Source organism: Lagenorhynchus albirostris, chromosome 5 (genome assembly GCF_949774975.1).
Source record: "Lagenorhynchus albirostris chromosome 5, mLagAlb1.1, whole genome shotgun sequence".
In the NCBI taxonomy this organism is placed as follows: domain Eukaryota; kingdom Metazoa; phylum Chordata; class Mammalia; order Artiodactyla; family Delphinidae; genus Lagenorhynchus; species Lagenorhynchus albirostris.
Window position 1 is genome coordinate 116484038 of NC_083099.1, and position 144179 is coordinate 116628216.

Below are 144179 nucleotides of genomic sequence, written 5' to 3' on the forward strand. Positions count from 1 at the left end.
AACCCTGGAAATTGAGAAGTGAGAATTACCGAGTCAAGTGCAAATTCCCCCAAAGGCAAAGATCTTTGGCCTCTGCAGAAGGTCCCACTTCTTCCCGCTCCGCCCCGCCCTTTACTCCCTCGGTTCCCCGCCGCCGCCCAGGGCGCTCGCTGGAAGGGCGGGTGGAGGGTAGGGCGACAGCTGACTCCCGGGCCGAGTGCTCGCGTCCTCCCACCTTCCAGGCGCCGAATTGACCATCCCCAGCCAAGAGAGGTGACAGCCGCGGACCTCTATCCGCTTCCCGTCGCCGGGAGCCCGCGCGGACCATGTTTTCCAGCTTGGGGAGGTGGAGCGCCAGCGGCTCCTACCAGCGGCTCCCCCGAGGCCCCGAGGCGCAGGTAAAGATTCCCGGTGGAGGTGCGGGAGGCGGGACGGTTTTCTGGCCAATCTGGCGGCGAGGGGAAGCGGGGAGAGCTGATTGTCCAGACCCTGAAACGCGAACTGGTGTCTTAGATCCCTGTTTTTGTCGTAATCACACAGGGACAGCACAGATTCAGACGCGCACGCACACACACACACAGACACACACACAGTCGGGAGAGCTGAGATCAGACCCCAGGATGGTGTGAAACTTCAGCCAGCGCGATCTCAGTCAAGGTGGCTGCTGGAGGAGAGAAAGCAGCATCTTTGAAGGTCTAAGTGACTCCACTGTTTGCAAACAGAAGCAAATATGTGAGAAAGGAATGAATGGACCTGACTTCGGCTGAAGGAGTAGAGGTTGGGATGGGACTCTAAAACCAGTGATAGAGCCTGTTAAAACCACAGGAGAGATCTGGGATAAATAAACTCTGTGTGTCAACTGACATGGTGTTGGGACACTGAGGCCTGGGGCAAATCCAAAAACTGCAGACATTTGACTGTGCCTTGCTACCCTCCCCCCTGGCCCCCATAACACGTGCTCCTTTCACAATAGAAGTCATGTGCTAAGGCAGTGGTACAGGGAAATGAAACCTGCAGTTGTGTATCAGGAGCAATTTCCCTAATAAAAATTCTCTTTGTTTTACTTCTCATCACCTCACAAGACCGGGTCTTAGAACTAGCCCGTAACACATGTAGTTCTGTAGTACTAAAAAGGAAAAAAAAAAAGATTTCAGATTCAGATTTCAGAGGACCTTGTTCTAATCCTGGCTTTTGTTATTAACTCCAAGTGTCAAATGAATATGACAGCTATTCTTCTGATTACATATGAAACTATAAATTTCTTTAAAAGTAAAGCAAATTATATTTAAATCTATAAAATATAGGTGTTGAATAAGTCCCTTAAAAATGTGCAAGCGCTCCACCAGGACAATATACCTATTTTATTTTAGACGTAGAAGGCTTAATCAGGCACACTGGTTTGCCATCATTAGTCTAACCACAGAGGTGGCCAAGGGCAGTGAATTACAAATAGGTGGGGTGGGAAATTATAAAACTCAAACAATTCCCTCACCCCAAATTCTAGTGGATTCTTCCTCTAAGATTCCAACAATGTTTATTTCCTTGACTATTACTCAACCTCAATAGCTTTATGGACCAAGAATCCATTTGGGCAAGATTGAAAATACTCATTTTCTATTTGTTACTTCTATGATGCCAAGTTAAAAAAAAAATTGATGGTTTCAAAGCATGTTGAAAACCTTGTATGATTACATTTCATTGCTGAGACTTTATATTTTTGACACAATAGATCTCAGATAAAAATCCCAACCTAACCTGTAAGCTGAGAACTTGACCTTCTGATTGAATTTCTAGGGCTGGCATAGTGACCCATGAATAGAAAACCTCTAAAAATTTTTATTGGCAGTGATTAACATTCATTCATTCATATATTCATTCATCTAGAACATGTTATGAGCTGGGCCCTGGAAATATACATGTAGATCAAACATAGCTTCTGTCCTCTGGAGAAACTAAGTCTAGCAGGAGAGAAGTACCTGTAGGCAAATGATTGGATAGTCAGGTAAGAGTGAGGGTAAATTCAGAGAGGGCAGATCTGAAGAGCCTTTAAACTATGTTAACACAGAACAAGAATCTGAGCATTGGAGGTTGGGATGGAGGAGAGGAATCACCAAAGGCAATAAATCCTACAGAGGATTGGACCACAAGTAAGGTGTAGCCAGGAGACGTGAAGTACAAGGAAGTGGACAAGAAGAAAGGTGTTTCTAAGCAGCAGCAAACAGCAACAGTGTGTAACAGGTAGAGCTGAGGGTGTAGAATTATGACTGGAAAATAGAATGAATTTACTGGATCCAATCCAGTGTCTTATACTTCTCAGTTGGAGGACTTTGGGCGAGTATTTTTAAACTCTAGGCCTTAGTTTCCTCTTCTATAAAATGGGGATGACAAAAATAGTCCCACCACAAAGACATGTTATTTTTAATAATATACTTAGTACAGAATCTGGCGCAGAATAAGTGATTAAGAAACATAAGTTCCTTTTGCTTTCTAGATGTTTTCCCTTCTCCGTGAGCCTGTACAGACACTTTCCCATAACTTCCTTCACGATTCCCAGGACCCTCCTTTAATACCCAGGAAAGCACCTGAAGTTAGGGATTATGAGGTATTGTTAACTGTAGCAATCACACCACATCCTCAGCAGGCTGCATCTCAAGGTTGAACCCAAAGAAGATTGAGAGCAACACATTTCACTAAATCCTGGACCCAAGCTATGCTGTGGGCTAAACTTTCTGCTCCTCCATCATAATTCAGAAATAACAGGACCACCATTCAAATGAAAATTGCCCATAAGTCATTAATATTAAGGTGTGTTTATGGGATGCCTACTATATGCCCAGTGGTAGATAAGTACAAAGATAATAAAATAGCTTAGAAAACAAAGGCCTGTAGTGGGCCTGGGGAGATGAAAAAAATGAGAACTCATTTGGTGTCAGTTACATCTGCAGAGGAAGTGCTGTCAGAGTGAGAATAGGTGAGTTAGAAGGATTGCAAAATGGCCAATGGAGAAGATGGGAGTAAATTAGAACATTGGAAGATACTGTCAGAATTGTCATATCCTGGTTTTTAACATAGATGTTGCTTTGCAGCAATATATCAGTAAGAAACTCAGTGACACCCACGTTATGAATTCAGTAATTATTTATTGAGAAGTCATTTATACATTCCTGGTGCTTGGTAAGGCTTAATTACATTTACCAGATATTTTACCTGCCTGCCATTTCTTCTGGGACGTAAATATGCTTGGAATTCACTGTAATAAATGCAGCATAAGATGCCTGACCCACATTTAAGGAGGCTATTTACCAGAGGACTCAAAGAGCCTCGTATAAGATGCTTTCACATGGAAAATGGGCCTAGAGCAAATATTAAGTCAAATACCCAGTTCTTGACCTGCTAAAGTAACCTTATCTAGTAGCTTTGCAAGACTTTGGCCCTGAAAACGACAACCTTTTCTATTTAGCTAATGATTCTCTGGACCAGCTAGATCATGTCCTTGTTTGGGTTAGCTTGGCCGATCTCTGCTGAGCTCTCTCAGCATGTGCTATCGTCTGGAGAGTTGGCTGGTGGCTGGATAATGTAGGACCTAGTTCCTCATATGTCTGGCAGTTTTCAAGCTGTTGGCCAGGACGACCAGATGAGAACCTTGGTTCTCCTCCATGTGGTCTGTCATCCTCCAGGAGGTTAGCTGGGTCTCAGTCATGTGGTTCACTCAGGGTTCCAAGCATAGCAAGCTTAGAGTTGGAGTTCTCTTAATGTCACTCCTGTTGCATTCTCATAATCAAAACAAGAAGCAATGCCAGCCCAGATTCAAGGAGTGGGAAGTAGAGTCTGTCTCTTGATGGGAAAAGCTGCAAAGAATTTGTAGCCGTTTGTAGTCAGACACAGAAATATATGTATTTTGGATGAGAATACAATCTTCACATTGGTGGCCAGTTATCAAATTGGCAACTCCCTGTAAAATAAAATGTGGCTTCCAGGTTAATCAGAGAGTTTTCAGAACATTTTCCCCACTGATATATGCATTGATACTTATTTTCCAAATAATGTGTTTGGTAACAAGAGTTATGACAGTTTTATAGTTCACGTTTGAGTGGTTATTTGGGGCCACCATGTGACAAATGTTTTACGTTTGTCACAGCATTTACTTCTTGAAACAATCATATAAGGATAGATACCAATTTGCTAAATTAGAGTTTACCCTTGAACAACACAGAGGTTAAGGGTGCCAAGCCTCATCAAAGTTGAAAATTCACATGTAACTTAGAGTCGGCTTTCCATATATGCTGTTCCTCCACATCCAAAGTTCCTCATCCACAGATTCAAACAACCCCTGATTGTGTAGTACTTACTATTGAAAGCAATCCAAATGTTCAAATCCATGCAGTTCAAACTCATGTTGTTCAAGGGTCAACTCTATGTGTGTGTGTGTATACACACACACATATATATTTCTTCAAAGGTTTAGAGTATACCGTTTGCTATAACTAAGAGAACAGATTTGGAGTGAGTATTATGTTTTCTCCTCTATAGTCGGGACATTTTACTGTACAGGATGAAACACTGTTTCACTTATTACTTCTAGAATCAGAATTTTTAAAAATGTGGTAAACACTTTTTCAATATGAAATCAGAACTGGATTAGAGAGGATCAATGCAAAAATTGTTAAATATGGGACAATTTCTAAGAATGAAATTTAATATTGTGATTAGTTTAACTTTTTAAAAGACACAGATTGATGCTGACCTTAAAAATGTAAAATTATGACTTTTGAGAACTTCCCTTTTAAACCCCTCCTCTTTCGGTTGAACTCACCAGGTCAATGGGAAGAATTTTATGGAAATATTATAACCTCCCCAAATAATATGCAATAGTGATAAATATATAATTGTGTGTATGTTTATACATTTATACAAATTATGTAATTAAACACATACAGAAGTTAGTAAACCAAATGCCTGTTATAGTCTATTATTTTTCTATTTTTCAGAAGAAAGACAAAACTGTTTTTAATTTAGCAATTAAAATGTTTTAAATTTAGCTTATACATATATGTAAGCTAAATTATGTGTGTATATATGTATTCATATACATAAGCATATGCATACATATGTACACAGTCATATAAATTCAAGGAGCTATGTATATATATGTGTGTGTGTGTGTATATATTTATAGAGAGAGAGAGGAAGTAATGGGAATTTTAGAAATAATTTTCCTTTTCTACATGGTTTCTTGCTATGTAAGCAGTTGTAATATTGGGAGAAATCTTAAAATTTTTTTAGTGCAACCACTGTCCAAGAATATCTTAATTGTATTCCTTAAAGATTATGATATCAACGTAGCTGAAACATAAATGATTTCATGTCTACTCTTCCACTTGCTGACAAAGATATTTCAAATGTAAAATAAAGACATTTTCTTCATACAATAGCTGTTTTATATATATATATTTTTTTTGTTTTGTTTTGTTTTGTTTTGTTTTTTAGAAATGCAGTCCAGAGAAAAGTGCTTCATTCTTCAGTAAGATGACCTATTCCTGGTTTAGCAGGTAGGAATTTTACTAATTTATCTGTAGTGTACCACACTGAGGAAGATTCCAAGCGAAATGACACCTACATGTTATTCCTTTAACCTAAGCATGAATATTTTTACAAAATAACTTTGTAAAGCTTTTCTTCTCATATTATTTATTACAAAAAAAAATCACATATAGTAACATACTAAATAGTTCCACAGATAAGACTACTAATACTCCTGTAATAAGGCTGCCCCTTTATAGGATTTGTATCCCTGTTAGCACTAGGGAAGGGCAGCAAAAAAAAAAAAAAAAAAATATATATATATATATATATATCTCTCCATCAAATATGTTACCCACTTTATACATTTTATTTCATTTAATTCTCCCCTATGTCCTATGAGATAGGCTTTAACAGATGAGAAAATCTGAGGCTCAGGAAGAGGAAGTAACTTGTCCATTGATACCCATGTAGGAGCACACTGACCTGATGTTAGAAGTCAGTTTTTTTGAGTTCTTGTTTTACACTTTTGTTTGCTTGTTTGTTTGTTTCATTATTCTACTCTTTACTGGAAATGCTCTCTTATATACTTATGTATACTACTATTAAAACACACAATCATTTTTGTAAGACATATAATGTGATTCTTCTCATAGAGTAATTCATCTATAATGTGTGATGAAGGCTTTAACACAAGAATTACATCATATTAAATGAGAAGAGTTGATTTTTTTCTAATTTTATAAATTCAGAAGCTTTCTTTAGAAATGTATTTATTTTCCCCACAGAAATTTTATGATAATATGAAACTAAGTTTATCATCTTAATGCGTCCTCTTTTTTTTTTTTTTTTTTTTGCTGTACGCAGACCTCTCACTGTTGCGGCCTCTCGTGCCGCAGAGCACAGGCTCCGGAAGCGCAGGCCCAGCGGCCATGGCCCACGGGCCCAGCCGCTCTGCGGCATGCGGGATCCTCCCAGACCGAGGCACGAACCCGCGTCCCCTGCATCGGCACGCGGACTCCCAACCACTGTGCCACCAGGGAAGCCCCATCTTAATGCTTCTTGATCTTTAGTTGGTAGAAACAAAATTGCCCTATTTGATCTACAAATATGTTCTCAAGAGTAGCCGAATAGTGTAAAAGAAAAGTTTGGTTGTATACTAGATGCCCTACATTATGCTGACTTTTAAAAATGCAGACATAAATGACCTAGATCCTGTCTTCCAGGAATTCATAGTAGAATTAGAAAGATTAAGAAGTACAGTATCAATTACCCAAAAAGGCAAAAGGTAGTATAAACATGATGGAGAAATAATTTTCAGGAGTGTCATCTAACCAAGTTTGCACAGTTTGGGAATGTTTCACAAGTGATTAATGGTTTAACCCAACATTTAAAAGGTGTAGGCGTGAGCCACGTGGCATTCCAAGTTGAGCAGATACCATATGCAAACCACAGAGGCAGAGGAGAACTGACCCTTCCACACTGCAGAGTGTTGGTGTGGCAAGCCATTAAGCTGGAAGGACAGATCAGAAAGAGTTCTCTAGGACATCCTGAAGATAGTGGGAAGCCAGGGAAGGATTTTAAATAGAGAGTGACATGCTATTTGCACTTTAGAAAAATCACCTTTGCAATTCTGTGGATATGATATGTAGGAGATGAAAATGGAGACGGAGAGCAAGGTTAAAAGGCTCTTTGGGTATCCTGGTAGATTTATGGTTACCATCTGAACTGCGGTAATGGTAATGATGACGAGGAAGGAACAGATTCAAGAGCTATTTAAGAGAGAGAGTTGGTTGGTTGAGGAAATTGAGGAACTGGGAAAAGTCTTGAATAAATCTCAATTTCTGGCTCAGCTAACTGAGAGGATTAGGTGTTGTAAAAAATTTTGTGAATTCGGTTTGGGGAAGTTTCAATTTCCGGTGCCTGACTCATTCCCATAAAAAATATCTACGGAAAAGTAACTCTCAGACCTATGGATGTGAATTTGAGGGTCACTGACCGTAGATCAGTAGTGGAAGCCATGAGCATGATTGAGATCATCGAGAAGGAGAGCCTATTGAATAGGATGAACAAACAGTACATTGGGAATTCTCAGTATTTAAACAGTGAGAGGAGGGGGAATCTACAAAGGAAGCTAAGTACTCAGAATATGAGAGACAAAGCAAAGAAAGCATGTGATTGCAAGCTAGGGAAACTGTCAAAAAAGGAGAAATACAAAGTGACCAATAGGGCTAAATACTGAAAAGGAGTAGATTGAAATAAGAGCTGAGTATATTCTCCATTGTAAAGATGATTGGTGATTTTTATGAAAGCTGTTGAAGTAGAGAACTGGTATACTTGATGAGCAAATAATTGGGCAGAAGAGGTTGAATTATGATAAGAATTCCAAGTTATACAAATCTAGGAATCACTTAGAGGATGGCAAAAATTTTACACCAATATGCTACATTAAGTTATGCACTAGAAAAAAATAAAGATTAAATATAAATATAAATGTAAATGTGGGCTATTTACAGTTAACGATTTTGATTTTTCAAATTTGTGTATGTGTAGATATGTTTTCCAAACCTGAGTTCTGTCTCATCCATGAATTGAGAGAAAGAGTGATGTCTACACTGGCCTTAAAAATTTCAGACTGTCATTTTTTTGGTGGGGGGAGCGCGGATTTTTCTTTCCATTTTATTTTCATGCTTTGCCTTTTAAAAAAAATCACTGAGGGGCTTCCCTGGTGGCACAGTGGTTGACAGTCCGCCTGCCGATGCAGGGGACACGGGTTCGTGCCCCGGTCCAGGAAGATCCCACATGCCGCGGAATGGCTGGGCCCGTGAGCCATGGCCGCTGAGCCTGCACATCCAGAGCCTGTGCTCTGCAAACGGGAGAGGCCACAACAGTGAGAGGCCCGCGTAACACACACACACACACACACACACACACACAAATCACTGACATTGCCCTTGTCAGATTCCATACACAATTTTGTATCCTGCTTTTCAAATATACCATTATAATAAGTTTTTTCTTTCTTTTTTAAATTAATTTTTATTAGAGTATAGTTGCTTTGCAATGTTGTGTTAGTTTCTAATGTATAGCAAAGTGAATCAGCTATACGTTTACATATATCCCCTCTTTTTTGGATTTCCTTCCCATTTAGGTCACCACAGAGCACTGAGTAGAGTTCCCTGTGCTATACAGTTGGTTCTCATTAGTTACCTGTTTTATACATAGTTATCAGAGTGTCATTTTTAAGTCACAGACTATCACAGAATGTGAAAGACGCAAATAATTTTAAGTAAATGTACTTTAAAACTTTTATATCAAGTTATAAAAACTATACGCATTTATATTAAACATTACAAACACCATTTTAGGAGGCCTAAAGGAAAAAGCTGAAATTAAATGTAATAAGCAAGATAAAACATAGCAAATTTTAAAATATGGCAACCCAATAGCTTGAAGTCCATATCTTAGATCAAATAGGCAATAAGCTATAATTTTTGAATATCGCATTTATTTTCTGTTTAAATTTAACATCTCAGCACTAGATAGGAGATATTTTCATGGCATGCCATTATCTGAAACTATCATTGGCATTAATCTAATGTGGTTTCTTATCTGGTGATCAAACAATTGCAGCTGAAACATAGCTATTGTTCAAGAGAATGTCTCTTTGAAGACAGTGGTTAATTGTGTTCTCAGATCTGTTCTTTGAGTTACAGAATGAAGTCAGAAATTATTTCCTAGGCCAAATTCAAGCTCCCATAATTATATGAATAGTTCAATTAAAATGTACTCAGATGATACAAACAATTAGCAAATTATATGCTTATGAGCCTTAATCCCTAAGGCAGTAGCTGTCTAGATCATGTTGATGATCAAGTAATTATGAAGGCTTTATTAGCAAATATAATCTGTCATCAGTGTATAATAATCATGGTCAAAGAATAATCCCCCTGACATACATGGAAAAATCTAGTTAAAGTTCTTATAGGTCACAGTTGAATAATAATTTTAACCAAGGATACACTATTCAATCTGTCCTACCTTTTGCTCACATATTAATACAACTTGTACATTTCCTAACTTTGTCCTATCCTACGATTTTTGTACAGACTGTCTTGCCTTTTCCCATTACACAATCACCCCTTTCCAGAAATGTTTAAAAATGTAATTAGCGGGCTTCCCTGATGGCACAGTGGTTGAGAGTCCGCCTGCCGATGCAGGGGACACTGGTTCGTGCCGCGGTCCGGGAAGATCCCACATGCCGCGGAGTGCCTGGGCCTGTGAGCCATGGCCACTAAGCCTGCGCGTCCGGAGCCTGTGCTCCGCAAAGGGAGAGGACACAACAGTGAGAGGCTTGCGAACCCAAAAAAAAAAAAAAAAAAATGTAATTAGCAATAATGAAAATGATGATGCTACTGTATTATCTATACTTTCCAAGTATTCAATTATTACTCATCTACAAAATTTACTTTTCATCTCATCCTCCTACCCAACTGCCACTGGTTTACTACCTTTAACATCAGTTGGATGAGATACTTATGCACACTTGTTAATGTTAAATATGCTCAAAATTCTCTCTAATGTAACAAAATTGAATGCAGAGTAGAAATATTACACTTAATGACACTGTCTGCCTTTGGTTAAGTTAGCACTGGTGTATATCACATTTACAAACCTGTAGCCAGTCCCTAGAGTTCCTGCTATTTAACCACCTGTAAAAATGGAAAATTAATATTGCTCTGCATGCTGTAGAGAGTTGTGAGTATCAAAGTAGTTTAAGTGAATGTCCTTTGAAAAGAAATATCAATCTAAAAAACACAAGGTGAATGTAAGTACTTTTATTATTGCTTTAGGACTAAAGTCCACAAGTTTGTGGGACCTGGTGCATGCTCCGTTTCACTCATTGGGAGGGTCAACTATTGGTCCTAGTTGCTTCCCCAAAGCTACTTCATCAATTGATTTAAAGAAACACCACTTCCTCTTTTCCTAGATGCTTATGTGTAAAAGTTAGACCAGAAGAGAGCAAAAGAGGTGGAAGAAGCACACACATGGCAAAAGGGAAGTCACAGCCGAACCCAAATACACCACAATCAATTCGGCTTAAGTGTCACTTTTAGATGCTGCATTATTTGGAGACAGCATGAAAGCCAGGGGTCACTTATCCCCGTGAACCAAAACCGCTGAGTTTTGCACGGTTCTAACTCAAAATGCTGAAGCAGTAAATGTTATTAAAAATGCTTTTGTGAAAATCAATGCAGTCTTATTTTGAAAATGAATATTTATTTTGTGGAACAGAATAGAAGGACTTAATATGACATAAAAGTAGTTTATTGCTTAATATGTTTTTAAAAGTGCACTGAAGGAAATTGTCCAGCATATTGAACCAACAGAGGCATGATTATGGAAGGTCCTTTCTTAGTACATTTAAGCCTTTTTGTTAATTATGAATTGTAATATGATATTAGACAGTGTAATAAAAGTAAAATTGAATCCAGTGGAGACTGGTTACCACAGGGTTTAAATCCATCCGAGGGTCAATCAATTCAGATTGTTCAGTAACAATGACAATGAAAGCAGTTCCAGTTTGGAGTAGTGTAATACTTTGTTATGGTCTCTTGGACTAATATACTTTGTAATGGAAAAAACTGAAGCTATAGAGTCAGAAGGCCTGGGTTTAAATGGTAGTTTAATTTCTTATTGAATCAGTCATGTCATCAAGCTCAAAACTGAGTATATCTGAACTATATTACTTAGCAGTGTGTTTGGCTTCAGGTAACAGAATAGTCAAATAATAATAGCTTAAATAGATATGTATTTATTTTCTTATGTTATTGGGTAGTTCACCAGCAGGGAATAGGCTGGTGAACTACCTCAGAAATCTTATCAAGGACCCAGGCTTTTTCTATCTTTCCACCCTCCATTTCTAGTATTTGGCTTTTCACCCATGGTGGCAAAGATGGCTTCTCCATCTCAGACCATTATGTCTTCAGTACAGGGAGGAAGGAGGAAGGTGCAGGAAAAGGAAGGCAAGCATTTTCTCCTTTTGAAGTTTTGTGTCTTTTTTTTTTGGGGGCCATGCGGCCCGGCTTGCGGGATCTCAGTTCCCCCACCAGGGATTGAACCCGGGTCACAGCAGTGAGAGTGTGGATTCCTAACCACTAGGCCACCAGGGAACTCCCTGTTTTGTGTTTTCTTTTGAAAAAGAAAGTTCTCCTCAGTAGACTTTTGTTTAGATTTCCTTAGCCGTAACTGAGTTATATTATTTAATGCTAAGCAAAAATGTAATGAGATTACCAGGACTGATTTAGGCCAATCATAGATCATAACTCTGTGGCTGGAATAAGGACTTACTCTGAGTTCAAGAGATTTTCAAATGAATAAATATCAAATTCCAGTTTGTAGGAAGAGTTGAGATAGAAGGGATGGGTGTAAGGTAAATACAAATCATTGTCTGCCACAATAACGTTCGTGGTATAACTAGACCATGCACCTTTGTTTGCCTGGGAAAATCTCAGCTTAGACCCATTGTTTTTGCATAATGACTCACCATGTACTCTGGGGCAAGCTTTTTGAATGGAGGAACGTGGAAGTACTGAGAGGCTGGCAGTATCTTGCCGTACTTCTTAAGGCATCAGCTCCAAAATGGCTCTGTGACATTGACTCATATGCTATGGATCAAAGTAAGTCATATGGCCAAGGCCTAAGTTTGTGGGGCAGATACAGCTACTCCACTTGGACATTCTGTAAAGTCAAGTGTCAAAGGGTATATATAGTCCCAGCAGAGGATGGATCCATTTCTCTTCTGATACAAGCCTAAAAAGCAAATATGGGTTTTGGCATGAATACCTTACTGTGAAAGTTAGCTATTTAAATTTCAGTAAGGGAGGTAGGGTAGGTGGGTGTCTCCAGTATGAGATGAGTAAATGAAGTTAGTGTTTCACTGAATAATTGGATATCTAAACAGCCCTGTTAAAAGCTACAAAGGATTATTATACATTATTGAACTCCAGGATAGAGTTGTATGATTTTTCAAACACACTCTCTAGTCATTCCAACCTGATCAATAAAATAATTTATAAATCAAGAAGTCAAGCTAATGTGTGCAAAATTAGCTTTAACTTCATTATTGATTTTGCTGAATTGTTTACCTTGCTCTTTCATTTTTAGAATAATTATTTTAGGCTATAAAAAACCTTTGGAAAGAGAGGATCTTTTCGAACTAAATGAAAGTGATTCCTCCTATATTGTGTGTCCCATCTTTGAAAAACAATGGAGGAAGGAAGTTCTAAAGAATCAAGAGAGGCAAAAAGTAAAGGTAATTAATTATTAAATTGTTAGTACTTAATGAAAAAACTAATAAAGCTTGTTCGAAATATGAGGTATCGATATAGAAAATACCTTAAATATGTGAAATAACAAGCCATTTCTATAAGTATAATTGGTTGTTACTGCAGCTAATTTCTGTCATCAAATTATTAAACATCTCTTCCCTTCAAAGCTCAGGAGCAAATATGTTGATATGTGTATAATTTTTGGCATCTCACCAATATCTTTCCTCATCCACCATGGCAAAGATGGTCTGCATATCTCAGAGAATCATGTCTGTTGGTCAAACTAAGTCATATAGTGGCCAAGGTCAAAGCTTGTGGGGCAGGGATAGGTTCTCCACATGTAGCATGATGCACACACACACACACACACACACACACACACACACACACACATATGAATATATATATAGTCTTTAGACTTCTCAAAAAGAAAATATAATTTGAAGATAAAAACTGTATTATTTAAACAGTTTCAAAACTCACAAAAGGGATAAAATAAAATATTTTTCCACTTATGCCACGTGGTATAAATAATGCCATGTGGTTTGGAGACATACCATACCAATGATATGGGCCATATTTTCAAGTTCAGCTGAATTTATTTTTTTGTTGTTGCTTTACTATCTTTGGAGTACAATACTAATTTTATGGTTAGTTTATATATATTTTATATATTAGTTCTGTTCCCTTTTCACATTGTTTTTATTTTCTTTAATTATGTAGTCATCTTTTCATAAAGAGGCACATACCAGGAAACCATCTCTGCTCCGTGCATTGTGGAACACCTTTAAGTTTGTCCTGATTCAAGTTGCTTTATTCAAAGTGTTTGCTGATGTTCTGTCCTTCACTAGCCCACTCATAATGAAGTAAGTTGAAGTCTTGTTTTTTCTTCTTCCCACAGGAAAATGATAAGCAAATCATTCACTAAAAAAGAGTGAGATAGGTCCCAATTACAAATTTTATTTAGAATACAGGCAGTCTATTACGTTTGCCTGTGATATGAATGTGAATTATGATATTATAGTGAGTAATTACTGAAACCTACCATGTACTAAGCACTGTTCTAAAAATCTTTATATTAATTATCTTATTTAATCTTTACAACAATCCTATGATGTAGGAAGTAGTATTGTACCCACTATCACAATGCAGAAACAAAGAATTTCTAGTACTTTGCCTAAGACCATACAGCTAGAAAATGCCAGAGTTACAATTCAAATCTAGAAAATCTGGCTTGAGTATATGTTTGGAAAATGTAAGGACACATACCTCTATTTTTCTTAGCTGTGGACTTTTGGGAATTGAAATTTATCAGCCAAGGTAATAATATATAAATATATATAAATATATATGTATGTGTATATATTTATGTATACACATAGAGAGAAAAAAATGAAAGAATTTCTATAATATTTCTATAGTATCTATATGCAAGGATTCACAGGCAGACATTAAAATTGAGTCCTTGACTATAGGCTACCTTTTTCAAGGGGACATTTCCTTACCTCTGCCTGTCGTATGAAGGAAACACAAGGAAACTTTTTTTTATGAACTAATAATTATATTTTTTGTTTTGAATAAGTTTTCAAGTTGGATTTAAGAACAATTTAATTCATGAAAATAGAGTTAATCCCGAGTTGCCTGGATCCCAAATAATATTCAGGCACATATTTATCCAATATTTATTAAGCACCTACTACATGCCAAACTGTTCTAAGTAGACCATGGGGATAGAGCAAAAACCAAAAAGTCCCTGCTCCGATGACACTTAGAAGGGAGAGATAAATACTAAACAAATGAATAAATATAAATTGTATTAAGAAATAAACAGTGCTAAGGAAAGCAAAGTGCAGCAAGGCAATAGGGTAGAGAATACCAGTCTGGGGAACTGGAAGTTGTTTTCTTCTGTGAGGTGATTAGGGAGGACATTTGTTATAAGGTGAAATTTGAACAAAGTTCTGAAGGAAGTTAGGGAGGAAGCCGAGACCATATCTATTGCATGGCTAAAGCCATGAGGCAGCAGCGTGCTTGGTGTCTTTGAGGACCCTTAGAAGGCAAGTGAGGCTGGAGCAGGGAAGCTGAGAGGTCAGAAAAGGAAAGTGATAAGACTGAGGTCAGAAAGATTTGGGGGCTGGAAAAGATTTTGAAGGGCCTTATGGAACGTGATATATTAGAAGGGAAACCTTTGAGAGATTTTGAGCGTAGAATGATATGATTAGACTTCAGTTTTACAGGAATCACTCTAGCTGCTGCACAGAGAATAAAGTAGAGCAAGAGTGGAAGAAGGAACAGCTAAGATAATCCAGGCAAAAGTCAATGATGGCTTCAACTAGGTTGTAGCAATGAAGGTGATACGTGGTCAGCTTCTCGCTTTATTTTAAAGGTAGAGTCAACATAATGCACTGATAGATTGAACGTACATTGAGAGAGGAAGAAAGGAGTCAAGGATGGCTTCCGAGTTTCTGTTAAATCACAAGGTAAATGAGTTACCGTTTACGGAAGGTATGGAAGGCTCAGGAAAGAGTCAAGTAGGGAGTGGAATTTGCTAAATGTGAAATATGTATTAGCCATTCTGCAGAAAAGAATTAAAATAGCAGACCTGACTGCTGTCCTTTGGAAGGCCTGTTTATAGGGCTGGCCTTTGGCTGGCAGTTGGAACTTGAACTTCAGGAGGGTTCCCACCACCTTAACTGATAGGAGTGGTTCAGTATCTCCAGACTGTTTATACAGTCAACATGGTCCGTGCTGAATACCTGCTTTCCTTCCGAGAGTCTGGAATTTGGGCGTGTGTTAGGAAAAGGGTGCCCTGGACGCTGAGTCTTTAAAGGGCTTCCCTGGTGGACAACATTTCACATATTTGCCACAACTAGCTGCTGGGAGAATTAAGAGAGTTCTCTGTGACTCTACTGAGAGAGGACTTTTTGAAGCTTGTACCTGTTTTCCCCTAGACTTCACCCCATTCACCTTTTCTCTTTGTTAATTTTGTTTTGCATCCTTTCACCATAATAATTAATAGTCGTGGATATGACTATATGTTGAGTCCTAAAAGTTGTTCTAATGAATCATTTAACGAGGGAGTGGTCTTGGGGATCCCTGACAGACATTTAGGTAAAAAGTTTGAATGAGCAATCGTCTACATAAGTTTGGAGTTAGGAAAGATATAGGCTAGAGTGATAAATGTGGGAACTGTTCCAAATTAGACTAGGTATATCAAGCTACTGTTCTGGATGAGCTCACCTTAGTTACAGTGAAGGGAAGTAAAGATGTCCACACAAAAAATCACAAGCTTTTTCAGTGTGTAGAGGTGGTGAAGACAGGGAAATCCATCAAAAGATAGTGAGAAGGAGTGGCTGGAACAGAGAGAGGAGAACCGAAAGAGAATGGTGTTAAGGAATCCAAGGGCAGAAGCTGTTGTTTTATTGCTGTCAGAAAACTGTTTCTGTTGTTTTTACCCCAGAGTCTCTATTTGGTTCCCTTGTCTATAGACATATAAGCCAAATGTCTCCTGGATTAACTGTCCCCTCCTCCCACAGACAAGATAACAGATGTCTCATTCCCCCTGCCTCTGCCCCTCACCTCTGAATATTCCAGTTATTTTTAAGTAGTTACCACTGAGTAATTACCATTCACCTATGACCAGAAGTCCATCTATCAGAGATGCATTGGCCAGCATCTTCTCTCCTGCCCTGTTCTGGTGATCTATTGCTGCAAAATTAGCCACTTCAAAACTAAGTGGTATAAAACAACCATGATTTTATTATGTGCATGATTTTGTGGACCAGGGCTTCAGAGAGAGATTGTTTTTCTCTGCTCCACAATGACTGGGGAATTCACTGAGTAGCTTGAAGAGTTGAGATAGTTGTAGCAGCTCCAATAGAGACATACATCTGGGAACTTGGACCTAGCTGTTGGCTGAGTGATACCTTGATTCTTTTCTGCATCTGCTGGTACCAGAATGTGAAGATGGCTTCTAAACTTATATGCCTGTTGCCTGGGCTAGGATGGCTGGAAATGGTCATCTCTCTTTCCCTCTTTTTCTCTCTCTCCACAGCTTCTCTGAATGGTTAGCTTAAGCGTTGAGGTCTCTGGTTAGTTGATCTTCTTACATAGCAGCTGGATGTTCCCAGAGTAAACATTCCAAGAAGTTTAGGCAAGTCGTTTTACGACCTAGACTTGGAAATCCCAGGATGTCACTTGGGCCATATTATTTTAGTCAAGCAATTCCTTAATTCAGCTCAGATCCAAAGGGAGGGGAATTAGGTTCAAATTCAAAATGAGAGGAGTAGCAAGTGATCCCCAGCCATTCTTAGTCATGTTCTGATTTCCATTTGCCAATGAGTGACTACTGCTCAAGAAACTCATTAGAGAATCTCACTGTGGTCACTCTTTCTGAAAATAGTTATAGACGATAGCAATTCAGTGACTCTGTATTCTTCCCAAATCTGCAGTCTGTGGGGTACTAAAGAATTGTTAAGTCCTTGGCTGTGGGGTAGAGATTGTCTCCCTAATTTTGTCACACACTTTTTATAACATACTAGCTTGATCACACCTGCAAAACAGAAATTTCAACATTGCATTGAAATGAGTCAGTTGACATGTCTTTCTCCCTGAGTAGACTATACGTTCCTCCAGGAACTTATTCAATTTTTGTGTCCTTAGCTCCTAGCACAGAGCCTGGCACATAGAACGAAATGCAATTCCTGAATGGATTACTGAGTAAATGTACTTATCCAAAGCTATGCTTGTCCAAGAAGCACTCATTCTAGAGTAGCTGAATAAGCTTACAATTCCCACACTGGGGAAGAATTGAGTCATCAGAATTTTATGAATTTATATGATCATGTCTCATGTATAATAAATATATCAAAATAATACTTTCATTAATTTACTAGTAGAAGAAATTTGTTTCTTGTTGATCATGGTGCTTACTCTTTTTTCCCATTTATTGGGATTTTATTCTAATGTCAGTCAAACCAAAAAATGAGTATTTATATCTGATATCATGAATATAGATTTACGGTCTTTACCATGCCTTGATCACAGATTATTTACAGTATTTCCTGGAAATATTTTTAGTAGTTCCATATTAATATAGTACCTGGTGATAGTCATTTAGTTGTTTGATTTTATGAAACAGGAAACAGTCTATTGATAGATGTATCTACAGTAAGAAGAATAGTGCTTCTTGTTCAGAAAATTTAATTCTGAGACCAAGAAGTTATTTAGTAAGTTGCTTTTGTAAAAATAATTTGGACTCCCAATAGATGGCATCTGATAGACATCAACTAAAAATACAGAACCTGCTGTTGTATAATGTTTATGTGGGTTGTGGTCACTTCAAATAGTGATTTTCAGTGACTAGAGGTTTATAGTAGGATTTTTAGAGGCACTGGTATTATACTTGATTCTAAGGTACAATTTTAATAAAGATAATTTCTGAAGTACTTGGTTTATAAAGCAATTCGGGCAACATGAATTGCATTTAAGTATACATCTATTAACTGTCCAAGCTGTTAATAAAGTAGATCGAAGCTTAGATAATTAGAACCATCCCCATTGTCTAGGTGTACCCAGTATTGACCTTAATCACGATGACCATGTTGTCACCAAACTTAAGAGGAAATAAGTAAAGGTAGAGGAGAGGGAAATTGGATATGCATAAAAGTAATAAAAGGTGAGCTATAATTCAGGCCTTTAAAGAAAGTGTCTTTTTGCCATGCTAAGAGATTGTCTACTTAAGTTCTAATTGTCATGTTTCCCTATATTTAACAAAATGCATGATTTCAGCAAAAAAAAAAAAGAACTTTTAAATGTCTCTGTGTCTCAATTTTCATGATGAAGTTAGGCCAGAACATTTAATTATTTGATGAGATTGCCATATGAAAACTAGAAAATATCCTTCTACCCACAAGCCTGCGATAATAATTGTTGATTCTATTTATTATATATGCTTGAGTAAAAATAAAGGGGGAAAGGATGCCAAATTGGGCAAGTAAAAGAAGAACAGGCAAGAGTATGTACGTGTGTGTGTGTGTGTGTGTGTGTGTGTGTGTGTGTGTGTGTGTGTGTGTGTAACATTTTGACAGCCCTTAATTCACATAAGCATTTTATTACTTCAGATGTTTAACATTCCTTCTCTTTTCTCAATTTGCATATGACATTCAGGCAAATGATCATTTTCTGTGAACACCGCCCAGATTTTGGCTGGAGTGGCTATGGTTATGCTTTGGCACTTTTTGTCGTAGTCTTCTTGCAAACCCTGATCCTTCAGCAGTACCAACGTTTTAACATGCTCACTTCAGCAAAAATTAAGACAGCTGTAATTGGACTGATCTACAAGAAGGTAAAAGATTGAAGAAATTCCCAATTTCTAAATGAACCGTATCCTTATGTGCTTTCAAATAAGGAATCTGGAAAAATAGAAGTGTATATTAAAAAGTTCTAGTGTGTCCTTTGAATATACATTTATTTTGCTATGAAAGAACTTTGACTCATCAATATTGGTTGCATTAATTTCTTTATAGGGTCCTCTGTCTATAGTCCCTGAAACTTCTAGTCAACTCTAATCCATGAAATTAAATGATACTCTGTGTCCACTGTTACATCACTTAACTCCTCCTCAGAAGATGAATGGAATTGAATGTTTTATGGTTGTCTATATTTATGTATCAATAAAATTCCTTTCCATGATCATGTTCCATCTACGTAGTACCTTTTACTTGCTCTGCTCACTCTGTCTTTTCATGCAACAAAGCCATCCTTCTCTATACAGTCGTTACCTATTTCTCTTTGAGTCCAAGCCCTCTCCCACCCACCCCAAAACCTAGCTGATCCTTATACCTAGCATGACCTTAAAGTTTAATTTGTCCTTTCTTGAAAATACAATTTTAAATACCACCTCTTTACCATTCAGAGCCTTTTATTTACATGATAGTTATAAACAATTAAAGAGTTTCCTCCCTCCCGTAGTTATCACGGAGTTATTAAATCAACAGATGTATTTTGCCTTCTTAGTCTGTACTCCTCTATAAATTGTGGGTTCTTCAGATTTGGAATAGGAACTTTTTAACCTGTTGTACCTTTATCATCTAAGAGAGTGGCTTTTACACATTTTTATAAAAGTTGGAAGACTGAGTAAGTGAATAAATGAGCCATTGCCTTCAAGAAATTGGAGAGAACTATTAACATACATAATAAATGTGTGGAACTAAATGCAGATATTATAAGAGATCAGATAAGCAGGAAATCTACAATGTGTGTAGGCAGTTAAGGAAGGTTTCACATAGAAAGGAGACTTGAAATAGTCTTTCGGAAAGCTGTAGGATTTGTGTAAGTGGAAGGAAATATAATTTGGGTTGACCTGGGCATGAAGTGTTACAGACGATTTGGCCATATTAGGCCAAAATGGAGGCATAGAGTGATTTTAGAGACTCTGGAATGACCCAAGCTCAACTGAGCCAGGAAATACTGAACTTGAAGTAGAGCTAGCTCTGTATAACATAGCCCAGATACAGGGTCAGAGAGGCTGCCCCAGTTGTAGTTTTAACGGCTGTAAATTCTGAGAATTTACAGAATACAAATATGGAGAAAAGATTGATCAAAGAGTCTAGGAATCAGTTTAAATGCTAACATTTGTTTTTGATATATGGTCTATATGGAACAGGACTTCATTCATTGATTAAAGCATTGGAGTTTAGGTATAGGATTGAGGTGCATTTACAAGCATAAAAGAGTAGATTGCGGTAGAAATTGGAGCAAACTGTCCGAAATAAAAAGGAAAATCAAGTGCTATGGGTGAGTCCATTATAAGGGCAAAAAGACCCTGGAGATAATGTAAGAGGGAACAGAGTCTATAGGAGTGAGACTATATGGGTCCTTAGAGAATGTTTAATAACAAAGGGCACTCAAGGATCAAAGGAATACAGCAATCAAGCTGGTTCAGTGGATCCTGCAGTAGGGATTAAGATTTAATTCTAACTCCATCAGACAAACAGCGGAAGATATTAGTAGTGACCTGTAGTCCTAGGATGCTCTGGGACAGCCCATGCAAGTGGCACAAATATAAGGTAGTCTTTCTTCTGCGTCTCTTATCCTATATCTGCTTTCCAGAGGGACCAACTGGGGTTGCTAAATTTCCCTTCTCCTGTACAGATTTTAGGATTCTGATTTTTGTCATATTTAGATAACTTCAAGATCCTAAATGGCTCTCACAGTGGCACCAGATGACCCATGTTCATCTGACATTGGCCCTCCTTCATCAGGGATTTGTCGTTACACTGGTTAAAGTTGGTCTCACACCTTTTTCTTGGGGAGGAAGGGAGGTGTTTGAAAGCTCTTGTTCTGTATCCATCCACATGACTGCTGCTACTTCGGAGTAAAGTTCAGGGAACATCATTTTCTAAGGTTTGTGGGGAAGAACACAGGCCTCCTTCCACTTGATCACTGCATGAGTCTTTGGGTCTTAAAACTCAGGTTTTGTTACCCCTTAGCTCTCCATTGCAGGCTCCATGGGAATTTTTTTTTTTTTTTTTTTGCGTTATGCAGGCCTTTCACTGTTGTGGCCTCTTCCGTTGCGGAGCACAGGCTCCGGACGCGCAGGCTCAGCAGCCATGGCTAATGGGCCCAGCCGCCCCGTGGCATGTGGGATCCTCCCGGACCGGGGCGCGAACCCGTGTCCCCTGCATCAGCAGGCGGACTCTCCACCACTGCGCCACCAGGGAAGCCCTCCATGGGAATTCTTGAGGGCTAAGAAACAAGATATGGTTCAAAAGCAGCATCAGTTAGTCCTGGGCTTAATGTGGGCAGTCTGAGGGCATTCTTCCATCAAATACCATCCAATAGGAGTTTCTGTGATTTTTTAAAATATTCTATATCCACATTGCCCAGTATCGTAGCCACTAGTCATATATGGCTGTTGAACCCTTGAAACTGAAACGTGGCTAGTAAGAGTAAGGAAGTAGATTTTTAATTTCAATTAAATTTAAGTTGAATAACCGTGTCTAGACTGTCTACATTTGTGGCTTAAAGCTTTATTCTTTCCTTAATTGTGGGAAGTATATGATATAAAGAAAACTGATAAAATTCTGTTTCCATTCTTTAAAATAGATATACTTAAGTGCGGTCAGAAGGAGGAGAGAGAAAGAAAATCCTGGCCTACTTTTTTTGCATCCAAAGGAACTGAAGATAAATGAATTCTCATAGATTTATGAGGATCCACCTTTACGAACACCATGACTCATTAGAAGTATGGCAACCACTGTTTGAGAATCACTGGGATAGAAGTGTTTAGGGCCCAGCAAGTTCTAAATTATATGGTGTCTATGACTTACAGCTAGGATGGTCAGGAAAAGTAGTTCAGGAAATAAAGATATGAACCAGGGCCGTGGCAATGAGTCCAGAAAGGAACAAATACACGAGGGAGAATGTGAAATTGTAAAACAAATTTCATCATCATAAGATGAAATGAGCCATTAGTGAATTGAGCTCAGTGATAAAAAGATATTTCCAGTCCATAAAAAGGGTTTTTGAGGTTGGAAGCCATATCTGGTTTATCTGGGTCTTCTTAGAGCATAATTCAATCAATGAAATGAATGAAGTTTCAAAAAGTGATGAGTCACATAGTTGTGTTACAGATCCTCCTGAGTGGGTCCCCAACAAGGGTCCTTCTGTCCAGTGTCCTTCGAGCCAACCAAGTATGGGTTAGGAGCAAAGGAAAGCTTTATTCTCTGATCAGATAACGGAGAGATGGGAGCTCGCTCTAGAGCAGGGGTCCACAATCCCCCTCCACCCCGGACCCCCAGTCCGTGGAAGAATTTTCTTCCAGGAAACCAGTCCTTGGGGACCGCTGCTCTACAGCACAGGGCTCTCCCGACAGGCTGGCGGGGAGGGGAGGGGGCGGGGTTCTTGCTGGGCGGTTGCAGCTGTGCTGCTCAGGCTCCTGATCAAGGTGCCAGGCCCAACATCTCTGCTCGCGGCCCGCTGCTTCCATCTTGGATTGTGTCATGCGTGGCTACTGCACCCCGACACCGAGCATCGGTGTAGGCTCAGCCGTTTCCTTCCTCAGGAGGAACTCTGGTCTGAAGGGCTGGGTGCGAGGCCTCTGCACACTGTCCCCTGGGAGCAAGTGAGACTAGACTAAACACCCAGGGAAAGGGAAAAAAAAGCTTAGACTTTATTGTATTACCCAGTCCCCTTAGAATTGTTTTTTTTTTTAACATCTTTATTGGGGTATAATTGCTTTACAACGGTGTGTTAGTTTCTGCTTTATAACAAAGTGAATCAGTTATACATATACATATGTATATGTATATACATATACATATGTATATCTCTTCCCTCTTGCGTCTCGCTCCCTCCCACTAGAATTGTTAATGGGTTTTGCCGGTGACAGTTGTGCTTTGTGCGTTTTCCAAAAGGAGGGTATTTATTTGGTTCCTTGGATAATTTGATGATTTTGAATTACTCAGTCTTTTAGTATTTTCATAAATACTAAGTGTGGTTTATCTTTTCCTTCTAGAAAAGTGGGAGAAAAGAGTTTATATTTGTTTATAATAGTAAGTTGGGGGTGGGTGCTATTAGAGATCAATGGATCTCTCTTAAAAAATGCTATAGTCTTAATGAAATGAGAATAACTGTTCTTGGATTTCCATTGTTTTACTTGGCCACTTTAAATGGTCAATAACTTATTAAGGGAGTTTACAAAGCTACATTTGGAGGAGGCGTGGATAGAAGCCTAACTATTGTTGTGATTAGTATTTTTTCCTTTTTTCCTCTTATGGGAGCAGTATTTATTCTGTTTTATCATCAGCACCGCTGTGCCCCTTAGAAGTCAGTAGCAGAAACGTAAAGGATTCAACACTGCAGTAGCCATAGGGCTTAGAGGGATCCTGACACTTTGTGAAACTCCCAGGTCTGTGCATCTCCTCCAGCAGCCCCATGACCTCCCACACACACTGAGCCCCTCGGCTTTAAGCTAGGGAATGTTAGAAGTGTTCCACTGAAGGCCCTGCCTACTTTTTTTCCAGATGGGCTTTTCCTCTGGCTTTGTATTAGTCATTTATTGAATAAATAGATCTTGAGTGCCTCCTGTATACCATTTACTTTTGTTAGATCCAGCTCTCAATCCTGTCTCTCTTTAAATCAATGTGATGGAAATTCTTTAGAACTTTTGTCATATGAATGGACTTTTGCCTCTTTTCCAGTTTAAATATAAATTTCCACTATTTTTACAGTTATTTATGCTTTTCACTGGGAATTTTAAATGAGTGGGAAATTAAATAAATGAATTTCTAATATCAACCTTAGTAAGAAGATACCAGTAATTAACCTTAAGGATATTGAATTCAATATAATATTAAATAACATACACAGAGGGAAAGTGAGAATTAGGCTTTGGAAGAAAAGAAAACATGTATTTCCAACTTGTCCATGAAGCCTTTTTAATACTCTTATCTCTCTAAATCCCCATGGCCCTTCTTACCTATTGTTATAATCAGCCTGTGTGTAGGACGTTTGAGTAGGAGGGGAGTGGACTGCACAATTAGATTATAATCTCTTTAAGATTTAGGACTGTATCATTGAAAAATTAGCATTCATTAGATATTCATTGATTCACTTGTGTACTTTGTATTGGTAAAAGTTAGATGGTTAAGCATTATACGCCAGTAAATAGAGAGGAAGCTCAGTGCTAGAAATGTAGAATTGATTTCTTTTGCAGTTTTTCAATTCCACAAATTGTAAAGCGTCCTTGGTGAATGTATTTGCTTGGGAATCCAACTGTTACTCTCTACCAATACATAGTAAATTTTAAAACTATGTAATTTGATCAATAATTGTTTTTTCTTCATCTAAAAACATAGCTCTTGATATTATATGATCTGATGCATAAGTAATCATGCATATTTGTCTAAATATATTACAAATTTTTATTTTTAGTTAAAAGTTACCATTGTTTGACTGTAAAGATCCCTCATGATCTACAGAACTCTAAGTATTTTGCTTCTCTTTTTCCAGGCCCTGCTTTTATCTAATGTTTCTAGAAAAAAGTTTTCCACTGGGGAAATTATTAACTTGATGTCAGCAGATGCCCAGCAGCTCATGGACTTGACTGCAAACATCAATCTCCTTTGGTCAGGTCCTTTTCAAATCCTGATGGCCATATCATTCCTTTGGCAAGAGCTGGGTCCAGCAGTGTTAGCAGGGGTAGCAGTCCTTGTGTTTGTTATCCCAATGAATACTTTAGTTGCAAATAGAATGAAAAAGCTGAAGGTAAGAATATGATTGCCTCAAGTTACATGTGTCCAATAGTACTTATTACTTTAATACATTTAGGTGCTGAAAACTTATGCCTTCTTTTATATTTTTCTGAAGTTTTCAAATAATTACCAAAAAGATTAGGCTTTAAAGATGAGAAATAGAAAATAACATATGATTATAAAATAATTACGAATTACTAAACACACTAGTATTTAGAATAACAGGTTTTTCAGTGAATTCTTTTAAACTAACTTTTAAAAAATATTCTGGATTTTAAATGATTGTAAGTCAAATTTTTAGGAATGGACTTACTTTTTTTATTTTTTTTTTGAGGTACACGGGCCTCTCACTGTTGTGGCCCCTCCCGTTGCGGAGCACAGGCTCTGGATGCTCAGGCTCAGCGGCCATGGCTCACGGGCCCAGACGCTCCGCGGCATGTGAGATCTTCCCGAACCGGGGCACGAACCCATGTCCCCTGCATTGGCAGGCGGACTCCCAACCACTGCGCCACCAGGGAAGCCCTGGACTTACATTTTTAGGACCTTAATCTAGAGCCCTAAGACATCCAAAGAGACTCCAATATTATATACAAATATTCCAAACAGAAAATATGCTTTAATCATACAAACAATATTAAGGATATTAACTTGTAAATGTGTACTTTGTTAGATATACAAATACTTATTATTATATATAAAATAATTGTGACAGTATTATTGGAGGAAACCCTTAAGAAGCAATACCTAAACAATAATAAGTATAAAATAATATAAATATTAAGCATTTGAATAAATGTATAATACTTATATAATGTTTGCCAAAAAAACAGTATTTGAAAATATACATTTTAATCACTCTAATTTCCAAAGTACTAATAACACTCAAGATAGTACACTTAAAATATAGAAACCTTTATTTATATATATATATAATTGATAGAGTTTGGGGAATTTTATCCCATTTTAATAGAATATGGATATTATTTTATCATTCCATTCTAAATAACTATTATATTTTCTACTCTTTTGGAAAATGTACACCTTGTTTTTATCCTACTGCTGGCTACTTTCAAGTTTATAATGTCTATTTATAACTATTTTCTAACATTATCAACAGAATAATATTGCATGAACATTATAAGATGGTTTAATATAAAATATTATACAAAATAGAGGAAATACATTGTATTTTTAAAAATAGCTATGGTCATGTCAATTAAAGTATTAGCAACTCTCGTCAAATATACTGTCGTTTTCTTTTCCTTACCTAGAAAAGCCAAACGAAGAACAAAGACAAACAGATAAAACTGCTCAATGAAATCTTACATGGAATTAAGGTAATATAAAAAGAGCATACCTTTAATTTAACTATTTAGAATATAGCAATGAGTTAAACAATAAATGAATTTTTTAGCATTCTCAATATCAAAGTAATGATATAAGTATAATTTTTGAGGGAGTATTTTAGATTTCAGATGTATAGGAATTCTTATTGTTGAAATAACATTTAAATAAAGCCAAATAAAATGCAGGCTTTTTTTTTTTTTGATTCTCAACCAACAACTAAACACAAATATCCCAAAAGATACAAAATATTACTTGTTTCAAGGGTAGAAGTGATGGGATGAAGCAGGGCAGAGTGACAATACCATTGTCATCAGTGTGAAGGCAGATTTATACAGACAGGGTAAGTGATGAGAAGGCAGATTTATACGGGGTTCTCTTACTCAGAATAGAAATGATCATACAAATGCTATTCTATAAAAGGTGTGTTACAGATTATTTGTTTCCTAGAAAAGCTACCCCCACTCCACACCACTAACAAAATGAGTGAAACCTTTTGAACTTTTGAATAGAGATCTTCCTGAATTTACAATGGAGCTATATCCTGATAAACCCATCATAAGCTGAAAATATCCTTAAGTCGAAAATGCATTTAATACACCTGACATACTGAATATCATAGCTTAGCCTAGCCTAAATATGCTCAGATCACTTACATTAGACTACAGTTGGGCAAAATCATCTAACACAGAGCCTATTTTATAATAAGGTGTTGAAAAGTTCATTAATTTATTGAATACTGTACTGAAAGTGAAAAACAGAATGGTAGTATGGTTACAGAATGGTTGCAAGTGTATTGGTTGTTTACTCTCTGGACTGTGTGGCCGCCCAGCGTCACGACAGAGTAGTATACCACATATTACTAACCCGGGAAAAGATCAAAATCCAAAATTGGAGGTGCAGTTTCCATTGAATGAGCATTGCTTTTGCACCATCCTAGAGTTGAAAAATCCTAAATTGAATCATTGTAAATTGGAGACCTGTATATAATTTCAAATCCTATTGCACTTGGATTATAGCTTACCAGATTTTTCTAAATCACAAAATTTGCAGAGTTCACATGGAATTTCCTTCTAACATTTATTTTATTTATTTATTTATTTATTTTGCGGTACACGGGCCTCTCACCGTTGTGGCCTCTCACCGTTATGGCCTCTCCCGTTGCGGGGTACAGGCTCCACAGGCTCCTGACACACAGGCTCAGCAGCCATGGCTCATAGGCCCAGCCGCTCCGCGGCATGTGGGATCTTCCCGGACCGGGGCATGAACCCGTGTCCTCTGCATCGGCAGGCGGACTCTCAACCAGTGTGTCACCAGGGAAGCCCTCCTCCTAACATTTAAAAATGCATAGGACATTCCCTCTGTCTGGTGCATCTATCATTATATACACAGAATAAACCCATTATATGTACCCATTGATTCACCTTACAATCAATAAATGATATACTGTATTGTGCTGTGTAGAATTTTTACAAAAATATAGATTACTGAAGTGAAAGACATTGTTAGATTGAAGATACCTTGAAAGGAGGCTGTTATCCATTTAATCATCTGAACTTTAGAATGGCAGTAACTAAGTCTGAAATTTAACTCAGATTATTCAATAAGGTCACACATCCCCAAAGTATATGATCCAGATGCATCTTGCACCTCTTGGTGGGTTAATTGAGAGCTCCTGCATCCATTAGAAAGTAGAGTGATGTATGTTCATAGGTTTTAAGTATTGATATTCATAAAAGGAAATTTGTATTATCAGTAGGACTAGGACAGTGTAGATAAAATAAAAGAAAATTTCCTCAAGATCTAAGCAAAGTTCAAGATTTAAAATAGCAGTCCCAGTAGTAAATACACTAGAATATTGGTAGAGGTCCAAGTGGCAATCAATTAGTATAGTTTAAAGGTGTGAGCAGTTTGCATCCTTGGAGTCTGAAAACAGGTGTCATAGAGCCTCTATTTGATAATGATAATATATTAGCATTTATTGAACATTTTATATGTGTCATGCACTGTGCCTATCACTTTATATCTGTTTCCTCTTATAAACCTCAAGAAAAAGATTTCTCATCTTCATTTTACAAATAAGGAAACAAAGTATCTGAGCAGGTAAGGGTCATGTCTAAGTTCACAGAGCTGATGAGAGATTATTAGGGATCTCCAGAGAACCAGGACTAATAGGACAGATAGACAGATAGATAGATAGATAGATAGATAGATAGATAGATAGATAGATAGATGATAGATAGATAGATAAAGATTTATTTTAAGGAATTGGCTTATGATTATGGGGGCTGGCAAGTGTGAAATTTGTTGAGCAGCCTGGAAATTCCAGCAGGAGTTGATGTTGCCATCTTGAGTCTGGAGGCAGAATTCCTTCCTTCTCAGGGAGTCTCAGTTTTTTCTCTTAATGTCTTCAACTGATTGGATGAGGCCAACCCATTTAATGGCGGGTAATCTGCTTTATTTAAAGTCTGATGATTTAAATGGTAATCAGATCTAAAAATTACCTTCACAGCAACATCTAGACTGGTGTTTAATCAAAGAACTGGGCAACATAACGTAGCCAAATTAACACATAAAATTAATCATCACAAAGAGATAGAGCTGGAATTTGAATGTAGGTCTATCTCACTCTAAAACATATGTGGTGAGCCATTGTATGATTCTGCTTCTGCATGTTTTCCATCTCAGAAAATAGTTTACAATCTCAGAACACCAGTAACCTTTCAGAAAATGGCTTGAAGTCCCAAGACATCAGTTATCAAGAAATTGGGAGACCAAGGAGAGAAGCTTAGATATTTAGAAATGGGAAGAGAACAGAACTGAGAGTTGGACCAGCAGGAAAATTGACAGGATTAAGCTAGATAGAAACTGCTATGGAGCTCATGCCAGGAACTGGGATGTTGCCAAAATCTGGCTCAAGAATAAGCTACTGGTGGGTAAGAGAGACATAAGCCTGGGGAAATGGTGATTTCCTCCCCCGACCCACCCCAAAAAAACACAATTCAAGGAAGTGTTTTGACTCAGTTGAAAACAGGAGAAATTTTCTTTACTTTATAGGTAACATCTGTTTTTTTTACCTACACAATTATGTGAGTGTGTGTATGTGTTATAGTGTGTGTATTTGTATGTGTGCATGCTTTTATTCCTTCTATGATATTGATTGTCAAATAGTCATTGTCTGACTTCTTCACAGATCCTTAAACTTTATGCCTGGGAACCCTCCTATAAAAAGAAGATTATTGAAATTCGAGAACAGGAATTGGAAGTTCAAGCATCAGCTGGGTATCTTGCTGTATTTTCTATGCTGACTTTAACTTGCATTCCATTCTTTGTGAGTGTGTGTATTATTTCTTGTTTTGATTTTCAAATTTGATTTGTGGATTCACCTTCAAATTACCTGGAATTAAGGTGTCCAAAGTGAAATCTTCTTTATCTGAATTTAAATTAAAAAGTTTGCAGTCATTAACCTATGGAGATAAGAGAATGAAAGTTTTAAAGAAGGGGAAAAATTTTTTGGTGCATTCTCATTGGTCTGTATTTTTTATATATAATAAGATTTTACATCTTTGTAAATTTCTTATGGATTGAACATATGCCATCCTCATTCTTAAAAAATATAACCTGTATTTCAGAGTTCCATTTCAGCTCTAAAGTTTTTTGATTTTCATGATTAATCCCTTTTAAGCAAGACCCAAAGTCACACTACATAGAGTTGGGAAGGGAAGTTATCTAAACATTTATTGAGTGTTTCTACTGTTTACCAGACAGGTTATATGCATTGCTTTATTTCATTCTTGAAATAAAAAGGCATTACTTTTCTCATTTCACAAAAGGAAATGGAAATATTGATAGTTTGGAAACATCCTAAAGTTATAGAATTAGTATTTGTAGGTGAATTGATATGAACTGAGGTCATTCTTCTTCTGTCACTTCATACAAATATTGGGAATCTCATGCTATTTAAAGAGTATAAATTGCCTTAAAATATGAAGCAGCAGCTGAAAGCCAAAGGATAAGAAAACTACATATACCTGAAGTATCAATTTTAACCAAAGTTACCACTCTCAGTGGTGATGGGGTCAGGGAACATTCTATATGTCTCCCCTGTTGTTAATTTAAAATATTATTATTTTTTATTCAAACAGACATATGGGTATAATGAAAGTAAAAGCAATATTTACATTTGGAATACTTTAGTAGAAATGTCCAAGAAACATTTGTTTAAGACAGTTCTGTGTACATGATAAATAGTCAATACATTCTCATGCATAAATGAACTTTTCTGCCTTTTCTAAATGAAACTTAACGCGAGTAAATATAAATCTTATCAGTCGTGATTTATTTATGCCTTCCTCAGTTAATACTAAGACACAGAGAAAGTATAATTATTGAATATGAGACAGAAGGTATGCACACGTTACTGGAAAAAATTTACATAAAACTTCTCCACTTTGAAAAAAGATGAACTACTATACGTTTTAAACGGGAATAATTACTCTAGTGAAAATACGATATGTCAAAGAAGGAAGCTAGACCACATGTTCATAGGATGTCGTTATCTAAGATACACAATTGTATGATCTGTACTAAACATTGATTTCATAACTTTCTGCAGTAGTACTGAATTGTACTAAATTTTGGTAAACAGCAACAATAAAGGTTATTAAAATTTTCTTTCCTAATTTTGAGTCTCTAACTCATAATTGAATAATTGAAGATAATAACATATCTCTATTTTTAAGGTGTCCCTGGCAACATTTGGGGTCTATTTCTTACTGGACGAAGGCAACATTTTAACAGCCACTAAAGTGTTCACGTCTATGTCTTTGTTTAATATTTTGAGGCTTCCTCTGTTTGATTTACCAATGGTGATCTCAGCTGTGGTCCAGGTACATCCAAAGTATCCTTAAACTGAGAATCATTTCTCTACTGAAATCTATGGTTTTGCATATTTCATTTCTTTGTCTTTTTTTTAAATTTCACTTTTTGTAGTTGCTTTACACTGCTTTCAAAGTTAACCTCCCTGATTTAATGAGCAATAGAGAACATTATAGAATGGAAGGAATCGTGTCTTCTTTGCCTGTGCTTCTCTTCTATAAAAATGACTTTTACGCGTCTTTTCAATAGAAAGTCAATTGACTTTCTTTTCAAGTCAATTGAAAATGACTTTTCAATATGTGATACTGTTTTCTTTGCTAAGTGTTAGTTTCTTTTATTTAGCTTTTTAAAATTTGGTGTTTGACACTATGCCATTAAAGGGTTCATTTTCTGTTTTCAGCTGAAAAATTTTTAACTAGGTGCTTTGCACAGAGCTGGATCTGAATTTTCCCAGGGTTCAGCAGCATTTCGTCTATACTAAATGAATAAACCAGGGAGAAAAGTGCATTGATAATATCAGTCTGCCAACAAACCTTGTATGAGGTATCTGGTTCAGCCTGCTTTTATTGTAATCTCCAATTGCTAGAGGCTCTTTAGATGCTATAATGAGTAGAAGGTGGCTAAAACCACAAGGAATCCAAAGAACTGAGTTCCTTCATCCCTTTGCCCTGAGATTTTCTCAGTTAAATTTTTTTGATATCAGGTTTGGGCATTCCACCATCAAATCCTTTTCAAGTCTGGGTTCATAAACAAAGTGAATCTTTGCTTATTGGAACCGACTCTTTGATCTAAGAACTTTGCCTTTTAATTTTTAAATTATTTAAACGAAGAGTAACATACTTCTATAGTAAATACCAATTAAGCTATTTTTGTTACATAATACCATTTTTATGTTATTTTACTAATAATGACCAACAGAGGGCATAGAAGTACTATTGTTGTGATGCTTTTAACACTTGTTTCACAGCACACTTCTCTTAAAGAAAATGTCATTCTTAGAGTAACAGTTTAGTTTTGCTTTTGAAATTAGAATCTAGCTAAAGGTCTGGTATGGCAAAGTGTCTTCCAACTCCTAGTGGTATGCTACTACTGTCACTAAACAAATAAGGAGAGCATTGTTAAAAAAAAAAAAAAAAGAAAAGAGAAGAAAAAGAACCAGCTCTGCATACTGATATGACACACTTGGTAAACAAAACCACAGCCCAATTACATCTTATCCATTAACAATAGACATTTCCTAGCATAAAGTGAATAAAAATATACTAGAGGTTTCATGCAAGTCAGTTTCAGGGGGAAAAATGATTCTATTTATCATAATTGTAGCTAAACATTTTACAGGTATTTTACTATAACTAAAAGTTACTATTGCCAAAACAATCATTTTATTTATGCTCAGAAGCAGAATTCATTCAATCGTCCTGAAGTTGCTTTTAAAAACTAATTTTTGTATAATTATTAATGAATCAGTTATTATGTCTTTATTAGAATGTTAAGGAGGAATTTTGCTTTCCTCTTCTCATGCTTTCCTGCATATTGATATTTGTTTTGATCTTTGATCCTTGAAACCGTTCTTTTCTTTATGGATGGACTCATTTATAAACATTAAAACAATGCAAACTATGCTTGCTGAATATTCTTATCAATATCTTCAATTTACATCAAAAATTTTAATCATACTGTAATTCACAATAAATGCTTTTCAGTTTAACTTGTGTTTGAAACCCAAAAAATTTCATTTGCATTTATTTTGATAGACAAGAATATCATTGGTTCGTTTGGAAGACTTTCTCAATACTGAGGAATTTCATCCTCGAAGTATAGAAACAAAGTACATAGGAGGTCAGCAGTTCCTCTTTGTATTCAATATTTATTTGACTTCTAGGCTGAAGGCAATTGATTCGAAGATACATTTGTATTTATTTTTTCTTCCTAGATCATGCCATTGGTTTTACAAATGCTTCCTTTTCCTGGGATAAAACAGGGATTCCAATATTAAAAGAGTAAGTCATGGTTTGGGGAAAATTAAAAACAAAAAAATTTTAGCATTGAATTCTATAATGTTCCATGTTTTTATTTTTTAGAGTTTTTAAGCAGAAGATGAATCTATTGGAATTTACAAGATTTTTTTTAAACCTTTCACTGCACATTTCATTTTTATGGTTGTTTTACTCTCTTTTTTCCCTTTTCATTTCCTCTATTTCCTCTGCAGCATTTGCTGTTGCATTTTGGAAGTTTGGAATGTAGGACAGTGTGAATAGCAGCAATTTCAGGGATGATACCCAGTGCAGTGATACAGTGACTTGTCTAGGAATATACATTAAAAACAATTATAACATGAACTTCTTATGTCATCTCTCTCCTTTTCTTGTCATGCAGCTTAAACATAAAGATTCCAGAAGGAGCTTTAGTGGCTGTTATAGGGCAAGTTGGGTCTGGAAAATCATCTCTGCTTTCTGCCGTTCTAGGGGAAATGGAGAAACTTAAAGGAGTAGTCCAAAGAAAGGTAAAGTCAACAATGCATTCTTTTCACATCTCCTAGTGTAATAGGCTACAGCCAGCATATCATTAGTGTCAATAAGAATTTATCAAATTGAATTGAAGATGCAAGTATTTAATGAGCATTTCTAGTTTGTAACAATCATTTAAATTTCCACAGAAATTGATTAACTATGGATGGCTTAGTAAGAGCATTGTGTCCTCCAAATACTTCAGCAAATCATTTAGGAATGCTTATGGTAATTGTTTGATGATATTAACTAAATTGCAACCAATTATAGAGAAACGAATGTGATTTATAATGTAGTTTGAGTAGGTTTCTAATTATCATTCACTGCAATGTTTCCTAAGTAATTATGGCCGTTCCATTTCTAAGAAATCTTGTAGTTGCTCATGAGAAGGACCTTTGACCTAGAAAAACCTCAGGAAAATAATATTAACAGCTTACATTTAAATTTAAGCCTTTGGACTAAGGAGAGGTCTACTCCACTCCCAGCCGTTTGTTTTATTCTTAAAGGTCAGTAGGAATAAGAATTCAAGAAGTTCTTCATCAGCTTTTTCTTCTCTGAAATACTAGACTATCTAATGAGTTTTTCCTTAGACCTAACTAACTGTTAGGTAAAATACTACCTATTCGCTCCTCTCACATCTGACAAGATGGAGAAGCTCTATAGATCTGAAACCAGTGTCTTCACAGTTTTGCTCTCGAGGAAAAAGCAACTCCAAATCTTTTTATTTTTTGTTCATAATATATCTTTCCTCATGTCTTTATATCTTTCCTGACTCCAGTTCTTTAGTGATTATTTATTTCTCTCTCAGCACTGCTATTTCTTAGTTTGGAATCAAGTATGATTTTTAGGACTTTTTCTGATAAGGTTACACTTAATGAATACCACTATTTAACTTTAAGTACACGATCTTTGTCTCCTTATGTGCTTCCTAATGATTACAATCAGCCATTTGTCTATCGATCAAGATGACTATACCTTTTCCTAGGCCAGTAAGTATCCTTTAAAAATATAATGCTTGTCATGTTGATTTTATTATCGTTCAGTTTCTTTGGTTAATTTCACAAAGCAATTACTGAGCACATACTATGTGCCTAGCACTTAGTACCAGGGAAATAAACATGAATAGGATATGCTACGCTTCTTACAGAGTTCATAGTCTAGTGAGGGAGATACTAAGATCAATTACAACAAGTATTTAAATTATATTTTTTAAATGAAACGGTATAAAAACAACAAATTCTGCTTTAAAGAGAAAAACAATCAGAAAGTAGGTAGCCTTTTATTTAATCTTGAAAAATAATTAGGAGTGTATCAATATAAAAACAATATCAATTCTAGGTTTCACCTGATGCATAAATGATAATAATAAGCTTGAAAGGTTAAGCAGTAGATTGAATAAGATAATGTGCAAAGACCTAGACTAGTTCTTGGCATAGAGTCAGCTGGCTCCCTATGAATTTTTATGGTTTTGTTATCTTCATTATGATTGTTGAGGTACTCATGGTAAGATTTAAAGATTATTTCTGATACCTTTGAGAATTCGTAATTAAGAAAGTGTTCATGGTGATAATAGAAACCATAACATTGCTATTACTAATCGTAAAGCAGAGAGGACACACTTTGTTTATGTTAAGCTAGGGTTGTCAAAGAGAAACAATATATATATATATTTTTTTTCAGAGGTATATAACGTGTTTTAATTCTCTTGGAAGAATTTCTCTTTAATGGCTTGTTTTTCTTTCTTTTTTTTTTTAAAAATTTGATGAAAGTTCATAATAATGCAACTGACAATGAAATTTATTTATTTCTGAGATATACATTTTAAAGTAATAACTAGAATTATGACTTATAACATTTTACCAGAACATATAAGATTTTTAGAAATTTCATGTAATGTCTGCAACATTTATATTAACGTATTTCCATACAAATAACCCAAAGAAAGTTTAGTATTAGTTGTTTGTTTGTTTGTTTGTTTGGTTTTTTATACTGCAGGTTCTTATTAGTCATCAATTTTATACACATCAGTGTATACATGTCAATCCCAATCACCCAATTCAGCACACCACCATCCCCACCCACCCCACCACGGTTTTCCCCCCTTGGTGTCCATACGTTTGTTCTCTACATCTGTGTCTCAACTTCTGTCCTGCAAACTGGTTCATCTGTACCATTTTTCTAGGTTCCACATACATGCGTTAATATACGATATTTGTTTTAAAGGGAAACAATATTATCTGTCTGTATAATTGGCCACATTGTTCTTTAGGAAGCTTGTTGGTCTGGATCAGTGGAGGATTTGAGGTACCACACTCTGAATTATTTCTGAAAACATTTTTAATCCTAAATATATGTGTCATCCTTATTATATCTAATTTAGTAGTAATATCATGATGATGGCATGGCCAACTTAACATTTAATATTTATAAGGTGATCTTGTTTACATCTTTCTGTTTCTCAAGGTTTCACATGAGCACTTTTTTGAGGCATATCATTCCAACGTTCAAATTCTAAGATCCCCTATTCTCAGTTTCTAAGGCTTACATCAGACATCATTCATGCAGAGTATCCAATATTCAATGTTCTTTGATAAAACATCAGAGATTTAGAGTCCATTTTTGAATTAGCAAAACTTCTATCATAGTTTTATTATTAAGAATGAAATGAAACAAAAACATTTTCATTTGTATGTGAGACGCAAATGATAATTATAATGATGATAAAAGGAAAAATTTACATCTCTGTGAAAATTGATTAACTTTTTTTCAGCTGCTGTCATACCAGAACATCAAGTCCACACCTCTCAATGTAGTATTTGTTCTGGTTTTATATTATATACCACTTTTCCCTGTTCTACAATCTTTTCTCCTGTGTTCTTCACCCTCTGTTCCCCTTATCTTGACTAATGTATATCAAGTATTCAGAACTTCTATCACCCGAGGACAGATTTAATATGCTATTCTAATCAAAAGTTATTCACTAAATGAGGCAATTCAAGAGCAATTACTTTTGTTTTCAAGATCAAGTCAGATCAGAACTATATTGTTTTGGCTCAAAAGCCATTCTATGTCTTACATGCTCAACAAGGAGGAATTAAAAATTAATCTTTGACCTTCAAAGTAGTTGGTAGAAATCAAAAGACTGGTAGTTACACACAGGTCTACGTCAGAAAGTACTTTAAATGTGTGGTATTGTTACAGAGTGCATAATATTCAAAATACTCAAATCAATGTTTGTATAGAGTCCATGGGGCAGATTGAAATGTGAGTCTCTAGTTCAAATACTGGGAATCCTTTGGAAGACAAGGGCTAGTTAAAAGGATATTTTATGGAGCAGAGTCATATTCAAGAATAATGTCAAGATATAAAATTATCAAAAAATGAATTTAAGAGCAGAGAGTATGTGGAAGAGAGAGATGTGCTGCCCAGACCCCCCCTTCTAGGAAGGACTTGCCACCCAGCCTTGGGAGTACATATAGCACATCAGCACCTTCATGCTGACCTCCTGGGGTCCCACTCTGAAAGACCAGGCCAGTTCAGCCTAACAGAGAACAACTGATGGGTGATGCACCTCCATAGCTCTCTGGAGGGTTGACCAAATCTTTGTTGGATCTGAATTGCTGTGCGACTTCCTGCTCTACCCAATCCTCCTTCTTCCTTTTCTTTCCTAAGAATTCATCCCAAATAAACAACTTGCACCCCAAATTCAACATTATGGGCTTAATTGTATTCCCCCCAAATTCATATGTTGAAGTCCTAACCCACAGTACCTGAGAATGTGACTGTATTTGGAGATAAGGTCTTTAAGGAGATAATAAGTTAAAATAAGGTCAGTAGGGTGGGCCCTAATCCAGTATGGCTGATATCTCTATGAGAAGAAGAAATTAGGACACACACACAAAGGGAAGGCCATGTGAAGACTCAGGAGAAGAAAGCCATCTACAAGCTAAGGAGACAGGCCTCAGGAGAAGCCAACCCTGCCAACACCTGATCTCACACTTGTGAGAAAAGAAATTTCTGTTGTTTATGCAACCCAGTTCATGGTACCTTGTTAGGGTAGATAGAGCTGACTAATAAACTCAGTGTCTACTTCCAGAAAATCCCACCAGACAGGTAACTTTGATAGAAGCTAGAGTGAATGTAAATAAAAGGCACCAAGTAACTCATTTGAAGGGGCCTCTAATAAAAATACATAAGGTTAAAACAGGATATAAGATGAAAATGTAAATAGAATATATTTACATTGAAGAAATCATCTAAATATTTTTAAATTCAATTTAAAGAAAGCAAAACCACGGACTAGATACGTTCCTTTAATGTGGTGCATGCAAGTTCTCCTTTTCCCTTGTTAAGAGTATTTATTTTATTTCTTTCTTTTGTAGGGCTCTGTGGCTTATGTTTCCCAGCAGGCTTGGATTCAGAATTGCATTTTGCAAGAAAACATTCTTTTTGGCTCTGTCATGCAGAAGCAGCTTTATGAGCGAGTTTTGGAAGCCTGTGCGCTCCTTCCCGATCTGGAGCAGTTACCAAATGGAGATCAAACTGAGATTGGAGAAAGAGTAAGGAAAATATATTTTATCTTATGCAGGAATAACATTCCATTCAGCTGCGCTAATAGAATATTTATAGCCTTTTTACTGAGGTCTTGAAGAGCTATACAACTATAATTTTAAAAAGTCATTGTAGAATTCCTATGAAAGAGATGGCCATATTAAGGAAGAATAATTATTTATTATTGACTATTTTGAAAATAGATTAAAAATCAGCAGGAAATTCTGTTGTTAGTGTCCAAATGGGGGAATGAAAGCCCACCAAGTGGATCATCAATGCTTTGCCTTAGTTGCTGGCATAAGGCCGTTCACTATCTAATGAGGGAATAATAGTTTTGTTTCTTCCTGAAGCTCTTGTGCACAAAGTCAAGCCTAGGACAGTAACAACAGAGCCCCAGTCTCCAGTGGTGGCACCAAGGCCAGGTTCCAACGAGGCTCTGAGACGATTCTGTCATGAATGTACCTGTTCCATATTTACACATTCCTGCTTAAGAGGAACTTGTTTCCCAGGCGTCGTATTCTTTGCTCTATTTTATTTTCATCTCATTAATGAATAGTCATTATGCTGCCCAGTGTTTTGGAGTTAAAAATAAAACAAAACAAAACAAGATATCATGAGCCAAAGTATGAAGCCCAAGAGATGATCCCCAACCCATGACTAAAATCTCCACTAATTAAACATGAATGCAAAAGCAGCCTCTGCCTACGATTCATGTGTACTATGAAGATAAGTAAATAATCCTTAGTGCTTTGAATTTCTGAGAAGAGAGTTAGAATAACATTGTTAGGCATTTTTACCCTGGCTTCAAGTTATTTAATTGTCTTGTTATATAAATTGAAAGTTATAGAACAAAACTATAGAAAGGGGAAATATTTAAAATCGAGGGTGTACATTTTGCTGTACATCTGAAATTAACACAACATTGTAAATCAACTATATTTCAATAAAAATTTAAAAAATAAAATCTAGGATGAGGCAAATTTTACCTTTAACTAGACTTACTTTGGTTTCATTCATAGCCTGTTACTTTGCAGATGTATTTTCTCGAAGTGTTAAATTGATTTAATTTTTTTGCAACCTCTGTGTTTTTTCTGGCATCTTCACTATCCCTTGGTGAAATGGCACCATAGCTAGAATTATGCAGAAATGTGACTTCCTTTTCAAACTTGTTAATACATATCGAACATTATGCTGATAAAGCCAATCTCTAATAAAATGAAATAGCTTAGTATGTAACTAAAAAATTGAAGTGGGAAAAATTCAAAATGTGAAGTATAGATTTAATATAGTCATTAAATGTTATTGCCACTTATAATTTCTGCTTTTTATATTTTTAAATTAAATTTCTCCCAATCTGATGATGTACTTTAAAATAAACATATAATTGAATATTTCAAAAAGAAATCTGTTTACAGCTGTTTATGAGATGACCAAGATAATGAATGTAGAATTTTCCTCACTTTTATTCATCTTTTTCTTTGGCATTCTTCCACTGAACACAAATAGTTATTAATCTATTATATGCCCTTATTCTGCAATGGGGTATATAAGGGTGAGCAAAAGAGCTATCAATCACCCAGTCTTCAAGGGACTGCAATCAACTGGATCTCTGCCAATGATATTATCAATTGTCTTTACCAATATTTATTTGGACACTATGTGCTGGGAATGCAAGGATAAACTAGGCACGAGCTCATAGGAGAGTGAGACACTGACATGGGTATTGTCATTTCTAGCAATGGGTGAGTAAACAGGACACTGCAAGACAAGAAGGGAGGGAATGAATCACTTTACTTGGAACTCTGGGTAGAAGATTGATTTCAAAGAGGACTTAGAGTATCTTTTGAGTTGAAAAGGGAGGGTATGGGCACCCAAGCAGAGTGTATAGGCTCTGCCCAGATATGAAAAGGCAGGCTAGTCTGCTTGTAGGTCACAGTCACTTGAGAAGGCAGCATTGGGTGAGTGGTTGAAAGATGAGTTAATACCAGAGTAAAAGTATCTTAGGTTTCTACTAAGGAATTTGCTGATGCTCATGGATGATGGGAAGAGAGAGACACAGGCGTACAAGATTTTTAAGCAAGATGATAACATAATTACAAGATTCGTGATGACAAGTCAGAGGATGGATTGGAGAGAGGAGTGATTGGGTGATAATAGCTAATGTTGATTGTGTCTGTATTTGGTATTGGCTTTGTCCTAAATATATATATATATATATATATTTTTTGGCGGTACGTGGGCCTCTCACTGTTGCGGCCTCTCTGGTTGCAGAGCACAGGCTCCGGACGCACAGGCCCAGCGGCCATGGCTCACAGGCCCAGCCGCTCTGCGGTATGTGGGATCTTCCCAGACCGGGGCACGAACCCGCGTCCCCTGCATCGGCAGGCGGACTCTCAACCACTGCGCCACCAGGGAAGCCCTGTCCTAAATATTTTACACTCAGTAAATGCTCATGACAAGCCCATGAGTTGGGGGCTGTTATAATCACACCACACACACACACACACACACACACACACACACACAAACACACACACACACACACATATATACGTATCATAGTACTTTGTATTTTTTTTTTCACTCCTGGCTCCCCTGCTAAAATGTGACCTCCTCATGACAGAGGCTCGGTTTCATTTATCTTTAAATCCCAAATGCTAGCACAGCACCCAGAGTATAGGAGATATTTGTTGAATAGTAGGAGGACGAGAAAGGCAAAGAAGCAATGACATTTTACAATTATAGGGCACTGGCTGATTTCTGTGCTGCATGGAGAGCTTTTAAACCAGATCTGTAAACACTAAACATAAAATAAATCAAGTAAATTGGGCCTGGCCCCATAATTCTCCATACATGGCTGTACACGTCGACTTTAATTCTCACAGAGTGATGTATATTCCTTATTCTTGCTTCTTAGAGTTGTACTTTTGCCAACAAGACTTGTACTAATCTTTCTACAGAAGAAAATAGGACATGTTGATTGCTGCTTTGGTAATTTAGCTATTATTCTCAGTCTCCTATGTGTCAATTTAAAAATGATCACCAGTGTCAGTACACGGCTGGCAGCCAAAAGTTTTCTTTAATGTTCCACAGGCACAACTTTTCAGAGTTAGGGAACCGGAAATTCTTTTCTCCATAACTGTTAGTGTCTACTTTTGAAAGCACGCAATTAAGAGAAAGCAGATATATCTGTTAATGTGCACAAATTAGTGGTACTAGGAAATAGAGGCTTTTGGAATTTTAGGATAAAGAAAGATTGGAGTGTTAACCCTGAATTATTACCTATCCCTGCTACAGAAGAGAATTTGGACGTAACTCTATGTGCTTTGAGATTTACACATTTTTCCTCTGGTTTTGTTTTTTCTCCTGCTTCATTTTCAGGGTGTGAATATAAGTGGAGGTCAGAGGCATCGAGTCAGTCTGGCCAGAGCTGTCTATAGTGGGGCCGACATCTACCTCCTGGATGATCCCTTGTCTGCAGTTGATGTTCATGTTGGAAAGCAACTTTTTGAAAAAGTGATTGGGTCCTCCGGCATGTTGAAAAACAAGGTAGCCATAGCATCACTTATGCTTTAGTGAGGGAAGGAGAGGATAATCTATGTAGCATTGTGCCCCAAATTCTAATATTTTGTTTATTTGTTGAAGCAGAGTAGTTAAATTTCACATAAAGAATGAGATGTTATATTGCTCTTTTACAGACTCACTTTAATGAATGTTTTAAAATTTTTTACAAGTTTACTCTGACCACAACTTATGTGATTATTACCTCATTGACTAATACCATATTCGAAGGTGGTTTACATGCCAAAATGAGTTGTTTTTAGCTTAGGTGACTTTTTTTGAAAAGTGGTATTTTGGTGCATAGCACTTTTATAAAAAATAGTATTACTTTATTATTTATTACTTAAAATGTGGTATTATTAATCTAGCATTCATAACAATTCAATTGTCTTGTGAAGGAACCAAGAAGAAAGGAATTAATATTTACCAAGTGCATACTATGTTTGACACTAAATTAGTTCATTTAGTTCTTATAGCAAGTCTCTGAGATAGGCATTATCGTTGTTCTTGTTTTATACATGAAGAAACTCAGGGCTTATAATGACTTGTTGTAGCTTGCTTAATTTAAGAGCCACAGAGATTTTTAAAAGCCTGTCTGACCACAAAACCATACTCATCGATTCACAATATGTGTTTACAGATTTATTAACATAGAGAATTCTGGAAAATTTAAATAAATGTATAAATATTTAAAGAATAGACAAATGTCTTTACTTATTGAAATGAAACCAAGATAAATCTTCTCATTCAATTTTATGTATATGTATACAATAATATGGAAAGATTTAAAAATAAAGACTTGAATCAAACATGTTTTTGTAATGCTACAGGACCTTAGAAAAAGGAAGCAAGAGTGACAGTTATAAGATTGTTTTTAATTTGCTGTAAATTTGATTCATTTTTACTGAATGAAGAATACCTGAACTAATGGGTTAAAAACATTTGCTGACTTTTTTCTTTTTTCTTTTTTGTCTAGCAGTGTATCATCATTCATTGTGAAATACATTCATATAAGCTGCCTTAAACTGTCACCTACCAAGAATTATACTCTAAAATAGTAAAGACAAAAAATAATGATTGCAGCTCTCTTTAAAATGGCTTATTTTTGCCATCTTTTGTAACCCAGGGAATAAAATACTCTTTTGTAGACTCGAATTTTAGTGACACACAACCTCACACTTCTACCCCTGATGGATCTTATTGTTGTAATGGAAAGTGGCAGAGTAGCACAAATGGGAACATACCAGGAACTTCTGTCTAAAAGCAAAAATCTCACAAATTTGCTTCAGGCCTTCAGTGAACAAGAAAAAGGTGAGGACACAGTGAAAAATAAACCTAAGATACAGTGTGCTTACCCATTTTGAAAGCCCATGAATTGCCTGATTTCTTACTATGCATTTTTCTTCATTCATGCTACTTAAGTCAGGAACTGGGTGTCTTCCTTTCTCTAGAAAAGAAACAAATACGTTGGGACACATCAGCTAAAAATCAACCTTGTTTATGATTTTTAAGCAAAATGTTATGCCCCAGGGTCAGTTTGTTCATTTATGAAATAAGAGATTAGATGATTTATAAGCTCTGTTGCAGGTTTAGAATATAATGGGTCTAAACATTCTACTTTCTTTGAAATTAAATCCATGTCAAATAAATAATAAATATTTGAAACATACTATGGCATGTTGTGGGAGAGAAACAAAAGAAAAGAAAATCTGAAGAATGACAAAGGAGAATGATATTTGTCTAACTTTTTTACAAAATAGCAACTGAGTTTATTTACTACTAATTTTTGTTACTATAGTCCTAGTATTTTAAATTAAGATTCATAGATATTTGTGTAAATGAAGTGGTTTGGTCTTTATCTAATTAGGACATAAGGATGTTTGAAATCTAGTATTAGTTTAATATTCCAGAGATCAGTCATTTTCCAGCTCTGAAAGTTGGATGTACCATTATCTTTTTCCAGCTGTAGACGTTTTCTCATGTGTACCACCATCATGATCCTTGTTCTATACCTTTCCAGAACACCACTGAGAAATGGCTGTAAAACCAGTGAACTATTTCATAATTGCAGGCTAAAAGAAGACATATAGAGTTATTCTTAGTATTTCCTACATGAACTGGTATCTATTCATTCACTTTACACTTTACCTGGATATAAAAGTCAGAAAGATATGAAAGCAGTTTATAACAAGATCAGTGCAATTTAGTATTTTAATGCCATGAGATCAAAAAGCAGAGCCATTTTGCTGATGTGTTTCTCTAAGCTAATACACATTAGGTATGCACTACTATTTTCTTTATTCCTTGTGTATGCCCCTTTCTCAAATTTAAATATTCTATATGTAGATACATTCAGAAAACCCTGACCCATTGTCAGGTGGCTGTGATCATTCTTAATAAAAGAAGACCTTGTCTTTTCTTAATGGCTAGCAGTTTTGGAAATGAGCCGTTGCCTATTTGGCCAGGCTAAGTAATCATTTATATTTAGTGTGTAGGAAAGATATATCTATGAGTGTCTCTGAGGGCTGCAATGAGGATGTGGTCTGTCATTTTCTCTATCCCCAGCACTTAGGTAGCCTCATGTTAGGCAAATAACAGGTACTCAATAGCTGTTTGTTAAACAGATGAATCTGCCTCCATTTTTTCTACCAAAAGTATGTCTCCTCAGAATGAATGGGATGATTTGTAATGCTACGAGCCAGGATATATTTTTTGCTACTTATTTTAAAGGCAACATGAAATATAAGTTGTATTACTTTGGAAAATATAGCTCTGAAAGCAGGCAGTGTGTAAGTTTTAAGTTCAATATTTAATCTACCATAAAATATGGAACACAATTTTGAAAGTTGTGGAATTTGCTCTTGTTTAAGTCTCCAGTTTTGGAAACAAATATCATACCTCCCTCCATTGATATATCTTATGTACACCAGTCCTCTGTGGTAACAAGTGGAAAACGTTCTTGAAGTTGAGCTGACATTAATAGATGTTACTATCTCAGCAACAGAAATATGACAGATTTAGGAAAATGTAAATTGAGCTTTCTTCTAGTTACTTCAGTATTGTGTCTTTTCTGTTAAAATTCAGAAAGGTGGTGAGTAGAGATCATTTTTGTACTAGAAATAGAATATGTTTTTTACAATGAATATTTCTGGGATTTTGATTTATTTGGATGGTGAGTAAAAAATATATAAAGTCTTTTAAAAAGCAGGCATAAAATTACTCATGTTAATACTAGATAGATAGATATTTGTAAAAGGTCAGCCATATATATTGTAATTTTATTAGTGACCACACAGAGCAGAACAAAAATAGATCAGCTGATATACAATTGATATAAAACATCCCCCAGACAACAACTTCAAACCTGGTTACATTTAGTCACATTCCTACAGTATTGCCCTTAGACCTGGGCCAATTTGACCCAGTCCTGTACTACGTCTCTGCTCTGCCTTCCCTGGCTGGCTCTCTGGCCAAGGCCTAGGGATTGTGCCCATCGGGGGTCCTCTTCCCATCCCGCCACTCCTTGACCACTCCAGGTACTTGGAGTCCCAGAGTTCTCTGCCCATATGACATAAATTTGCTCCAAGGACCTGGGCTCTCATTCTTTAGTTCTACCCTCTTAAGGGTCGACTGCTCTACTGGCATTCACTACTCCTTGGATGAAGGATGTTTTTTTTTCTTGGAGGAGGGTTGGCAGAGTCTGGACATGTAGCTGAGGCAGCCACAGACATGGTGAGGGGTGGAGCTGGGGTGGGAGAAAACCCAGCAAGCACCTTGACTACATCACCCGGGACTACCGCATTCCCCAGAGGAACTCGCAGGGCTCCAAACACTCTCACCTGGATTTTGCCTTCCAGGTCGTCGGGAAGGTGTATGTGTTAGGGTAAGCGATAGAACTTATTTACCAGTCTGTTAGTTCCATCTATAACTATCAAATACTTAGAAGTATGGTATGCGGGCCTTCATTTATACTCTTGCCCCAGTTACCACAAATGTTAGGCGCAGGCCTGTCCCTGTGGGGAATTTCTTTCTCTTCTTTGCATAAGTAGTGAATAAAAATCACCTTATATCTGAGAACATTTGTACTGGAATTTAGAAGAAAGAGGGCTACATGGACAGAGTGTGATTTGAGAAGTGTGATCCCCACTTCTAAATTCAATCTGTGATCTATCATTTATTTTTGACAATTTATCCTTTTTGGCCTTGAGTCTGTTCAGGAATTACTTTAAAAAGCACACAATATTTCCATTTAAAACTTTTTATTAACTTAATGTGACATGAAAGTGGGAGTAAAAGTCAGCACAACATAGTGGAAAAAACATGGGACCAATTTCAGAGCCCTGGGTTCTGGTTCTAGCACTGAATAATTATATGAATCTTTGTAAAAATGACCTCTTTTCATTCTTCCCATTTATGAAAAATGGGACTTGAACTAGATCTGTTTGTCCTGGTGTCTGATATGGAAATGAACAGTGTACATTTTTATCACTCCCTTGCCCCCAAAACTGCTTATGACCCAGACACTTTTTCTTTTCCTATAATTCTCACCCTCACTACCAGAGTTGATGACAGATAAGTAGAGTTTACAGTATAATTTGGTTTGGATACATCAGATCTCTAAAACTCCATCTAGCTCTGAAAAATCTATAAGTCTCACCTTATGGGAATATTATATAAGAGGTGAGAATCAGAGGAGAGAAAAGAGTTTATGGAAAAAGATATGACTAAAGATAAATTTACATATTTATAGGTTTAGTCTAGGATAATTCTTACCCATACTAATAATACTGATGGTAGCTAAGATGTCTTAGGTATTAATTCTGTCAATATGGTCACAAGTGTTTTACTTAATTCTCCCCAAAACCCCCTGAGGCTACATGGTCTTAATTTTACAAAGAGGATATACATCTTGCCCAAGTTAAGACAGTGTAAGTTTCAGAATTTGAATCCATCACTTCCTCTGTTTCATGCCAGAGGCCAATCAAACTCTTAAACATTATATCAAACCTGTAGGAACAAGTACATTGACTTAGTGTGAAAGACAGGAAGGAGTGTAGGGCTTAGCTCACGCTTGCTCTCTCCATCTCTCTGTCTTTCTCTTTTTCTCTCTCTCTCCCTCTCTGTCTCTTTGACAAATTTGGGTTTCAGGCAAATCACTTATCCTATCTGAGTTTTATTTTTCCCTTCAAAATAGGGGTAAATTTGCCTGTTGTTCTCTTTATCTTATCAGCTCATTTTGGCACTCAAATTGTATAATGTATGTGAACACGTTCTATAAATTATAAATATATAAATTCAAACATTATTATTATCAGCTATAAAGATGAAAATGTGCCTTAGGCAGGAGAGGATGAAACATCCCCAAATTGAATTTTAATTCTGTGAGACATGGAATCCCACGTTTCTTAGAGATAGTTGATGTAAATCAGAGGCTTCCTTTAAGGACCAGATGTTTACTTCTAGAAATAAGAAAACATAGAGTTCATATAAGAGACCTTAGAAATCTCCAAGTCCACTTCCTTCTTTTTAAAGATAAAAAGTCTGAAATTCAAGGAGGTTAAGTATTACACTGTGGGAAAAGACAAAAATCTGCCTAGCTCTGAGATGTTTCCCATCGAATTCACTAACAGTAACTTGAACCTCAGTCTTGTAGTTCTAGATGTGTGACTTTGATTAATGCTACCTGCTTTGCTTCTCTGTGCTTTTTATCTGTAAAATAAGGATAATCGTAGCATCTTCCTCACAGGGGTAGTTTTGAAACATAAGAGTTAAAATATGTAAAGTATCTAGAACATTGCCTGTCATGTAGGAAGCTATTATTAGTGACAATAGTAAGAACATGACAGAGATTCGGGGATTACCATTGCATGCTCTTAATACTTTTCACAATAATATTTGTCTATAAGACTTGATGATATTGCTTTTTTTTTTTAAAGACTGGAGTCATGTTCCTCTTGGGCAAATACTTAAACCTTCTGTGGAAGATCCAAAACAAGCTAGCACTCCTCTCTAATGTCTAAGAAAGAACTTCTCCGTAGGCTTTTTCATTATGGAATCTTAGTTTTATCAAGACATTACAAAACATTTTAGGTGAATAAGAAATAATGGGGAAAATGAAAGGCTCCCAGTATACCTGTGGATCCAGAACACAAAAAAAATTCTCTAACTTGTATAATCTTTCATCATATTTCTCTCTACATTGTGCATTGTTTGCTTTTATGGATATAAAAGCACTCACCGTCTTCTTCCGCAGCTCATGCTTTAAAGCGAGTCAGTGTAATCGACTCCAGAACTGTCCTGAAAGAACAAATCCTGGAGCAAAATGATAGGTGAGTATTAGGGTAATACCAGGCTCATAGGGATTATGGACTAATTAATTACATTTTTTAACATTTAAAATGCATGCTATAAAAGTGATCTGTACATTATGATGGATACAAAATGTACTTAGTGGTTTCCAAATTTTATACTATGAGTTACAAGGTTGTATCTAAGTTTTTAAGTGAGATGTATGTGACTTAATTTGGGACACATAGTAACTCTCAGTAATTTCTAGCCAAAGTCTACTAGAAGAAATCTACTCGGATTTCTGTGTGAGCTAAAGATATACCCCAAATGAATCTGTTTAGAAAAATAAGAGGAAGGGAAGGAGGGAGGAAAAGAATGATAAGGGAGAGGAAGAGAGAAATAAAAATAATAAAACTTTGACCCTGATTAGATTGTTATATTATACTTCTTTTTCATTTTTGTAAGTAATTGAAATGAACAGTGATTGAAGCCAATTAACCTAATCAGTTATTTGCCCTAATACTCCAACAGTTGCAAAGAGGACATACACACAAAAAAAGGAATAATAGCAAAAAGTGGTTTCAAAAGTAAGTGGCTAGAATTATAGGGAGGTGCTAAAATGCAGGATTGGAATGGATTAGAGAGAAGCAAATACTTCAGGATCCAATAGCTCAGAATTTTGTAGTTTTGACCTCGAGTGAATGAATGGGCCTTGAATTTATTATTTTTTTGAAAGGCTTGGATATTCCTGTGGTTGTGTGATGATGTGGATGTTGCAGCTTGGAGCTCTGTGTACATACCAGGTTTAGCTGACTGAATAGGTAAATTAAATTATTCCCCTGGATCATAAAGACCTTGGACTGCTTTTCTTCTTTATTGTCTTGGTGTTGTCATCCAGTCTCATGACTTTAATTACCTTTACTCCAAGTTTATATCCCCAGCCCAACCTGTCCTCTGAACCCCAGAGTTGGACCCTCCTCTTTGATGTCTAATCTTCTTAGCTAATGGCAACACTGTTCTTCCCATTGCTTAGATAAAATATCTTGCAATCACCCTTGACCTCTCTCTTACTCCATATCCAATCCATCATCAGATCCCATTGGCTCTATCTTCAAAATATATCCAAGAATCCAGAATTCAAACACTACTCATCGCTTTCACAGCTTCCCTTTGTCCAAATCACTGTCATTTCTCCCCTGAATTATTATAATTGTCTTCTTACAGGTCTTCCTGCCACCAGCCTTGCCCTGTACAGTCTGTTTGCAGCGTAACATCCAGAGTGGTTTGTTTTACAAATATGAGTCAGATCATGTCATTCTTCTGCCCCAAATCTCCAAAGGCTTCACATCTCAGAGTAAAATCCCGAGTCCTCACAATGACCTATAAAGCCTTGGAGGACCTGGACCTGTTTACCTTTCTCAGAACCTCCTAAAGCTCATCTCACTATTCTACTGCAGCAAGACTGACTCTGCTATTCCTGGAAGACTAGGCATGCGCCTCCCCTGGTGCCTTGGCACTTTCCGATCCCACTGCTTAGGGCATATTTCTCCCAGATATCCATATGGCTTGCTCGCCCATCTTCTGCAGGTCTTCTGCTCAAATGTCACCTCATCAGTGAAGACTTAGTTAGCCACCCTATTTTATACCACAATACTTCTTACCCCTTCCATGCTTTTTCCCCCATAATTTTTACTAATTATCAGCGTACTGGAAAATATACTTATTTACTTTTATTTTGTCTTTCTCTTACCTCTAGGTTATAAGCTTTATAAGAGCAGGAATTTTTGTCTTTTTGTTCACTCTTCTCTTGCCATCTACGTAACACATTTCAACTAAACGCTGAATAGCATGTGTTCAGTAAGTACTTTGAATGGATGAATAAATAACTAGAGACTGAAAGCACACTCAAGGAACTTTTAATCCATCATTTATTTTATTTTATTTTTCATACCATTATAACAATAAGTTTCATTTAAATGAGTGTCAGTTTTTAAGGATATCCAAGAAAAGCAAAAAAAACACTGAAACAGACTTCGAAATTTCTGGGCTGTTGGATCTTCAAATCTCTAAATTATAAAGAGAGTTTTCATCTGTGTATAGTCTCACCATACACTCAATAAGTAGCTTGCTTTAAGGCTTAAATCTTAAAAATCAATAAGTATTGTTATAAACATAATCATACCCTTTCCTCTGTAATAAATCATTTTTTCTATTTATAAGTCACGGTTAGTCATATCCAAATTGAACCTCTTAAAATTTTTGTGAACCACTTTTATAAAATTTCTCCTTGAAAAAAGAACCCCAATCCCTATAAACGTTTGTTTACAGAACTGGTTTCTAAACATTTCTCAAGTTCTGGCGGCTCAAACAGAAGCCAGCATGCTGAAACTTACTTCTTCAGTAGAGTACATCAAAAGGATCACCTCAATCCTACCATGGCACATTCATGTCAACAGAACCCAGCGTCAAACTTACTTTTTAATGACTGTGATAAAAATGTTATTGGAGGTCCATGAATCCCCGCATACCAATCTTTTCTTGTTTTTAGGCATGGCAATTATATCACTTTTATTTTTTGTTTGAGAGGTCAGAGACCTATTTTCATTTCTCCAAAACATGTGCATCTTTGCCTACTTCCATGTATTTCCTAGTTTATTACTTTCTATACTATTCCTAGTCTAGCTTTCATCATTTTTTATCTGCTTTACTATTTGGTAAGGTAACATTACATGGGGAAAATTTTCCTGACTTTCAACCTAATTTTTTTTAACCATACCCAATTATTTCCAATTTATGCAGAATTAAGATAGACTAGAGATTGGAAGATACAAACAGACAAGAACTTCACAATGGAGACTCTCTACAGTGGGATGTACTGAGATAGAACAATGAATCTTCCTCATGGAAGGGTTCACAGGGAAACTAACTACCCATCAAGCGGGAGGTGGAAAGGAAGTTGGACCGAATGATGACTGAGAGTCCCTCCCTTTGAAATTTAAGGGTTAGAATTACATTATGATGTTAGTTTTGTTTTCAAATGGGGACTAAAATAAGTTGAACTGTTTCAATATTTTGTTTTTCATTTTTTGGTTTAAATTTATATGGTATATATTATTTTATTTCCTTAAATATTTATTACTATCTTCCCTGACCAAAATAAACTGGAAATGCTATTTTAGTATCTAGACTGCCCCCTTTTGGCTTTCATGTCAGACTCTATTAATCACTTTAATCCTCCCATACATACTCTATACTTTGCAACTGTATGCTCAGTTCAGGGATAACGGTTTCAGTATGTTAATTTTATATATTTTATACAAAAATATGCAGACCGGTATTATGCCGACTTTCCCAAGGGTTTCTGAAGGACAGAGCAAAACTCATTTTTAAAACTTCTCTACCAGCATAAAAAAATTTGCTCTTTTAAAATTCAAATAAAACCTGCTATTCACAACAAAGTGCCCAGGACCAAATACAGAACTTTTGTGGAAAAAGGATCATTAACATTGTAGTTTGGAAAAACAGTACCCTCCTGTGTAGTGGCCAGTAAATTATTGGTCTTTCTTAGTTATGTCTAATTAGGATGCTTTAATTCCCTTTTAACAGTTGGGTTCATAGCATTTTATATCCAGCTACATTAAGAATTAATTTTTTGGCTTGACACCAATGCTAAATTTGCTTATCCAAACAGAAGCCATGCCAAGGGCTTGAAGGATGATGACAGTAATTAACTCAAATCATATACCAGGAGCTATTCCAATGAAAGTGTCTGTTAAATAGTGTATCTTTTCCTGAGGTAAAGCTGATCCTACAAAGGGCATGCATGTACTGCAACCTCCCACAGAATGTTTCTTGACACTAATGCCAGAGACGGAAAGGGAAGAACTACTGGGCTGATCAAATAGCCATTTCTTATTCTGATAAACAAAATGGGAAATGTGGAGAAATGGGGGCATGTACCTCAGTTTAGAATTTCTAGAGGTCAGTTTGATATTAGATATATCAAATGACTTAGAATGTAGCATATCTCATGATCCTATGTCCCTACAAGGGACCATGAGAGATGTGTAAAGAGAATTATCATTACAGCAATAATTAAAGCAGGAAAAATCTGCAACCAGTATACATTTTGATTTTGTTAAATAAATCTTAATGTAGTAAAATGATAAAATATTATGTTGCCATTTGACAAAATATAATGCTGTAATAGAATAATATTTGAGGTGCATTATATACTGAGTTACAAAGACCACGGGTAAAATTTTTTAAAAATTAAGACTTGTTATAGAGCAACATTTGAATTATGATACCACACATATAGAGAAAAGACTATAGCAATCCTCACCAGCATGTTAGCACCAAATATCTCTGGAATATAGCATTATGAGTATTTTGCTTCTGCTTGTCTTCGTCTGTTCTCTCTCTTCTCTCTCCTCTGTTGTCTTTGCTCCTCTTCGTGCCATTCTGTATTTTCCAAACATTTCTTCAGTAACACAATTCCAGAGGAATTGACAGCTACTTGGTGATTGGTTGGAAATGTGTCAATGTTGAGACCGAGGAAGCGTCGTGGCCAGAGAAAGCTTTTGAGGAGGTAGGAAGTAACTGGTTTCGTGTAGGGCGTGTTTGAGATAATCAAGCAGAGACGAAGTAGGTGGCAAGTAGGTTTTTTACCGTATGGATCTGGAGCTCAAGGAAGAGGTATGGACTTGAGAAATCCATGTGAGAGTCACCCACAAAGACGAAGGTTGTTGAAACTGGGAATGGATGAGAGTGCTCAGGAAAGAGTGTGGAGCATAGAAAGGAAATAATGACTAGAACTGAGCCTCAGGAAATACAAACGTTAAAGGAAGACAGAAACTAATGGAGGCCCAGAGAGGTGGGAGAAAACACAAATGTGTGATGGTAGGGAAGTAAGAGGAAATGTCTCTTCAACAAGGGAACGGTCAATGATGTTAAATGCCATGGAGAGTTTAAGTGAAATAATTTTTAAAGTATCCCATGAATACAGCAATAAGTATTGTACCTACTTTATCAAGGCCCCGTTGATGGAAACCGTTTCAACCAGGTGCCAGAAAGTTCGAGGAGAAAAAGGTGGTTTGGCAGAAAAATGTTTGGCTACAGAAAGAAGGCAAGAAGTAGGATAGTAACTGAACATAGAGTTGAGGGTGGAATCATTTCTGTGGTGATGGTATTAATTATAGATGAGAAAAATGTGGAGTTCTCTGTGGGCTGAAGGGAAGGAGTCGCTAGAAAGGAAGAATATGAAGATTAGAAAAGAGAGGACACAATTCGGGGTCTCCTAGATTTGCCTTAAGCTAAGAATCCCTTGCATCATTTGTTTAAAAGACAGATTTCTAGAGGGGAAATCTTATAATCTGCATTTTAAAAAAACACTGTCAAGTGTGTCATTGACAGGAAAGTGTGGAAACGCTATATTTAATAAATGTATTTTGAGAAAATGGGGCAGAATGGGATTCAGCTCATAAGGTTATCCTTAGATCTGAGGAGAAAACTACCTTTGTTTTTTACAGGAGAGAATTAGAAAAGGCTGGGTGGAGATGCAGATAAAAGTAGACGTGTGGTGACTGACTTCCCTATCTGCTTTGACTTTCTCCATCAAGTAGGACACGGGGGCCCCTTCTGAGAGAGATGCAAGAATTTCTAGGCACTATAAAAACCCGGGTGGAAGGAAGATATTAATTTATGGTGGAGCCAGTTTGCTGGGCTCTATGATCTTTTGAAGCAGCACTCCGCAGATGGGCAGCAAGTGTGACAAAGGCTAACTTGTCAGTTTTAACGTTGAAATTTAATTGAAAGAAAGCTATTAAAGTTCAGAATGTCACCACAGTTTGGATGACATGGTAATCATGGAGTACAGGTTGGATAATAAAAGGAATCGAGACAGGGCCTAGGTTTGCCTGGGGCTGAGAGTTTCCCGGATGTGGGACAGTCAGTGCTAAAACCAGGAATATCCCAGGTAAACCAGGATCATTAAACATTTTAGGGGGCAAGGATGATAGAAAGTTACATTTGGGAACTGGGGGTCTAGGTAGAATAAAAACCAAATACAGTGAGAGTAACTGAATGTACAATTTAGAAATAGAAAAGGTTATGTTATGGCCAGGGACTGAAACAATTGGAGTCAAGTTTTCAAAGGTGGATTAGTTCCAGGTAATAAGATTCATGGTTTGCGGTCATGAAAGTTGATGGCCAATGTAGAATGCAGATGCAGGGCTCTGGAAGTATGAAGGTCATGAAGGTGAAAAGAGATTGAGTTTAATACATTTGTCCTTGTCAGCTGTGACGTCACCCAGAATAGTGGCAGAACGAAGTGGGACGAATTAGCCCGATGCTAGTCTTCTGATAGGACAGGAGGCGAGTAGATGTGGAGGCATAGATTATGGTACAGCCAGATGGCATTGTCTTACACAATCTAGGGATTTGGCTCAAGTTTGAAGGATAATTATCTAGAAGAAGCAGTGAAAAAAATCATATAATATGCCCTGGCCCTAAAATATGTGGGGTAAAAAAGAATAAACGATCTCCCTTCCAGAAGATTGAAGGAACATTGTTATTATCACGGCAAGTCAGGTCTCTGTTAATGAAGCAGAAGAGTGTGCAATAAAGTGGTTGAGAATGTTTAACTTTTTAAAAAATGTTTAGTTGATCTAAAAACCTAAAGAAAAATGTACATCGTCTTGCTTTATCAGGCCCTTATTGGATCAAGGAAAACAGTTCTCAGTGAGAAAGGAAAAGGTCCCTGTTGGTGGGGTAAGCACCAGAATAACTAGTGTTATTTGTTACTAACCACTCAAATATAAATGTTATTAATAAATACCATACGTTTTTCATTGAATTTGAGGAAGGTTGCTATATGATAGTTTGAAGAAATTGAATTAAATGGAACAGTTGGACATTATAGTGGTGTTTAATTAGGATTACATGTTATTTAGCTACGTATATTCTGGTTTACTAATAATAGTAACTAACATGATTTCAACTTTTATTTTTAAGTGCTCAGGACTGTGCAGGCACTTTGCTTGTATTTATAAGGTGGCTACTAGCATTACTCCACTTTATAGATGAGTAATCTGAGGATTAGAGTAGTTAGTAACTTAGACCAAGAGCATAAAGCTTAGGATATGTCAGGATTTAAATCTAGCTTGTGTGACTTTTAAGTACAGTAACTTTATTTTTAAAAACAATTTTGCTTTTAGGTGAAGTTCTCAATCATTCTGAAGTACCTCCAAGCCTTCGGCTGGCTCTGGGTATGGCTGAATGTGGCCACTTACCTGGGGCAGAATTTGGTGGGAATTGGACAGAATCTATGGCTTAGTGCCTGGGCAAAAGAAGCAAAGGACATGAACGATTTCACGGAATGGAAGCGAATAAGAAGCAATAAACTTAACATCTATGGATTATTGGGATTAATGCAAGGTTAAACAAAAAGTCTAGCTGCTTTTCTTTTCTCTTTCTAACCTAATTGATTCAGATGCAAACGTAGGGCATTGTTTTACTTTTTAAAAATCTATGTCATAATATTCAAATACTTTGGGATAATTCAAATGCCTGTGTTTTTAATTCACCATATTTGCAAGAGTTAACAAAAACTTGTATGTGTCAACTACATGGCCCACACTGAATATTATCAATCTGTCTCATTTAATCTTGACAATAAGTATTTAGAAAGGTGTCATTATCCCCATTTTACAGCTGAGGAAACTGAGTCTCATATGTTAAGTCAGTCAGGACTCAGAAGTCTTGAATACGTGGCTGTCCACTGTATGTGTGAGGCTTGTGACTGATGTGAAGATCAGTAAGTGAGTCTTAAAAACTGCATTGTAAGTAAAGCTTAAAACTACATCGCAAGCAATATGCGTGTAAAAGTAGTAAAAGAAAACACTGTAAGGATTTAGAGCAGGGGAAAGCCATATTTGGTTGAGAGATTAAGGTAATTTCCAAGGCATAGTTGGCATTTGAGGTGACACTAAAAAGATGGAGGGAATTTTGTCAGGGATCACAGAGGACAAAAGCTGATAGATGCAGAGAAAGATGTGAATAAAGATGGATGGGGAAGGTGAGGGGGATATAGGCATAGGTGAGGATGCCAGTCTGAGTAGTCTTTAGGGTTTTTTTGTTGTTGTTGTTGTTTTTTTTTTTTGCCATACGCAGGCCTCTCACCATTGTGGCCTCTCCGGTTTCGGAGCACAGGCTCCGGACGCGCAGGCTCAGCGGCCGTGGCTCACGGGCCCAGCCGCTCCGTGGCATGTGGGATCTTCCCAGACCGGGGCACGAACCTGTGTCCCCTGCATTGGCAGGCGGACTCTCAACCACTACGCCACCAGGGAAGCCCCCAGTCTTTAGGTTCTTGATAGGGCAGTAGGGGAACTAGAGGTGGAAAGGTAGTTTGGAGATGATAGTTAGAAAGGCAAGTAGAAAACTTTGAGAATTGGGGGAAAAAGAAGTGACAGAATTTGGAGTCATTTTTCAGAATAAGAATAAATTTTCAGTGATGAAAAAGGATGGATTTTTATTGGTGGGACTAAAGTCAGAGACCAGGGAGAAGTTGAGGTTGGTAGGGAAAAAATAATCAATGATCTTCAGGAGTCTAGATGGGAGATAACCTAGTACAAAAAGATCTCTTATCTGATGCATCTCCTTGTCACCCAAAGCATCTAGACTAGTGCGAACCAATGGGTAAGGAATGAAATAAGATTTGAATAAAGTATGAATGGAGGAAGGGTCAGAGAGCTGCAGTGGGACTGGAGAAAAGGGATGGATAGGAAAGACACTGCAGTGAAAACATATGTAAGAATTGCTGATTTGTGGGTAGGAAGAGAACATCACTCACGATTTTGAAGTTTGGGTAATTGAGAGAACAATGAAGACAAAAATAAAGAAACCAAGGACGAGGGAAGTCAGTTGGTAGAGCAGAGAAATGATTAATTCAATTTGGAGCACGTTTAATGGGAAGTGTGGATACATATTTTTCTGCTGTTTTTTTTCTCCCCAGTAGCAGAATAGATACACATTGTCCTTCAAAGAAGTTAGGTGATTTGAAAGAGTAAGAAGAAAGACACTCAAAAGTATAGTACTCAAAAGTGTAGAACAATTAAAGGGAAGATATTTTTAATTAATTAATTAACTTTTGGCTGCGTTGGGTCTTCATTGCTGCGCACAGGCTTTCTCTAGTTGCGGCGAGCAGGGGCTACTCTTTGTTGCGGTGCGCGGGCTTCTCATTGCGGTGGCTTCTCTTATCGTGGGGCACGGCCTTTAGGCATGAGGGCTTCAGTAGCTGTGGCTCGTGGGCTCAGCAGTCGTAGCTCTAGAGCTCAGGCTCAATAGTTGCGGCACACGGGCTCAGCCGCTCCGCGGCATGTGGGATCCTCCCGGACCAGGGCTCGAATCCGTGTCCCCTGCGTTGGCAGGCAGATTTTTAACCACTGCACCACCAGGGAAACCCAAGGGAAGATTTTTTAAATAGACAATTTTTGATGTGTTTATAAGAAGAAAAGAAGACAAAGTGAAGGAGAGTGATAAATTCAAATAAGAAATAACAAAACCATCTACGTGGAAGTCTTGCTGTCTAGGGATATGCATAAAGGAAAACAGAGATGCATGCTTTTGGTAACAGAAAATGAAGATAACATTTAAAAATTTGTGATTTAGGGCCTTGCTTCTGTTTTCTGCTCTCCTATCTTATTTTTATTGTGTGACCATAGTATTTCTCATAAGTATCTCCATCAGAAAGTAAGCAGATATTGTGAGACAAATTTATGTTTTTGTCATTCTGTTAACAACATTCATTGAGGAAAGAGTTGTTATGTTAACAACTAAAATGAGATACCAGGACTTAGAATGTGTTTGGTTTTGAGTCAGTGAATCAAGTTTTTTGGCTTGTGGTTTGCAACTTGAGGAAAAAGTAGGTATAGACATCTAGAATGCTGAGCAGCAAAAGAAATGTCCCATATACATCTCTATATCTATGTCTGTCACACATATATAGGAGGGTTAAACTCTTACCAATCCAGTGAGCTCATGTTACAGTTTTAAGGGAGACTCAATATCCTTCGGAGAATATTTTAAGTGAGCAAATACTGTTTTTCCTATACTAGACAAGGTATGCAAGTTTAGTGTTCAAAATTTTACTTGTGTAAAGTCTTACTTTTAATTAACTATCAGTAGGTATAGAAAGTATTTTGTAGTAAAGGTAATAGATTATGCAGAGTTTAATCAAAAAGATTTTTTCCTGATTGGATTTTTGTTTTTTACATTTAAAAACATTAAAATTTTTGACTTATTAAATACAATTATAAATTATTTCTTAAGAAATGAAAATATATAATTTCTGATTTTTTTAGTAGTCTGCAGCTGTGTCCTATGGAACCTGGTTCAATCAAGAGCAGGCTGTATTCACTGATATCATCAAAGCTCACATTATTTTTTGAGCTTTAAAACATAAATAGCACTTTCACATGTTAATGCCAGAGGCTATGAATAATATAGAAGGCTAACATTCAAAGAAAACTGGAGTACTGAAGCAGAAAACATTGCATCTATATTTTATAACAATAATAAAGATCTTACCTTATCTTCTGAAAAAGAAATAGCCCTGAACATTTTATTCCTGGTTCCCAGCTATTTCCTTTAGAATCTCTAGGGCACTCTGAACATCCTTAATCTATTGTGTTTTATGCCCCCTTGTTAGGAAGTTCCTTTTCCAACCCAATGTGTAAAATATAGGCACCTTATTTTCAAAGTGCAATGTTTAAGGAGTACACACCAGTCTAAGATGAGTGAGTGGATCATTTACTTTACTTACCTCACAAAATTCCACTGAAATGACAGTGGATGAATATAAAAGTAAAGGGTTCAGGGGATTTCAGAGTGATAAATGTCTACATAAGCGATTATACTGATAATCAAGGGTAGAAGAACCTGTAACCAGGAACAGATACTAGATGAAACTGTCAAAGAATAGGGAGCGGTTCAGTCTAGCTGTGGAGGAACTCAGGTACAGAGAGTAGGATTGAGTAGCGTCGAAATAATCAAAGTGATTCACTAGAACATTGTTCTCCTGTTACCAACTGCACAGCAGTAGTACAGCGAAAACTAGGAAGCTGATGTTTAAAAAGGAAATTAGGGTTACTAGTGTGTGTGGCCTACATAGAAGAAAGCCTCCTTATGTGGCTTTTGGAGAAGTTCCAGCCTATGTCTAGATCACCATATGAGACTTCCAGTGTCACACCCACTTAAGTGGAATTTCCATTCAGAGGAGACTGGGGAAAATTAATGTGCACACAGGCAGAAGAAAGCCACACCAGGTACCTCTTAATTCACCATGGTTTTTTTTTTTTTTATCACCATGTCTTTATCTTGCATGTTTTAACTGGTAATGATGGATGGTCATGCATTTTAATCAAGTGAGCAATATAGATAAGAGCCAACAAATAGAGCAATGGAGCCCAGAAGTAAAATAGTCATATTTGATATGTAAGAGGAGCTTAAAATTAGTATCTTCAGATATTCAAAAGCAGAGGCAAAGCAAGAGCAGAATGTGCTTAAATAAGTTCAATCTAAGAACAAGAAAGTTCTTAAAAAATTTAAAGAATTTAAAAAGATTGTACAAGTGTGCGAAGATAAATCGGTAGAAATTGTCCCAGATGTACAACATCAAAAACATAGATGGCAAATGATAAATAAGGAAAAATCAGAGGAATAATCCAAGATGTTCAACATCCATACAATAAGACACAGTAAATGCAGATGGAAATTATCAAATGCATAATATTTAACAACATTTTCTGTAACTGAAGAATACTAAAGCCTGTTCCCACAAAAATTTCCAGTTTAGAGTAGAAATACAGAGGGTTCCAAGAGAGTAGTTTATGTTGCAGGATGAGGGGGTGAAATAGGATGAAAGACATAATAGACTCTCTGCTGAGTTTAAACATATTCCAAAGAGATTTGCTGACTATTGAATTGTTTGGGAATAGATTAGTGCTTGTTGCATAGAAAAATAGTGGTACAAGCATTATACATTTAGTGAACTTCATGAATATTATGTTTAGTAGTAATGTAAACACTGAATATTTGAGAACAAAAGGGCAACAACCTATTTTTGGAAGGACTAGAAGCAAGTATGGGGAGTGAGGTAGGAAAATAATAGAAAGTATTTAAGAGTAAGAAATTATTAAAGAGCAGTGTGTGATGTTATTTAAAATATAAAGGAACTAGCTAAAAGAATTTGAGGTTGGAAGAAGAATCCTGTTGGCAACACACTTTTACTAACAATTTTGTATAGTAGAGATCAGCGGTGCAATTATGTATCCCAGAAGACTCAAGAGCAAATGGCTTAAATAACATGGAAATTTATTGATGCCTCAAATGGAAAAGTCCAGGCACAAGTTTTTAAACACACTTGATCCAGGGGCTCAAACGAAGTGTCCACCATGCTTTCTCAGTTCTGCTCGTTTTCCTCTTTTCCTGAGCCATTCTCAGGCTTCACATGGTGATGAAAATATTCTCTTTCAAAGAACATCTTTCCATAGAAATCCATGAAATTACTCTCCTTGAAACAATTTGAGTCACATATCCACCCTTGAACCAATCATTGTAACCAAGCATTTCTTCCTCCACCCCTACAAGTTCCCCAGTTTGGGGATTCTTTGTCCTTTCATTTCTTCTTACACACCTGGATAGTTCTTTTCTGAGCTTGTCTCTTTCTTGTTATATTTTTGTCAAACACAGTTACCAATAGTCAATAGATGCTATTAACTGTGTTTTAACCTGTTCCACTGAAGCTACATGTTTATTATTTATATTTTCTAACTTTTTAGTTTTTTCAAGAACCTTCTCACCAACCAAACTGTAATAGCTTGACAGACCAAAAATAGTTTATTCATGACTCATACCACTTGTCCACTGTAGGTCAGGAAAGGGACTCTTCTGATTCTAGGGCCCAAGATGAAGAAGCAATCCAACCACTATTTTAAATGTTGGCAGGCACTGTGCAAAGGGAATAGGAGCTTTAGCAAGTCTGACACCTGGAAGTGTCATGTGAAATATCTCAACTTACTGTTCAGAACTATTCATTTGATCCCATCAATCACAAGGAGGTCAGAAAGTGCAATTCTACCATGGACCTAGAAGCTAGGAGAACTGAAATTATTTGTCTAGCAACATCGGTCACTACCACATTGTCTTTCAGGACATCATAAAGTTAATAGGTTGCCAAAATTCTGTCAACCTGGTTGATCTCTTATCTTTAGAGCATTTCTCTAGAACCTATGCTCATGAATAAGGAGAGCCCTGCTCTTATAGCTCACCAGAGTGTCCGTATTTATTTTCCAGGTACCATATGCATTTATACTTAGTTTGGTCCACAGTGATACACTTTTAAGTTTGATATTTGAGTTTTCCATTAAAAATAAATGCTATTACAAGCAATCTTTTGAGAGTTAAAATTCAGAGTTTAAGCTGTTAACATGTCATTGATAACAATTTGTGTTTAGGTCTCTTTGTTTGCTCGGGAGCTTATGTACTCACCAGAGGGTCCTTGGCTGCCTCTCGAACTTTGCATGCTCAACTGTTGGATAATGTGCTGCATCTCCCACTCCAGTTCTTTGAAACCAATCCCATAGGCCAGATCGTCAATCGGTTCACCAAGGTAAGTAAGCCATACCTTATTAAATAGCATACGTATAAATGATCCACATTTAGTACCTTATTATCTCATTTGTAAAAAATATCATTCTAAAAAGATGGGATTACGTTTAGGGTAGATTTCATTGTTATTTTATTTCTAATTATTGGGACATTTATAATTGATGTATAGCAGAGTCACATCTTACACACATACTTAAAATAACCCTTAAAAATAGCTGAAAGAATCCAAGAAGTGCATGTGCTCTGGTGTCTACAACTCCAATTCTTATACACATTTAGTTTGAGAATCAGTGGTTCAGGCTGAGGAGGGGGAGAAATGTAAGTCTGTATCGACATATCCAGATTTTAAGCATTCTGCCTTTAAAAGAACTATCAACTCATTAATGGCAAATGGGGGATGGGTAGAGGTTCCCAGAGTGTCTCTGCTAACCTATAGGGTTTTGCCCATTGTGTTTACTATTAAGTACTTGTAATTGTACTGTCCAATAAAATGTAATGCAAGCCACAGAGGTAATTTAAAATTTTCTAGTAGCCACAATATAAAAGTAAAAAGAAACAGTTGAAGTAATTATTTATAATAATATATTTTAACAGAAAATATCTGAAACATTACTTTAAAGTATAATCAATGTAAAATTATTGATTGAATATTTTATTTTTCTCCTACAAAGTCTTCAAAATCTGGTTTGTATAATAGACTTCTGTTAGATCTCAGTTTGCAGCAGCCATGTGGCTTCTGTATTAGTGCATAGCCATGATCTTAAAATATGGCAATATATTTTTGTGTATATGAAAAACATTTGGTGTGGTATGGGGAAAAATGAGGATAAAACATCAAAATATAAATGAGAATACCTAGCATAATCAATGTTTGATGGAGTATTAAATCTTGCTTAATCATACCAGTGTCACACTGTTCTTTGAAAGTTTATAGAAGAACTTGATCACCAGTGTTCTTTGTCTCCCAGTGGACATATCTCTATGACCCTCCTAAACAACTCGCATTATTATACAGTAACATGACAAATGATTGGGTCTTGAACAGATGAGAATATGAGAAGGTGTATTTTAAAGACAGGCAGGAAGTTACTTATGAATATGATGCTCTTACACTATTTGGTATGTGAGATAATCAGGGAAGTCCCAAAGCAAGGCTGAGAAGAAATAAAATTCTATCTCCATTCTTTATCAGTGTTGTCCTAAACTGAATACTCCATCCCTTCAAGGTTGAGTGCCTTCCTATTCCCTGGGATCTCTAAGGTCGTACCTTATACCACAAACATAGCTTTAAGTTACATGTGAACTGATGCATGACCTTCCCATGTCCATTTCTCAGTCCCATTGTCCACCTCTATCTTTCGGTTTTTAATTTTGTAAATGAAGATTATTTTGTTTTCCTGTTTCTTCTGATATTGGCAGGATCCAGCTATCCAAGAAGGTCACTGGACATGTTCTCAGTGGATAAGAATGGCCTAGGAGTGTTTTACAGTTTTTAGGGAGTGAATAATGGTAGACCAATGCCCCTGAATCCCCAACTACCGGGGTTTGGACTCTTTTTTTTTTTTTTTAACAGAGTCTGATTTCAGTCATATAAATTAAGTGCCATGTAGTTGTCATTGGGAAGTACAAATTGGTTGATCATAGACATATTGGTACTAGAACACCCTCTTAATTGTTACAGCTGAAAAATACATGGGGGTGGGCTGGGGAGGGCAGAGATCATATATTGAATATTTAGATATTTAATAATCAGATTGTCACATCTGGGTAAATGTTTTTATTTTTACAATGAATGATATATGTCTTCTTCCCCTCATTTTAAACCAATGAAAAGTGAAAAATAAAGTGACTCGATATCAAATTTTTCAGGACATGTTTATAATTGATATGCGTTTCCATTACTACTTACGGACCTGGCTGAATTGTACACTGGATGTTATTGGAACAGTTTTGGTCATTGTGGGAGCTTTACCACTCTTCATTCTGGGGATTATTCCTTTGGTTTTCCTCTATTTCACTATACAAGTAAGTACACGGATTTTTATGTGTATTAATAACTTATAAGTTCACAGTCAAATATAGTTTCAGACCCACTTAGACTGCCTGTTAGTTAAGGTTCTCTAAGGAGCAGACATCAAGAAAGGATTAGATGTACTAGAGAATTGCTGGGGGAAATGCCTGTAAAAGATAAAGGAGAGGGAGCAAGAGAAGGCTGGGTGAGCCCTTCGACAGTGAGGCAGGTCTGCTCCCTTCGAGGGAGAAGGAAGAGGATTGGGTAGGAAGAGTCTTGGACTGCAGGACGGTTCCATAAGAGGTTTGGTTGAATGAATGGGAAGCCCACAACCAACACTGCCCAGTGGATGCTCCCATGTGACCCCTGAATGGGCTTGTTTTAGCACCCCTGCCATGCTCAGTCTTTGCCTGGGAGTCATCTGTGGGAAAAATGGCCTTCATTCTACTATAGTAGTGGATTTGGAGGGGCAGCGGCTGGGCTGTCAGTCAGCTATGGGCCCTGCAACAGGAGAACTGAGTTGTGCATTTTCATGGCCACCATAAAACCTAGGTGTTGTTTACATTTTAGCAGAAAGTTAATTTGCCTGAAGATCCAAGAGAGAAGCACATATTGCCTTTTGCCCTGTTATCCCTGCTATCAACAAACTATTGCTGGAAGAACTACAACAGATCTCTCATGATATGTATATATCCTTATATTCCAATTAAAATGTGGTCAACCGGGGGCTTCCCTGGTGGTGCAGTGGTTGAGAGTCGGCCTGCCGATGCAGGGGACACGGGTTCGTGCCCCGGTCAGGGAGGATCCCACATGCCGCGGAGCGGCTGGGCCCGTGAGCCATGGCCGCTGAGCCTGCGCGTCCGGAGCCTGTGCTCCGCAACGGGAGAGGCCACAACAGTGAGAGGCCCGCGTACCATAAAAAAAAAAATTTAAAAAATGTGGTCAACCAGTTTGAATTCCAAAATTATGTCACTGTGAGGCTGTAGTGTAAAAACAAAATTTCTTAATCCATATTTAAATTAAATATAAAAGTTTTTTGAGGCTCTTTATAGAAAAGGATGCAGTTCTTGTAGTTTAATGTTTTCTCAACCTAAGTTTTCAAATTCATATTGGAGTTTAATTTGTCCAACCAGGATGTTAATCATTTGCTCATTTCTGCACCTGTACTATCATTATTCCTCCTACTTCCTGTGTTGTCCCTCTTCTCTCTGCCTATCTGGATCTTACTTACCCTTCATGCCTAGGTTATATTCTACTTTCTGTGAGAAGCATTCTCTACCAAAGTAGAGAGATATGACTCATGTAGGTATTGTGGATTTATTATGCTGCTAGTATTATAGGCTGTTTTTTTGTTTTGTTCTTGTTGTCGTTTTATTTATTTATTTATTCATTTATTTATTTACTAGACCAAAAATTGTCTCCTCAATGTGATTGTAAGTCCTCTGGGGCAGACACTATGTCTTATAGTTAGAGAAAAAAAAAAGTCAAGAAATTGAGGAATGGTGTTGAGGATCAATTGTGTCTGCTTAAAAAAACAAAAACAACAAAACATATCACAAGTGATAGTCTTGTGGTTGGTGCACTATAACAGGGTGTCTGGGAGTGGAAAAGAGTCTAGAAACCATGTCTTGTTAGGCGGAACTTTATAGGGTGAGCCTTGAATGAAGATTCAGGAACCTCAGATTACTTTCCTGACTCCTGTGTTTGGTATATCACTTTCTTTTCCAGGCTTCATTTCTTTTCCCTATAAAATAAGAGGTTTGCTTTAGGTCAGTACTACTCAAAGTGTGGTCCCTGGACCCATGGGCCTATAGAATCAGAATCTCTTTTTTAAAAAATCACATTTTACAACCAAAATATACACAATTTTTATTTACTAATCATACCCTAATAGATCAGAGGGAAATAAAGAAGTTCTCACAGAAGTCTGTGTTTTTAAAATCCTTCTGGTAATTTTTACTAAAGTATGAGAAGCACTGATCTAAATCAAATGTTCTTAAGCTCAGTGCTCTGGTCAGTTTTATGGAAGGACCCCAGGGCTTCTATAATTCATTGAACTTTTATGAAACTACCTTTGAGACAATCTCTTAAATCCTCTTGCAGGCTCAGAATGCCGTAATCATTTGTATTCTCTAGAGCACTTAGCATAGAGCAGAGCTTGTAAACTGTAAGCTGACAGCCCACATGTAGCGTCAGGTATGTTTTAGCGTAGCTTGCTTAATGTTTTTACCAAAATGAAGACACTTTTAAAATTAGGAATTTTACGTAAAATTCCAGATCTGAAGATTTTCATGAAAAAAAATTGCAAGATGTAGCAAACTCTTTATTTTCATTTCCAGTTTGTAGCAATTACGTGGGGCTGATGAAGGATCCACCCATCCCAGCTGTCCTCAGTCCAAGTCAGAGGGGAAGTAGTCAATTATAATTGTGGCCACGTTGGTTTTATTGGCAGAAAAAAATAAAGAAAATTTTTTCCATAACTGTATTTAGGTACAAAAATATTATTGTTTGTACATTTGGTTGGCTTCCTTCACTTAATGGGTTAACCACCTGGCCACACTTCCAACATGTAACATAGAGCTTTTTCCACAGTAGGTACTCAATAATGGGTGTTTGAGAGCATTATCAAAGTGAAATTTTGCCCAATTATGTTCTAGTTGTGCTATCCAGAATTTGGGCTTTTTACTGTTACAAAGGTGCATTCGTTTCCTGGGGCTCCTGTAACAAACTTCGTGGCTTAAAACAACAGAAATTTTATTCTCTCACAGTTCTGGAGGCCAAAAGTCCAAAATCCAGGAGTAGGCAGGGTTGGCTTCTTCTGGAGGCTCTGAGGGAGCTTCTGTTGCATGCTTCTCTCCTAGCTTCTGGCGGCTATCAGAGACCCCTGGCATTTTCCTTGACTCCTAGGTCCATCACTCCAGTCTCGTCTTCACATGGCTTTCTCCCTGTGTCTGTGTCTTCTCCTTTTCTACTTTTTATAATGACACTCAGATTGTATTTAGGGCCCACCCGAAATCCAGGATGATCTCATCTCAAGAACCTTAATGACATCTGCAAAGATCCTATTTCCAAATAAGGTCACATTCACAGGTACTGGAGGTTAGAACTTGAACTTAACTTTTGGGGGCTGCTCTTTAGTTACACAAGTACCCACTACACAAGTATCTTGCCATTTTCAAACTATTGAAGCAATTTTGCCTACATCTTCCCAACCGCCTCTTTCTGTTTTCCTGTTAGAGATACTACGTGGCAAGCTCTCGGCAGATTCGGCGGCTGGCAGGAGCATCTCGCTCTCCTGTCCTTTCCCACTTTAGCGAGACTCTCCTTGGGGTGTCCACTATCAGGGCATTTGGACATGAACAGAGGTTCATCCAGCAAAACAAAGACGTGGTGAATGAGAATTTGGTCTGTTTCTACAACAATGTGATTTCGAACAGGTAAGTCATATTCACATACCCAGTTCAGGACTAGTCTCTTCTTGGATATTTGTTCACTAACTTCTAAACAAAAAGTGTTTTTTGTTTTTTGTGGGTTTTTTGCGGTACGCGGGCCTCTCACTGTTGTGGCCTCTCCCGTTGCGGAGCACAGGCTCCGGACGCGCAGGCTCAGCGGCCATGGCTCACGGGCCCAGCTGCTCCGCGGCATGTGGGATCTTCTCGGACCGGGGCACAAACCCGTGTCCCCTGCATCGGCAGGCAGACTCTCAACCACTGCGCCACCGGGGAAGCCCTAGAAAGTGTTTTTAATGATATTTCATCAAAAATATTAAAGCCTTAAATATTTCTAGTATTTAATATACACTTAAGTTAAAGTGTGTCTATTTATGTCCGTCTGAATAGTACATGATACTTTACGTGAAAATAAGGTCCCACGTTTTTTGAAGGTTATACAGGATGCTATTAGAATTAGTAAAGATGTGACTCTTTGTTGTATTTTATATTTGTAGAATGGATTTTCTTTGCAAACAATAATCTATAATATTTTGAATTTGAAGCTATACATTTCACATAGAGAAGAAAAAAAACATTAAATAGTTGGGCACATGTTAACTTTTAGTGACTAATTTTATCATATAAAAAACGTGTATGTAATCAGAAAGGTAAGTGATTTTCCAATGGGATTTTAAGATAAATGCATCATTTTAGCTGATGTTCTTTTGTTTTGATTTTTAATTCTGATTAAGTTTTAAAGCAAAGTTCTGCAAAAGTAAAGTGTATTTTTATGCAGAGAAATCCTTTACTCTATCATCACTGCAAAAATCCTGTTTGATTGAGTTCTAAGTAAGTGTGAAAAAAGAGAATGCAGCTATTGATGTTTACTTCTTCAGGTTTCAGAGGAGAGTTCATACTAAGTGCACCAAAACTTTTGCATCTCAGTTCAGGAATATTTTCCATTATTACAGGTGGCTGTCTGTTAGACTTGAATTTCTTGGCAATTTAATGGTGTTCTTCGCTTCACTGCTTGCTCTGCAGGCTGGCAATTCTATGGATTCAGCAGTAGTTGGTTTGTCCATATCCTATGCCTTAAATGTAAGTAATAGTGATTTTGTGGTATATGATATGTTTATAATCCAATTAATTAAGCTCTCTTCTCCTTTTCCTGTCTGAATTATAGACTCTATTAACTAAGTAATGAGAGACAAATCTGGATTACCCTGGAGGCTCATTTCTTTCTTTTGCTACTAGCAAAAGAGCTAGCTCAGTATTTCTAAGTTAGCTCACAGAGAAAACAGGCTGATACCCAAGGCTCTGTGCTAGAGGATCCAGGAAACTCCTGCTGTTGCATCATTACCCAGAAGTTTCCTGTTCTCCTATCCTTATAGAGTTATAAAGTATAACAGGGATAGGACCCCTCTCTACCGTGGCCTGTCCATCTGGTTTGCCCAAACTAAGCAGAGAGATAATGCAAGGTCTGGGGAGAATATATGCTCTGCTTGTAATTTTTTTTCCTAATAAGCCCTATTTTATATGATACTGCAAAGTGCTAGTGGTATGACTGTGTGCAAGTCCCCTTAGTAAAATAGAAAATGTATCAAACTGCTTAATATAATTCCATATTATTTAAAAGATGGGTCTACATGATTTGGGTACATGCCCTTAGTCCCTTATCTAAAAGCCTCAAGTCAGTTGCATTTCAGAATTCAGAACTTAGGCTTCTAGAAAGGAATTATAGTACATTTAACATATATATATATATATATACACACACACACACACACACACACACACACACGCACACACACACAAATAAATATATCCATATGTATGTATGTATGTATGTATATATGCAGGGCCTGGGGCAGAACTCTATAATCAAACTCTTTGTTCTGCAGTGAAATATGTGAATGTACATCCTAAGTGGGTTAAATCAACACTTTAAGGAAACCCACATCAGTTCAATCAGGTTGGCCAGCAAATGGTTTAGCACCAAACTCAAGAAAAATCTGAATTGTGAGAGTTTTGTGACTTTCAGAACTAGATTTGAAGTTACAACCTTGGGGAACTTATATTTAGGGGTAAGTTGCGTGAGAAGAAAGTAGAGTTTGGGGAAAAAAAGGAGACAGGAGTAGTCAGAAAATTCCTTCAAATGGAAGCTGGTAAAGAATGCCAAAGGTAACATTGTGTACAAATTTTTTCCTCACTTAGGATGTACATTTCTTAAGGCATATCCCATCAATCTTGGTATTCATCATTTCTTACACCAAGTATGGTCTCCTTTAATATATGTTGAACTATATTCATTCCTTCTTCTGACAAATAACCATTGTTTATGATATTCATGAATTTAACAAACTTAAGCACATGTGTGTCTAAGAATAAATATGCTTACTTCTAAAGTTGTTAAATAATTCTAAGAAATAAAATATATGAAAATTCTGAAAAATGAAGCTTTATAAAGTATTATTAATAGTATATAAAAGACTGATACTCATTCATTAAGCTCTTGGTTTTTCACCTCCAGATTACTCAATCTCTCAATTTTTGGGTAAGGAAAGCATGTGAAATTGAAACCAATGCAGTTTCCATTGAAAGAGTTTGTGAATATGAAAATATGGATAAAGAGGTGAGCACTCCTAAATAACTAATAAATGGATGCAGAATTAAGATATTGTAATACACCTTGAACTGACATCTTAAAAATCAATTTTGAACAAAACCTGCATTTCCAAATTTATGCTGTAATATTTTGCATTTCGACGAAATTAAAATTCAATCTATTGTAAAATACACCATTATTTTATATAATCACTAAAGTAGACAAAAAGCACTGCTAATTAAATTAGGACTGTTCTTAAATTATAAGATATCCCATTTCAGTATTGTTATAAAAATGAAATATGAGCACCTGTTTTTAAGGGGCACAGTGATCTGTCCCCTACCAATGTAAAGCCAAATATGCAACCTATGATTATAACTTTGTAAAGATTTTACATTGAGAAAAGTGTCTTAATGCAGTCACCTCACAATTATTTACAGTCTGATTGTCCAATTTCAAAATTAACTATGCCTTTACTGCTTATACCTTCTGTCCCATTTACTCACCATTAGCATCTCTGTGGACGGGAAGGAGAAGGAGAAAAAATCAGTCTGCTTTGTTCCCTTTAATTAACTATAATTTGGGAGAGAGAAGAATTAGACTATAGACAGAGTATAATGTTAGCATTATCTTCATATTTTACTAATCTAGGGTACTTCTGTCTCCCAGTTCCATGAATTAACAGGGCAGATGATAAAGGGTATATGTTGAATTTCTGCATCTTCTTCAATCCATTTATAAAGGTATCTAAATCTTCGTGAAACTTTCCTCTTTTGCTCACTCATAACTCTGAGGAAGAAGTGTTCCTCCTCCAAATAAAAACCTACAAATTTCCAGTTGTATTTTGGAAACATCTCTTCATATCTTTTCTCAGACCTTATTCCATTAACCACCTTCTCTAATTCCTAATTTCAGCCCCCCAACCCCTTTAACTCCTTTCAGCCTATAAATATACTAAAATATTTTCTGCATACTCCAACTCCTACCTGAACTTTGAATCTTCCTCTAGATTCTTCCCTGGGTCTTACCTTCCTTTTTCATACACATTTCATGAAAGATTAGTCTACCTTCACGATCACAATCACAGTTACCAATATCTAGTTTGTTCAGCTTATTGCCATGTAATGACCAATATAAAAATTGTATCATTTTCTATATTTTCTAAATCTCTTGCTATTAATATGTTTTCTTTTCATTTTGAAAAAAGTTCAGTAAAATGTGTGTGTGCACACACAAGCACACACACATTTAAAAAAAATCATCTTTATGTAATTTGATGCAAGTTGTAACAGACACCATTGCAAAAACCCTTGATGTGGAAAGAAGTAAATGTGTCCAAATGACCCCTATTTACTCCTCTATAGCCCCGTTTCTCTGCTCCTCTTTACAGCAGAATTCTTGGGAATAGTTCCTGTACTTGCTCTCTCTAATTCCTCTTTTCTCATTCTTTTCTGGACCCTCTTTCACACAGGCTTTAAATCCTACCACTTCACTGAGCCTGCCCTAGTCAAGATCACCAATGGTAGCCTTTCAGTCTTCACTTTACCTGGCCTATCATTTGACACTTGTGATCGCTCCCTCTCATGAAAACACTTCACCTCCCTGGCAGGGCACCACAGTCTTCTGCGTGTTCTTCTACCTCCTGCTTTTCCTCCAGTGTTCCAGAGCCAGGCCTCAGTCTCAGGTCCTCAGCATATGTAGTTAGTCTCCTTTACCTGGAAAGGGTTTCCTCTGATATCCACATGATTTGTTTCCTGACCATGTCCAGTTAAGCCTTTTCTAACCTCCCTGTTTAAAATTACACCAACCCTGCCTATTTCCTGATTTCCAAAGTTTTATCATCAACTAACATTCTGCATAGGCTATATGGTGCTTTTTGTCTTTCCTCACCAGCATGCATGCTCCGTAAGGGCAAGAATTATTTGTTTTTCTCACTGCTAAATCACCAACAACCAAAGCACTAACTGGCATAGTAAACACTCAGTATTTGGGAAATGAATAAATGACAAACTGTCCTCCTCTCAGCTAAAAATTTCAGGTTACCTTCAGCTCCTTTATAAGGTTTTAGATTTTTCTTAATAACTTAATAGAAGATGGGAAGCCTCTTTATGTGTAAAAATTTATTTCTAAGATTTTGGTATTTTTTAAAAGTGTTTTCAGAAAACTCATAATGTTTACAAACGTCATTCATCATTTTTGTTTTATCACTTTTGTTTATATGCATGAGAATTATTTTTATTGGGGGGAGATATTTTTATTGTAATTATAGTTTAAAAAATATTTCTTTGTTTTAAGGCACCCTGGATAATGTCTAAAAGGCCTCCGTCACAATGGCCCAATAAAGGGATAGTGGAATTTGTTAATTATCAGGCTCGATACCGAGATGATCTTGGTTTAGCATTACAAGATATCACTTTCCAGACTCATGGGGAAGAGAAGGTACCATATATATTTCATAAGTCTCACTTTACCTTTCATCTGAATATATTTATTGTTAAGGCCAAAGTATACTGTGATATTGAATATAAGATGGTCATTTGTTCAAATTTCATATAAAAGTAATAAAGACGTGGTTGGTTTGTACAAAATAAGCTTTTCCTCTATCAACAAAAATATATATTTTAAGCTGTTCATAATCTATTGTGAAACATGACTTTACTATTTTTTAGCTTTATTGAGGTAAAATTAACAAATAAAAATTGTATTTTTTAGGGTGTACAGTGTGATAGTTTGATATACATATATTGTGAAATGATTATCATAACCTTAAGAACACTTAAGATCTACTCTCTTAGCAAATTTCAGTATTATTAATTATAGTCACCATGCTGTGCCTTAGATACCTAGAATTTATTTGCCTTATAACTGAAAGTTTGTACCCTTTGACCAACATCTTCCCATTTTCCCCACCCTTCAATCCCTGGTAACCTTTTGTTTGACGTTTTGATGTTTTTAGATTCCACATTTAAGTGAGATCATACAATATTTTTCTCTGTCTGGCTTCTTTTACTCAGCATAATGTCCTCGAGGTTCACCATGTTACCACAAATCACAGGATTTTCTTCATTTTTATGCAGGATTATATATATGTTTATATACATATTTTTTTTCTTTATCCATTCATGCATGGCATACACTCTTCAACACACATATTAGCCCAAGCCTTTCCAGTGAGTAAGGAGTGTCTGGATAAAGACTCATCCTTGCATGTCACGTTAAGTCTTCCATGACAGTCAATGTTGTTCTGGTTGGCAAAATTAGATTCTACTGACCTGACACGTAATGTATTTGTTGTCAGTACCAAGGTCCCCTTACCTTACAAAAAGTACAATGTAAACTGTTTATGATGATTTCATTATAGATTGGAATTGTGGGACGAACTGGAGCAGGCAAATCAACACTATCAAATTGCCTATTTAGAATTGTAGAAGGATCAGGAGGCAAAATTATTATTGATGGAATTGACATATCTACAATTGGGCTTCATGACCTTCGTGGCAAACTTAATATTATTCCACAGGTAAAGACTGTTTTGTCCTTAGTCTTTCTTAACTCCCTCTAGGGAAACTTCATCTTTTGTTCTATTTTATTTTGTTTTTGTTTTAATTTTTTTTAACTATATTCCTTTCAAGCATACACATTCATTTTGGGGAGCCAAATTATTTTAAATGTATTATGAAAAATAACTATGTAATTAAATCCTATTAAACTCTCTAAATCTGAAGTGTTCTCCCTACGTGCATTTGTCTATTTGAAAAACTATGTTGCTTTGCAAGTTTCCTTCATAATAGTAAATACAAATAAAATTCAAATGTAGAGATCAGGCTGAAACACATTGGTAGCTTTTGGAAGAAAAAAACAATTACTGAGGCTTTTGCTTAGTTGGTAATTTGAATGTAGGATTTTGATTCTTTTGACTTGAGGTTTAGAAATATTGAAAAAATGAAAAGAACAATAATGCAGTTAGATCTTTTTTCAAGTCCTTTGATTTTTCCATCTGTGGCATCAGGGGAACTTGATCATTAACAAATATGCAAATTGGCTCAATAATATGCCTCTGCAGTCCAAGATGACTTTATTCAGTTGTGTTTGAGAGATTTAAGCTGAGCATTTATGAAATATCTTTATATTATTCTTTAAAAGTATCTTAAAATACTATCATCTCTTTGTCATACTGTTTAAACACATACTTACATTCATGAATTTACTTCAAAACAAATTTGAGTAAAATCTGAAATTCTGACAGGGATAAAATTGACTGGAGAAAAGAAACAGTCATTCCTCTCTTATAAATCAAAACAGGCGTAGTAAAATACAGTTTCACTAGACATGTCAGTGTATTGGAAAGAGCGTGGGCTTGTCGTCTTTGAATTCTACCTGAGCACTTACCTTCTGTGTGTCCTTGGATGAGAGCTTTTTAAAACCTCCAGTTCACTGTCTGTCAAATGAGGATATTTACTTCTATCTTTCTGGATTGGTGGACTGATAGATAATATTATATACATAGTATAGATTACATTTATTCAGTTCTTTTCTGTATTATATTATATCCCTGACTAAAGGGCAGCTACCATCATTATTATCGTGGTTGTGATCGAGACATTATTAATAAGAGGACGAGAAAGAATCAGGAAGCTTATAATGATTTAATCTAACTTGCAACTTATTCTGATTTTCTTCTGCTTTGGGGTTCAATATAAAATGAATTTGATAACTATTTAGTTTTGATCATTTTGTTTTTTCCTTATTTAATGTATGCATGCCTCATGTGACAGTAAGATTACTGGTGACTATTTTATTCTCTAGGACCCTGTTTTATTTTCTGGAACCCTTCAAATGAACCTGGACCCCCTAGACAAGTATTCTGATGGTGAGCTATGGGAGGTGCTGGAACTATGTCACTTAAAAGAGTTTGTGCTGTCCCTTCCCAAGAAGCTGCTGCATGAAATTTCAGAGGGTGGTGAAAACCTCAGGTAAGCTGCTAAGAACAGAGCTTGGCCAGGTTATTCATTCAGGGCTTTTTAGAAATGAGTTGGCCTCAAAAGGAAGTCACTCCTGAGCTACCACGGATTTTGTCTGGCCTGTTCAAAGCACACCATTGCTGATTTCTCCTAGGGAAGACAGACAAGGAATAAACAAAATGATAGCCACTGGCTGGGAAACTGCTGGTGAAGGGAAACAAAGGGGAAAAAGAGGAACAATGCAGTATGAAAAGTCACTATTTAATTGAATCTTCTTCTGCAAAGACTCCTACTCTAATAGCTTTCTTCCTAAAAAAAATTGTTGTGAGGGCTACTTTGATGTTTGATGTCTTAGGATGGTCCCTTTATGTGATCAGAGACCTAAGGGAAATCAGTTAGACCCTCTCTGCACTGGAGAGACACAGCTTGTATGACTCAGCCTCTTCTTTGTTTACTCTCTCCTCCCTCTCTCTGTTTCTGCCATCTTGGCCTCCTTGGTTCCTTGCTGTTTCGTGAAGATGCCAGGCCGGTTCCTGCCTGCCTCAGGAATTTTACATCTGCCAATCACTTTGCCAGGAACAGGTTCCCATTGGAAATCTTCAGGACTCACTTTCCACTTCCTTCAGGCCTTGAATTTAAAGGCATCTTCTCAGAGAGGATTATTTTGGCATGCCCATCTAAAATGCCCACCCCGTACCCACATTTTACACCCTTCCTTTCTGTACGTTCGAATTCTTCTCATTACTATGCATTTTGCTCATTTATTTTTTGTCTCCCCATGTAAACACACAGACAGAGCCTTTTGTCTGTTTAATTCATTGTTCTATTTGCAGAACTTGGACCAGAGTCTGGCATATAGTAATCACTCGGTGAATATTTCTTAAAGAAAAGAATGAATGAATGTGTGGGTTAGGAAGAGAATAACAGTATAATTAGAATTTTAGAACAGGAAGTGTGTGACCATAAAATCCATTGTGGAAATCATTTTACTATTTTTTATAACAGTGTTGGACAGAGACAGCTTGTCTGTCTTGCTCGTGCTTTGCTGAGAAAAACAAAAATTCTCATCTTGGATGAGGCAACAGCTTCCATCGATTTTGAGACTGATAACTTGGTGCAGACCACAGTCAGGAAGGAGTTTTCTGATTGTACCATCCTGATGATTGCTCACAGACTGCATTCTATCATTGATTCAGACAGGTATGCTTTATTTGTTTTCAGAAATAAACCAGTTTCTACAGAGATACCTACTGAACATATGAAACACATTAATTACTTGCCACTAATAAAGGATTTTATCTGTGCTGAGAGATACAAAATGTCCCCTAATAGTATGGAAGATATTTTCCAAAATAATTAGAGGAATTTGTTAATGCTCAAAGAATATTAGAAAACTTGATATATTTCCTGAGTTACATAGTACCTTTATTTTGTACTGACATAACTCATACAGTAATTTAAACTTTATGGTAGCAAGAACAAGAAGGGTGAACTGAAACACTGATTATAGGTTACCTGACTGGATTCTTTTCACATTGCAGGGTGCTTGTTCTAGACTCTGGAAGGATTACACAATTTGAAACACCACAGAATTTGATACACCAGAAAGGACTTTTCTTTGACATGCTAACAGAAGCAGGAATAACACAAGACTCAGGGACAAAAAGTAAATACTTTTAGTTGTATATTGATTATACCAAATAAAAAAAAAATAGTATTTGAAAAAATAAAGACAGGGGAGAAATGCAAAACAGCGGGCCCCTAGCTACATGTTAACACAAACAAGAGATAAGCACCATAGCTCTAACCATAACGGGCTGTACCCAACCTTCTTTCTTCCATTCATTCCCTCCAGAATATCTGCCTTTTCCTCATTGCCCAAAGTGCTAAATGCCATTTATCCCTTAAGTCTCTGACTTTGTTCAGGAGTCATCTTCTGCACAAAGCATCTCTTGATTTTTCCCTTTGCTCCCCTGTCTGATCTACATGCCCTTTTTCTGTCCTCTGAGTAGCCCTACGTGCATACCTTTATCACGGCAGGGACCATACTCTATTTAAATCCTTTTAGTCTGCCTCTCCTTAAAGCTACTTGAAGGCAAGTGCCCAGTTTATTGTTTTTGTGTGTTAGTTTCCTAACATAGTACCTTTCAGATTGTTGATACTCCACAAACATTTGTAGAATGAATGATTAGGCATTTTAGAGTAATATTATACAGGCACCTATAATAACTTTTGAGATTTTACAGTATATAAAATTATGGAGGGGCTTCCCTGGTGGCGCAGTGGTTGAGAGTCTGCCTGCCGATGCGGGGGACACGGGTTCATGCCCCGGTCTGGGAGGATCCCACATGCCGCGGAGCCCCTGGGCCCGTGAGCCATGGCCACTGGGCCTGCGCGTCCGGAGCCTGTGTTCCGCAATGGGAGAGGCCGCGGCGGTGAGAGGCCCGCGTACCGCAAAAAAAAAAAAATTATGGAGGAATCACAGAAAAACATATTGAGTTATTCAGCTGCTTTTTGGAAAGAGTAATTATATGTTAACTGAATTTTATAAAATAAAATTTTGCTTTATTTAAAAATAATATTTTATAATATTTTTACTATTTACTTTGAGTAAAAAACATATTTTCTATGGAACGTCATTTTCTGGCTTGATTAACCTCAGTGAGTTATATATCAGATGGTATACATTCACAAGTAATTGTTGATTTGTAGTACTAATTATATTTTGAAGGGCTTTTTCATTTGGTAGTTTTATGTAATAGAAGCCACATTATTTCTCTGAATTGCCATTCAAATTTGAAGTTTTCAAACTTCAATGGTATTTTCCTTTCAAGATGATTTTAATAAAATATTTTAACATGTTAAGACTCAGCAGCCATTTCTTTTATCCTCTTTTTCTCCTTCCTCTGCAACAACTTTGTACAACCTTGCTTCATCCCCTAAGTGTATTTATGAAAAGTTACTGTAAATTATAAAACCCTATATTATCTAAAGCTTCATTCCTTAAAATGTAAGCTACTGAAAGTGTTGTCCTGTCTTTACAATTCCTGTAGTACCTACCACTATGTTTTGTACTCAGTAGGCATTGAATAAATATCTATTGAAATCCATTAAGAAAGGGAACTGGATATTTCATTAATATCAGTTAAAATTTATGTTTTGGCCTCTTTACACATGTAGTAAAATCAATAAGAGACACTGCATAATTTAGAAATCTAATGGGAAATCAACAGTCACCTGGATAAATTGTGGTATCTTCATACAGTGGAATTCTATACAGCTATGAGAATGAATGAACAAATGCTACAGGCAACACCACCAATGAATCTCACAAACATAATGTGGAGTGAAAGAAAACACAGGGGACTTCCCTGGTGGCACAGTGGATAAGACTCCATGCTCCCAATGCCAGAGGCCCGGGTTTGGTTCCTGGTCAGGGAACTGGATCCCACATGCATGCCGCAACTAAGAGTTCATGTGCAACAACTAAGGAGCTGTGTGCTGCAACTAAGGAGACCACGAGCTACAACAAAGAGGCTGCCTGACACAACTAAGACCCCATGCAACCAAATAAATAAAATTTTAAAAAAAACTATAAAAAAGAGAAGTCAACCACAAAAGCATATTCTTATATGATTCCATGATTCTATTGATACAAAAGGTTTTTTTTTTTAAAAAAAAATAAAGAAGAGAAACTATACTCCTAGAAGTCGGGATATTGGCTACTCTTGGTGGTGATGGGTAATGATTGAAAGGGTGAACAAGGTGGGCTTCTGGGAAATGATTATGTTCTGTTTCTTGATCTGGGTCTGAGTATTGGTTCAATTTGTAAAAATCATCAATCTGTATACTTAGGATTTGTGAAAATATAGATAGATAGTTATAGCTATATATATACATGATATCTCATGTATAATATAGTTAAATAAAGAGGAAAAAGAAAAAGTAAAATAAATTAGTCATTTAAAATGACTAAGCCAAAATTACTCAATATAATATTATTGTGTTTTAAAAAATCAATATTTCATTCTCATTTTTATTATGTACATCAAGTTTGTTCAATCACTGAAGTACTCTTTGAAACAAAGTGCAGGATACTTAAAATGACTGGATTATAGAGAAGTAGTAAATTTGAATTAAAAAAACCTTTTAATTCAATGATTTATTTCAAAATTTTAACTTCAAAATATATTAAGAAAATAATTATTATCATTTGGATATGCAGAAATATTTACCTTAGCTGATAGAATGAAAATCCTAAGAAGCATTAGGTTGAATTATTTTAGGATGAGAATATTTATTACTGAAAGCCCACTATATGCCAGTAATGTGCAAGGCACTGGAATAATTTATTACTTTCAATTCTCAATAAAGAATATAAGAAAGTTATTACCGCTCATCCTATTTTACCAAATATGATAAGATACCAAGAGGATCTTGGCCAATAAAATGTAGAATCCACGCCCAGATGACTACAAAACTGATGATGATGTTTTCAGTTCTCTAATAAGATGTCTCATTCCTAGAAGAGCCACTTAAAGAGTCCATAGTTCAAGAATGGGGCGGAGAAGAATTTAAACCAATAGCTGTGTAGACAAATGGAATTAAACCTTGGGGGTAGGGTGCTTCTTCAAATATAGTATTAGTTTGAGCCATATGAAATAGTCATTTTTGTAGGTAAAAAAATAGTTGAATAAGGGCAATTTCATATACTTTTAAATATAGCTTTGATATCAAAGTTAGTGTTAAGAAGATGTAATGCAGTATTTTAATACACGTGAAAATAATAAATAGTTCTAACTGGTCTAGAGGGCTTTTATTCTAGGAAAAAAATCAAGAAAATTAAAATAAAATATTATAGTAGTTAAAAGAGTTCAGGATCTAGTGACAAAGTGCTTATGCTAAATCTCACCTCCACCACTTTCTAATTGTGTAAACTTGGGCAAGTTAACTTATTTCTCTGGACTTATTTGGGTGTAAGAATTTTATCTACCTCCTAAGGGTTTTGATTTTTTTTTTAAATTAAATGAGATAACACAACATTTAGGACAGATAAAACTCTTTCTGGAATATAGAAAACATTCAGTAACATGTTAGCAATCACTTCAGTACCAACAGTCCTATCTCCTCTCCTTATAGTTGCAGTTTTGTGTTTACAAACAAAATCACATCATAGGACATAGTATTAAGTAAACAAAAAGGGCAAAACGAGCCAATGTTTATGAAAGGCTATTCTATACACAGCAAAAACTTGGGGATAATTGGAGATTAAAATAAGACACGGTCCTCAGTGGTGTGCAGTGTGATTGATCTCAGTGAGATTAAGCAAAGCTGAGAAGGCAGAAACAGGGCAGATCTCTTTCTAGTTCCTTCCAGTTCTCCTAGTTCCCACTTTTCTAGCTGTCATTTTCCAAGCAAGTAGACCATCTGTGGAATACAGAAATCAGGACTTCTGGCTACATTATGAGCCACATTTCTCTAATTTTTTTTATGAAAATTAATACTATTTTGGTAGTTTGTATGGTGGCTGCTATTGGGTTAATGGGGCCAAGGTAACTGGTGTGAACCCAGTAAAGGCTGACTGGCTTCTCTTGATGACCGCTGACTAGGTAACCAGGTTATTTACAGATCAACCAGATTTTGCACATGCTCAAGTTATCATAGTTGATCAAAGATAGCAACATTTTCTCTCTTGAGGGCAGCACAAAGAGAAAAATAAAACTGAATAGGGGGCTTCCCTGGTGGCGCAGTGGTTGAGAGTCCGCCTGCCGATGCAGAGGACACGGATTCGTGCCACGGTCCGGGAAGATCCCACATGCCGCGGAGCGGCTGGGCCCGTGAGCCATGGCCGCTGAGCCTGCGCGTCCGGAGCCTGTGCTCCGCAACGGGAGAGGCCACAACAGTGAGAGGCCCGCGTACCTTATAAAAAAAAAAAATGAATAGGCATATGAGTAAAGTGTTAAAATATATCATAAACTGAAAAATGTTTGTGATAGTTGTGAAAAATATTTGTGAAAAATTTGAAAAATATTTTTCCAAAACACTTACAAGGAAAATGATACATGTGCATTTTTGTGTGTTAAGGGAAGAGATACAAGATTGATTTTTGAGTTCATGTTTATAAGACTCAGCTTATCATTAATACACTTGCGAATGATTATTGGTTTACTGCTATTTTTCAACTCTTGGTAGAAAATGTAATGTGGTTATCAGAGAATAAGACTAAATGAATGATTTAGAATACATGACAGTGGAGTACCACAGGAGCTAGGCATAAATGTTAACCCAGCTTTAGTCAACACTAACTCTGTCTGAACATCTGCTTCTGGCTTTCTGTTCTGAGCATTTGTGCAACAATTTCCAGGTATTACAGAACAGCCTCTGCTTTCCCTGTATTGCTATAGCTATGACTTTACAGAGGTAATAGACAAGAATTAATGTTGGCCATGATGCGTAAGGTCTTGAAAACAGTTGTTTCATGTATTTTCTTCCACTTTTTAGTTGAATCAGTTCCTTTTTATTCCGTCTTGGCCAGAAGCAGAAGTCCAACAAATGGCAATTTGACCAAATGTTTAACCACAAAGTAAGGGTCAAAAGTTTAAAAACACAAGGAAGGAAAGAAGGAAAACAAAGAAAGAAGTGTAAACAACTAAGGGGCTTGTTTTTCTTAGGTAGAAAGAAGTCCCAAGGTAGAAAGGACAAAGCTGGCCAGAGCAGTTCCATAACACCACTGGCCACTTCTACCTTTAGCTCAACCATCTATTACATGTCCATTGATTGGTAGTTGCAAACCCATTGCTTTATCTCCAGCATCATGTCTGCATTTCAAGAAGGTAGAGCAGAATTATGTCACATACCCATCCCTAGCTGCAAAATAATTTTTAAAGTAGGGGATGTCGCCACTCCAAAAAAACTGGGTTCTGAAAGTAAGAATGAATAGAAAAGATAATTGCAGTAGCATTTAGCAAGGTCTGCCACCACTACTTTTTGTCACAAAGTATTTTTCGACTATGACAAAATATTCTTAATTTAGTTACTTGGGAGACAAAAGAAGGGTAGTGGTTACAACTAATAAGATCCAATTTCCAGTTTCCAATACTATATAGGCTATGTTAAGCAATTTAAGGTGATTGGATGAACTCTTAACAGAATTGTGTGTTTGTGTCTGTGTATTTATGTATTTACGTTGTGTACGTAGATATATACACACACACACACACACACACACATATATATAGCTATAGTTATAAAGTTGTGTTATGCCATTTAAGACATTTCAGGAGGTCTTTTAGGTAAGCCAAAAAATAGTTAATTCAATGAGGTGTAAGACAGACTGTATTTGTTAGTTTTTTAACATCCAAAAAACTTAATGTGAGGCAAGCTATTAATTCTTCCCAAAACTAAATAAATGCTTTACCACAGCAAATTTATTTTCTCTCATATTTCTGCAGAATTCTGCAGAAGTTTTTGACTCATAGTTTCAGGGTCTTGAGGATACTAGGGAAAATAACCTATTTTCTTGTGGCATTTTCTTATAATCCCTCATAAAATTAGCAAGTCACTGAACTTTGTTCATTCTCCTTCTATCATCTCCATTCATAATACTTAGCACTTTCTTGCCAGGCACTCACAAAACCCCAATGAATTAGGTACTATTATCTTCATTTCGCATCTTAAAAAATCTGTAAATTCAAATTTGCTTCTCAGAAATGTAAAGAATTAAATAGCACTGTCTAAACCTGTAACATTATCTGGTAAACAAGAGGTCTTTCATGGATACTATCCAGTTTAGTACTGAACAAAAATGGTGCTATAGGATTGCATTATGGGATGGATAAGGCAGCACAGCATTGGGGCTGAACATGGACTGGATTTGAATAACTCTGCTACGTATTAGTTGTATAATCCTGGGAAAATTACCTAACACATCTGTGCCTTAATTTCCCTATCTGAAAATGGGGTAAGAGGAACTACCCCTAAGTTTGTTAGAACAAAATTAATTAGTATTGTTAAAACATTTAGAACACTCCTGTACATTGTAAGCACTATTATCTATTGCTGAATAAGAAATAAATAAAAATTTAGTAAGCTTAAAACAACAAAAAATGTATTATCTCAGTTTCTGTGAATCGTGACTCTGGAACTGCTTAGCTCAGTGATTCGGGCTTAGGGTCTCTCATAAGATTACATTCAAATTTGAAGTATGGCTACATCATTTGAAGCCTTGAATACCAGCTGGAAGCATTTGAAGTCACATAAGAAGCTGCCTACCTCAATAGGGCACTGTGTATTTGTTAGTCAAGTGAAATAAATGTGGATGTATCACTATTATTTCCTCATATATTTTGAATCTCCGAGCAGCAGTAGTTAAAATAACTATGAAGGAATCACAGGAACTAGTGATTGGAGAGTCGAATCTACTGTTTTTATTTAAGGGCTCATTTGAAAAGACATTTATCAAATGAACTTAAAAAAAATTGTATTGAGTTTCTTGCCCAAAGAATAAACTTTATTAGAGAATTATAAAGTATTAATCACCAACCAAAGGATTACAGTAGTCTATTATGCAGGATTATTAACTATCTAGGTTAGTTTTGGCTCTGTTATAGTTGGAAGCCATGAACTGGTATTCAGAATTTTGAGTATACTGTTCATGATACAAGAAATGTCTCTTCTCAATTAGTCAGAGACATTTCCTGTATCATGAACAGTATACTCAAAATTCTGAATACCAATTCATGGCTTCCGACTATAACAGAGCCAAAACTAATCTAGAAAAACAAATATCATATATCGCTTATATGTGGAATCCAGAAAAATGATACAGATGAACGTATTTGCAGAGCAGAAATAGAGACACAGACGTAGAGAACAAACATATGGACACCAAGGCAGGAAGGAGCGGTGGATGAACTGGGAAATTGGGATTGACACATATACACTACTATGTATAAAACAGATAACTAATGAGAACCTACTGTACAGCACAGGGAACTCTACTTAATCCTCTGTGGTGACCTAAGTGGGAAGGAAATCCAAGTAAGAGGGGATATATGTATATGTATAGCTGATTCACTTCGCTGTACAGCAGAAACTAACAAAACATTGTAAAGCAACTGTACTCCAATAAAAATTAATTAAAAAAAAGAAAAGTAAGTAGAAAAGTAAGCAATTCCAGGGACATTCAGGATGTAGGGAATTAGGTAATAGCTGCTGAGGTCACGTGCCGTGAGCATCAGATCGGCTCTATTCCCGTTTCCTTTCTTATTTACATACCTCAAATATGTACTCTGGGCATAGTCCAGAATAGAAAATGAAGGACACAATTTAAAAAACAAACTGCAAAGTGGTATTTATTTACATTAAAATGTGAAATACCTGTATACACACAAATCTAAGAGGCACAATCTGTTATGCACAATAACTATGATCTTCAGAACATGTTATACACAACAGTATCTGCTGATACATAAGTGGTTCCAGTGAAAACAGTAAATACCAAAACATTCCTGACAAAATAAATTATTCATTCACATATTCTAATCATACAAGACAGTTAATATTTTAAGTTATGTACTTCAAAAAACACTAGCAAGATGTACAACCAAAATGTATTTTATGAAAAATGTCTTCAGATTATTATGCATAAATGATCCCTTTCAGAATGCATTTTTACCTTTTAAATAAACTACATTGATTTCAAGACTATTTATATATAGCCCCCTAATATGATTGAAGACATTTTTTTTAAAGGTATAACTATACTAGAGAATAGTTATGCTTTTCTAATATGCTAAACTAATGTCCCCCAATTCCAACACTGCCTATTTTTCAGAAACAATCAAATTATTTAAATTCCAATTTTAGAGTATGAGATTAGCTGCCCTGTTTTGCAAATTGTTTCCTCTAAGGACTGTTAACAGATTGTCCTGAACTATCTCATATACTGGAAAAATTCAAGCTTTTTAAAAAAAAGTCTTAAAATGCTTTAGGTTAAAGCTGGTTACTATCTATGGAGATTTTGATAAATTGAACACTTTTCTCTTAAAGACCTTTGCAAAAAGATATTTTTCAATTTTAAAATCTAGTAAAGATTTTTATAAAGTCCAAAAGAACACTTGAATATTTTCAGAACGCAGTGAAGGATTCCTCTTTGGCATTTCTCCATTTAGTTCTAAAATAAAACATGTCAACATTTTATATTTTTCTATTTACCTACTACAGACATTTTCTGTACACAAAAGTATTTGATTGAAATTGTTTTAACAGCAATTTCATTGCTAAGAAATTTTTTTTTTTTAGGATCTGCAAAAAACACTCAGATTTTTACTATGAGAAGCAGAAATGTTTTGATGCTGCTGAAATGAGCTTGCTTATTTCTCTTTTTCAGTGGTTGGAACTTCAACATCCTTTCAAATTCAACAATGGATAAAGCAGACATATTTTATATTAGCAAAACTGCTGACCAGAGTTTAATTTTTGAATATCGATAGGAAGTAGCCTCTATTAAGGAAAAAGAAAATCTTCAAATAATATGGGCATCACATAAATAAAACTACTATATTTTCTTTCTTGGTTCCTGCATCTTTTCTAAAAGGAAACAAACCAAAACTACTACAAATACGGATTTGTGGACATTTTTTTCACATTGTCTTCCACATTATTTCCAGTATTCGCAAACTTTTTGCTCTCATCACACACTAACCTTCAGGCTAAAAACAGTCCAAGTCTGATTAGTTTTAAATGATGGTAGGAAACAATAACAAGGTTTTTACAAATGAGTACAATTTTCCTCATTCAAAACTAAATACGGGTAAAAATCTCAGTAAAACTGAATCAAATGCAAGCTAAATTCTCCAGGGCTTACTGAAAATAAACAATGAAACAAAAACAAAAACATAAAATACTGTACCTAATTACTGCTGTTTATCAATGTCTACAAAGGTCTTAAATAACAAAACAAATTTATAGTAATGACGGCTTTATTGTGACATTAACACATTTTTAAAATGTAATTAATAATTCTCTATTGTTTTCAAACCATGCAGAATCATGGAAATCCAAGCAGAGAATGACACATAGCAGATGAAGGAACTAAAATATAAATTGGTAATGAGACATTTGAATAAATCTGTAGCTATTTTAGAAAGAGAATAAATTGATCCAATAAATATATTTTGAAAGTCTGGAGAATGCAGGTTATAGGAATAGGACACAAAATGGGATACTGAGTTTGTGAAAGTAATTTTGTTACATATGGCAGTTACTGAATATTATATATGCAGCTTATATTAATAACACTATCTCCCAGCCACTCTAAGTACCTGACATCAACACTGTCCTTCAAGTATAGTTCAAATTTAAGAGTTACATGTGATAACCAAGTAAATAAATTACCAGCTCCTGCTAATACAATTTAGTAAGAACTGGGAATCCTATAATTGGCACTAGGCAATGTTTATAGAAGACAGTTTTAAGTGCACATGGATATCTACTTCCAGAACGCAGAAAATACAGTCACCTATGCTCCTATAAGAGTTTTACCTCAATTCTTTCACTTTAGAAGTATTTGTTGAAATGGGATCTCTCCAAAATCAAGGATCAATCTGGCCACATTCAATTCTAAAGCAAAATGTTCTGTAAAATTTCATATATATAAATGTTACCTTTTAGGTAAATGTGTGAGATATTTTAGAGACTTGATTTAGTGGACAGAGGTGGTCTGATAAATAGGAAGAGATCAGCAGACAAGATCTCAAATGACCATCCCTCCATAATTCAGTTGAAGTTGGTCTTTTGTAAATGCTTACTGGGAATTTCTAACGCACTGACTTGGAGAGGCCAAGAGCCTCCATCAATCCCTGCTTGGATTGCCACTCCTGTCACCACTGCCAAGTCAGGGTCTACAGACGTGTTGGGATCCTTTCCAAAGAACTCTTGAATGACTTGGCGGATTCGAGGAATTCGAGTTGAGCCTCCAACCAAAACCACCTCATCAATCTCAGTTTTTTCCAGGTGGCCTTCTTCTAACACTTGCTGAATGGGTACTAGTATTTTCTGGAAAAGATCTTCATTAAGGGTGTCAAAGAGCTTCCGTGATATTTCTGTTTCAAATAAAACCTGACTTTCTCCATTTTTCTTTTCAGGAAGGCTAGCTCCAAACATGCTGTTCACATGGGGGCTGTCTGCTGGGGAAAGTTCGTCCTTTGGCAGTTCAGTGTCACTACTCTGAGGTTCCTTCCCGTCCTTTTTCTCCACCGTTAGTAATACCGACATCTGGGCAGTCTGATGAAGAGTCAGGTTTAATTTGACCATTTCTACAGCTTGTCTTAATCTGTGGATTTCCTCTTTCCTAGAGGGTAGGAAGCCATATTTTTGATAGATCTGTTTATATAAGTACTGAAGCAATCTTTGATTGAAGTCTTGTCCTCCAAGTTTATTGTTTCCTAAGTTAAAAATTAAAAAAGTTTATATTACATTTATGAATATATGTGTATGTGTGTACATATATACGTGTGTCTGTGTAGTATGTATGTATAAATGATATTCTGGGAATAATAAGTCCTTATTTAATGTATTAAGATTTTATTCATATGAAGACTGATTAAAAATAACTGGATTAAAATGATTTTAATTCAAATGTGTATTATTAAAATACAGTGCACATCCGGGTTTAAATGATGTAATAGGAAGTATCTCAGTGATATCAAATACTTTTGCAGAAAGTAAGAAATTGAGAACACTGACCGGCTTTTAAGTAGCAATTTAAAAACACTAAATGTCATTATTTTCAACAGAAGGAAGTCCTTCTTTTAATTAAAAAGTACCAGTAAGCATTTTCCTTTTTAAAAAATCCTTTTGTTTAAATGATTAAGGGCTGAAAAGTAGAAAAAATAATTTAATTAGGAAAAGAATAATGCAATATAAATGCCCACCACTGAACTTTGTTCTAAATGGAGTCCAGTTAGGCCACCTGTAACTTAAGCTCCACAGGCTTAATACCTGAAACTAAATTAACCTTAAAAAAAAAATTTAGAATGCAAAATACTATTATTAGATTTCCTAAAGATATCTATTTTGTGAAACAGATTATTAAATGAAATAAACTGATCATCCTTCATTTTAAAATAATTTCTTTCCTTCTATTCCCTTTACCATGGAGGTGAAAACTACTGGCTCAGTTAGCTACAAATGGCAGTATATTTATTTGACTTACAGGATGTCCAGTTATTTTTTGAGACTTAACTTTTTGCTATAAATACAATAAGTGGTGGCATAAGATTACATGTACAGAAGATTACCAAAATGAACGCAAAGAATATGGAAAAATTTTTAAATGAACACTTTACACGTTAGATATGTTAACGTGCCTCAATCTCTTTAACGCTCCCTCTATTTTTCTTACCAGACATCGCTCGGGTTAAAAACATTCCTCCTTGTTTATTCAGCAATGACACATCTAGAGTTCCTCCGCCCAAATCTATCACCAAGACGTGAAAGACATCAGCTTTGTGGAGACCATAGGCCATAGCTGCTGCTGTGGGTTCATTTATTACTCTTAAGATCTTCAGTCCTATAAAATTGGTTGGAGGGAAGAACAATCATGAGAGGACACTATGAAGAAATTTCCTCATTTAATCTTACAACACATTAGTATCTTCTCTGATGTGAACTCCACTGAGTACACAGTCACAAACCCAATAAAAATAATGACATGGGACGGGTAAATATACGTTCTTCTAAATGGGTGTCATTAAAATTATTCTAAAAGAAGATTATAGTATAAAGAAATAAAGGCCCAGATTCACGGAATACATCATTCTATTATTTATTAATACTTAATTTTTAAAAATCTCTCAGCCTCTTCTAATTTTCCTATTTTACTTGGGAATATATGAGCAAATAAACTTTAGTCATTATGCACTGTAACAAACTGCTATAGAAATGAGGTAAGCTTAGTGTGCTCTTCTTTTAAAAATGACTTTTTGATAAAAAGAACACATGAATAAACAGAGAAGAAATGATAATAAAATGAAAAATCCAGATGATAGGCTCCAATAGCTACAATGACACTTTTAAAAAGTACTTAAGATGCAAGCCCCCTGAATGCAAATCTGAAATATACAGCAAAATCTGACTTCAAGGTAAAGTTAAACAGTAAACGTGCAAGCAAAAGATCAGATTTCCTTGAGCAAAACTCCTGCTTTAAACTAACTGCCACACATAACGAGCGGCCGTGAAAGTAGTATGGCTTTATGTATCACGAGCCACAGAAACTAGTCAAACTCTGAAGAATTTATTCAAAGACCATAATACCTTCCCCTTAGCTCTCTGACTTCATCACTCACTCTGCTCTGGCCACACTGGCCAACTTCCTATCTTCTTATGTACCAGCAAATTCTCATTTTATGGCTGCTACACTGGCACTCTCTCTCCTACAACACAGTTCCTCCATATATCTGCTTGGTTCACAACCTTGCTTCCTTCAAATCTGCTTAAATGTCACTTTCTCAATGAGGTCTACCTGACCGCTCTCTTTAAAACCTGCAAATCCCCCTATTCTCTGATCACCCACCCTCTCCCCTTATCCTGTCTTTTTTTCTACGGCAAGTTACTTTCTGACATACATTGTATCAAGGCTCTCAACCAGAGGTCATTTTGTTCCTCTGGGGACATCTGGCATTATCTGGAGACATAAAATTATCACTACTTGGTGGGGAGAGTGCCACTACCTTCGAGTGTGTACAGGCTAGGGGTGCTTCAAAATACCCTATAATACACAGGACAGTTCCCCACAGCAAAGAATAATCCAGCCCCAAATGTTAATAATGCTAAGTAAGAAATGCCATAATATACTTATCTTCAAGGCTGATTTTCTGTTCCCTCCAATAGAATACAAGCTCCATGAGAAAACGGATTTATCTGTTTTGTTTACCTAGGCACTTAATACTTGCTGAATGGTGTTGAATGAATTTTCTCCCACCTCAGATTTTTAAAAAACATTATATTATATTCATCTTAACATTAAAAGAATTTTAGAAGAAAAAATTCCTCATTGCTAACGTGTGTCCATGTTCTTTCTTAGCCTTTCTCATATGCCTGATAGGCTGCTGTCAGAATATACACATTTTACATTGTACCATGGGGCTTTCTAAATTGTTTGTAAACCTATATAAAAATCCATCTGATTTATCTACCATATAGTTTGTCTAGGTGCCTAGTTAGGTGGTTTGCAAATGATACACATTACTACAGATTTTCAGCCTAACAAAATTTTGAGCAAAATGTAACTCAGGCAAGTGATATTACCTGCAAGGTTAGCAGCTTGAATTGTCGAATTTCTCTGTTTTAGATCAAATTCTGCTGGTACAGAAATAACAGCATTGGCAACTGGCATTCCAAGATATTCCTCTGCCATTTCCTTTAATTTCAACAACAGTCTAGAGCCAACATATTCTGGGGAAACGGTGATCGTCTCATTACCTGTCACAGAAAACTCAACCATTCCATTTTTGTTTAAAACCTGTGAATAAGATTTGCAAAGATAAAAAAATATATATATAAAACTGTGTGTGTATATATCGACATATACATACATACACATACGCTAACACACATACATATGGAATGTATTCAATCAAAACTTACCTTTAAAGGGTCATAAAATTCATTTGTTATCTAGCAAGTGCATTTACTAAGATTAGAAGTTATTAAAAGTCATACTTTAAAAGCTATAAAATGAATCTACTCCACAGTTCTCAATAAGAGCAGAAAAATAAAATTCATTACTAAGCATATAATTGAAACATAGAAGATTCTCCATATATATCTGTTAAATGAAACAAAAGATGAATGATAAAATAGAAGGAATAACAGTGGCTAAGTCATGTTTGTGACTCAAGATCTTCTTTTTTAAAAAATTAATTTATTTCCAAAAGTAATAGATAATTGAAAGAATGTTCTGGTACATATTAACAAGAATAATTTTAGTACTTTGATACGTTCTTATCTAAGAATCAATATCACTCACATTCTTGTTTCCGTGGAAACATGTATTAGCATCTTTTTCCTGCTAATGTAGTTGTACATTTGTACATTTAAAAAATTAGACTAATTCTAAAACATACTAGTTTCACCAATAGTTTGTATTAACATCAATAGTAAAAGAGAATTAGTCTGTTCTAAGAAATTATAAGAAGTTTACCCCAATCATTCAAGACTACATAATTAGTTTTCAATTAAGAAAATCTGACCTTCCAAAAAGTATTTTACCTGCCTGGGGAAAACAAAAACAAGCTATGAACACTTAAAATAAGGTCCTTAAAATAAGACCCAAATATACCAGTACCTTCAGAGTGATCATGAAACAGAAATAACAAAAAAACATGATTACTTAGAAACTTAAAACAAACAAAAAAAAAACTTTAAAATAACTCTTGGATCAATAAGTAATGTACCCAAAGCTGTAATTTAGAGGAAACTGTATAGCTTTATATGATTTTATCATTACATAAGAAAAATTACAAATTAGTAAAGGGTCTTAAGAAAGAAGCTAAAAGAGAACAAAGAAGTAAACCTAAGAAATGCCTGGAGAGATTGTTTTTTTGCTCCTTTGAAAATGAATAAAAATTTGAGAATTTTTATGATGCGTTAATCAATAAGCAGCACTGATACCACTATTTTAAAATCTATTTATTTAGAATCTCACTTCATAATTAACCAAAAGGGTGGGGGGAACCCTACATGGAATAAACATTTAAATGTTTATAAGAAAAAAAAACCCAGCAAAACCTAAACCTACAAATACTTATATAAAAGCATTAGAAAAAAAGTACAAGTGGATAGGATGGGAAAGGCCACTGTAAGCATGGTAAGAGTCCAAAAACATTTTTAAAAAATTATTAAGAGATGATTTTACCACATAAAAATTTAACAGTCTTGACAGTTCAAAAATAAAATTATACGTCAGTTTTATTTAAAAAAAGGAAAAAATACTGAAAACACATCACAAAGGTATTTTATAGTCATTAAGGGAACGATAAACACCCCAAAAGAAAACAGGACAAAGGGTAAGAAGTGGATCACTAAAGAAAATGAAAATGCCAATAAACACATTTTTAAAAGTCTGACCTCAACAGAAATCACAGGAATGCAAATTAATACAAGATACCATTTTTTATTTATCTATTGGCAAAGATTGAAAAACAATAACTAGTGAAGATATAGGCAGTCTAAAAAATAGGTAAGGGCACATAAACTTTTCGGTGCACAATTTGGCAATACAAATCAAAACACTTAAAAACATGCAATCATTTGGCCTATCAATTCCAGTTCTTGAATTCAAATTTAGGAAATTATCAGAGAAGTGTAAAAACATACATGTACAAGGATATTCACTGAAGCTCCAATAATAGTGGAAAACCAGGGAAAAAATAAAACTTACACTGACAGAGACTGGACAATTAATTGGCGGAACAGTCGTTTCACAAAACCATGAAAGATAATGATGTGAGCCCACTGACTAACTGTCCATGATATATTGATGAGTTTCAAACAAGTCATTACACAGCATGCCTAGTATGATCTCTTTTTATGTATATAAATATGTATACACACAAACACAGGAAGAATATCTATTTATCCATCCACCCATCTATAGGTACGTGGGGCTTCATTAGCCTCCGGCTACAATGAAAGAGCTGTGCAGACATTCTGAGGATAGCAGAGTGAGGAGATGGTAATGTCCTAAGTCCTCAGTAATACTGCGGGACCACTGAATTAGCTAACCCTGGAGCTGCTGTGGGATTGTTTGTTATATGAGATAATATAACTTCCAGGCAAACTGAGTCTGTTGAAATAGAATGTTTTGTAACTTGAAGCCAAAGCATTAATTGAAACAGTATGCTGAACTAAAGTTAAAATAGATTTTGGCTTCACTTACCTTAAATGGGTATCTGCCAATTTCAGCTTCTAGCTCTTCTGGGGTAAAAATCTTGCCTATGAATCTTTTAGCGTCATATATTGTGTTCTGAGGATTTGAGTCCGCCAGCTCTAAGCTTTCATACCCCACATAAACATCGTTGTCAGTAAAGGACACCATGCTGGGTAGGCTGACGTGCCCATTTTCATCTGGAATGACCTTTACTTTTCCTGTTCCAGGAAAAAACACCCCAACTGAACAGTAGGTAGTGCCAAGGTCAATTCCAATCACCTTAGGAGTAGGCAGTGGTAAATACTGTTGCGCGAAATAGCCAGCCAACAGGAGAGTCAGAACAGCTGATCCTGAAATACAGGCAAATTACAAGTTGCGTCTTATCAAACTAGTACAATGTGCAAAATTACACCAGTAAAATCCCTTTACTATCACGCTTCCATACTAGACTAAAAATACTGTCCAAATATTTTCTTTTATAGTACTCACGATAACATTTCTCAAACATCAAGTTTTTCATAATGCAAACTGACTATAATACAATTAAAATGAAGTAACAACAAAAACAAACAAAAAACCCCCTGTATGTTTGTGTGCTTCACTTATGGGTGAGTAAAGGAATAAAAAATAAAAACATTTCGATAATAATTGTGCTAATACTGACAGGAGAAGTCATTCATCTGGAGCAAAAGCTAGAATATAATCCAATTCTTGATCAAATGATATTTAGATTTTATAGTTTTATAATTAGCTTTAAATATCATTATTAAAAAGAAACTAGCATTAAAATTTCCACAGCAAAAGCTCTGTTATTGTAAGCGTGAAACTCTTTATATCCCCTCTCTTTTTTCCTTTCAAAAGGATGAAATGGATAAACTGGATTAAAATAATTTTGGAAATTGCTTAGACATTTTTAAACGGTCACTTCATAACAGAACATAGTTAACTTTTTCTGTATTAAATACAAGTTGAGGACATCTTGCAGAGGTGATATTTTGAAGAAGAATTAAAAGTGTGTAACCCTGATGATAACATAAATGGAAGCTCTTAGAAGTCAGGTTTTAGTCACGCTGTATCCCCTGCACCAATGGTTCCCAGCCAGTAGAAGACTGTTCAATAAATATTAATTGCTGAAAAAGCCAAATACGAACAAACGCCACGCAGACTGTAAACATAAGTGATGGAGAAAGAAGTCAACTCGTATTTACAGCTAACCTGTTATTTGGTTTCAGGAGGCCGTGCTATACACCTGTGTCCATCCACGTTACATACAACTCACAACACCAATTTGTAGGAGTCGGCTTTACTAATTATTAGGTCATCCTCATCAACACATAATGAAATGACATCAGGTGCCAATCCCACCTTCTCTTGCCCCTACGTACACATTTTCGGAAGCATTTCATCACCTTCTCCTCCGGAGAGGGTAATTCCTACCCGGATTGGTGGAAGAACACTGGACTATACATCAAAGAGGTATCTGGCTCTCTCAAAATCCAGCATCCCATGAGTCTACAGCTCGGGATGCTGCTGCTGTTCCTCTCCCTTCCTCCACAAAGGGGTCTAGGGATCTAGGAGATGCACATTCTGGCAGCCTCTCAAAGGCCCCAATTCAACCAACGATTCAAAAATCGACGTTGCGTAGGAAAGAACCCTTCCCGAGGCCCAACGTCCCTGGGATGTATGCAGAGATCGCCGCCGGCCTTACCCGGGCCTACTGCGGCTCGGGCCTTCCTAGAGGCGACCCCCAACCCGGCGTCACGAACAGCCCCAAACCGCCTCTGAGTCACCTTTCTGGCGCCCTACCCGCTGCGCCAGCGGGATCCAGCAGATGCAACAACGACCCCAACACCCCGGCCTCCCTCAACCGCTCAGGTGCCCGCAACAGCGCAAAGGACCCTCCTCATCACTGACCTAAGATCGTCATCTCTCCGGCCATCACAGTCCCGCCGAAGAGGCTTAGGATGACTGTACCGGACGTGAGGCACCGCCCCCACGCCGCCCGGCAGCCCCGCGCTCCTCTGGGAAATGTAGTCCTGTTGCTCTGACGCGGCCCGAGAAGCTACATCTCGAACCAGAGAAAGGACTTCCTTTACCGTGAGGACGCGGGCATGAGGGCCCCCATTCAACCGCTGCCAGGGGCGCCCGAGCCGCCCTCCCACGCAACGGATTACAGAGCCAATTAGGCTGGGGTGGAGGAGCGCTAACAAGAGGGAGTGGAGTTTCTAACCAAACCTGTAGCGCCTGGAGCCAACTTGAGGTAAAAACAGTGTTTTTAGCACCGCCTCGCCGCTTTGCCTTCTGGGAAGTGTAGTTACGGCCTGACCCATTCGCCTGAGGGACAGTGAGCACCATTAGGTTATTGCGTTTTAGGGTGATGTCCCTAACCAGGCCCAGGATCCAGCGTTTGTTATTTCATTCTTTCTACCTTTTAAAGCGTTCTCGTTTGCCTGCGATCTGGATTCCAGATTGCGGGGGGGGGGGGGGTTGTCCCAAACATTCCCCCCGCCCCCGCCCCTCGCTCCAGCATCCCTAGAAGAGCCCCTGCCACAGTGCGGGCGTAGAGGGAGGCAGGGGCTGGCGACCCTGGAACTTGGATACGATCCTCACTCCTGTGCTTTCGTTTTGGAAAAAAGGAATTCGAGGAATCTTCAGTTAATGCGATTTATCCAAAGGAGCAGGGACACATTTTCCTCTATTGCTAACACTGAAGAGGGCCGTTGAAAAGAAAAACGTAAACGAAATACCTTAAGTTTCTCTTGAATTAAGTTATAAGTGGCAGGAATTGTTTTCATGCACAAATCACTTAACATGCAATGGCCATTTAGGACACTTGTGAACTGTTTTTCTGGTTCTAGTCTTAAATAGACCCGAGTTTTCTCGTTTCTTGGTCCCTAGTGTACTTTATGTGTGCTCTCCACTTTCGTGTATATTTTAAATGTGTCATAATGTAAAGAATAAAAAGCATGTGTGCCTATAGTGAGTAGTGTTCACTACCATTTCCTTATGAAGAATGCATAATTCAAACACTCAGTTCCTGAATATTACTGGGTATAATGATCATGTTAACATTTATTGAGCGCAGTGTTAGCCACTAGTAACAACCAGAAGGAGAGACAGAAGATAAACACATAAATGTAATTTATTATGGTGTGTAACATAATTGCAGTATGGCCATAGGGCAGAAACAGGATTGAATAAAGGCTGTATAATTTTACCTTGAAGAGACGACTTGGTGGAAGATAATACGTCTAAGCAGTACTTTGAAGAGTAAAAGGGAGCCACGAGATGGGTTGATGGGATAATAAGAAGCAGTTGGCTGGAGGTGTTCTAGGAAGAGGGAACTGAATTACCGAGAGTGTGGAAGCAGAAGGCAATCTCATAGAAGGCTGCTGGATCATAAAGCGTGAGGTGGAAGTTTCAGAGATAGAACTAGAGGTGTAAACCAAATCAGGAGGATTAGTCATTTGTGGCAGGCACTGGTCATTGCCATTCTCCTTGCCACCCACCCCTTCCTCCTTGCTCATAGGAACAAAAATTACTGGTAAGACTATCCCAGTTGTTTCTCAGGGGTATAGTAATGTTATTAAGAACAGAAAACACCGGAGTTGGGAAATAAGGATGAGGGCAGGGGTATGGAAAGAAATGTGGATATACTGATTTCTTCATTTTTCCTAGCAGGGAGTTAATAGGTATTATGTAGAATGGCGAATTTCAGAAATCGAAACATAAGTAGATCATTTAAGTTTATGAAAGCAACTTCCTGAAGGACCAAAAACTGATAAAACTTATAGAAAAAGGAATAGGTTATTAAGAATAAGTGGGATAAAATTAAAATGTACATTTTTTCAGTTTTTCACGGAGGAATGTCAGTATATATAATTTAAAGTTAAACTTTTAAAATCTATATAGCAAAATATATCAACAAAGGAAGAAGTAAAACCAAAAAATATATCAGATGACAGATTTAAGATCAATTTTTATTATATTTATAAATATAAATGGGCTAGACTAAAAACTGGCACATTGTAAGATTTTCTTTTTTTTTATGCAGTTGTAGCTATTTATGAGAGAATTTTTGAGTGGATAACTAAATGAAGTTCATAGCTTGAAAATATCCTAGAGGGCAAGGTGGACCTACCCCTTATTTACAGAGAGAAAAATAGAAGGCCAAGAGAAGTCAAGAAAATTATGCTCTCAATTAGCATTCATTCTCTTAATAAATTAAACCTTACCTTCAATTTAGTGATTAGAGGTAGGTAATCTTTAAAAATAGTAGGCAGAGTGAAAATTGTCTAATTATATATCCCAGTAATTCACATTATTATTTCAGAAATGTGCTCCATTAGGAAACTCATTGCCAAATAATTAAAATCTTACAACATATCAATGTAATTCAGAGGACAAATTGCCCTTGTTGTTGTTTAAGAAAAATTCATTCAATGGAAAATTGATCCAGTTCTCTGCACATTCATTAAAAGAGTAAGCGTATTGAAATTACAACTTACTGTGCATTACATTTTTAGACTGTATGAAACACTATAATATTTGAGCATAAAAAATTATTCCTTTGTTAAAATTATGCCATAACAGGACAAATCTCATTTAATGACCCGGAATAGGTGTACTTTTTTTTCTTTTACTAGAGTGTTATGGCTTCATATATTTCTATCTTCTGGGGACTGAACATTTATTACATGAAGATTTTTCATGTAGAGGTATAGTAAGTAATAAATTTGGTTTGTAACTAAAAAGCTGATGCCAGTGGTGTTTTTTCAAAGAATCTATTACACTTCAGAATCTTTGATAAATGTATTTGCTATTTAGTTTGAAAATATCTTTTATTTTGGATATTGCCTATACGTTTCCAATGAATTTAAATGGAAATATATATTACATATGTCCCCAATAAGTAACATATTGTCTTTTAAAAATATATTTCTGATCAAAGCAAAACATAATAAAAACTTAAAGGCATAAGAAGGCATTAATACTTCTTACATGATCAACAAGATATATCCCAAACAATAAACCAGACAAAACTTAGAATTATTACCAGTAAAACTGAGAATGAAATAAGTATACCCGTTTACAACTATTATAGAGCATTGCTCTGGAGTTAACAGCCAGTGCAAGAGAATAAAATAGAAGTATAAATTTGGAGAAAGAATAAAGAAGAAAATGTATGATTCTTTTCTAATTATATAATTATTGTCTTAATTCAGACAACTGTAACAAAATGCCACAGACTGGGTAGCTCATAAACAACAGAAATTTACTTCTCACAGTTCTGGAGACTGTGAAGTCCAAGATCAAGGCACTGGCAGATTTGATGTCCGGGAAGAGCCTGCTTTCTGGTTCATAGAAAGCTGTCTTGTCTTTGTGTCTTCACAGAGTGGAAGGGACAAGGGAACTCTCTGGAGTCTCTTTGATAAGGGTACTAACCCCATTCAGGAGTGTTCCACCCTCAAGATCCAGTCACCTCCTAAGGTCCCACCTTATAACACCATCACACTGGGGATTAAGTTTTAATATATGTATGGTAGGGGCACAAACACAAACATTCAGTCTATAGCAATTATATACGTGGCAAAATTAGCACGCCAAAAATATCTGAGAAACAATAAGAATTGAATAAGGGGCTCCTTTAATAATATTGTGCACAAATAATTTTCCTATATGCAAACAATAACCAGTTAGAAAAATATGGCAGGAAAGATCCTGTTTAATGTAGAAACAAAAAGGTAAAACCTATAGAATTAAATTTAAAAATAAAAGGAGAAACTTTCAAACTCCCCTAAGACTAGAACAATATATTTAAGTAAATGAAAGATAAAACCTTCTTGGATAGGAAAACTCAATAAATTTATTATAGAAAATTTTAAACATACGTAAAATAAATTAATTACATGTACTTTATCCAGATTCAATAATTATCAACTAGTGACTAATCATGTTTCGTATCTATTTCCACCCATTCCTCATTCCATATTAGTTTGAAACTAGTAGAAAATAGATATATTTTTTATCTTTAAATATTTCAATAAATATATTTAAAAATTAATAATTTGCAAATACACACACATTGTCAAACCCAAATATTAAAAATAATTCTCTACTATTAAGAATCTAGTTAGTACTCAAATTTCCAATTGCTTCATAAATATTATATCGTTTTCCAGTTTGGTCCATTGACTTAGAATTCAAATAAAGTCTACAACTTGCAGTTTTAAAAAAATTGTCCTCCAAGGTTTTGTATAGTCTGAATTTTGCTGATTACATCTCTATGGTATAAACATGTTTGTTCCTTTTGTGTATCTAGTAAAGATTGTTAGTTGGATATGGTAGTTTGATCGAATTTAGGCTCTTTTTTGTTTTGTTCTTGCAAGACTATTTTGTCTTTGGTCATGTGTTTTTCTATTGGAAGGCAAATAATACTTGGTTGTCTCCCTTTTAGTTGATGATTAATGCCCAAGCTCATTCATTTATTAAGCATTGCAAAACAATGATATTCTATTTTTCCTTCTTTGTTAGGTGGAATATATTTATAAGCAAGAACTTCTCTCATTTACTATTTGATTACCTAGTGGCATAGTTTATGTAAAAAGGCAAGATTAACGCTTGATTTGTTCTCTTTACTTTCTACTTTTAAAAATAATCAGTTAGCTTACTTGCATCCTCCAGTGGTGACCAGTTAATTTGTTGTTATTGTTATTGTTGTTGTGTGGTGGTATATGTTCCAATCTATTTTAATTATTATCCTTTTAATACTTAGATTTTCTTAACTTTGGCCAGTGGCAGCCTCTTCAAAATTCACTGTTGAGTGCTTTTACCACAACCCTAGTAGGCTTTACTTATTTCCTTGCTACTTGCTCTGAAAAGATGCCTCAGGATCCCCTTATTCTTTTTTTTGCCTCATATTTATTATTAGCCATACCTCCAAGGATCCCTGCTTGGATTTGGTATTTAGAGACCATAATTTGTGCGATAGGGAGTTACTATTTTAAAGATGCAGTTCTCCTTATATTTTTAATTTCAATGAAATATCAAATACAATGCCAGAAGGATATTTTATAACTTGACAAAATGACAATAAAACTCATTTGGAATATTTAGGAATAAGAATTTAATGAGAAAGCCCTTTCACATGTTAAAATAAATGACAAAGCTACAAAAATCAAAACAACTTTATACTATAGAGGAAATAGAAAATAGACCAAAGAAGAAAGTGGCATTTCCTTTAAAATGAGGAGAAAGGGAGAGATGGGTTATCCAATAAGTTTTATTGGAACAATTGGTTATGTCGTTAACCATAGAGATATTTTACTTTAACATCAAAATAAATTCCAGATGGATGAAAGATTTAATTCAAAAAGTATAGGTGGTTTTATTCATTAACTTGGGATTTGAAGAGGTATTTCAAATTAAAACTTAAAACCCAGAAATTGTGAAGCAAAACTATATAAAAAAAGAGAAATTTCATTATATAGAATTTTAAATTATTTATATATAAATATATATGAAGTCAAAAGACAAATGACAAGCTGAGGAAATATTAAACATACATGAGATACAAGAGAGATTAACTTCCTTACTTTACAGAGAGCTCCTCTAAATATAAATATTTACAACCTAATTAAAATATCATAAAGGTTATTAATAACCAATTAATAGAAAGAAAATAAAAATGCAAGTGCAGAGTCCGCACCAGAGAATCAGTGTCTCCTTAAATTTTGCACTCTGGTTATGGCCCTGTGACAAAGTAGACCCCGAAGCAAGAAGTATTATTAGATGTAAAAAGGAATATTTCATGATAATAAAGGATAACAGCAATCTTAAATTTGCATATGTCTAAAAAAAGAGCTTTGAAATATATAAAGCTAAAATTGACATAGCTTTAAAAACACATACAGGAAAAACAGTAAAACCCAGAACCATAGATGGACATTTTAGCATACCACTCTCAGTAACAGAACATGACATTATCATCATATGACATTTCTCTGTGTGTCTCAGTGTATCTTTAGTTGGCCATTTTCTTATAAGGACATCAGTAATATTGGATTGAGAAACCACTCTACTCCATTGTGGCCTCATTTTACCTAATTACATGTGCAACAATCCTAACTTTCAAATAAGGTCACACTCTGAGGTACTGAAGGTTAGGACTTCAGCATATCTTTTTTTGGGAGGAGGACACAATTCAACTTATAACAGACAGCAAAAAGTCATGTTACTCTTTTGATTTACATTTATTTAAATGTGATTAGAGTTTCTTTCCATTTACCACTCCTATCCTTAAAGTATTGCTATGTTATATTTTGTACATAGAGTATGTTATTAACCCCACAAGGCATACTTATTATTACTTTTAAATCATAAATATGCATTTGATTTAACTCTTATAGTGTTCATTTCTTTCATCTTTGACTATTTTCTTTCAACTTGAAAATATTCCTTTCATGGGCTTCCCTGGTGGCGCAGTGGTTGAGAGTCCGCCTGCCGATGCAGGGGACACTGGTTCATGCCCCGGTCCCGTAGGATCCCACATGCCGTGGAGCGGCTGGGCCTGTGGGCCATGGCCGCTGGGCCCGTGTGTCCGGAGCCTGTGCTCCACAATGGGAGAGGCCACAACGGTGAGAGGCCTGCGTACCACAAAAAAAAAAGAAAATATTCCTTTCATGTTTCTTATAGTGCTGGTTCACTGGTAACACACTCTTTCAGGTTTTTTAAGGAGAGGCTGAAAACATCGTTAATTCACCTTCATTTTTGAAGAATATTTTCATTGGATATAGGATTTAGTTGGCAGTTTTAATTTTTTCTTTCAGTGCTTTAAAGATGTCATTCCATTACTTTTGTCTTTTATTATTTATTTTGGAAAGTCAGTCATAAATCTCATCTTACTTTTGGAAGGTGATGTGTCTTTTTTTCTCTGCCTGATTAAAAATGTTCTTTTTCTCTATAATTTGAGCATTTTAACTGTGTTTTTCAATATACAGTTTCTTTGTATTTATCCTTCTTGAGGTTGGCAGAGATTCTTGGATCTCTGGTTGATGCCTGCCATCAGGTTTGGAAAAATTAGCAACCATATCTTTTCAAATATTGTCTTCATCCCTTTTCTCTTCTTCTGAGATTCCAATTACACATATATTCATGTCCTGCATTATTTATTGTCCTATAGTCTAATATGCAGTTCCATTTTTTCCAAGTTGTTTCTCTGTGTACTTCTGTTTGAATATTCTATTTTTATGCTCACTAATAATGTCTTTATTTTGTCAGTCTGCTATTTACTGTGTCTAGTCTGCTGTTAAACACATTCCATGAGTCCTTAAACTCATATATGTATTTTTTTTCAGTTTTAGAATGTCTCATTTAATTTTTATGTTTTTTCTAATTATATACTGAAAATCTTTTATTCTTTCCAATTTACTTTATTTACAATTATTCTTGTTATTTATTTTAAAGGTCTCATCTGTTTATTCCAATGACATGATGGAGGGTGGAGAATCTCCTTATATCATCTTGTTTCTTTTTCTTTTTCTTTTCAGTTACATTCTCCTGCTTCTTCAGATATCTCATATTTATTTTAGCATGCCAAAAACCATAGAGAGAGAGGTTGATCTTATTTTCCCTCAGTCAGTATTTGCTCTTCTCTGTTACACACATAGACTGAGGGCAAATTACTTCCATTCAATTGGAAATTTAGCGTGATGGGTGCTGAATTGTAGGTTAAGATAAATTTAGTACTTCTTGGGTTTCATATATTTCAAGTAAAGACATTTCTTTTGTTTTCACAGGCCCCTCCCTGTAGAAGGGCTTTGTCTCCTAAGCATTGCAAGAAAGCAAGAGTTTTTTGCACCACCCCAACACTCATATTCCATTTCCAGTGACTACCCAAAGCTCTGCTAGTTTCTCTTTCTCCTAGTAGAGTTCCTCTACGTAAGTCTTAACTAGATCTTCAAATCACAGATTTGACAAATGCTCCTAATGAAGCTAATCACTGCTAATCTCATCTTGCCTAAGAAGAGATATTCCATCTCTGGAGATAGTTTGTCCATTCCTTTTTGCTTCCTCACTGCTCTGGTGTCTTTATAAATTTGACTTATGGATGCATGCATTTTTCCCTTGTTTGTTAGCATGGGGGGGGGAGTTATAGCTTGCACCTATATTCTGCATTCTACTCAGTGGTTTAAATAGATATTTTAGCTTTTTTGTTAAGTCTAATTGATTAGTCATGGCTGGTATGAATACTGTGATGAAAAGGATTTTGACATCACATTCAGACTCTTGGGGAATGAGGGCCATAATTAATTAACAATTTCTACCATGGGTTTGGATATGGGAGTGTGGCACATATGCTAGTCCTGTGTCTAACTGCACTATTACTGTGTGCTACAAACTTTGGCGGGTGGTGGATGTGCCCAAGACAAAGAAAGATAAAGATGGAAAGAGGCATGTACATTATAGACTATGAATGGAGCCTCCATGGGAGAAGGGGCTTTGTTGTCTTGTTCTCCATTGTATTCCCAGTTTCTGAAACAGTGAGTGCTAAATACATTGGGGCTGCTTAAAATATATTAAGTGAGTGAATAAGTAAGAGAAGTAAATATGGAGTGGATATAATTGGATGTAGGTGAGACCCTTTCCTGAATTTTGGGGACCCAGCTGCTTGCAGACTATGATCATGTCTGGCTCATCTTAGTATTTCCACAGCATGCCATACATGGTGATTAGATGCTTTTGAATGAGTGATTGAATGTGTATTGGAGCAGGTTATCATATATACTTTTAGTGTTGCTAAAATAATTGGATTTATCTATTCATTACATGAACTTTTACTGATTGCCTATCTGTTGTCAAATTCTACATATACTGAGGACAGCTTTTACTTAAAGTAATAACAATATGAAAATTTATACAAACAATAAGATAATATCTTAAATTTCTTTTTCACTAAATGCTACATAAACAGTGTATTCAACAACCTGTTAAAATAATTTTAGTCTTTTATCTTGTTTAATGAGCATTAGTGTCTTCTGCCACAAAGCTAGTCGTTCAAAGATTATATTACCTTGAACTTGAAGATCAAAACAAATGACTCTACTCATGAGAGATAAATCACTTCTTTCTGAAAAGCCATTTATTAATGATGAATTTGTATATAAATATGTATTATTTAAGTTCTCTTTAAGTTATAACAGCCTATGATTTGCTAAACAATTTATTTAAATGATGAATAGAACAAAATAATAATATTTATCATTTATTTAATTCTATAATAACTGCTTTATATGTATTATAAGCTGTATTTCTAAAAATGGATTTGGGGATAGGTTAATAATTTTTTACAGACAGGTAGCTAAGATTTAGAGATTTAGCTAAGGCAGAATTTGAAACCAGGTCTGTCTTATTAAAAGCAAACAAAGAAACTATCTTCTTGTCTTAGTCAGCTTGGGCTGCCATTACAGAATAGACTGGGTGGCTTAAACAACAGAAATTTATTTTCCCATAGTGGTTTTGGAGGCTGTAATATCCATGATCAAGATGCCAGCCAATTCAGTTCCTGATGAGAGTTCTCTTCCTGGCTTGCAGATGGTTGCCTTCTCACTGTATCCTCACATGGTTGAGAGAGAGAGAGAGAGAGAGAGAGAGCAAGATCTCTTTTCTTCCCTTTAAGACCACAGTCCTTTCAGATTAGGGCCCCATCCTTCCAACCTCATTTAATCTTACTTACTTCCTAAGTACCCTATCTCTAGATACAGTCACATTGGGGGTTAGGGCTTCAACATAAGATTTTAATGGGAGTTCTTCAACACTATAATAGGCAATTTTGTAATTAGTACTATTTATAATTTTTAAATAAGGATGAAATGATTTAATATCTTGAGCTTTTTTCAGTTATTTTATTCGTCTTCTGGGTGTAATTTGCTTTGTGACCTACAATTAATAACTCCATGAATAACTCTCTGGCAAATAGTAATATTTGTTGAATGAATGAATGAATTCTATCTCCTAAGAACAAGTTTATGGTCATACAGATTTGTGTTCTTGTATGATTTTCAATTTTTTCTCTCCAAAGTATAAGTTATACATTATTTTTAATGCAAATGACACTCTGTAATTATTCTTCCTAGTAGCTCTAGAATTCAGGGAATGGTTATAAACCTAAACTATCTTTGGTTTCCTAAATTTAATTATGCCTTACAATATGGCACTTCAACAGTCTAATCCTCTTTGCCACCTTCATTGTTCCTCAGCCCATCAAAAGAGTATGTAGCCACAGCAAGATCATTATATTTTAGATATGGTTTTGGAGCACATGAATAAAACTGTCCCAATGGTTAAAAATTATTTTATATAGCTGGAACATTCCATGGGGAGTTAATATGGATTCTAGAATATGGCAGCGTGTATCAATTTTCAGGTGGTTTTCTCTTTTTCAACAAAGAAAGCCTTAAGAAACATGGTGTTTTTCAAAGTATTTATTTGTTTTCCATAACAAAAAGTTTTGACCTTAAATATTTATCTGACATAAAGAAGAAGTTCAAGAGAAGTGCAAAATAAAATAGCTTTCTAGGCTTAACTACATACAGGCTGAAGATAGAGGAGAGAAGGGGAGGGATGTAAAATGTTCAGAATCTCTAGGTCCTATTCAAATGGTCTGACTTAAATATTTTAACAACAACCTATCTGAGATTTTAGTGATAAGTGTTGAAAGGTTTGGCTAATTTTTACCAGATTGTCTGTACTAAGTATATCAAGATACTCTTTTGGTTGAGATTGGGATGAAATCTATAAACTTGAAACAGAATAGCATATGTTGCCTGGTAGAAGAGGAATAACTCTAGGCCAGCTATTAGAAGAGAGTTCCAGGGCCAGCTCTGTGACACTGATTACATCTCTTCAACAGAGATGGCCTTGGAGATTCATTTTTCTTCTAAAATGTTGTAACTGATTTCTCTCCCTCCCTTTTCCCACCTTTCTTCCCTCCCTTCTTTCCTTCCTTCCTTCCTTCCTTCCTTCCTTCCTTCCTTCCTTCCTTCCTTCCTTCCTTCCTTCCTTCCTTCCCTCCTTCCTTCCTTCCATAAATATTTATTTTACACCTACCATTTCTTACAGTAAGGAACCAGAATGAAAGAATTTCTGAGCTCAAGGAGCTTATAACTTAGTTGGAGAAGCCCACATATTTAACAACTACTTGCTAAAATAGTCATACAATTTTAAGTGTGATAACTGCTTCAGAGAAAGATTTACCTTAATGGAGAGGGGACTTTTTGGATAATATTTTATGTCTTTATTTCCCAACAGTTATTTCCATGTATTAAAGGGAAGCATTCAGCCTTTTTTTTTTTTTTTACTGTAATGAAATAGAGATTTAATTGCTAATGGGCCAAAATTTCTATAAAGAAGATAATACTGATAATGCAGTCTACTTAGGACTCTTTTAGACTAACTTTAGGACTATTTTAAATATATTTTTAAACAAAATTAGCTGTACTTTTCTAAAATTTTTTTTTTGCAGTATTCTAGGAAATAGGTTTAAACTTATTTCAGTGCCATTTCAAATGTTGGCAATGAGTTGTTTTATTCATGAAGATGATGAGCTCAGAGGATTAGGTGAAATATACTGTTGCTCTAGATTTCTCATTTTTTATGTGAAATTTTTTTCTGTAAATTTTAGGCCAGCTGAAAACATTTTCTTTATATAGCTTGTTGTAAAAAATTTAAACAATGCAGTAGTATGTAAAATTAGAAAACTTTTCCCCTTTGAAAAATCCAACTTTCCCATATGGTGTGTTTCCTTGAATTTTTTTTTTTCTGCAGACATGGATAACATAACTATACATTTTTTAAAACAGAAATGTGCTCATATGATATATATTATTCTGTAATTTTGCATATTTTCCTTAATAATATATAGTAAATATCTTTCCACATTGTTATGCAAAATTCTGTTCCAATCTAATAGCTATGTAATTCTCCACTACACTAATGAACTGTAATTTATTTAAGCAAGCAGATATGTACTTGGGTACTATTGGACACTTGTGTTATATCTAGCTTTTTGCTCTTATAATTCTGCGCTGAAATCTTTCTGCATCTGTCTTTCCTTCTTCTATAATTATTTCTGTATATCACTTATTAGGAGTTAAAAACTTTAATTTTGAATAGGTATTTTGATAAGTATTGCTAATTTGTCCTCCAAAAATCTGTACAAATTTATACTCCTGTATATAAATGTGTATGTGTAGCTGCCCCTCCCTTCCTTCTGGCCAGTGCTGCATATTATCAATACTTGCTAATCTCATAGGATTTGCTAATCTCATTACAGTAACTGTAATCTTACAGTTACTTTATTTTTGCATTTATATGTTTATTAGTGATGTTAAAAAATCTTTGTTAATGTTTATAGTTCATTTATATTTTATTTTGTTCATATCCTTCATTAGTTATTTTTATTTATTATTTTGTGGATACTTCTTATTAATATTCATATCAAAATTCTCATTTATATGCTGTAGTAGTTTTTCCCAGTATGTTGTTTGTTTTTTATTCTGTTTATGCCATCTTTTGTCATGTTGAAGTTTTAAATTTTTATATAGTCAAGTGTTTTCTTTTATGGCTTCTGAGGTTGGTGTCATTCATTGAAAGAACTTCCCAAATTAAGATTTGAATAATGTTCCCACATTTTATTCTTATATATTTTTGTTTTATATTCAAATCTTAAAGTTAACAGAAATTTATTATAACATATGTTGTGAGATTGATTTCCAATTCTATTCCTAAATATACAGGCAATTGTTTAAATAATAGTTACCAAGTAGGCTGTTCTGTTCCTCACTGGTTTGAAATGATTCATTTATAATGTTCAAAACTTCCATCTGCTCATGGGTCTTTGCTTGACTATTGTGTTTCATTAATCCAATTATCGGGGTCAGTAACATACTGTTTTAATCACTGAAGCTTTATCATAAATATTTGTATCTGATTGGATAAGTGTATATTTATTACTCACTTTTGACAATTTCTTGCCCCTTTTCATTGACTTACTTTTCCACATGGATTGAAGAATCAACTTAGTTCTTTTTTCTCTAAAACATTCTAATAGGATTTTGATTAAAACTTTAATCTTTTGTATTGGTTTGAGGAGAATTGACATCTTTCCAGCAATGAGATTTTCTATCTAGGAATAAGATGTATTTCCATATTTAATGAGGACTTCTATGTCCAGTGGTACAGTTTTAATTTCCTCAAATAGGTTTTACACATTCCCTGTTAAGTTTATTCAAAGGTAATCTGTAGCCTTTGTTGGTATTATTATGCAATCTTTGTTAGAATTACACTGTCAATTAAAACTCTTAGACTACTGATTTTTTGATACATTTAATCAGTTTAATTCTCATTTGATTTATTTCTGATTTTCTAAGTAGCTATCATCTTTAAATAATGATAATTCATTACTGTTGTGGAGTGAGAAAATAGTGAAGGAGTTCCCTGCAAGTGTGGGGAAGCATTTTTCTTTTTATTTATACTGTATGGAGCAGTGCTATATGGGGATACTATTCCACTTTTTCTTTGGCTTTGAGAACCATGTTAGGAACCTGTTTAACTTTGTCCAAAATGGAGTCCTCACTGGTTGTAGCCTTCATTCATTAGACAGACAAGCTAGTACCTCCAGAGTATTATAAAGGCATATTTTACTCCTAAATTTTTCCAATTACCCTGGGAGTTGCTTACTCCCAGGCCTGCTCTTGTTTCCAACCTCTGCTGATGGGTTTCTTCCTAGCACTGGTTCAGAAAGTTGGTGCAGCTTCGCTCTGGATACTACATTCTTTTCCTGTTGAATTTTTGATTTTTTCTCTTTCTTTTCATGCCCTTCTTATCTCAGTGCTTTATTTTTTATGATTCTTGTATAATATTTGATACACAAAATTATGTATATAATCTATGTGTAAATTGTGAAGCAAAATAATAAAATGTACACTGATGAATCCCCCTCCTACCTTAAGAACTTTACCCATGCCTTTCCAAATACCACTGAATCTACCAATGTGTTTCTTTCCTATCTTTTCCTATTCCTGCCTTCCTCTTAGAAATAAATTTTGTGTTACCCATTTCCTTTCTTTAAAAATTATCAATATGATGCATACCAAAACAGTACATTATTTAGTTTTAGTTTTGAGCTGTGTAAAACATTTGGCCACATGTTGGCATCAGTTAGGGTTTGCTCGGGGAAGCAGAACCCATATGAGTGATATAGAATTAGGTATTTATTGTAGGAGTTAGAATTTAGGCAATTATAGAACCAAATACGCAGTCTCCATAGGTCTTTTTTTTTTTTTTTTTGCTCCCCTCAGTTTGAAGTCAGCTAGGACTGGGTCTGTAAGTGAAGCTGTACGTGAAGTGGGAGAGACCAAGGACAAACTGGAAACATATTTGCCTCCCATGGCCTCCAGTCTTGATGAGGCAGATGACCTGCAGGATAAGATGACTCTCTTGACCCTGGAGCTGAACCACAGCCAGAATCAGAGAAGCTGAACAAGACCTGGAGGTATCTGGGGGGGAGCTGTTGGCCTGGCTGCTGTCCTTTGCCAAGATCAGTCACAATGTTTGTGAACTGCAACTGCACATGAATGATACTGATATTCTGGGAGTTAAAAATTTCACCTTCCAAATCTCAGATAAATTTCTCTTGTAGCAACCTAACTAAAAAGCACAGAGACAGGGGGACTCTAGGGCACATAGTTTCAAATTAGTTGAATCGACCTAATGAAAAATTATCCACTATTTATAGATTTCTGTAACTTTTTTCTCTCAATATTTACTTTCTGAGCTATTTTTTGTAGTTATATATCCTTAATTTTATTGGTATATAATAGCTCATTGTGTGAAGAAACCTCACAACTTATCCATTCTGCTGTTTTACGGACATTTCATTTGTTTCCAGTTATAACTGTCGTTATGAAGAATGCTGCTGTAGACATTCTCCTGATGTAATTATAAAAGCATTTCCCAATGGTTTAGAAATAGGAGAATGTAGAATACATGAATATTTGGCTTTATAAAATAAATCTAAATTGTTTGTTAGAGTGGTTTTACCAAATTTATACTCATAGCCATGCCATACAGAGTTTTAATTGAACCACATGGTTGCCAACACTTGGCTTTATCATACTGGTTAATATTTTCTACTCTGATAAAAGTAGAGTGATATCTCTTTGTGATACTTATTTGCATTTTCCTGATTGCTAATGAGATTGAGTTCTTTACATGTTTTTAACACTATATTTTGCAGTTTTTAGTACTAATATATGTTGCAAATATTTCTATGGCCTATCTTTAGCTTACCTTTATAATGTTTTTTAGTGACATAAACTTTAACTATATAATGTGGTCAATTTTATCAGTCTTTTATGATTAATACCGTTTATATCTTGTTTAAAAACACCTAACCAAAAAAAAAAAAAAAAAAAACACCTAACCTACTCTGAGGTCATTAATATATCCTCCTATACTCTGTTAGCTTTGAGATTGGGTCTTTAATCCAATTGGAATTGATTTGTGTGTGGTTTGTGGTAAGGATCCCATACTCTTTTTTTTTTTTCAGATTTATAACTATTAGCTGAATATTATTTATTGAAGAGTCCATAATTTCTATGTTTTGCATGGCCATCTCTATTATACATCAGATTTCAATATTTATAGGTCTGTTTCTGAGCTATTTTATTTTACTAGTCAATTGATCTAATATCATTTTTATTATTATAGTTTTCTAATAGATCATGCTATTTATCAGGGCAAATACCTTTGCTTTATTCCTTTTCTTCAAGAGTGTGTTGGCTATTTTTCTTCCATTTATTTTTTATACAAATATTAGAAAAAAAGTCTAGTTTCCATTTCTGTATTCAAGGAACTTAGAAGCCTCCATTCTGTCGTACAACAAGTAAAAAGCTGAACAGACTGAAAAATCAACTCTTCTAGGATCCATAAGAGAGGTGGGTAAATGGTTGGAGAAAAATATACCACGCTAACACTAGTCAAAAGAAAGCAAGACTAGCTATATAAATTTCGTGCAGAGCAAACTTTAAAGTAAGGAACGTTAAGGATGCCCTCTTTAGAGGACATTGCCTATTGATAAAGGAGTCAATCCTTGTAGAAGAAATAACAATCCTTAACATATATGTTCCTAACAACAGAGTGTCAAAATACATGAGGCAAAAACTGCCTTTATCAGAAATAGATCCAGTAGGTAGAAAAATCAGTAGGGACATAGTTGAACTCAATAATCCATCAATCCATTGGATATAACTGACATCTACAGACCATTTCATCAAAAAATAGTAGATTACACATTCTTTGCAAGCACATATGGAACATTCACTGAGACAGACCACATTCTGGGCTATATTTGTTAACATGACTTAACAAATTTAAAAGAATAGAAATCATACAATATCTGCTCTCAGACCACAATGGAAGTCATAATAATAGAAAGATGACTGGAAAATTCCAAAATATGTACAGAATCAAACAATGTACTTTTAAATAACACATGGATCAGAGAAGAAATCTCAAGAGAAATTTAAAATATTTTGAACTAGATGAAAATAAAAACACAATTTATCAAAATTTGTGAGATGCAACAAAAGTAGTGCTTTGAATGAAATTTATAGCACTGAATGCATACATTAGAAAGAAGAAAGATGGAAAATAAAAAGTCTAAGTTTTTACTGTAAGAAACTAGAAAAAGGGCAAATTAAATTCAAAGTATGCAAATAAAAGAAATAACAAGAATTAGAGCAGAAATCAATGAAATTGAAAACAAGAAATCAACAGTGAGAAAAAATGAAACCAAAAGCTGGCTCTTTGAAAATCAACAAAATCAATAAGCCTCTAGCCAGGCTAATTAAGAAAAAAAAGTGAAAGAGAGGATACAGATTACTAATATCAGAAATCAAAAAGGAGACATTACTGTACTCCCAATGAACATTAAAAGGTTAATAAAGGAATACTATGAACAGTTCAATGCCCATAAATTTTATAACCTACGTGAAATAGGCCAATTTATTGAAAGATACAATCTGCCAAAACTCACACAAGAAGAAATAGTCTGGACAGATGTATATTTATTGAAAAAATTGAATCAATAATTAATAACTTTCCAAAACTGGAAACAACAGGCCCAGATGGGTTCACTGGTGAATTCTGTCAAACATTTAAGGAAGAAATTATGCCAGTTCTCTACAATCTCTTTCAGAGTATACAACAGAGGAAATACTTCTAACCCATTCTATGAGGCCAACATTACTGTAATACCAAAACCAGACAAAGACATTACAAGAAAAGAAAAATACAAACCAATATCTCTCATGAACATAGATGCAAAAATTCTCAGTAAAATACTAGCAAATCAAATCCATGGCCAATTGGGATTTATCCCAGGTATGCAAGGCTAATTCAACATTCAAAAATCAATTAGTGTAATTCATCACATCAACAGGCTAAAAACAAAAACACATGATCATATCAATAGATACAGAAAAAGCATTTGACAGAAGCCAAAAACCATTCATGATAAAAACTCTCAGTAAACTAGGAATGGAAGGAAACTTGCTCAACTTGATTAAAAAATATCTGTAAAAAACCTTTAACTAACACCGTACTTAATAGTGAGAAACTCGAATCTTTCCTACTAAGATCAAGTACAAGGCAAGGTTGTCCCCTCTCATCACTCATTTTGACATTGTATTGGAAGTCCTAGCCAATAAGAAAAGAAAAAGAAATAAAGGTTATACAGGCTGGGAAGGAAAAAACAAAACTCTCTTTCTTTGTGGTTGACATAATTGTCTATGTATAAAATCCAAAAGAGTTAACAATAACATCAAAAACTCCTAGAACTAATAAGTGATTTGCAAGTTTTCAGGATTCAAGGTTAATAGACAAAAGTCAATTACTTTTTTATATATCAGCAATGAACAAGTGGAATTTGAAGTTTAAAACAATAACATTTGCCTTAGCACTCAGAATATGAAATTTTTAGGTATAAATCTAACAAAATGTGTACAAGATCTGTGTAAAGAAAACTACAAAATCCTGATGAATGAAATCAAAGAACTAAATAAATAGATACTCTATACATGGCTAGGAAGACTCGATATTGTAAAGATATCAGTTCTTCTCAACTTAATCTATAGACTCAATGAAATCCCAATCAAACTCCCAGAAAGTTATTTTGTGAATATCAACAAACTGATTCTAAAGTTTAAATGGAGAGGTGAAAGACCCAGAATAGCCAAAACAATATTAAAGGAGAAGAACAAGTTTGGTTAACTGACACTACCTGATTTCAAGACTTACTATAAAGCTGTAGTACTGAAGACAGTGTGATATTGGTAAAAGAATAGACAAATAGATTAATGGAGCAGAATAGAGAGCTCAGAAATAGGACCAAGTAAATATAATCAGCTGATCCTTGTCAAAGGAGCAAAGTCAATACAATGGAGTAAAGGTGGTCTTTTCAGCAAATGGTGCTGGAACAACTGGACATCCACATGTGAAAAATTGAATATAGACACAGATTTGACATCTTTCACAAAATCAAATCCAAATGGATCATAGACCTAAGTGTAAAACACAAAACTGTAGAACTAGAAGATAACGTGGGAGAAAACCTAGATGACCTTGGGTATGGTGATGACTTTTTAGATACAACACCAAAGACATGATCCATGAAAGAAGTAATTGTTAAGTTGGACTTCATTAAAATTAAAAACTTCTGTTCTGCAAAAGACAATGTCAGAGAAGACAAGCCATGGACTAGGAGAAAATATTTGCAAAAGACATCTGATAAATGACTATTATCCAAAATATACAAAGACAGTAAAACTTAACAATAAGAAAACAAACAACCACATTAATACATGGGCCAAAGGCCTTGACACCTGAACAAGAAGATATACAGATGCCAAATGTTCACGTGAAAAGATGCTTTACATCATGTGTCATCAGGGAAATGCGCATTTAACAAGCATGAGATACAACTACACACTTATTAAAATGGCCCAAAACCAGAACACTGACAACACCAAATCCTGGTGGGGATGCGGACAACAGGAACTCAAGTTAATTGCTAGTGGGAATGCAAAATGGTATAGTCATTTTGCACAATAGTTCTGCAGTTTCTTACAAAATTAAACGTACGCATATGATTGAGCAGTCGTGCTCACTGATATTTACCTAAAGGAGATGAAAACTTAGGTCCACACAGAAACCTGCATGTGATTGTTTATAGCAGCTTCCTTCATAATTAACAAAATTTGGAAGCAACCAAGATGTCCTTAGGTAGGTGACTGTATAAATAAACTGTGGTACAGCCAGACAATGGAATATTATTTAGTGCTAAAAAGAAAGGAGCTATCAGGCCATGAATAGACATGGAGGAACCTTAAATGCATATTACTAAGTGAAAGCAGCCAATCTGAAAAGGCTACATACTATATGGTTCCAACTATATGACATTCTAAAAAATACAAAACTATGAAGATAGTAAAAGGATAGTAAAAAGATCAGTGGTTTCTAGGGGTTAGAGTGGCGTCAAGTCAAGGGATGAAAAGGCAAAGAACAGAGGACTTTTAGGGCAGTGGAACTATTCCGTATGATACAATAATGATGTATACATGTCCTTATACATTTATCCAAACCTGTAGAATGTGCAAAACCGAGAGTGAACCCTAAGGTAAACTATGGACTTTGGATGATTATGATGTGTTAATGTAGGTCCATCAGTCGTAGCCACTCTCGTGGGAGATGTTGATAACGGAGGAGGCTATACATGTGCAGGGCAGGAGGTATATGGGAAATTTCTGTATCTTCCCCCCAGTTTTGCTGTGAGCCCAAAACTGCTCTAAAAAACTTGTCTTTTTTTTTTTTTTAAAAAAAGAGCACTTGGGTGATCCACTTTGATCAGAACAGTGGATCTGGGACCATTTTAGTCCTGTCCAAGGACCTTAGCTAAATCCACGAGTCTCAGATTCATTTTCTCTGTCTTGCTACTAGCAAGGATTTGGAGTGATGATTTTTGCATTTGCCCTTAGGGCATCTCTGCTTCCTGAGGATTCTTTTTTGGCTTTCCTTTGAATTTCAGCAAGCTTTTTAAAATATATATATTTTAGTCACTTAGAGATTTTCCTTAAATTTTCAGCAGCATGCAATAAAAATAATTTCTTATTGAAGCTCTTTTTTTTTTTCCGTAGTGAGAGGACTCTAATGTGTCTAATATACAATTCTTCCAGAAGTGCAAGTCCTCCAGATTTCTTATGTTGCAACCTTAAAAACTCTGAGCTAAAAATGGCATAATTTAAATTGACTGATGACCCCCGGAAAGGCAATTTTTACTTGTGAGTTAGGGCCAGTGAAAGTGACCACACACCTTAACTTCTGCCATTAAAATCAATTGACCTGGACCCATATCCTGTTTCTCTATTGTACATTATTACCGAAGTTGGAAAGAACTGTGTACCTAGATAGCTGAGAACTCTTAACCACCTTTCTCTCTTATTTAAAAACTATAAACCAGAGATTATTTGCTCTCCAGATGGGGTTATATGAATCAATAATAGTGAAAAGCCATGCCAAAATGAGAAGGATAGTCAAGAAAATCTCAATATCAGTAGTTTAAGAACTTTAAAAAACAGTCCAGAATGTAGATATGCCTGGATGGTATCCCCAAAACTAAGAAGTCTCTGAAACAAAGAAACAAAACCAGAAGATTATTTTGTTAACCTCTTATTCAATATCAGGCTTCATTATGACTCTCAGATACTTCAAATTAATTTTAAAACTATGAATTGAAAGTCTGCCACTTGAGTTCTTAGCCAGACCTTGCTATCAATACTCATGCTTTCCACGATCATGGCAGTAGCAGTTCACTAACATTTTGGCATGCTATAATTTGGATGTAGTTTGAAGTGACCTTTAACTTTGACATTTAGTTCTATGGGGATGAAGTGGGAAAGGAGTCATTTCAATGTTTCAAGCAGTATCCTCACCAGAGAGACTGGGTAGAAGCATGCTGAGAGCACAAGCTTTGAAGCCAGACAGACCTGACTTCACATCCCAATACACAATCCGAGGGAAGTTCTAGACCCTGTTAGCCTCAGACAACCCAGCTGGAAAAATGATCACAGTTCCTTCTTTGCAGGGCTGTGGTGAAAATGAAGTGAAATAATATGTATATTATACTTGACACATAATAGGCATTCAGTAATAGCATATACTGTATTCCCTATTATAATTATTATGTACTTACTTGTCTTGGACAAATCTACATTTTCCTAATGAGGATTAGATAATAAGAGGAGAATGATAATTATTCCTTCCTCTTAAGCAATATTTATCCTTTAATCAAGGAGTGGAGCAAAGGAGGTAGAAGAGGGTGAGCATGGGGATCTCATTTACTAGGTTGGTCATCAATATGAATCACATTTATTGCTCAGCTGTCTTCCTCATTTATTATTGGCATAGACATCAAGTAAATAATTTAATCACCATATAGAATGTATGAAGTTATATATGAACTGCTTTCCCTGTAGCTGAAGTTCGAATCCAAATATTATTAGCAAAGTAACTCAAGCAGAGCCAATCTATTTTAGACCACTTATGGTGAAGGTTGCTGCCCAACTAATCTTCCCTAAACAGTGAATTTATCAAGTCACTCTCTTTGAATTTATCAAAACTCATCTTTCTTACGTCCTGATTCACCAAATCTAAACTTTCCGCCAAGCTTGAAAGCTTGAATCTCCCTATACGGGCCACTCACTTTCAAGCCAAGTATTTCTTGCTATTCCCTTACCCTACTCTCTGCTTTAGGGTGACCTACTCCCTGCCCACAAACAGATTCTGACCAGGCTTTGCTCCCTCCCCATTGCTCATGTTCTCTTTGCCTGATGCAACGTTCACTAAGACTTCTGCCTTCTCAGATCCAGACCAGTATTCACATGCCCTTTCATTGCTTTTCCATTATGAGCATTTCCCAAACTAGTCTCTAACAATCCCCAAACTTGTGCAGGAACTTTTACATGACTTAATTTAGCTCATAATTTAATGCTGACTTTTGTTGACAATATTATTTCATGTGAAATAAAGTGGTCTATCCAATCAGAATATGGGGTCCTTGAAAATAGATTGTCTTATAGTCCTGCATCTCTTACAATCCTAAGTATAGTATTGAACACAGAGGCTTGATACATGTTAACTGATGAACTATTTGATTATAATTAGCATTTTTATATTTGCCCACATTGTGACTTTAGCCATGGATAATATCTAACATACTGAGTTAATTTATGGTACAAGCAAATTAAGATTCTGCTTGCAATTTTTGGTTTTTGAAATATTTTTTAAATCTCAGGGTTCAAAGCATGAAATTTGAGGGTGCTAAAGAATATGCAAATTATATTTTGTTACCCAAAGGTATATTTATAGTATCTTAATTAACCTAAACTATTTAAGAAAAAGGGATATATTTCCACTGAGTCAAAGTGCTCTTGGGACAGGAGTCCCAATTTATCAGTCACAATCAGCTGATTAATGCTTATGTCTGATGACTTTTAGGTACTTCTGTAGTTGATACATCTATCTTGAGAATTTTATAGCAGTGGGAGAAAATAAACCAGTTTCTTTTACTGCCTTATAATACTATAAGATAAACTTTTAATATTTTTACATAATCATGGCTTACATTCATTTTCTAAGACAGAATCCTAATTTAATGTCTTCGATATATTTGTTTTATACTTTTTTATCTTTTTCATTAACCATACTATTATTATGTACTTTCAAAAAAGAAAACTAGTTATTTTACTCGAGTTGTATGGTATACTATAACTTTTAGTAGGATATTATTATACATTACACAAAGCAGGCTTAATGTAATTAAAGGTGTCTTGCTAGCTCAGATTTTGTTCCCAGATTCGAGGAAAAATGCACTGCATTTATTTAATTATTATCTTTTTAATATGAATCTCTCACCGTGTTCATGCTGTGAAATTTTAATGGTCTAGAGATGATCTGGCGAACAAGTTACAGAGTGAAAGAACAAATGGTATTTTGAAGGTTTGAACAGTGAAATATATAGTGACCAGCAGGTGTCTCTGTTACACAATGTAGTTGAGATTCTGGAGGCTTTTCTAACATTGACCCTATTTTACATCTAACTAAATTCTCTTCAATTTTTACATTTAAATTTCCTCTCTTCTTCCACACCACTTAAAGAAATCCTTACTCCTTATATGGTTCATCATGGCTCTGCTTTTTATTTTCCTTAAGATGCTGTATCCAAAATTCATTTTTTAGTGCCCAACTTCTGCCTTCTTTCTTTAAGTTTATCTTGTACCATTTTTTAGAGTGAGCATTGGATTAAGATCTTTAGAAGCCCTCAACACTAAAAAGATTGTAAAATCACATCTTCACATATGTAACGAAATCAAAATATAGTAAACTGTAAAGTAATGGTAAGGAAGTTTGACAAAGTTGCTCTTTTTATTTTTATTTATTTTAATAGTTTAACATCTTTATTGGAGTATAATTGCTTTACAATGATGTGTTAGTTTCTGTTTTATAACAAAGTGAATCAGCTATACATATATCCCCATATCTCTTCCCTCTTGCCTCTCCCTCCCTCCCACCCTCCCTATCCCACCCCTCTAGGTGGTCACAGAGCACCTAGCTGATCTCCCTGTGCTACGAGGCTGCTTCCCACTAGCTATCTATTTTACATTTGGTAGTGTATATATGTCCATGCCACTCTCTCACTTCGTCCCAGCTTGCCCTTCCCCCTCTCCATGTCCTCAAGTCCATTCTCTAGTAGGTCTGCGTCTTTATTCCCATCCTGCCCCTAGGTTCTTCATAACCATTTTCTTTCTTTTTTTTAGATTCCATATATATGTGTTAGTATACAGTATTTATTTTTCTCTTTCTGACTTACTTCACTCTGTATGACAGACTCTAGGTCCATCCACCTCACTACAAATAACGCAATTTTGTTTCTGTTTATGGCTGAGTAATATTCCATTGTATATATGTGCCACATCTTCTTTATCCATTCATCTGTCGATGGACATGTATGTTGCTTCCATGTCCTGGCTATTGTAAATGGAGCTGCAATGAACATTGTGGTACATGACTTTTTTTGAATTATGGTTTTCTCAGAGTATATGCCCAGTAGTGGGGTTGGTGGGTCATATGGTAGTTCTATTTTTAGTTTTTTAAGGAACATTCATACTGTTCTCCATAGTGGCTGTATCAATTTACATTCCCACCAACAGTGCAAGAGGGTTCCCTTTTCTCCACACCTTCTCCAGCATTTATAGTTTGTAGATTTTTTGATGATGGCCATTCTGACTGGTGTGAGGTGATACCTCATTCTAGTTTTGATTTGCATTTCTCTAATGATGAGTGAAGTTGAGCATCCTTTCATGTGTTTGTTGGCCATCTGTATATCTTCTTTGGAGAAATGACTGTTTAGGTGTTCTGCCCATTTTTGGATTGGGTTGTTTGTTTTTTTTGATATTGAGCTGCATGAGCTGCTTGTAAATTTTGGAGATTAATCTTTTGTCAGTTGCTTCGTTTGCAAATATTTTCTTCCAGTCTGAGGGTTGTCTTTTTGTCTTGTTTATGGTTTCCTTTGCTGTGCAAAAGCTTTTAAATTTTATTAGGTCCCATTTGTTTATTTTTGTTTTTATTTCCATTTCTCCAGGAGGTGGGTCAAAAAGGATCTTGCTGTGATGTATGTCATAGAGTGTTCTGCCTATGATTTCCTCTAAGAGTTTTATAGTGTCTGGCCTTACATTTAGGTCTTTAATCCATTCTGAGTTTATTTTTGTGTGTGGTGTTAGGGAGTGTTCTAATTTCATTCTTTTATATGTAGCTGTCCAGTTTTCCCAGCACCACTTATTGAAGAGGCTGTCTTTTCTCCATTGTTCTTGTATGTAGAACATACAAGAACATTGTATGTTCCTTGCCTCCTTTATCAAAAATAAGGTGACCAGGGCTTCCCTGGTGGTGCAGTGGTTGAGAGTCTGCCTGTCGATGCAGGGGACACGGGTTAGTGCCCCGGTCCGGGAGGATCCCACATGCCGCGGAGCAGCTGGGCCCGTGAGCCATGGTCACTGGGCCTGCGTGTCCGGAGCCTGTGCTCCGCAACGGGAGAGGCTGCAGCAGTGAGAGGCCCGCATACTGCAAAAAAATAAATAAATAAAAAATAAGTAAGGTGACCATATGTGCATGGGTTTATCTCTGGGCTCTCTATCCTGTTCCATTCATCTATATTTCTGTTTTTGTGCCAGTACCATACTGTCTTACTTACTGTAGCTTTGTAGTATAGTCTGAAGTCAGGGAGCCTGATTCCTGCAGCTCTGTTTTTCTTTCTCAAGATTACTTTGGCTATTCGGGGTCTTTTGTGTTTCCATACAAATTGTGAAATTTTTGTTTTAGTTCTGTGAAAAATGCCATTGGTAGTTTGATAGGGATTGTATTGAATCTGTAGATTGCTTTGTAGATTATGCAAAAGGCCTCAGCCAGGAGTTTTCATTGATCAGACAAACAGGATTGGATAAAGGGTGTCAAGGGAGAGCCAAATGAAAGCAGAGGAGGTGTGAATGTGTGCACCTAGACATTGCCAAAGGGAGTGTAATTTGTATGTTCTTACAAATAAAAATCTAATATTTATCAATAATTTATTATGTGCTAAACTTTGTATGTATTCCCTCATTTTTCCTCACTGTAGCCCTAATCAGTGCTATGATGAATCTCATGCTAAAGTGAATAAGCTCAGGCTTAGAGATAAGTTTCAAAAGTTTCTGCAATAAGAGATTGGCTAGCATTCTTAACCTCTATGCTGTATTTTTAGAAGGTAGCTTGACACTATGTATTTTCTTATTTAAAATTTTGCATCCCCTTGTCTTAGCACTTCTAAGATACAAAGTCATAAGAATGGATAAGTGCAAAATATATCTACAAGGTTTTTATTAGGGACTTTTATAATATTGAAATTCTTAATGTTATAGAATCAGGTTTCCACAAAAGTTTGTTTCCCATGAGGCTTCTTGGGCATCTCCAGAAGAATGGGAAGCTGATTTGATGAGGATCAAGTTATCAAGAAGGAAGAGGAAGGAAGCAGTTACCGTCCTGTAGCTAGCAGATCTGGTCCAGATGCCATCACAACTCTAGCAGACATTACCACTGTTAGGATGAACAAACTCTAGCATTTTCTTTCTGTACTTAATTCAAAATTCCAGGTTCTATGTCCCAGGAGAAGACCTCCAACTGACCAGATTTAGGTCACATACCAATGCCTGGCTATTGAACCAGGAGAGATAATTTCTCTCTTTTGGCATCTGGAATAGAAGACAAGTCTCCTAGAATTTTTCTCCCTGAAGACTTAAAACACTGGAAAACAGTTACTTTACTAGTTGGAAATTAGGATGCTACTGGGGAGAGGGAATGAAGCTGGGAAGACTAAAAATAAGAAAGAGACAAATGAACATAGACTACTTTAAAATGGAAATATCCAGCAATGGAGGATTAATGGATTAATTATATCAATCTAATAGAATACAAATGAACAATTAAAAATGAAGTTGTGAAAGACTGTTTCTTGACATTGGGCAATAATCACGATATACTGATAAATTAAAGTTAAATTAAAATTAAAACAATATGTAATGTATTAATCCTTTCTTGTAAAAACACATACAGAGTCACAAATATGCATTCCTTTATGTGGAATTCAGAAACACTAATTCTTAGTTAGTGGAACTAAGTACTTTCCTAAAATTGTCCGGCAGCTTTTTCTTCTTCTTAAGTTTGTAATTCCTTTTCTCATGACTTCTTTACTAGGTCTCCCATCACTTATCAGTTCCAGTTAATCTTTAGAATCTTTAGTGGAGAGAAGAGTGCTGTGTGTGTGTGTGTGTGTGTGTGTGTATGATATCTTCTAGAAATGTAACTTTTCCCTCCCCGTTGTCATTTGTTTTGTGTGTTTATATGCCTGTGTAAATAGGTGCAGAGGCTGATTTAAGCCATGTGGACTGTGCCAGGAAATTGTTTGAGAATCACTGAATAAGAATGAGCATTATCTGATTTGAAATAATTGGAAAATCTGGGTGGTTCTAATTTCTTTGCTTATTTCATGAATTTACCTTATTTTCTCTATGAGGGAGAAGTAATCATACTATTTATTGAATTTATAGGAGCACTGAGAAAATGAATAAGAACATTTGTAACATGTGTTAAGTATTTTAGGCAAATTTTACTACAAAAGCATTAGATAGCAATGATAAATTTCCACTTATAAAGATTACTAATTTTCCAGCATCTAATTTATAGCCATTTCTTTGAAATATCACCTCATCTTGAAAACACATCTGAGAAGAGCGTGAGACACAATCTGACAATGCATGTGGGATCATGCTGATGTTTGTCAAATGGTTCTTCTAAGGCAGTCTAGACTATTAACCACTGCAATGCCTCATCATCTAGATGTCACCCCCACTGTGCTGACATGTGACTTGTAGTTGTCTAGGTGTCTGATTAGTGTAAAGAATTGTTTGGAGTAAATGTAATTTTGAGCCTTCTTGCTCTCCCTGGTCAGCAGAGAATGATCTAATTCACACAGGCTTCCTTAGTGCACTATAACTTGTTCCAGAAGTTACAGCTGAGCATATTTTGAAGTTAGAGTATAATGTTAATGAGGTTAGGGATATGGACTTTATAGTCCATTTAGCTTTGTTGTGTTCCTCTCCCCAGTGCCTTAACTCCATATAATAATTTGACAGTTACATAATGTAGGGGAAGTGGGTTGAAGTTTGCCTATGGATTAGCAGAAATCAAGTACCTATAATAGAAAAAGGAAGCAAGATGCACATTACCGGGACTTCCCTGGTGGTACAGTGGTAAGAATCCGCCTGCCAATGCAGGGGACACGGCTTCGAGCCCTGGTCTGGGAAGATCCCACATGCCGCAGCACAACTGAGCCTGTGCGCCACAACTACCGAGCCTGCGCTCTAGAGCCCCGCGAGCCACAGCTACTGAAGTCTGCACACCTGGAGCCTGTGCTCCACAACAAAAGAAGCCACCACAATGAGAAGCCCACACACCCCAACAAAGAGTAGCCCCCGCTCTCCACAACTAGAGAAAGCCCGTGGACAGCAATGCAGCCAAAAATAAATGAATAAATAAATAAATTTAGAAAAAAAGATGCACATTATCTTCCTTACGTGAAGCTCGAAGCATTTTATGAAACAAGCTATTCAATAATTTGAAAAAAATTGCTTTTCTTGAAAAATGTAATGACTAAGAAATGGCAATTTAAACAATTTAATAGGTTGTTAGAGCATATTAGAAAAGATTTAAGAATAAAAAATCTTGGAGTACTTGAGATCTCCTTTGGGCTGTACATTCCTTTGTCTGCCTGGAAGCAAAACAGAGTCAACCATCCCAGAAAAATTGTTCCCTCCTCCTTTATAATTCTGATTTCATACCTTCCCTAATAACACACTGTAGGAAAATAATTTTCAAAATGATTTTCACTCATTTTTGCATGTATATTTCCAATAGTATTTTCAGTTTATTTTTTTTTAAATGTCATTTTTAGGAACATGGTAAAATGAAATCACAGAACACATATGTTATATACTTGAAAGCAATTAAATAGATTAAGCAGGGCACTGAACTAATAATGTGTAACTATATGTTTCTGTTTCATCTGCATAAATTAATATGTATGTAAATGTATTAAAATAATGAGTCCAATATTTGTACCACCTTGATGTGAATGTAATTTTGGGACAAAACACATTTTGAACACTTTTCTATTTTACATAATTTGGAACATACTTTGTAGATAATTTCCACAATTCTTGTTCTTTGCCTCCATGTAAAATCCCTTCTCAAATTTATAATAGTCTGTATTTCAATGTGGAAATAGGGAATTAATAGGTGTACCTCTTAAATTTCCATATGTAACAATTAAGGAAGATGCTTCCAGAAGGTCTCCTGATTAAAACAAACAAATATGTGATTCTCCTCCTTTCGCAAACATGGATAAAATAATTTGTAACTGCACAAATGAGTTCAAAAGAAGAAAGGGAAATGCCAAGGTGCCAAAAATGAAGAGGCAACTGATCTCTGGAGCACTAAATGCATTAATTCACCATGCAGTTTATGGAGATCTCAGTTCTGGTAGTAACCAAGGTGCTGAATTTTAAGATTCATATGGCGGCTGGACATGAGGCCTGGGATCTTATGGGCCTTTGAAGCCAAGATCTATACAAAAGCCAAAATCCTTGAAGAGCTATGCTATTGAGAGAGATAATACACTAAGGGGAAAAAAAAATCCATATCCAGCAACAAGGGAGCTTTCTCTAAGACCTGAGTGAAAATAAAAGTGAAACACAGCAATGGTGGTCTTTTCTGAGAAATCAAAATCCCTAGTTCTTCATTTTACAAGTTAAAGAGTCAAATTTATACTTTATTGCTGACCCTGAAACACCAAAATGAGAGATTAACATAAAACTTGACCCTAGGATGGGGATACTCTTGAATCTCTTGCAGAAGCCTTTGCAAAATCACACTGGAATTAGACTACATAATCAAGGTCACAGAAATCCACTCAAAAATGACAAAACACAGGAGATGACAAACAGGAGGAGCAGAATCTCTAGAACTTTGTATAATAAAACAATCTGAAAGGACTGAAAAGAAAATTTTGAAGGCATAACAAGAAATTGAAACAATAAGAAAAATATTGTTTTAAAAGGAACCAAATAGAACTTCTGGAAAAAAATGCCTCACTTGTTTATAATAATAACAGATAGGTAAAAGAAACAATTTGCTAAAAGAATATAACAATCTTGAACTTGTACGCGCTGAGAATATAGCCTCAAAATACATGTATTTATGTCCATTTTTGTTTCAAATATAATGGGGAATTTTAAACCCCATTCAGTTAATAATATATTAAGCCAATGAAATATTAATAAGACTGTAGAAGACTTGAGCATTTCAGTTAACCTTCTTAACCCATGGACTTTTATAGTACCCAATGTTTATAAAATATATGTTCTATTCAAGAAAACATGGATGTACCAAAATTAATTATACTCTCATTGTGAAAAAAGCCTCAAAGATGCAAGTACATCATTATTATGCAGACAATATCCCCTGACCAGGTAAACATGTAAAAATAATGAGGTAAATAAAAATGAATATCTTTAATACAAAAATATAATCAAAATTCCTTATACATTAGTAACTTAGCACAATACATTTCTAACTTATTCATGGGCCAAAGTAGAAATACAAATGTAAATTAGAAAGTATTTAGTACTAGATAACAATGAACACATTATATAACAAAACTTAGCAGATGCTGCTGAAGCAGTAAAAGAAATGTATAAACTTAAATTCATTTGAAGAGAAGTTATGGTGATAAATAATGATTGAGGCATTCAACTAAAGAAGTTAGAGAAAGAATAAAAATAGAAAGCAGCCTCGTAGCATATAATAAAGGTTAGAAAATTAGTGACATGAAATAGAAATGAATAATAAAAGTCATCAAAAGTCATACACCGAGTTCTTAGATCCGTGCAGGTTTGTTTATATGTGTTCTAACATTTTCTTCTTTTCTCTTTTTGGCCTATCTCTGACATTGTTTTAATTACAACACATTATTATAAAAGCTATTGCAAGCAAGACAAAGAAAGCATTACCAAATCAGTAGAACAAGGATGGACTATCAAACGGTACTGTAATATTTCCATAGCTATACCTATGTAAACATATAAAACTAGACACCTGTTACCACGTACAAAAATACATTCCAAGTACATTATATACTAAATATAGAAAACTAAACATTTTTAAAGATCATATCTTTATGTTATTGGAGTAGGTACTTTTGTAAACAAGACAAACAGAAACTTTAAAGGAGTAACAAGTAAACATATTCAAATGTGTTCAACATCATCAAGGAAATGCAAACATAAAAACCACAACAACACAGCTCTGTTCTCCCACTAGAGTGTCTAGAATTAAAAGCACTGACATACCAAGTACTGAGATTGGTGTGGAATATTTGGAACACTCATACACTGCTGGTGTGAGTGTAAATTGAGGTAACTACTTTGTAAAACTTGTTAGTTTCTGCCAATCCTAAACAGATGCTTACCCTGTGATCAAGCAAATCCACACATTCAATAATATTCGCAGCACTTTTATTCATAGTTCCAGTGTTCCCATCACTAGAAACAACCCAGATGGCCACCAGCATGAGAATGAATGAATTATGGTAAAGAATGAACCACTGCTACTCACAACATGGATGAATCTCACAAACAAAATGCTGAGCAAAAGAAACCAGATACAGGAGTAGACATTGTATGTTTCTATTAGTATGACATTTAACAGCAGGCAAAACTGATCGGTCATGATATGTTTACAGAAAGAATTCACAGGGATAAGACACTAGTAAGCCTACCAGGGTGCTGAAAATGTTCTATACCTTCAGTAGTGTGGTGGGTACCCAAGTATACAGACATGTAAAAATTCATAGATCTGTACACTTAAGATTTGTACACTTTAATGCCACTTTATACCTCAAGAAAAAAATAAAAACCAAAATCACTTATCAATTGGATTCACTAAAAAAGTGAAAATACAAGTGACAAAAGGGTGACAATGTTTGCAACTATGTAACCAAAAAGGATTGGTGTCCAAGCTCTATAAAGAACTTCTAAAAATTAATAAAACAGAAGAAAAGCACAAACAATTCAGGAACAAATAGGCAAAATACACAAATGGGAATTATTAGCCAGTGACCATCAAGCTGATGAGCTGTTCAAGCTAACTAATATTTAGGGAAATGCAAATTAAATCAAAGTGAAATATTTCACACCTATCAGATGGGCAGAAATAATGTGTCAGGTAACACAAGTTTCGGCAAGGCCTCAGTTTCTAGGAGCTCTGAGGGATTTCTCGCGTGTGTACATACTGATATTCTTGGGAAAGCAATTTGGCAATTCTAGGAAAATGAAAGATGTGCATAGCATTGAACCAGTAATTTTATATCTCTGTCAGTAACCTAGAAGCATCTTCTCAAATATTCACACACACACAATAAACAATTCAAGAATAGATTATTTATAAAAGAGAAAAGGTGGAAAAACCTGTCACCCAATAGTGATATAAATAAACTTTGCGCTCTACTTATACGATGTAATACAATTTCTTGATTAAAATAAATGAATGTATCAAACTATATCAACATGTAAATTTGTCACAAATGAGTTAAAAGTAAGATATAGCGTGATACCACTTATGTAAAATTTAAAACACGCAAGTGAGAGTATATATTGTTAATATACATATACATATGTAATACAATTACAAAAAATATTCGTGAGAATAATACACACCAAGGTCAGGATAGTGGATGATGAATTGAAGGGGGTAGAATTTTTACTGTGTCTATAATTTTCTATTAAAAAAAAGACCTAAAACAAATAGGCCAAATGTTCTAATCTGTTATATTTTGTATGAGGGATATGGTCTCTCTATACTTTGGAGTTACTTCATAATTTAAAATTTTAATTAATCAAAAAGAAATGAGACTAGGCTATGCCTTGAGTTTTCTGTGAATTAACTTCTGTTTGACTTGTTCACATATTCTCACACAATTTTATAAAACATGAGAGAATATTAGTATAGGGAATTTTCCATGTCCTGTCATTTGTTTTTAGACCTTTTAATCCTAGAATGGTTTCTTCTTCTAGGGACGATGTAGTAACTGGGGCCAGAATCATCTGATAGCTCTGCTCATTCATCTGTTGCCCCTGGGCTGGCAAGACTCCAGCAGCTGAGTCTCCTCATGCATCTGTCTCTCTGCGTTCTCTCTTTGTTTCTCTCCAGCACAGTGGCTTCAGAGAAGTAGGAATTCTTTCATCGTTCAGAGCTCCAAGGCCATGTTCCGAGAGAGAGAGCCAGTTGGAAGTTTTATCTGTTTTTATGATCGAGACTCAAAATTCATGTAGCATCACTGTTGATTCTGTTATTTAAAAGAGTCACCAAGGTCAGTGTGTATCCAAGGGGAGGAGATTTAGACTTTACCTCTTGACGAGAACAGTCAAAGAACTTGCTGGCATGTTTTAAAATCACCAGAACCAGAGTTTGAACTGTGCTAATTTTATCTTATGAGGTAAAGCCTTTACCCAAGAATCCACTGGTTTGGAGAAAGACATCAAGTAGCGCCCTGTACTTCTGACAGCAGCCTCGTGGCCATTCTCACAAATAATTCTACCAATAGTCTGCTTTTCTGTAATACATTAAAGAGGAAAGGTGCTGATTCTCAAATTCCTCAAAACTCTTTCTCTCTCCTCATCTAAGCCTATAGCGCTCCCCAGGGACTTTTTCCCATCAGCGCAAAGCTGTTTCCACTCTGTCTGGACTGGGGATAAAGTTTTTACAATAAAAATCTTGTTTTTTCATACTTTGCTTTTTCATCAAGCTTTAACATAAATTATTGGTGTCACTCATTATTGTACTGAACACTTTTTGGCTCCTTGTTATTCAGCATACCTGACACATTCGTCTCTGGAGTGCACTTGCTTTCTCCAAAGCCAATGACAAATGAAAGAACATAAATATCAGTGCCATTGTCATCGTACTGCATAGAAAATTGTGCCTCAAACATTGCTCCTCCTAAATGAAAACAGACTAAATACAGCTGACTTCAAAGTATGGCGGTGTGCACCTGTCCTTAGGTGCGTGCTGAAGACACTATTTCTTTCTCCTACTGTCCCTTTAAACTGCTCAGTGAAATAGTTCTATTTTTTACCCCATCTGCTATCTCAGACTTATCTCCTAACTTTTCTATTCTTTCCGATTATAAAAGAACTCTGATCACTTTCAAACAAAAAAACCCTCTTGCTTTAGTGATAGATTCAATCCATTGTATTCATATGAATTCTTCATTTATAGCTAAATAACCTCTCTCAGCTCTGGCCTGCTACAGCTGGGAAGCCACATGTGGAAGAGGTAAGGACTCTGTTATTGGATTTTTCTCCCCTTTCCTGCTTTGAGCTTTGGTTCCTCCCGGCTTGTCTTTTGCTCTTCAAGTTTGGGAGGATGTATGAAAGAAGTCGAGGAGGAGAAATACATGCGTACATTTCACTTTTCAGGTTTGAAGACACTACTGTTACTATCTTCCTCCTTTTATTCATTTCACTTTTCTCATTCTCAAATCTTCCTGACCTTTGTACACACTCAGAAATTTCAGCTTGAGTAATTTGTAAAATGAAGGGTTTAAGGAAGTAGAACTTCTAGGCCCTGTGGACATGGTGCTCTCTAAGTACCTGGGAGTTTAGATAAACACAAAAGAGAAAAGAAAGCACAGGGTAAATGGGTTTTGATCACTGAGATATTAGGTTCTTGAGAAAAAGAATGACAACAGATCACTAGAGGAAAGGAAGCACGAGGCATGAAGAGTGGAGCTTGAACAGGTGGACGCAGGGCACTGAAGCTGTGCACGCTGCCTGAACCCACAATCTTCTGCTTTCAACCAGCTCTGGACTCCCTCAGTCACTGCCATAGTCCAGTCAGGCTTCTGCTTATTTTCTCTTTCACGCAAGAGAAAAGATCATGGAATATGATGAGAATTCATAATTGCGAAGTTTTATACGATGCCTAAGCTTAATTTAATGAGGAACAAAATATTTGTTACATAATTTTTACACAATTAGAAGCAAGGCTTAAGTGCAAATTTCCCAAGAACAATTACAATGATTAAAGCCATTCACAGTCAAGTGTCAACAATTAATATAAAATCAGTCTTTGGAATGATGGTAGAAGGAGAGAAAGACCACTGGATTTCCGATGGATGGTAGAGGACAACATCCAACATCTAGGTGGGAAAATGGCACACAGATGTTTAAGGAGACCAACACTGGCTCTTTTTACCACAACTGCCTTTGGATAAGTAAAAGCTTTTTCTGCAATACATATATTTTACATGGGTCATGTCCCAAATGTTCTGTCTCAAAGTACACAGAAAAGGACTTAAAAGGGACAGGGGGAGCCAGATTCCCTGTGGACAGTAATTCTGATTCCGAAGAACACATGCAGTTGCTCAACCACACTGCTGGATTGAGAAATGAGGTCTTGAGAATTTCCAAAGAAGTGCTTTCAAGATAATAGAGCTTTGCAGTGTTCCATCGCCTTCAGGGGAACAGCAGGATGGATGGCTTTCCCTCTAAATGGACTAAACCTCTAAAACCTAACAATGACGGAACTGAGGCTTTGGAGTTGTTTTAGGGAAACACCATGAAAAAGAAAATTCCTGTCACAGTTCACATCACTTCAGGATTGACATTACTTGCTTGTATTTGTTTTTTATTTAGTTTTGGCGATGTTGGTAAATGTCACTTGAGGGATCAAGTCTTCATAACAGGAGAAAAAAGTAGAGAAGTAAAGCAACTACGTGGAAAATTTGGCCAGATTTGCAGCTCATGCACTCATTAGCACAAGCATTTCTTTCAAGAAGCTGGTAAGCCACTGACAGTGCTAAGAAACTGCTTTTGATATAACTTCTGAAATAATTCATTCTTTACCTTGGATTCTTTCACCTCCAGAATTTTCATGATTATTGGCTTCCTATCATTTGTGGTTTCATAAAGGAATTTCAAAAATTGCAGGTGTTGCAGCTCATTTAAACTTCTTTTTTCACCTTCGAGCCAGGCCTCTTCTAACATTTACTTACCTTATGGAAAAGCCAAACTTTAGTCTATCACTAGACACAAAATTTAAGGGATATTGTTTGTGTTTTGTGCTCACTCACCTCTGTTGTGAGCACTGCTTTCAGTGATTCTGTTGCCTCAGTCTGCTCTGGCTCCTACATCCTGGCATCAATTCTCTCTTGGATGCCATTCCAAAGTAGTTTTTTTTTTTTTTCCCACTCAATAAATAGACATGGAAAATGGTGGTATTCTTATGTTTAGCATGAGGTGAGAATGTTTATATTTGATTTGAGGACCCCACAATAGAATTTTGAAGCAAAGATAGATAGTGGTAGAAGTGGCAGGTGAAATTATATGGAGCCCTACCTGATGCCCCTTTCAACAAATACACCATAAAAATCCTCATCCTCTTATTAGTCAGATTGAAGGGGAAACCCTCTTCACTATTTCTTTGTCTGGATGTCACTTGTGGTTATCTAAAAAGACGAGGAGATTCTCATCCTTCATTTAAGATAAGACTACAGCTATAAGAATTGAAAAGAACTAGAAAATGGTTATAGTATATTAACAAATCAATCATTTGGAATAAATGGCCAAACATGATAAGTAGGAGGTCTCCCAGAATCATCCGGATAACATCTTCAAGATTCCACTTCTTGTTATGATGACTTGGCCCCATCTATTTGAGACTATCACCAAAGGAAGGAAACAGGCATGAGAATGATTGTAGTACAGTAAATCAAATTCTTTGTCACCGAAAATCAGTAAGGGTAGAATTATGGTGATACATTTATTTAGCTGATAATATAAAAGACAAAGTGAGTTTCATTAAGATAGAATTTTAAAAGGTGTTCTGCTTCTTTGGTTTTTGCTTTCTTCCGACAATAGAATAGTGATTCTAATAGCTAGCAAAGATCTACCTGATCTGGGTTCCCTAGAAAGATAATTGTAAGACTTTACAAGATAATCAAAATTTTTTGTGTGAATAACTGAGCCTACACTTTCTTTACACATAGTATTGTATTACACACAAAATTTTACTGTCACTTAGAGCTTTTAATCCTTAAAAAACTTTCCTTTACCCACTCCCATTCCCCTTCAATTCCATTTCACTGTAATCTCTGTAAATTATTTTGTGATTATATCCTTCCAGATTTTTTATTCAATGGCTTTCTTTTTATTCTCTCCAGCCTTTTCTTAGCATTTAACAGGATATTCAGGACGTATTTCCAGGTTATCCACCTCATTCTTTTTAATGACTGCATAGTATTCCATTCTAAATACGTATTATGATTTGTTTAATTACTCCCTGATGGATTAAGTTGCTTTCAGTGTTTTGCTATTGTAAACAATTTTTTGACAGGATATTCTTGCTGTTTTTTTAAAAATTGTATTAATATATTTTTTGGGGGGTACAGTTGCTTTACAATGCTGTGTTAGTCTCTGCTGTACAATGAAGTGAATCAGCTATATGTGTATATATACACACCTTCTTGGACCATCCTCTCACCCCCCTCATCTCACCCATCTATGTCACCACAGAGCACCAAGCTGAGCTCCCTGTGCTATACAGCAGGTTCCCGCTAGCTATCTGTTTTACGTATGGTAGTGTAGCAACTGATGAGGGATTAATTTCCAAAATTTACAGGCAGCTCACGCAGCTCAATATCACAAAAATAAACAACCCTATCAAAAAATGGGCAGAAGACCTAAATAGACATTTCTCCAAAGAAGACATACAGATGGCCAAGAAGCACATGAAAAGATGCTCAACATCACTAATCATTAGAGAAATGCAGATCAAAACTACAATTAGGTATCACCTCACACCTGTCAAAATGGCCATAATCAAAAAATCTACGAACAATAAATGCTGGAGAGGGTGTAGAGAAAAGGGAACCCTCCTGCACTGTTGGTGGGAATGTAAATTGACACAGCCACTATGGAGAACAGTATGGAGGTTCCTTGCTATTATTTTTAAAGGATAGATTCTTAGAAGTATGATCACTGGGTTACAGAGTATGCACGTTTTTAACAATTTATACTCCCATCAACAATATAGGAGAGTCTTTTTTTCTCCACCTTTAAATCAACCTTAAACTTTTTTAATTTTGCAAAGCTGATAGATGAAGAATGGTATCTGACTTATTTTGACTTCTTGTTTCCATTATAAAAAAAAATCTATATTTTTTCTAGGATGATTACAATTCTGTTTTTTCCCATTTACATCTTAAATGATCTCTCATTTATTATGGTACAAGTGTGATATAATGATTCAACTATTCTTTTTCATATGACAGCTAAGTGCCTTAATACTATGAATTGAATAAAACATCCTTTCTCCACTGATGTGAAATGCAAAATTTATCATATATAGGTTCCAATATATACTTGCGTTATTTCTGCACTCTATTCTAGTCCACTAACCTAATTCTCAATTCTTGTATGCATATGAGACTTTATAATAATAAGGAAATACATTTTAATATCTGGTGAGCCACATCCCTTCTCATTATTCTTTTCAAAATTTTCTTATTTTTTGTATCCACTTGTCAGATTTCAAAGAGAAAAAAAGTCAAACTTATGTTTGGAATACTATTAAATTTATCTAATAATATAAATCCTTTATATCTGAATAGGGTTAAGGCTTCCCATCTGGGAAAATGGTATGTTCGTTCCTGTATGTTCTTTAGTAAGACTATATAGGTTTCTTCTTATAATTTTTATTACTTTCTTATTAAATCCATACTTAGGCATTTATAAATTTTGTTGCTAATATAAATTTGATCTCTTCCCCCATTTTATTTTCCAAATTAATTTTTTATTCATAAAGGAAAACTGTTAATTTTTGTTTTTTCTCACATAGAGCCACTTTATAGAACTCAATTGTTAGTTTTAAAATTATTTTAGGGCTTCCCTGGTGGGGAAGAGTCTGCCTGCCAATGCAGGGGACACGAGTTCGTGCTCTGGTCCGGGAAGATCCCACATGCTGCGGAGCAGCTGGGCCCGTGAGCCATGGCCGCTGAGCCTGCGCGTCCGGAGCCTGTGCTGTGCAATGGGAGAGGCCACAGCAGTGAGAGGCCCGCGTACGGCAAAAAAGAAAAAAAAAAATTACTTTAGCACAATAAAGGAGACCATATTTACAAATCATATATCTGAGAAGGGGGTAAGATCCAAAATATATTTTAAAAAAACCTATATAACACAATAGCAAAAAAAAAGAAACAAAACCCCAAACAAACAAGCAATCTAATGAAAACATGGGCAGAGGATCTGAAAAGACATTTTTCCAAAGAAGACATACAGATGGCCAACAACTATACGAAAACGTGCTCAACATCACGAATCTTCAGGGAGATGCAAATCGAAACCACAATAAAATATTGTCTCACACCTGTTAGAATGGCTATTATAAAAAAGACAAGAGGGCTTCCCTGGTGGCGCAGTGGTTGGGAGTTCACCTGCCAATGCAGGGGACATGGGTTTGAGCCCTGGTCCGGGAGGATCCCACATGCTGCGGAGCAGCTAGGCCCGTGTGCCACGGCTGCTGAGCCTGTGCTCTATAGCCCGCGAGCCACAACTACTGAGCCCACGTGCTACAACTACTGAAGGCCACATGCCTGGGGCCTGTGCTCCACAACAAGAGAAGCCACTGCAGTGAGACGCCTGTGCACTGAAAAGAAGAGTGGCCCCCGCCCACTGCAACTAGAGAGGGCCCATGTGCAGTGGCGAGGACCCAATGCAGCCAAAAAAAAAAAAAAGACCAGAAATAACAAGTGTTGGCAAGAATGTGGAGAAAAGGTAACCCTTATGTACTATTAGTAGGAGGGTAAACTGGTGCAGCCACTATGGAAAATAGTATGGAGGTTCCTTAAAAAATTGAGCTACCATACAATCTAGCAATTCGATTTCTGGGTATTTATCTGAAGGAAATGAAAACACTAACTTGAAAAGAGATATGCACCTCCATGTTCTCTGCAACGTTATTTATAATAACCAAGACATGGAAGCTACCTAAGTGCCCATTAACGGATGAGTGGATAAAGAAAATGTGATATATATGTGTATATGTCGCACAATGGAATATTATTCAGCTATAAAAAAGAATGAAATTTTGTCATTTGTGACAACATGGATGGACCTTGGGGGTTATGCTAAGTGACATAAGTCAGACATATCACATGGTGTCATCACTTATACGTGGAATTTAAAAATACAAAACTGAACTCATAGATACAGAGAACAGATTGGTGGTTGCCAGAGGAGGGAGGGTAGGGGTGGTCAAAATGGGTGAAGGTGGCCAAAATGTACAAACTTTCATTTATGAAATAAAGTCCTGAGAGATAATGCACAGCATGGTGACAATCGTTAACAATACTGTGTTTTATATTTGAAAGTTGCTAAGAAAGTGGATCTTAAAAGTTCTTATCACAAGAAAAAAAAAATTTAACCATGAGTGATGATGATGGTTAACTAGACTCTGTGGTGATCATTTCATAATATGTACAAATATCAGATCATTATGTTGTACACCTGAAACTAATATTATATGTCAATTATATTTCAAATAGCTGTGATGATAATTGATTGGAAGGGAAAGAATGGAGTTGTGACAATAACTCAGGCCAGAGATGTTGGTGGCCTGCAATAAAGGGGTTGTATTGGATACAGAGAGAACTAGGTTTATGATCCTAGTTAAAACTTGAGACTTTGATATCTCCTTTACTCTTGCTACCAACGTGCAATCAGTCATGAAATCTGATAGGTTCCAACCTTTATAATTTCTCATACATGACACTATTTCTAAAAATAAAAAGTTTTTTAAAATAATAATATTTTAGTTATTTATTTTGGATTCCCTAGATATAAATTTACATCATCTGCAAAAAATAATAATTTTATCTTTTTTCTAAAATTTAATGAATTAGCAAATTCTTTTCTGATATTTGTTGCATAGGCGAAACTCTCCAAATTATTGGTGCCCCTCATTCTTACCTATCTTGCTCTGGCTTTATTGGGGATGCTTTTAGTATATGACCCTTTAATATTTTCTGTTAGTTTCTAATAAATACTACTTATGATATTTAGGAAATTGTCTTTTTCTATTTTCATATTAGAAGCATTTTTTAAAAATGAGAAAAATATCTGCCCCATTTTATCAAGTTTTCTCTGTGAGGAACTAGTAGCGATCCTACATCAGCTGAGGAAATACCTCTGGCTTGGCCTGGATTCTTCTGTGTGCCTTGTATTTCTCTTGTTCCACGTGATCTTCACTGGAATATCTGCTACTTACATTTTTATCATTATCTTTTACTGTATGCATATGTATTTAATCAGAGTACACAGTGCACTGAATCATTCTCAATGGATTTTTAGAATATCTGATTTTGTCCAAAATCTCACTGAATGTCTGAAGCCATGTGATACTCTGACTCTCTTCTCTCGTGCCTCAATCATCCGTTAGGATATATGTTCTCTTTGGCAACTCTGTTCTCTCTGTGGTAGTAGCAACCTCAGTGGCAACAGGAGAGAGGGAAATTTTACATCTTCTTTGGCAGGAATAAATACTTCCTGCCTGGAGTCCAAAATGAGAATAAGTTGCCTACTGTGCAGAAACATGGAAGTCATGATATTCCCGATGAAACATCTTTAAATAGTCTCCCGGCAGTCATGTTTTGGGTGTTACTGTTTACAATACCGTAGGGGTTACATTTCCATGAGATTTTGAATAATTTAGCAATAAAAAACAAATTGTTCATTCTGTAATGTCTATTTTATTTTGCACTGTTTACACTTTAGCATTTTAATAGCATTGAGGGATGGTGTCCAGGTTATTTGCATCTTTATTTCTGTCATTCATGGAAAAAAAAGAAAGAATGGAAGTGACTTGGGCAAGTCAAGCAAGTTGGCATTGTGGATGATTACAGTTATGAACCTCAAGTTACTTGGTAAAAATGGGGCTTTTTTGCACTCAAATGAAACTGGATAATTGACGTGTCGCTGTGTATTTTCTTTTGTAACAATAGATCCTACCAGCAAGAACTTTAATGCATCATATTTTATCCTTTGCTTGCTATGTAAAATGGTTCTAAATTTACCATCTACTTCCCTTGACCTTTTACTGTGCTATTTGTTTTTCTCAAAACTAAGATTTCCCCATCTTCTCAACCCTTTATTTACTAAACTTTTTTTTTTAAACCCCAAATATTTTATTCAAAGTAAATTGTAGTTAATATGTCAGACAAAAACAAATACCTTCATATGCATGGACGACATTTTTCAACTTTTATTTTGATCTAATTTTAGATTTATGGAAGAGTCACAAAAATGTAGACATTTCCTGTATTAAACTTTTAAATTTGGTAGCCGTTCTCTGAATTTCTTCCAATTTCTTGGTGTATTTTAACAAAGAAAACCCAGAACCCTGAATGGTGAGGGCTTTTAAATGCCAAGTAGGGCAGAAAAATTACCTCATTTGTTTTCACATGTGATACTTTTATTAACAGCAGTCCAATTCAGTGTTTATTTTTCTGGCAAGAATATTAATTATTGACTCATCCATTCTATTCCTTTCCTTATAACCTTGAGGGCAACACACAATGAACAGAAAATGAAACCTAAAGCATGGAGCAGAGATTGGGGGTCAAGGGAACACGGCATTATGGTTTCTCAAAATTAGCTTAGCTTTTGTGATATTTGCTAGGCAAATAAACTTTGGATATTAAATCGACAATATATTGACAATTATACAAAACTCAAATGCCACCCTGCATCTATCTGACACAGCACTGATGTAAGTAGGATCCCATTAAACATTACTGTTGCTGATGTTATAACTTTGATTTAGTTCCTGCAGATAGTTTTCTAGCTTTTATTTTTACACTTCCAACTAATCACCTCCTGTTAGCATTTTAGTTTTATTCCAGATACAAGTCTATACTTCCTGACCATAAATATGAATTTGAGGATATTTTATAGCATTTCACAGTTTGTAAAAATAACTTTCATGTATATGGTCTTACTTGATCCCACACCTTTTGGGGGTGGACAGAAAATAAATTCTTAGCTCCATTTTACAAAGGGAAAGCCAAGGTTCAGATTCCTAAGAAGCTGTCTAAGGAGTTAGCACATGTGGCTAATTACATGGATACTGATTAGTAGAACTTGGGCTAGTGCACAAGTCCTTTGACTCCTGGCCCATTGCTTGTTCAAGTATACAACTCTACCAGAAAAGGTTAGCATTATTTTAACTCTGCTTTATCACTGAGCTTAGACTATGCCCACAGAGTATCAATGGCAGTACTCTAATGCAGGTGGAATGAATACCGGTTACAGAAGTTAAGAAGGAAAGAATAAAAAACTAAGTCAAGAGATGAGGTAGAGAGTAATGTCATGCAAATTGTCTCTGGACACTCAGTGGTACTGTTGTCATAGGTCACCAATCCACATTTTGTTTTTAAATCTATCAGCCATTTAGTACTGATTGTGTAAATTATGCCAACAAGGACATATATGGTTATCAGTTACTCATGTAACTAATATTCCCAGTGTGTGTGTGTGATTTGTGCTTGTGTTTGTAATAATAACAAAATTAATTATTGCTACAACAACTCTTTCACTCTAAACCCTAGACCTCAGAAATCATTTCTTTTCCTTTCTCGGAGGCCCTGCACCTTGCTGCCTCCATGAGAGCTATTCCCTCCCCTGGAACAGACTCGGCACAGTTCTGCAACTAAGCTCTTGCCATGTGTCTTCATTGCTAAATGATAAACTGCCCAGCCTCGCCCCCCCATAGTCTTTCCGTTTACCTTGTCAGTACAGATGTTGCAAACTTGGGATCAAAAGGAAAGTCATGACTCATATCACGTATCATTATTATTTTTGAAAGTGTTTATAGAGAGCTGAATCCAAAATGTCAAATGCCGAGATTTCCTGGAAGTAAATAGTAAAAATGCAGTAACATAAACTCTAGGTGTTTTAACTTTTCTCTCATTTCTGTTTGACTTCTGATCCTGTGGTGATTCTGTCAGAATATTCTAGAATTGTCAATGCATCTAATCCATTTCTTTAGTACTAGCATTCTAGCACTGAGTAAGTTATAATTATGGGACACGGTAGTGTAAGGCAGAGACTCACCCTCCTTGTGCTGTTCTGGCTTCCATTTCTGGCTCACTGCCACTCTCTCCTATGGCAAAGACCCAGAAGCCTGGGAACAGGAGAAATACACTATCAGTTCTCATCACACCTACCTGGCTTTTTGCCACTCTCAGGTGAGAGCACCTGAAAAATAACAGCCAGGTAAACTGCCATTTTATTGACTTGTGGAAAAGGAGAAAGCCAAATGGGCTTAGTATACCTGATTTAAACTGAATTCAGGTCAATGCATCACATATGTTTGAGAGGACACTCTGTGACTGGAAGAAAGCACACAGAAATAAATAGGAGTTTGTTTCAGATGAGGCAGATGCTTACAATATATTGTGATAAGGGGACTATTCGTTCTATGGACAAATAAGCAATAGTGCTGGGGAGGCATTTATCACCCCAATGAGAGGCACTCATCCATTCACATTAGACCTCTCAGCTCCTTTCCTATCTCTGAAGGTGGCAATGGACTCCAAGTGCTCTGTGCAGCTCCATAGGGGTCACTAGAACAACCCACGAGAAGTGGTGGACTGTTCTAACAGTCTTGTACTCTTGGAGTGGCTGACAGCCAAGGGCATTAAAGGTATTACAGGTCTAACTCTCTTAAGTTGTGACTTGGCAGGGGACCATTTTACTAGTTAGTAGGAAGATGCACCACACAAATACATTTTTTTTATTATCAGTAGCAAACCTGCATTGAAAGCTGTCATGACAATAAGGCATCCTTGCAGACCAGGGAACACAGTAAGTAGATGGAAACGTATCGAGATGATATTGTAGTATTGAATTACAACAGGGATAATAGCATTGACTCATCCCAGAAGGATATTGTAAATAATGACCAATTAATTGTTGCAGAAACTTTGAAAATAAATCAGTGAAAATCAAGAAGACAGATCTGGATGACTCAATGAATCTGTTTTTTTAGAAAGGCCTACTGAGTCCTCTATGGCCAGGGTTAATGGTATTATTTGTAGTTCTGCTTGGTATAAGCTCTGAGGAAAATTATCACACTATGGTGACCAGAGTATGGACTTTTCCAAAGTACCTATGCTTTCTTCTTTGCTCATTACTGAAACCTTAAAAACAACAAGGCTGGCTTCCCTGGTGGCACAGTGGTTGAGAGTCCGCCTGCCGATGCAGGGGACACGGGTTCATGCCCCGGTCTGGGAAGATCCCACATGCCGCGGAGCGGCTGGGTCCGTGAGCCATGGCCGCTGAGCCTGCGCGTCCGGAGCCTGTGCTCCACAACGGGAGAGGCCACAACAGTGAGAGGCCCGCGTACCGGAAAAAAAAAAACAAAAAAAAAAACAAAAATAAAACAACAAGGCTGACAAGTAGAAAGACACCTGTAGAAACCTCAGGGGAAAAACATACCCTTTAATATTTATTTTGATTGAGGAAACAACCAGAGGTCTCCAGTGATGAGGTAGGGGTGGGGTCTATTGGTTTAGAAGAGTGACCAGGAGAGATCTGTTTTTCTGTCTGCTGCATAGCACTTTTGTAATATGTATTTTCCTTTTCTTAAGATGCAAATAGCACTCATTGGCTTCTCTGACCCTCCATCTCTCTTGTCATTCCTGTAGTCACATTGAGAGAATGACAGCTTTACAAAAGGTCAAGTATTTGTCATGTAAGAAAACCGCATTACTCTTTCTCAGAATTAATGATTTCAAGATACAAAGGCAAAAAGTTAGGTTACCACAATCCTTCAATTAGTTTATTTGTTTGAATCATAAGGAATGTACCCACTTTATGGATGTTTGAATTACTTACGTGGAAGTAAATCTTTAATGAAAGTTTTCATCCTCTGTCATCTCTTTGATTCCTTAGCGGGCATTCAGAAATCTAAGCAGTTCTCCCCCTGCTTGGCGTTGTTTTCAGGATATGGTGAAGTTATGAGGCAGTTCCAAACCAGTGAAAAATAACGGTATCTTCAAAGACGTGTGCATCTAAGGGAAGGTTATGATTCAAAATTAACAAGTTATTACCCCTAAATTTTCTTCAACTCCCAACCAGTATAAAGATACTTTCTGGGCAATTTAGAATGACTGCAAATCATTTTGAAATGCTTATTCTTATATCTATCTTTGTAATAATAATAGCTTACATACACTGAATGCTTCCTATGTGCACCTTATTGAATGCTTACCATGAGCCTGTGCAGTGGATCCTTTTTTACCCCTCATTTTAAAAGGAAGTCAGCCATCCCTTCACCTCACACTTACATCATCACCAGCCCTATTGACTTTACCCCCAGAGTACAGCTCAAACTCTCCACTTAGCTCCATATCCAGGGTTAACCTGCTAGTTCAAGGCACTATCATCCCTCACTTAGCTTCCTGCAATAACAGTTCTTTCCATTCTGGCTCCCATCCAACCTACACAGTAGCCAGAATTATCTTTTAAAAATGCATATTGATTCACATTGCTCCTCCCTGTAAAATCCTGGTCTGTGAAGTTCTGTGGAAGCTGACCCCTCACACCTGGCCTGTTCTGAGTCCACCTGCTTCTCCAGCTCGTCTTTACCACCCTCTCCTAGCTCATGCCATCCAGGCTCATGACAGTCTTTCTCTTCTAGAACATGCATACTTGTCTCACCTTCAAATGTGCTGTTTCTACCCAGGCTGCCTGAAGCACTCCTTCAGAATCTGCCTGGCTACTCCTACTCATCGCTTAGGTCTCTGCTGAAACATTGCCCTCATAGTTTCCTCAACTCATCCATCTAAAATAGGTTCTTCTGTTCTCATAGCAATGTTATAGCTATACATATATATATGTATCTACATCTCTCGCTCATAGCAGTTTTTATATCTATATCTGTATATATCTGTGTCATAGCCACTGTCCTTCCATCTATATGGATAGATTTTGTCTCAAACCCTTGCTGATTTTTATGTAGACCTAGACCTGTGATTTTTCACTGTAAATCCAGAATCACTTAACATTTGTTAAAAACAAAGCAAAACATTTTGGAAGTGCTTCTTAAGATTTGGAAGCCTTTCTCCTTGGCTTGTAGATGACTGTGTTCTCCCTGTGTCTTCACAAGGTCTTTCCTCTGCAAGTGTCTGTGTCCTAATCCCCTCTTCTTATAAGGACACCAGTCATATTGGACTAGGGTCCACCCTAATGGCCTCATTTTTATTTAGTTATCTCTTTAAAGCCCCTATCTCCAAATACAGTCACATATGATGTCAACATAAAAATTTTTGGTGCGAGGAGGCACAATTCAGTCCATAACACACAAATAGTGAATTAAGGTGTCTGAGGTTCAAACAATGGGCTTTCTGAATCCAAAGTCCAAATTTTTCTACCATACCAAATCTGCCTCTATGTCATTAATTCTCTTTTCCACTACCTGTAATCCCTCTTATTAAACTCTACTTCTCACCATCCCAGGGTGCTGCTCCTTGCTAGTAAGATTTTGAGGAAATTAAAGTCCTTCTTCTGTTGAGAATATGGAGTGAGTGAGCTATAAGAAAAAGAGTCAGCAGTCAGGAAGTAAAATGTTTAAAATATAGATTAAGGAGGTTGTACAATTATGTGTAGTCTGAAAAAAAGACAATTATTGAATGAATATGGATTTTTTGCAAATAACTACAAGATTAATTGAAATTATTCTCAACTCATGGGAACTAGTTTCAGGAGAAAATAATAGAAATCCCTAGCTCCAGTCATTGTTTTGTTTGCTCTTCGCCATAATCTTGTTAGGTAAACAGAGTTCCTTTATTTTTTATCATTGTAGAGATTAAGGAGTTGAAGCTCAAAGAATTTGTGTAACTTGCCCAAGTGGTAGAACTAAGACTCCACCCACTTCTTTTGATTCACAGTGCAGTAATCATTTGCTGTACTGGCTGCCTTCCTATTCAGTGTACCCACAGGATACTGTGTGAAGTTCTGTACGTAACTTGTAGATTCACCACAGGATATGCTATCAAAGAACTTCCTTTGTGAAAGATCAAACTATCTACTCCTCACCCTCTCCACCTTGCCCCTCCAACCCTGGAAGCCCAATGGCATGCAAACGGATACGCATATCCACACTCACAAAGCCATATCTTATACTTATGGGAGTGCATTTTCTGAATGTGGAACTTACCCAAAGGGGAGTGGGCACTAACTGATACACAGTATGATTGAGAAGTTCACAAGCTCACATCTGCCTTCAGATATGTCTGCCAAGATGCTATACTTCCTCCTCTTAACTGATTCTAACACCTCATCTATAAGAAGAGCTAAAATTGGTAAAAAAAACAAACAAAATGTCTCAACTGTCACTATAACAACTGTTTTTCACTAGTGAGTTATGAAATAAATTTTGTGGGTCAAGACCAGCATTTCAAATATGAAGTACAATAAAATAAAATAGAAGATAACAGAGTGCACTGCATGAAATGAGAGAAAATATAGTTTCATGAAAATTTTGTTTCCATTTTTTTTCCTCTGTGTGTGTGCAAGCCCACATACTGGATCCTTATGAAAAATGTATTTCTTGATAGATGGCAGTGAAAAAAGTGAGAAACATTTCTTTAAAAAAAACACCCAGCTCTCCATACTTTTGAATTTAGGATTCTTTTGATAATATGATAAAAGTGTGGTCCCTTTCCCAAGATGAATGCACACACATTCATATACCTATGTTTTTGGTACCATTTTAAAGGACCTATAGGCTATATGAATCTTACCTACTTATCTCACGTTAAGAACACTTGCTCTAGCTAAAATGCTTTTCCTGGAAAGGGGAGAAATGACCCCTTGAGATTTCTTCTGGGCCATTTTCTTCAACATTTCTGTATGTTAGCCTGAATACCTTTAGGATTTTAGAGCTAAGAACCTAGCCTAAAGAGGATGAGAGAATTTATTCAACACTTAGTTCATAATTTTTACTGAATAAAATAAATCTAGCAGTATAAGGGTTTTCAAGCCATACCATACCAGGTCCACTGAGCTTAAGTTCCAAAAGGGGAGAGAGGCAATAAGCAACCGAATAAGATGATTTTTTAGATAGGGTTAAGTTATAAAGGACACGATAGAAACAACTGGAAAGGAGGGGGATAGATTAAGGAAGGCAGTTTATTTTGAGCTGGGGATCAGAGAATGTGTCTCTTATTAACTTGGATTGCTATACAAATGTTTGTGGTCATGCCTCCCCAGTCATATTACACCTAACAGAGTACTTCACAATATTTCAAAGCACTGCATGAATATTTATTGACTGGTAATTTTATTTAATTTTTTAAGGATAGATGGAGAAAATATCATGTCTAAGAGTATAGATTCTGGCATCAGACTGCTTGAACTTGAATCCTTGCTCTGCCCTTTACTAGCAACGTGGTTATGGGCAAGTTACTTAATCTCATAAACTAGTTTCTTCAGGCTTATCTCTAAAATTGGGCAAATAGTATTCCCTACACAATTAGCCTGTT

At 36.0% G+C, this 144179-nt stretch overlaps 2 protein-coding genes across 3 annotated transcripts; one reads left to right on the top strand and one right to left on the bottom strand.

Annotated features, from left to right (window-relative positions):
- The first annotated feature begins 229 nt into the window (after positions 1–229).
- On the top strand, positions 230–77530 carry LOC132520668 (multidrug resistance-associated protein 1-like). The gene is made up of 28 exons (XM_060149402.1): positions 230–377; positions 5467–5528; positions 12667–12814; positions 13554–13696; positions 18996–19173; positions 24843–25097; positions 26356–26421; positions 29622–29759; positions 31171–31317; positions 33061–33145; positions 33240–33306; positions 33683–33809; positions 38196–38372; positions 41746–41913; positions 43074–43236; positions 48179–48254; positions 54924–54984; positions 55431–55650; positions 61728–61882; positions 63751–63906; positions 67130–67329; positions 68295–68421; positions 69854–69955; positions 72224–72367; positions 73290–73448; positions 74735–74901; positions 75895–76089; positions 76431–77530. Exons 1-28 carry the CDS (start codon positions 306–308, stop codon positions 76567–76569), a joined length of 3897 nt encoding a protein of 1298 aa, XP_060005385.1. The 5' UTR covers positions 230–305; the 3' UTR covers positions 76570–77530.
- Positions 77531–84215: 6685 nt separating this feature from the next.
- On the bottom strand, positions 84216–94785 carry HSPA13 (heat shock protein family A (Hsp70) member 13). Of its 2 annotated transcripts, none has more exons than XM_060150755.1 (5): positions 94736–94785; positions 92831–93171; positions 90199–90412; positions 88295–88462; positions 84216–87335 (listed from the first exon to the last, which is right to left on the bottom strand). In XM_060150755.1, exons 1-5 carry the CDS (start codon positions 94758–94760, stop codon positions 86668–86670), a joined length of 1416 nt encoding a protein of 471 aa, XP_060006738.1. In that variant the 5' UTR covers positions 94761–94785; the 3' UTR covers positions 84216–86667. The 2 variants fall into 2 exon arrangements, with proteins under 2 accessions (XP_060006738.1, XP_060006739.1); XM_060150756.1 differs by having other exon boundaries at positions 93101–93171; positions 94736–94760.
- Positions 94786–144179: the final 49394 nt, after the last annotated feature.

Bases quoted from the DNA above. Each gene is read 5' to 3' on its own strand.
- LOC132520668 (XM_060149402.1), top strand. From the start codon at position 306: ATGTTTTCCAGCTTGGGGAGGTGGAGCGCCAGCGGCTCCTACCAGCGG. The intron at 26,422-29,621 runs GTAATATAAAAA...ACTTCTTCACAG, and splicing joins AAATCTTACATGGAATTAAG to ATCCTTAAACTTTATGCCTG. The intron at 33,810-38,195 runs GTAAAGTCAACA...TTTCTTTTGTAG, and splicing joins AAGGAGTAGTCCAAAGAAAG to GGCTCTGTGGCTTATGTTTC.
- HSPA13 (XM_060150755.1), bottom strand. From the start codon at position 94,760: ATGGCCGGAGAGATGACGATCTTAG. The intron at 93,172-94,735 runs GTCAGTGATGAG...CCTGTATTTCAG, and splicing joins CGGAGAGATGACGATCTTAG to GATCAGCTGTTCTGACTCTC. The intron at 87,336-88,294 runs GTAAGAAAAATA...TTTTTAACTTAG, and splicing joins TTTAACCCGAGCGATGTCTG to GAAACAATAAACTTGGAGGA.